Source organism: Mytilus californianus, unplaced genomic scaffold (assembly GCF_021869535.1).
Source record: "Mytilus californianus isolate M0D057914Y unplaced genomic scaffold, xbMytCali1.0.p SCAF_5, whole genome shotgun sequence".
NCBI classification, from domain to species: Eukaryota; Metazoa; Mollusca; class Bivalvia; order Mytilida; family Mytilidae; genus Mytilus; species Mytilus californianus.
The window spans coordinates 69,854,596-69,997,818 of NW_026262701.1; the positions used below are offsets into that span (position 1 = coordinate 69,854,596).

The 143,223-nt window shown below is 32.8% G+C and overlaps 5 protein-coding genes across 7 annotated transcripts; 1 reads left to right on the forward strand and 4 right to left on the reverse strand.

The window, feature by feature from the left end:
* Window positions 1-20,482: 20,482 nt before the first annotated feature.
* On the reverse strand, window positions 20,483-26,923 carry LOC127701361 (complement C1q tumor necrosis factor-related protein 3-like). The gene is made up of 2 exons (XM_052205256.1): window positions 25,335-26,923; window positions 20,483-23,508 (listed from the first exon to the last, which is right to left on the reverse strand). Exons 1-2 carry the CDS (start codon window positions 25,432-25,434, stop codon window positions 23,102-23,104), a joined length of 507 nt encoding a protein of 168 aa, XP_052061216.1. The 5' UTR covers window positions 25,435-26,923; the 3' UTR covers window positions 20,483-23,101.
* A 5,798-nt stretch (window positions 26,924-32,721) lies between these two features.
* LOC127701277 (junctophilin-1-like) lies at window positions 32,722-84,802 on the reverse strand. 3 transcript variants are annotated; one of them, XM_052205124.1, is made up of 7 exons: window positions 83,545-84,802; window positions 64,071-64,106; window positions 56,421-56,480; window positions 53,063-53,864; window positions 40,341-40,459; window positions 36,394-37,388; window positions 32,722-33,733 (listed from the first exon to the last, which is right to left on the reverse strand). In XM_052205124.1, the coding sequence occupies exons 1-7, from the start codon at window positions 83,927-83,929 to the stop codon at window positions 33,647-33,649; spliced, it is 2,484 nt and encodes an 827-aa protein (XP_052061084.1). In that variant the 5' UTR covers window positions 83,930-84,802; the 3' UTR covers window positions 32,722-33,646. The 3 variants fall into 3 exon arrangements, with proteins under 3 accessions (XP_052061084.1, XP_052061085.1, XP_052061086.1); XM_052205125.1 differs by lacking the exon at window positions 64,071-64,106 and having other exon boundaries at window positions 83,545-84,801; XM_052205126.1 differs by lacking the exons at window positions 56,421-56,480; window positions 64,071-64,106 and having other exon boundaries at window positions 83,545-84,801.
* Window positions 84,803-88,744: 3,942 nt separating this feature from the next.
* Window positions 88,745-92,403, reverse strand: LOC127701357 (apolipoprotein D-like). The gene is made up of 4 exons (XM_052205252.1): window positions 92,254-92,403; window positions 90,737-90,864; window positions 90,284-90,369; window positions 88,745-89,145 (listed from the first exon to the last, which is right to left on the reverse strand). The coding sequence occupies exons 1-4, from the start codon at window positions 92,374-92,376 to the stop codon at window positions 88,910-88,912; spliced, it is 573 nt and encodes a 190-aa protein (XP_052061212.1). The 5' UTR covers window positions 92,377-92,403; the 3' UTR covers window positions 88,745-88,909.
* A 5,341-nt stretch (window positions 92,404-97,744) lies between these two features.
* On the reverse strand, window positions 97,745-101,125 carry LOC127701358 (apolipoprotein D-like). The gene is made up of 4 exons (XM_052205253.1): window positions 100,989-101,125; window positions 99,761-99,888; window positions 99,244-99,329; window positions 97,745-98,018 (listed from the first exon to the last, which is right to left on the reverse strand). Exons 1-4 carry the CDS (start codon window positions 101,103-101,105, stop codon window positions 97,780-97,782), a joined length of 570 nt encoding a protein of 189 aa, XP_052061213.1. The 5' UTR covers window positions 101,106-101,125; the 3' UTR covers window positions 97,745-97,779.
* A 2,244-nt stretch (window positions 101,126-103,369) lies between these two features.
* Window positions 103,370-106,985, forward strand: LOC127702744 (protein snail homolog Sna-like). The gene is made up of 2 exons (XM_052207049.1): window positions 103,370-103,433; window positions 105,997-106,985. The coding sequence occupies exons 1-2, from the start codon at window positions 103,370-103,372 to the stop codon at window positions 106,983-106,985; spliced, it is 1,053 nt and encodes a 350-aa protein (XP_052063009.1).
* Window positions 106,986-143,223: the final 36,238 nt, after the last annotated feature.

Here is a 143,223-nt window from a genome sequence, read left to right on the forward strand (position 1 = left end):
TTGATAAAAGTATACATTCCGTCGACCCCCACCCCCTTGGTCTGAAAGTTGACCGAGTCTGCCGTTTTCGCTTTGTGACGACACTTGCCTACATATTTAAATCTTTTTATCAAAAGATAAAACTTCAGGAAAATGCTGGACGAAAAGACTAATTAATGTTTGAATCAAAGTGTTTTTTTTTTCCAGCTGGTGAATTTTTATTCTAATTTGATAAATCTCCAATGATGAGATTCGGTCTACGGATCTAAACGACTTAGCATCAAAACATTTTTTTCTTGTCATGAACAACACAATGGGTGATCTTAGTGGAGCAGGTAATACTCACCCTTTCGGATCAACTAAGTTTATCACGGTCTTTGGTTAGTTCGTTTAGTTCGATCTTTAGTTTACCTAAAACATCTGCAATTGAGTATAAAAATAAGAAGATGTGGTATGATTGCCAATGAGACAACTCTCCATAAGAGACCAAAATGACACAGAAATTAACAACTATAGGTCACCGTACGACTTTCAACAATGAGTAAAACCCTTTCCGCATAGTCAGCTGTAAAAGGTCCCGAAATGACAAATGTAAAAGAATTCAAACGAGAAAACTAACGGCCTGATTTATGTACAAAATAATGAACGAAAAACAAATATGATATAGAGCAACAAACGACAACAACTGAATTAAAGGCTCTGACTTGGGACTGGAACATACAGAATGTGGCGGGGTTAAACTTGTTTGAAGGCGCCAACCATCCCCTAACATGGGACAGTGTTGTAACAGTACAACATAAGAACAAACTATAAAAATCAGTTGAAAAGGGCTTAACTCATCAGATAGAAACAAAGCAGAAATACATCTAACAAAAACACAGAGTGGACGTGGCAGGGTACTTATACATCCCCAAAACAAAAAGACACTAAGTACAGATCTGAGAGTACTCGCATTTACTGACAGCTAGTTCAAAGCCAATAACAACTAATAAAAAAACATCATGCATCTAAGACTAAAATATTAATCAGTACACATCCAACATCCAATGGATTTAGGTAAAGACGTCATTAACAACTAGTCAGAGAGAAACATGACCTTGTGTAATGCCAAGGTACAGGTATCGACAGATTGTAGAGCCATGAATGTGCATATGTATATAAAAATAATACTTACTGATAATAAAATCAATATCTATACCAATAAAATCAATATTCAAAGATCTCATTTTAATGTTGAATTGGTAACCTTTAAAAATAAGTTTATTTATAAAGGATCGATAAGTTTACATTTCGTCTCATTTCATTTTCTGGTTCGTTTCTACTTTACTAATACTTTTCATTTCCCCACTTGGCATCGTTTTACTTTTTTGCAACACCACTCAAACCTTTAACCCACTTAAACTACGTGATGATCACATTTTTATGTTCATGTATATAAACCTTATTTCGAATATAAATTCAAATGTAGAGTGGTTTTCGCAGTACTTGGCCATGTCAAGGGTTTCTTAGAGAAAAAACGACGAGGAGATGCATCAAGTAATATATTTTTCCTAAAAATTGAAATAGTTAGACTTATTGAGTTTGTCAAATTATCGTTAATGGGATTCGTTTTTAGATTTAACTTTTCCAGATGTTTGTGAAGGTAAATTTCTTGAGTTAGATTGACAATATTAAGATACACGCCTTAGTGATCATCCATCGAGGCCACCATCTTGGATGTTATATATTTTATACGATGACATTATATTTTTCAAATTTGCACAGAAAAAGACAAAACAAATTTTCATTATTATTATTATATTTTTTTAATGAAAGACAATTGTTCGAACATTTATTTAATTTGGGCTATTATAAAGAAGTAACCATCCTCATTTAAGGATATTAAAATCGTGATTATGCTATTTGATATAATTTAAGACAGACAGTTTGATACCATAAACATACTACAGAGACATCATAAATTTACAGTATAAATAGCTCACTCTTTATTTAAGTCTGAGTAATAAACAATTAATACAGACTTATCTTCCCTGCTGTCTTAAATGATTTTATTCAGCTTAATTTTCAATTAGCAAATAAAATTGGTTTTATTTGTTCTGCGAGTTGCGAATAAATGTTTTCCAGATTATCGAAAATCTGCTATCAAAACCAAATTCTCAAATGACAGAAAGATATAATTGCACGTAAAGACACTCAATACGTGGAAGAGTAATACTAGTTTTTTTATCGGTGTTTTTTTCTCTCTGGACAAACAATTTCTTTTGACTTCGATTTAAAATAAAAAATTTGTGGAAACTCAATGTTGTACTTTTTGTTTTCCACAGTTTTTAATACGAACTAGTTGTTAACTTCCCTTCTGAAACAAATCTTGTCCAATAATCTGAGTTTACATAAATTGAGAATCATTCACCCCTTTTCCAAAAATATATTATCTTTTTAAAATAACAGACGCAATGGTTGAACAACAAGGGTATAATAAATTCTATTTAGAAGTCTAATGAATCCACATTTAACTCTCTTTTAAGACAGTTTGCAAATTACTCTTTATAATAGTTAGTGACTAAAGTGGTGTCATATTTTATTTTCAAATATAAGGTTACATGTTTTTCATACACAGGATATAAGTATATTATAAAGGCTTAATTTTTCAGATAAGGAACTTTCAACATAGTTAAACTATGACGTGTTAAAGGGGCATTAGCTGTCAAATTTATGTCCAATTGAAACTTAATTATCTGATTTTTTTTTTATTAAAACATTATTTTAATTTTTAACTAGCATTTTCCTGAAATTTTACCTAAAACAGTCGCCAAACAACGTTGACAAATGTGATGACCTCTTAACTGTTCAGTCAGGGTTATATACAGCCTAAACTGATAACATCACAATATAAATTGACCAAAATCTGTGGGTTTCTTTTACAAAAGAGAAGGATATTTTTACGGACGTCACAACTACGTAAATGATGAGGTGTAAACTACCTGTTTTCGGTTTTGTATTACCTCCTATTCAAATAAAGGCAACAGTAGTATACTGCTGTTCAATAGTCATAAATCGATTTAACTGAAACAAATCCGGGTCACAAACCAAAACCGAGGGAAACACATCAACTATAAGAGGAAAACAACGGAACAACATAAACAATGAACTGCTACAAAAACAAACGCCAACATACATAGAAACGGACTATTTGATAACAACTGCCATATTCCTGACTTGGTACAGGACATTTTAAGAAAAAATGGTGGGTTGAACCTGGTTTTATGGCTAGCCAAACCTCCCGCTTATATGGCAATGTTAAAAATACCGCTAAAATGACAACATTACGTGACAGGAATACATTACAACTAAACGCAAGAACACTCAGGACAGAGACATACATAGATAAATAATATAATAGTACATTACAACATGTAAACCGAAGAATAACAACGGACACCTTCCATTTACACCACAATAGAATTATGAACTGTGCGTCACACGAATGTATCAACGTCACCGGTAAATTTCTAAAAATAGAATATAAAATTGGGATTGAGTTTGTAATGGTTTTATTTTATGTATTTTCTAACCATTAGAAGAATATTAATATAGAATTGTGTTAGTAATGGTGTAATTATTTGTATTTTCTAACATGTATGAAATTATTGAAACTAAAAGAAACATTGAAAAATTAGGCCGAATAACGCACCTTGTCCTTTTCAATAATAGATACCTATATCTGTTTTCATCAACTCATCCTACAGTCTTTAAAAGCAGAATTCATACAACATCTTTTCAAAGACAAAAAGAAAAAACAATCTTAAGTTCACTTTCAGATATATTCATGATGTCCTGTCACTCAATATCCAATATTTCAGTGAGTGCTTGCAAATCATATATCTGTATGTTCACACTATAAGGACTTCATGAGCAATACATTCTCCAACAGAGTTATGAGGAACGACTAAAATCGACACCACATAAGTTTAACGGTGACCGATACGATATATGATCTGTGTCTCTACATACTAGATACATGTATTTGCAGTCTGGGATCTACAAGAAAAGTCGTCTAATTTGTCATTTTGTCGATTGTGTCCTATTTTCGATTGTAACATTTTGACTGAGTGTGGATTCACATGGCGCTGGTGTGTGATGCAGGAGACGCATGTCTGTGTCCTTTTGGAGTTCAGGTGATTTCCTAAGTTTGTGTGAGTTACCTTGATTTGTCTGATTAATCGATTTATGAGATTTAAACATCGGTAAACTTATGTTGCCTTAATTAAGACAAAACGACAGATGAAGCCACGTTCAATCTGTTAGGGACAAACATTATGATATTTTGATAATTTGAAGTAAAAATTCAGTAACAAATATATATGTTGTGTACAAGTTATCATTTTGTACAAATTATAATTTGTACAACAAAATTGTACAAATTACAATTTGTATTTTGACTTTGTACAAATTGTAATTTGTACAAAAAGTGCTTGTACAAATTACAATTTGTACAAAATTTGACTAAAATTCACTTATAACTTGTACAATATTTTATAGTATGGATTTTGTTATAAAAAAAAAAGCATTGATACACACTATAGAATTTTTATTCAATGACCACACAAAAACCTCTATTTACAAAATACAAAAGTACCCAGATGGAGACAGGAAATGTTATTGACACATGCATGTAAGTTAATTCTGATAGTACAATAAAAATTGGCCCCGTGACAATTCTGATAGACTAACAAAAGTTGGCCCCAGTGACAATTCTAATAGTATAATAGAAATTTGCCCAGTGACAATGTGATAGTACAATAGAAATTGGCTCCAGTGACAATCAGGATGACGCTGACGTTAAAACACCAATCAAACATGCAAGGAAGCGTGCGCTGTCTGGTCAACAGATCCAAGCCGAAAATCTAACCAAGAAAAGAAACAGAAATAATCTGAACTTGCAGTGGGGGATAATGTCATTATACCAGTTCCTCAGTATGATCGTGCCCCAACTGATCCTCGAAACATCTTAGGTGTAATTATTGAATCTGGAGAACTTGGGTACCGTATTGAAACAGCTGTAGGAATTTTAACAGGATATTTGTCGAGAAATCAAATTGAAGCTGTTAAAGACACATCTTTATTCGCCGCAACGGTTTCTGAGCTTCAACTTTCGTTACGTGAAGCAGTTAAGAAGCTTTCAAAAACTGGTGGTCAGGGGTTTCTTTCATGTAAATACAAAGGGGATGCACCACTTTTAAATGTAAATGCAAAAAGCAAAAGATGTTGTGCAATTTCCGATGCCATAATTCACTCACATGCTCAAACAAATGATACAAAACTATTTTTGTATTTTGTAAATAAGGATAATTTTGTGGTCATTGAATAAAAATTCTATAGTGTGTATCAATGCTTTTTTATAACAAAATACATACTATAAATTATTGTACAAGTTATAAGTGAATTTTAGTCAAATTTTGTACAAATTGTAATTTGTACATCACTTTTTGTACAAATTACAATTTGTACAAAGTCAAAATACAAATTATAATTTGTACAATTTTTTTTATCGCAATTATAGGTTTGAACGTTGTTTTCAATTTAGACTTGTTTATATTTTTTCGTTTGGGCTTGTATTATATTTGCCTCCGGGTTTATATGATCCGTTCATCCTATTTTGACTCCTCAAAATTCAAGAGTCTATCCTTAATTGAGGTAAATTGTATGGCTTTCCAAATACCGTTTCGATTCCTAACATCACTGAAGAGACATTAATTGTCGAAATCCGGATATGGTGTACAAAAACCTTTGCACCTATTGTTTGCGGTATATCATCTTTTCCGCAAGTTTATTGTTTTCTGTTAAGTATTGAATTTTTAATTAAGTTCCATTTATTACATCGGTGGTCCGTTTATTTGGCAATCGCCAGTGGCAGTCAGCAGGGTTTAAGAACATTTGTTGTTCGACCTGTTAGTCAAATGCGTTTTGTTAAAATATACTTTTTCACTTTTTTGGTCTTTTGGAAAATGTTGTTTGTGCTGTATTTAGACCCCTCTAACAAGAAATTTGTTTTGCATGCACACGTATAAAAATTGCGGTTTTTATCCAACGCAATCATAGGTTTGAACGTTGTTTTCAATTTAGACTTGTATATGTATATATATATATATTTTCCAAAAGTCCCAAAAAAGTGAAAAAGTATATTTTAACAAAACGCATTTGACTAGCAGGTCGAACAACGGATGTTCTTAAACCCTGCTGACTGCCATTGGCGATTGCCAAAATTTTGCAATCGCCAATGGCAGTCAGCAGGGTATTAAAACATCCGTTGTTCGACCTGCTAGTCAAAAGTGCAAAGACTTTTGTACACCATATCCGGATTTCGACAATTAATGTCTCTTCAGTGAATTGTCGAAATCCGGATATGGTGTACAAAAATCTTTGCACCTTTGTTTGCGGTATACCATCTTTGCCGCAAGTTTATTGTTTTCTGTTTGGTATTAAATTTTTAATTAAGATCCATTTATTACACCTTGTGATCCGTTTATTTGGCAATCGCCAATGGCAGTCAGCAGGGTTTAAGAACATTTGTTGTTCGACCTGTTAGTCAAATGCGTTTTGTTAAAATATACTTTTTCACTTTTTTGGTCTTTTGGAAAATGTTGTTTGTGCTGTATTTAGACCCCTCTAACAAGAAATTTGTTTTTGCATGCACACGTATAAAAATTGCGGTTTTTATCCAACGCAATCATAGGTTTGAACGTTGTTTTCAATTTAGACTTGTATATATTGCAATGCGAGTCAAAATCGTAAAGCTTAATTTCGTGTGTCTCTCTTTGAATCCATGTATTCTCTACAGTACACATGTCGCACATTATGTGATCAGACATTTTTCTGCTATTTATTCTGAATCTAATTTTTAATCTTAAAAATTAAAGTGGATATTTGTCATATATTGTGATATTTAGAATACATGAATTAGGACTAGAATCGTATTTGAAACTATCAGAAATTTATTTGTTTGTATCAAGACAAAGAGCCTTCTGTTTCGTGATTAGTTAAAAATGTTTCAGTCTAGTGTGTATATTTATCTTAAAAGTTGATAAGGCCCGAAGGGTTGATTGGGGAATAGACTTTTCCTAAAGGTCAGTAAATCCCAAGCTTAAGAGGAACATCCGTTTCGCCGTTCGGAGTGTATAAAAACGTATTTACACGCAGTCATTTTCCAGTGACATCCAAATTCGCCGTCCTTCATCCGAATCGACCCACATAGTAGCCTTTTGTATTGATTGTTAACTTTTTTTCGTACTGGATCTGTAAGAAATTTTAACCAGTGAATGTTTCGCAAGTCACAATAAATCAGTTAATCCAAATTTGATTGATAGTCGACTGACAAACTTGGAGGAGTTATCCATGGCTTTCTGTACTGTTCAACGATCGGATTGTCTCTGGTTGTTGTAAAAATGCCAGTGATAGAAAGTCGCCATTGTTCTTCCTATTGTTTTCAGATTATTTCAAAATTATTACCTAATGAAAATGAATTAGGTTGAAATTCTAGTTTCTAAAATATCGTTTGACATATTATGATAAGTATCAATATCTTGCATTGTTCAATAAAAAATATATTGCATTGCGATTAACTGTTTATAGTGAAAATCGTTCAGCTTAATTTCAGTTGTCTCTCTTTGAATCAATGTTATTTCCACAATATACATATCGTATCATCCATAATATGATCAGATAACTTGTTCTCGTAATGAATATGTAAGAAATATTTGCCATTGAACGTTTAGCAAGTCACAATAAATCAATTGCACCATAAAAGATGGTCGACTAACGGTTGCCACATATGTAGCAGGATCTGTTTACCCTTTCGGAGTAGAATCTGTTTACCATTTTGGAGCACCTGTGATCACAACTGGTTTTGGATGGGGTTTGTGTCGCGCAGTCCTTAGTTTTGTTTGTTGCGCTTTGTAGACTGTTATTTGTCATTGTTATATTTCGTTGTCAGTTGCCTTCGACTTATTAGATTGTATAACCCCGAGGTATCTTCTGCTTCTTTTTTACCTGTGTATATTGCGACGCGCATGAAAATTATTGTTATAAAATACCTACTTAATTTTGATAAAACTTATACAGCTTTAGTAAGTGCATATAAGAAATTTATTTACACCTAGATTAAGTGCTACGCCCATTCGGCTGCAAAAACAATCTGAATGTTCTTGATTATAATAATTTCAGTGCGCACAACACATGGTTCTTACTCACATCTCAAGTTTATTAGTATATTTATGCCGCTCTATACACGAAAACCCTTCCAACAGTTCTCTGTGGAGTCAGTGGATACCTGTTCCAAAGTAAAATTGCTATCCCTATCAAACATACCCAAATTATCCAGCGGCAATCAGCATTTCACGCCTTTCAACCCGGTCGGAGTACCTTGCAAAACCAACCTATTTTTTGTAATAACTGATATTTTACCAAATACTAGAACGTTCATCCAATAGTTGAAATTCATCAATGGACAAGAGGTGGATCAATCATTCGGCTATTTACACAATAAGAATACTTACCATTCATACATTTACTGTAATACCATTCTTATTGCTAGTAAAAAATGAAAAAAACACAACATAAATTTCATGCGTCCGAAGCGCTTTTTGGTATCTGATGAATAAAATATTCTAGAAATTAATGAATTAAATTAGAGACAACATTAGATTACAGATGTTCAATCCTTATAAATCGATTAAGAATATAAAATTCAAGATGAAAAAACAACTTGAGGGAATCGCATGAACTCCAATGGGAACGAAAACCGATGTGTTTAAAATCTTTCCTGCTATTCATGGCCCGTCATGCGATCCACACTCAATCCAAATTTCACTGAAGGGGATAGGACACAATTAGTGAATATGCAGATCACATGACTTTTCAAGTATCTAAAAATAGAAAAAACGTGAAAAAATTCTTTTGAATGGTGACCGTAAAATTTTGGTACTGCCGATTTCAGTCGTTCTTCCGCTCATTACCATGCGAGACCAGTTTTTCCGTCTGCAATACGCCCCTGTTAATAAAGTCCATATATAATGCATACATATTCATGCATGTGCATCAATTGTGATGTGTAAACGCCATACGATGTGGCAGAGAGTACGTAAAAAGTAAAATCACAAAAATACTGAACTCCGAGGAAAATTCTAAAAGGAAAGTCCCTAATCAAATGGCAAAATCAAAAGCTCAAACACATCAAACGAATGGATAACAACTGTCATATTCCTGACTTGGTACAGGCATTTTCTTATGTAGAAAATGGTGGATTAAACCTAGTTTTATAGCTAGCTAAACCTCTCACTTGTATGAGAGTCGCTTAAAATTCCATTATATTGAAAAGAACCATATATGAAGCAAATGGTAAATGTAAATTATATTACACAAAACATTAATAAAAAAAAATATAGAGCGAAAAAAAAAAAGTAAACGTCACCGAAGTGTGATCGAGTTGTCCTATTCCAAAAAAGGCACACATTTCCACACTGATTGCTGCTATAAGATATATTAACATTGAATTTAAAATTTCAACAATCTTAATATCTTGATTTGATAAATATCATAATCAAAAATCATTGTGAATTGTACAACCTCGTAAAATATAAATTCGCACGAGTGTGTTTTTCAATAATAAACCTTAAGGAAAAAACGTAAAATGTTTAACAGTTAAATTCATTTAGTTTATTTTAAAAATTCCGATCATTATCAACTACTGCGCTTTTCAGACATTCTTGTAAATTATCAGCCCATTATGTTAATAAAGGCAACAGTAGTATACCGCTGTTCAATAGTCATGAATCGATTAAGCGAAAAAAAAAAAAAACCGGGTTACAAACTAAAACCGAGGGAAACACATCAACTATAAGAGGAAAACAACGGAACAACAGAAACACTGAACTGCAACAAAAACAAACGCCAACATACATAGAAACGGACTATTTGATAACAGCTGCTTTATTCCTGACTTGGTACAGGACAATTTAAGAAAAAATGGTGGGTTGAACCCTGTTTTATGGCTAGCCAAACCTCCCGCTATTATGGTAATGTTAAAAATACCGCTAAAATGACAACATTATGAGACAGAAATACAGTACAAATAAACGCAAGAACACTCAGGACAGAGAAATACATAAATACATAATATAATAGTACATAACAACATGTAAACCACAGAATAACCACAGAATAACAAAAAGTAAAATCACAAGTCCCTAACCAAATGGCAAAATCAAAAGCTCAAACACATCAAACGAATGGATAACTGTCATATTCCTGACTTGGTACAGGCATTTTCTTATGTAGAAAATGGTGGATTAAACCTGGTTTTATAGCTAGCTAAACCTCTCACTTGTATGAGAGTCGCATAAAATTCCATTATATTGACAACGATGTGTGAATTAAAAACAAACAGACATAATAGGTAAAAATGTCAAAATAGGGGTACAACAGTCAACATTGTGTTATAATCTTAATCACTATAAAAACAAACAAATATGTAACAAAGAAACACAAGAAGGCCATATAGACCAAGCACATAAGCAAAAATGAAAAATAAGAATACAAAAATTTACCATAGCACAATAACACAATGACGGGATGTATAAGTACCGAGCCACGTCAAATGGATATCACCAAAAATAGACTAAACAGTAAAAGTAATATTCAAAACGACAAATAAAAGAATACTATAACACGTTATATGATGATAAACAACGTCAGTACCCATAATCTATAATTCAAGACAATCGTGTATTATTTGTGAAGTAGATACGGAATATTTATCAACAAGGTCTTGGTACCTTCCGATGATTTTTTTTAGAAAAAGGACGAGACGTTCTTTGATATACCCCTTGTTCATCAACTTTCTGCTCAGACACTGGTACGGACACCTCCCATGAATTTACGACCGTACACCAGTACACCACAAACGAAGTAGATACTGCGCGTCACACGAATGTATCAACGCCACAAAAAGTGACGTATTTTGTGACGTTTATATTATCACAGGTAAATTTCTAAAAATAGAATAGATTTGTTTTATTGTAGACACGTACAAGAATATGAAATTGGGATTGAGTTTGTAATGGTGTTATTTTATGTATATTCTAACCATGACAAGAATATTAAAATGGAATTGTGTTTGTAATGGTGTTATTATTTGTATTTTCTAACCATGTCGGTTTTTCTTATAAATCAAAAATGTGTATTAACAAAAAAATCCTGTGCATATAGTTGCTTTAAACTTAAAATCATATAAATGAAGTAGCTGATTCATTATCTTAACTTTTAAATACATATAGAAAATAAAAATAAAATAACTGTAATATAAGGCAAGATGATGTAAGACCAAACAGTAAACACACTTGAAAACAAACAACATAAAACAAAAACACTGTAGACGAACCACGAGTAACTCGACTATACTGACAAATAAGACATACGTAAAATGTACCGAAAATACAGAATTTATACCACAAACGATAAGACATAACACAATATCCAACCAGAATGGTAAGCACATCACTCAACTACTTGCACCTGTCGGGTTGATCATGGCTATAATAAATTTCATACGTTGTATCTAAATGCGATTGAAAATAAAAATACTTTTTTTAAAAACAAAAGTCCTCTTTATACGGAAAACACGACAATGTCAATGTGTGAATAGCCGGAGTTTCCCTTTCCTCCTTTTAACATAACTACGTGTTTACTTTCACAAGATAATGCGCATTATGTTGACATTTTGTCAAATATAGTGACTTATTGGGTAAAGAAAAATTACTAATATTTATTTTTTCTGCATTGTACTTTGTTGGTGCAAATATTGTCTTTCTTATTCTTTAAGACTAAGTTTGGCCGATATTGAGCTTTGAAATATCAAAGATATTTTGATTCAAACGGAACCGATGAGTCTTTTGTAGATGCGTCTGACGGTTTCATTTTAAATGATGAGTTTATTTATGATGCTTGAAGCAGTCGCGAATAAAATTTACAGAAATTAAAGAAGAGCAACATTTAGAATAAAATGTTTACCAAATTTATAGGTGTAATACCAGCAAATCATAGTACGTGACATCTGGTTTCATACGAAAAAGGGTCGAACAAAAATATTCCCTTGAATTTGACAGTTGTAGGAAATCTTACTGCATTTCATTGCAGAAAAAAGGTTTCTGAGTCATAAACATATATCTTGGGTGTTTCAAAGCACCATTCTTTTTTAGTTGGTGTTTCTTTAATATATTTTAGAAATTTAAGGTGACATGGTTACTAAAGCTTGTGAACAGGAAAAAAAGGGGTGAAAACTTGATTGGTTTATTTCCGGTGATGGTTATTATCTTATATGCAATGTAATGTTATGTGAAATGTTAACTGTAGTACTGGACAGGATAAAACTTTACTCATGCCAAGTAGTTCTTTATTTGAAACAAAGATAAATTATGAACAATTTTTTGAAAAATGCCAATTTAACAAAGACTAATAAGGGGAAAACAATAGTGGTTTTACTCCTATAGCGTGTATGAAAGATTAATTTTCGATACAATATCTTTTTCGAACAGCATCTACGCTATGCGTGTGCAAAATAAATAAATTAAATAAAATTAAAGCAAGTTAAATTCTTCTTGAACGAATGTTACTAATTTCAGTACCATGGTACGTGCATTTGGAAAAAATTTCATCAGACAAGGTCAGGATCAACCGTTTGAGGTGTAAAAACATGAAAGCAAATTGAAAGCATTTAAACCAACATGGACCAAAGTATAACAGTCCGTGTTAGGATGAATATATACATACTAGAACACACCCGCGACATCGCAGGTCCGTGACTGAATTAAAATACCTACGCCTAATTTTTAGCCTGGATTTTTAGTATTCGTATTGTCATCTAATAAAGTCATACTGATTATAAGGGGCGCAGTTTTCTCTGCTTTCAAAATCTTTCTGGTTTTCTTACTATAACCGGAAACTACATGTGACAATGTTTGAATTTAGTAGTGTCAATCCCTGTATAATGACGAAGTTCATGTTTGATTATGACCCGTGTATATAGCAAATCCCAAATACACCGTTTGGTAGTGCGGCTGACAGAGGCGGAACGTACAGATTAGGTAACAGGTAACAGGTGACATATAATATTGGTATCGGTATCGGATTCGACCCGGAACTTATTAATTATTGGTGATATTAATTATGTGGAAAACAAAAGGGTCTGGAATGGTGTAATTTTTAATCAACACCATTGTCCTATATTAGTTATATATAAAGTTGAATTCTTTGATTCGTCGTTTTTACGTCATACCGGCTAACAAAGTGGACCTCGTTATTTTAGTAGTATAGATATATACGTCTTAATATGGGACAACTTTACGACAGACGTTCTCCATCGTAACAACATTATTTATATATACTGCGTCTCCAATTTAGCCCAATAATGCTAGATCTGCATTTGAGACAGCGTGGCAACACCGCCTGCACTATGTCTGGCGCCCTAGACCACTCGAACAACTAGGCTATATTAAAAATAGCATCAATATTTTTAGGGACAATCAAAATTCATATGTAAACATTACCTTGAAAAAAACGACGAAAAAACAAGCAACGTTTACGATACACTACACACAAAACCAAAGGCAGAAAACATAAACTCACAAAAAAACTACGTATGACGTCCATTTTCGCTGAACTAGTACACATTTTTGTTAAGAGGCCCGCTGAAGCCCGGCTCCGGGTGCGGGATTTTCTTGTTGTGTTGAAGACCCATTGGTGGCCTTGGGTTGTTTTCTGTTCTTTTGTCGGGTTGTTGTCTCTTTGACACATTCCCCGTTTCCCTTTCCAATTTTATTGGTTATCTCGGGTGCTCAGGAATGGTAAGCATATCACTCAACTACTTGCACCTGTCGTGTTGATCATGGCTATAAAAAATCGATGATGAGTCACATTTGGTGATGTATGTACGAGGCAAAAAGGAATGGATTGTAGATACGACCATTAAAACATATCCACGGTCATCGTAAATCTAGATATTCCATAACGATCAACCAAATTATGATGGCGTTCGTACAACTTTTGAAAAATTCCGGGAAAATCCTAACCACCCCCCCCCCCCCCCCCCCCCCCCCCCACCCCCCCTTCCCCAAGATTATAAAGTAGACGTCCACTAAGCCTTCAAACCTCAAACCTCAATTCTAAATTTCAAATGTGTATTGAATACACGAGAAACTCAATTTATGTAAAAGGTGGTCGATGCAAATCAGGTTCCTTTCAAAAGTCTTGTGGTATGGACTGGTTTGAATTTGTTTCCTTCTCAAAGGACAAAGATGTCTTGCATTGCATTGTGTGTAAGTTTTGCCATGACACCTGTGCCCGCTGACCACGCAAGTTATTAACCAAGCCGTACCATGACTGGAAAGACGCTATGCTATATCTAAAGCGACATGCATCGTGTGAAACCCGTCATGTCTATGGTTAGACTGTCTGGGTTCCAAGAAACGTATTTGAGACCAGAGTCTTGAATTGATATTAACTCCAACGGCAGGAGTGACTGGTTGATTGAGAAAAATCGAAAGATATTGCAATCACTCATAAAATCCCTCAAGTTTTGTGGGAGGCGCGGCGTGGTTCTTCGTGGTCATCGTGATGACGATAAAACAGGTTATCTTACCACAATTGGCAATCTAGGGAACTATAAGGAACTAGTCAAAGGATTAGGGGCAATAAGGCCCTTATTTATCCCAAATATTTCAAATTATAAAGTTTCCATACAAATTATTAAAATTTGTTCTAACTTCATTAAGGTATAAGGTGTTCAAAAATAGAAACAAATTTCACGTTTAATTAGTTACCATGGCAACAAACTATGACAAAATTTGTATAATTTCTTGATTTTCCTTGTTTAACGTCAACTTTTAAGTATATATTAGATTGGAAGACTATGGGCCCACCCAATAAATAACTTTATATTCGGTGAGAATATGTCAAAAGTTATAATAAAGCTTCTCTTAAATTATTTTGTTGTTTCTTACCTTGACATGATGTTTCCATATAGGAAATAATGATGGAAAACAGCTCAAATTCTTCAGTTTTCTTTGTTTTCATGAAAATGGTGCATATTATGAGGTAATTGTAATGTCATAACATCAAAAATCTTACGAAATCAATTTATATACTTTATTTTACATTTCCAAACATTATGTGCGAATTTGAAATAGTTCTCAAAAACTTTATTTTCATGGACCAAAACCGGCTCTTAATGCCTCCACTCCTTTTGTGCTGATGCGGGCGATACTGTTTTGGATGACTATTTGAAACAATGCTGTAAAAATGTATCATATACGTCATCAACTGCCCAAAATGAATTGTTATCGTGCATTAGGAGGTTCATCCAAAACACAATTGTTGATGAAGTTAAAATCAGAATTTTGGTCCACATTTCGGATATCAGTGCGATGAGGTATCAGATTCTAGTAATTTGGAACAACTTGGACTTGTTATACGATATCTAAAGAACGGTAGTCCAGCGGAACAGTTGCTTGAATTTGTCCAAGCAGATGAGGTGACATGCGCAGCACTTTGCGGTTTGAATTTTTAGTCTTTGCCAAATGTTGAATTGGACATCCAGTTTTGTCGCGCGGATGGCACCGGAAAAATGGGGGTTGCGCGGTTTTAATTAACCCGACTCTTCACCGAGGACAATTTGTCATTAATGTGAAGGTTATAACATAAATCTAGTCATATTCAAATGTTGCAATACAGAACCAAATAAAAAAAGTGAGATTTGAAGTATCTTGTGAAACGAGATGGAGGGGGAAATTGCCACCCTCGTTAGCTTCAGTACAACGTTCGAGGCTATTTTATCCTGTTTAGAAGAAATAAGTTCTTACAAGGGACGCACATGGGACAAGAACGTTGTCGTTGACGCTACAGGACTGCATACAAAAATTACAGATTCTACTTCTACCCTCGATATTGTAGAAGGGTTCAACATAATAGATTCTGTTTGAACTTTGGTCCAGTCAACAAGAGACGATGAGAACAATTCAACTTGGTTTTTGAAAAAGCTACGATAGTGTTCCTGCCGACAATGAAAATGAGTATTTTCGACGTGCGGTTTTTCAACTGTTCTTAGACTCAGACTTTGATTCAGCGATTCCATATTCGTTTTGGTGAACAAGCTATTTCTGTTATAAGGGCTTTGGCAGCCCTTTAGGCTGAATTTCGACACTAAAACGAGTTATGGCGAATCAAGTCTGACAAACCAGCCGCAATTACCTCTACGATAACAGACTCGAGAATTTGTACTACGATATTTCCGAACATTATCAAAGTTCTTAGCTTGCTCCCGTTGAAAAGCGTAATTTCCAGTTCAACGAAAAGAGCAAACTCGTCGTTTAAATTCACAACAAGAGGCTGTCGAGTGACAGCAAACCGGATTTTCCTGCAGAGGTCGAATCCTGAACAGTAGAGCAAGAATGGACAAAACATTTAAGCTTGAAACAGCTCTGAATTTGTATTGTGATTGAATATCTTAAATAGATTATCATCTAATTAATAATGAAAATAATATTTGCAAATCTGAACCCCTAACAGGATCATGTAAAAATTAAACATTAACACACACAAACAAAAATAAAATACCACATAACATTGTCAACTGTGACATCTACCTTCATAACACACATGACTTAAAAAAAAATTTGATTTTGTCATTACTGGTTCATGGAGTAAGTTTGAGTTATTTCCCTTTGAACAGAAATATGGTTTAACATAGTACTCTAACATTAGATATATGATTCATGATTAATAATTCTCTAAAATAAGATATGATGTATATCTATTTTCAAATTATAATCAAATATAATTAATAGTTCCAAATATTTTTCTTTCATTTATCACAAACTAATACAGATCTGCAACTTATCAATGTCAACAACTTTAAATGTAATGAAATAAAAATGTATATCCTATAATAAAAATAGATTATTATCTAATCAAAGTAGTTCACTTCATAACAAAACATATAAAGCATTCAGAAAATTAGTTTTTACAGAATAACAAACTAACCTACCACAAAATTCTTCATACAATTTACCAAAGAAAAGAAAAAATATTTAGCATTCAGAAAATTAGTTTTTACATAATAACAAACAAACCTACCACAAAACTCTTCAAACAATTTACCAAAGAAAAAAAAATCAAAATTTTATTTATCATTAATACAATGTCTTTTAAAAATCAATAAAACTTATCTGTAATTATCTTCAAAATGTCTAATAATGAACAGAAAATTTCTAACTTTATTATACAGTCCTATATAGCTTATAATCATCAACACTTAGAAAACCGAAAATTTTCAAATAAATCTGTCAATCCAATTATAATTGTGTGAGACATTTACCAGATGCTCTTATCTATCAACAGGTGAAAATTAGTCATGTTAGTGTAATCAAACTTTATAAATATAATTAACCATTTCTGTTCAAAGCTTAAGAGAAATAACTCAATCACATTAAAAATACCACTTTGGGATATTAAAAAGGGCGATAACTCAACAAGGAGAAAAGCTAAAATCCTGAAAATTGAAATTGGCCTTCATTTAGTCACAGGTAACAACATATCTAAATTTGAAAAAAAATTGTCAAAGCGTTTTCATGTTATTGAGCAGACGCTGTTTGGCAGCCACCCACCCGCCCGCCGTACATCCCCAAATCAATAACCGATATTTCCTTCGAAAATCCGGTTAAAAACTTTCACGTGAATCATAATGGGAGAAGAACACTTGAATTACATTTTACTCTTATCTGTTCATAATCAAAATGAACTCGACTATGAAAAAATCATAGACAATTTTGCAAGAAGAAATCATAGAAAGATGCTTCTCGTTTGTCCCATATGTTAGTCGACAATAATATTTAGATTTGTTTGATAAAATTTTGAATTGCTTAATGCGTAAATAATCTTTAGTTTACATTGTTCAGTTAATCACATTTTGCTATAACGTGTATTATACAATATAATCTTTTCAGTTTAATATTTACACTTGTCTCAATTTAAGACTTATGGTATTTCCTAAAGGCCGCGGAAAACTCATGGCATGTCATGCCAGGGCCTTTCGTAGCTGATATAAAAGGAATGATAGACAACCGCAGCGTATGTCAAGAAGAAGGGAAATTAATGGACAAAAACAAACCGGGGGACAAGAAAGACACGCAAGCAGTCCTGCTTCCTGTAAGACATCCTGCTATGTTTCTCACGATTTGTATGATTTTTTAGCATAAAATCGTCCAAATCTTTTTTTATCTTCGTTCCGCTCGGTGGTTTCAGGATTTACGCCCCTCTTTCAAAAATCCAGGATAAGCCCATATGAACTCATTGATAACAGTCTAATCAACAAAAGAACTGTAATTTGGAAAAGTCATCACATCAATAGTTTAAGTACGAGACAAAATTGATAATATGAAAATAAGAGGATGTGGTATGATTGGTAATGAGACAACTCTCCACCAGAGACCAAATGACGTAAAAGTTAGCATCTATAAGTCACGGTACGGTGTGACAATTTCTACGTTCACCTCCTCAGATGTTGAGCAGGGGGCGGGACATGTTTACCTGGCTTACAGAAGAGTACAAAATAATTCAGGAAACATAAACCACATAGAAACATCATGAAAAAATATGTGTGAAAGTACATTATGATTTTGCGGAAACGTAAAACATTTGTGGCGCAAACGACACGGCGAGAAAAAGACTGAACACATTGAGTCGAAAAGAAAGTTTTAATTTTTTTTGCGTTGACTTGTTTTATATTCGAAAAAGGTGCAGGAAATCCACTTTGATAATGTTAATGTTTGCACCTGATTTTATTCAAATTCTTCCAAATGCATTAAGAAATACAATCATCATTTCTTATGAACTGTCTAAAAATAGTATCTGACTTTTTTAAATTCACATCTGGAACGATTTCAACAAATACATGTAAATCAATATAAAATTTTAGATGATAGGCACTTTTTTTCATTTAAGGGCAAATTACATGCAAAAGGTTGGTCGTAGATGAGGAAATTGTTTTTTTTACTTTCTTCAAACCATTTTTACATCTATGCTTATAATACATGTCTTTAAATCAAAATACTGCTCGATTTTTACATCCAGAGTGATGACATAGATCCTGCTATGGCTGGCTCAAAATATGGACATGAAGGATCACAACCATATAAAAGCGTTCGTCAATTCAGACTAACAGAAAGGTAAGAGTTCAAAATTATTGCAGCAGCTGAAGAGTATAAAAAAGTAACAAATCAACGGAAGTTATATGCAGCATGACTTTATGTGTAAGATTTAAAGTGAATAACATGTTTCTATATTCTGCAAGTCAATCTTAATTGCGACAGACTATTAAAAAGGAACAAGCATAATACAATCCAGTATTATATATTGTTCCGTAGAGAAATACAAAGTATAATGTAATTCCTTTTATCACGTGAGTTCCACAAATCAATGGATCCTCAATCGTGATTGCTCTGATGAACATGAGCGAATAGGTTCAAAAAGTAAAATAAAATCAGCAAGGTTTAGGAAAAAGAGGGAAACGATACCAAGGGGCAATCAAAAACCATAAGTCTTTAAAAGTAAAAAGCAACACCATGGCCAAAAACGACGCGACAAAAAGACAAACAACATTCCATAAAACACTAAAGATAAAATGAAAAATGACCAACACGAACTCAACCAAATACCGTTAATGCTATCATGTTCTCCTGAATGGCCAGCAGTTATTGCCCCACTAATGATACCCATCATATCACTCTTGATGAAATACATTGACAAGTATCATCTAGCGATTAAGCAACTTAATAAACATTACCACATTAAAAAACCATCGGTAAATGTAAATTCGCTACAACCACTCCCCCCCCCCCCCTCCCAAAAAAAAAAACCTAAATAATAACAAAACTACAAAAAAATAAATCTTCTTACACTTGCGAAATCAACGTAAGTTAGAGCGTGTTCGCCTATTCCAAAAAGGCATACATTTTCACATGATCGCCGCTATGAGATAACTTCTCTAATTATTCGTTTATATAAATCAGTTCTAGTCTTGAATTAATTTTATTGGAAACCTATGATTAAATTGGCGCGTGTGATTTCGCAACAATTATTTTTCCGTATAGATACTCTTACAAATTTCTTAAAAGTCATATGATATTTCAAATTAAAAAAAAGTTGAATATGTTCTATATACTTGAATGGCTCAGGTTTACTATAAACACGTGTACATGGACTTTCTTTTAAAAGAAATTTCTTTATCTTATCAAAATCTTCAGAAATGTACTGCTATTGAATTATTGTCTCCCCGTTATCTTATTCGCCTATAGCTTTTTCGTATGCAGTGACCTTAACCACAAGACCTCTAGTTAGTACTTCGGCAACCTCACAGCGCAAGTGCGAGGGAAAACCGTGATGAAAAAAATAGTGTTAATTAATTATGAAAGAATAAAATTTAATACCCCAAATCATTTAACAACTGTTATGACAAAGAATGGTTAACAAATATAAATGCATGGAATATATATATATATATATATATATATAAACAAGTCTAAATTGAAAACAACGTTCAAACCTATGATTGCGTTGGATAAAAACCGCAATTTTTATACGTGTGCATGCAAAAACTAATTTCTTGTTAGAGGGGTCTAAATACAGCACAAACAACATTTTCTAAAAGACCAAAAAGTGAAAAAGTATATTTTAACAAAACGCATTTGACTAACAGGTCGAACAACAAATGTTCTTAAACCCTGCTGACTGCCATTGGCGATTGCCAAATAAACGGATCACAAGGTGTAATAAATGGATCTTAATTAAAAATTTAATACCAAACAGAAAACAATAAACTTGCGGCAAAGATGGTATACCGCAAACAAAGGTGCAAAGATTTTTGTACACCATATCCGGATTTCGACAATTAATGTCTCTTCAGTGATGTTAGGAATCGAAACAGTATTTGGAAGGCCGTGTAATTTACCTCAATTTAGGATAGACTCTCGAATTTTGAGGAGTCAAATTAGGATGAACGGATCATATAAACCCGAAGGCAAATATAATACAAGCCCAAACGAAAAAATATAAACAAGTCTAAATTGAAAACAACGTTCAAACCTATGATTGCGTTGGATAAAAACCGCAATTTTTATACGTGTGCATGCAAAAACTAATTTCTTGTTAGAGGGGTCTAAATACAGCACAAACAACATTTTCTAAAAGACCAAAAAGTGAAAAAAAAGTATATTTTAACAAAACGCATTTGACTAACAGGTCGAACAACAAATGTTCTTAAACCCTGCTGACTGCCATTGGCGATTGCCAAAAAAACGGATCACAAGGTGTAATAAATGGATCTTAATTAAAAATTTAATACCAAACAGAAAACAATAAACTTGCGGCAAAGATGGTATACCGCAAACAAAGGTGCAAAGATTTTTGTACACCATATCCGGATTTCGACAATTAATGTCTCTTCATTGATGTTAGGAATCGAAACAGTATTTGGAAGGCCGTGTAATTTACCTCAATTTAGGATAGACTCTCGAATTTTGAGGAGTCAAATTAGGATGAACGGATCATATAAACCCGAAGGCAAATATAATACAAGCCCAAACGAAAAAATATAAACAAGTCTAAATTGAAAACAACGTTCAAACCTATGATTGCGTTGGATAAAAACCGCAATTTTTATACGTGTGCATGCAAAAACTAATTTCTTGTTAGAGGGGTCTAAATACAGCACAAACAACATTTTCTAAAAGACCAAAAAGTGAAAAAGTATATTTTAACAAAACGCATTTGACTAACAGGTCGAACAACAAATGTTCTTAAACCCTGCTGACTGCCATTGGCGATTGCCAAATAAACGGATCACAAGGTGTAATAAATGAATCTTAATATATATATATATAAAATAAACAGCGCTCTATTGCATGTCTTTCATCTTACTTATTTCACGTGCTCCATGATTATGTGTTGGTTTTTATAAAGGTCTCGTGCGGTAAACTTCGGAAAAAAAAACCCACAAAAGTTAATCAGTTTTCACTTAATGAAATATGTTTGTCGATTATATGTGATGGATTCGTAATAAATGTTAAAAAAAATCGTGAATAGAGGATGTAGTTTAGTATATATACATGCATTGGTTCAATAATCTTTAACGTTAAAAGGAGTAGGTCCGGTAAGGGCCGATTTTGGCCTCAAAATTCAGGTTCATCTGATGAAAGATTTTGGACACTTTTTAAACACTTAAGTGTCTAATTCAGTCGATTCAATTAGTTTATGTGAAAGATTTTAACTGATTTAGTCATTAAAGACGCTCAAATTCAAGCTTAAATATGAAAAATCTATCAAATATGCCATAATATGTCACTATTCAGATAGTTTTTGTCAAAAATGAAAGGGGCCGCATCCGTGTTCATTCTCAACCTTTATTTATGTTGTGTATTATCATCAAATACAACTTACATCTAAATATTAAGAATGAACACAAATGCGGCCACTTCCATTTCAGACGGAAACCGTCTAAAAATTAACCAAAATGCTAAAATTTCGAAGATTTCAATAATTAAGCATGACTTAATGATGCTTGTACCCAATGCATTGTATTGTCAAAAACAGCCCATATTTATGTTACAGAAGTATTCTTCTTTCCAATGAATAGCTAAAAATTTACATTTTATCAATTTTGTAAAACTGCTATATTTTGGGGTCAAAAGGGGTCTTACTGGGCCTACTCATGAAACTCGTTTCATTTGACTTTTAATCATCTCACTCGAGATAGTTAAAGGTTCACATTTTGAGTCTTTTGTAGATGAAACGCGCGTCTGGTGCAAATACAAAATTGCAATCCTGGTATCTATGATGAGTTTATTTGAAATGCTGGGAAAACCTTGAATTTAAAATTTAAAAATCTTAATAAATTAATAAATATCATAATCAACGAATCATTGTGCATTGTGCAACCTTTATATTTTTGTGCTTCTGTTCTATTTTATAATAATACTTGAAAAAATGAAATTTCTTTTACAGTTTAATGTATTCAGTTAATTCAAAAGTTTCCGATCTTTATCAAAACACCCGAAAACAGATTATACGGTTCTGCGGCATACAACTTCTTCCCTTCTGTTCCTTTCGTATAAACTTCGTCTCCTTTCTCCAGAGTGAGGTAAACAGTATTCGATGCAACTTCATGCCTGCCTCCTCCGTTTGTATACAGCCTGGTAACCTCAGCATTATTCTTATAAAGATGCATATAGACAGTGTTACTATGAAATCCCATCAAACTAAAGGAAAAGCTGTACACACCTTGAACTGGAGCATGGAAAATACCAGACCTAGCACTGTATGCTTTTCCGACATTCGTAACAACCTTGTCGTAAATTATCGGACCATTAGGTAAAGCATCTCCATTTGTTGTTATGGCCGTGAAAGCCACAGATTCTTCCTTTACATTATCTGTTAAATAAAATAAAACATTTGCATATCATTTAGTTACTAAAGATATCAACCGACTAGTTTTAACAAGTCTGCTTTGTACCTTTTAACAGATACAAAAAGTGTACGAAATCAAGATGACGTCAATTTCCTAAAAAATATTTTCACTCTTTTAAATTTTAATATGACTACGTGTCAACACTAATACAATGCTTTATTCAGTTGTTTGGTAATTATTACACGTTACTGACATGATTTATAACAAACCTTTCTAAAATTGTCCGATTATAAATTTAGAAATTATTAAGAGACTTAGGTTTCAACTCAACTCCCTCAGACAAAGTTGACCTTAGATGGATTTGACTATTATTTGTAGATCCATTTTGGTCATAGAGCTCTTCAACTGTTTCTGTTCTTATACATCCTTGGCTTTCAAATATTCGGCTTTGAACGTTCCTGATGAAGGTAAATTTAGAAAAGCGCTTCGGATGCATGAAATTTTTAAGTGTTGTTTTCTTTTTTTACAACACTGGGTCGATACCGTTGCTGGTGGACTATCAGTCCCCGAGGGTATTTTCAGCTCAGTAGTCAGTACTTCGGTACTTGCATGATTTATAAAAAACCTTTCTAAAATTGTCAAATTACAAATTTAGAAATTATTAAGAAACCAAGGTTTCCACAACTTCAAGAAAGGTTTACCTTAGATGAATTTGGCTATTATTTTTAGTTTCATTTTGTCATGTAGCTCTTCAAATGTTTCGGTTCTTATACATCATTGGCTTTCAACTCTTCGGCTTTGTGGACGTTCCTGGTGAAGGTAAATCCAGAAAAACGCTTCGGACGCATGAAATTTTTAAAGTGCTGTATTCATTTTTTTTTTACAAAATCGACGTCTCAAATTATTTGAAAACCATACTTAATAACGCATATCTACCGCATAGTGTATTTGATGAGACTACCCGGGTATACGACGGTCATGAGTGGCAGGAAATAATTTCTTTTCCTAAGCACATTATATCACTCTTAATATTTCAGACATTCATTTAGCGTGAAAGTTGAATTATATGTTAAAAAATTGTAATACTTATTATGTATGTTTTTTTTTTGTCAGGACATCAAGGTAGATTAGTGAATGCTTATTGAGTCACACTCTTTAAATAAAGTCATTCTTATTATTATTATATTATTATTATTATATTATTATTATATTATTATTATCATTGTATTTGTCTTATTGTGAACTAATGTTTCTCATTTACGGCTATCTATCGGGTACCCATTGGTTTTTTTTTTATAACTTTTTTGAAACATAGTTGCTCTGTTCCTCTTCCATCCTGTACCGTCGAATTTTTACAACGCAATGGCAACCCCTGCGTGACATGACTCCAGTTCAACCTTACCTCCATTATATATTTGTCACGCCTTAAGCCCTGTTATCACTAACAAGAAAACTTGGTCAAAGTCATCGGTTGTCACTATTAAAGTATACCATCATAAGTAACTCTGATAGTGCCAACTATAAAAGTGTTATGATTTGGTTGATTTTAAGTATAATTTGGTCTTCTCGGAAATAAATTACATTCTAACTAGATTTGTGAATCAAATATTATGTAAATCTATTTATTAAATTAGTTGTTATTATTATTATTATTATTATTATTATTATTATTATTATTATTATTATAAATAAATTTATTATTTCGATGTTTAATCAAAATATTTGTAAGAATTTGGATCAAATCCCAAACAATCAATTTTTCACATTGAGACATTGATTGTTGAAATGCGCATCTGGTGCAGAAAATTGGTACCGTTTATGTTATTACATATTAGAAACATTTACTTACTTAAATCATAGCAACAGCCATTCAATTTGGTGCATTCACAATCCCTTGCATGAGCAAAAGTAAAAGAAATAAAGATAAAAAATAGAACTCTGACAGACATAGTGATCAATCAAAATATCACAGAGCTATGAAAATATATCCAAGTGTGTGCACGTTAATATTATGTATGTGCGGTAACAGATTGTCATTCTTAATAATTTGATTGGTGAAAACCTCTTGAAATATCCGATAAATGTGATTTGTTGAATATGATCACGTGTATTTGTTTTCATGGAAAGTAATATAATGATTTAAATGGTATTTTGAGGAGAGGCATGTTGTCATGCATTTAAAAAAAAAAACATGCATAATAATGTTTTGTGTCAATGTTATATGTTTGTATTGTTAATTTGCGTTATGTAGTAACAATTCTAATGTTTGGATTCTATACTATTGTGACTTAACTGTAGGTGTTGCTCTCCATCTAATGCAGTTCATTTAAATTCTGACCCAATTGTAATTTGTTTTATCAAACCAGACTGTTCAACTGGTCAGACATTTTAACCAACTGCTGTAGAAAACCACAATCTAGTCATCAAGGTGATAAAATAAAGCATACTTACAATCCTATAAAGCTTTTTAATTCCAATACATTACTATAATGAAATTGTTTCTATGACATATTGTTATTGGGGGGATTCATTCGAAAGATGAGGGGTAGTAATTTTTCTATTGCTAGAAAAATGTCAAAACGGAACAGGAAATATCTATTTTTATTTAATCTATGACACACGTTATGACTTCAGCTTTCCAATTGACGACCTCCCATTTCGCAGTAGTCACATACCGCTTATTCTAGCGTATACAGTTTTATATCACAGTTGGTACGTTACGCTCGTGCATGTTCATACTATAAGGGCTTCATTAACAGGGATGTGTTCCTTACACAAAATTAGTCCAACAGAGTATAGTAGAATGACTGAAATTGACACTACACAAGAAGTCACCACCACGAATTGGTTGACCGAAACTATGTGTTGGTGTCTCAACTCACTAGCAACATGATTTCGCGGTCTTAGATCTTTAAATACCAGTATAGTTGTCTGATCTGCAATTTAACCGATTGGGACATTTTGATTGGGTGTGAATTCACATGGCCGGTGGTGCATGGCAGGAGAAGCTTAACCTTATATACTTTTTGGAGTTCATGCGATTCCCTCAGTTTTTGTTTGTTGTCTTGATTTGTCACTTTTAAATCAATTTACGGGATTTGAACATCAGTAAACTAATGTAAACTTAATTTATCCCGGATTTTTGTTTCGCTCGGGTTGTCACGAGTCAATCATCATTTTTTTTTCTTCATATTTTGCAAATTATTGTTCTCCGTCTTATTTCTTCTTTGTCCATGGTGTTGTCTGTCCTTATACTAATAACTTTCCATTTTTACACTAGGCATGTTTTTGCTATTTGTAACAATGCTCCTATCGTTAACCCACAAAACTACAAAGGCCTCATATAATCTTTATATATTTTTATCTTCGTGTATCTCATACGCAATCATTGAAAACGGGTATAATAACCATTATCTTTAATTCCAATGCATGAACGTTTAACTCTCTTTCCAGGCAGTTTGAGAATTTCTTTTCACAACTGTTAGTGACTGAAATTGTGTCATATTTTAATATGAGTTATAGAGCTCAAGTTATTGGTCATTGTTGAATAACATTTCGGGTACTCGATAACCAAAACGGAGAACTTTTCTTTAAATACAAATGTCTGAAGAAGAGACTTGGACAAAACGACAGATGAATCCACGTTCTGTCTCCTAGGAGTATATATATATATAAGAGATATTCGGATAAATTGCAATATCTTACGTTGTTCAGTCAAATTATATTACGCTGCGATAAACTCTTTGTACTGAAAATCTTGAAGCTTAGTTTAAAGTTGTTTCTCTTTGAATCCAGATACCAGATACTTTTCTTATATTTTTTTCCCTAAGATATAATGTGAAATCTTAATTTAAAGAAGATATTACTTATGTTTTATGATATTTCGAAAAACATTAATTTGGAACCTTATTTTAAACTATCAGAGCTTTTTTATTGATCTGTTGAGCTTGTACCACATTTTTTGGTTATGCAATGCTATTTTTTTTCTCGGGTTAATGAACGGTCAACTGGGATTGATTGAATGTGTTCAAGTCTGGTGTGTCTTCAAAGTTGATAAGACCCGAAGGTTTGAAAGGTCTTCTATGTTTCTCCTAAATAGTAGTATAATAAATGCTTAAGATATGCATCCGTTTAGCCGTGTGGGATGTATAAAAACGCATTCACGTCCAGTCATTTTCCGATGGCAGTCCAAACTTCCATGTGCCGTCCTTCATTCCGATCGACCCACGTTGTATTTATTGTTAACTTATTATCGTAGTGAATACGTAAGAAAAGTTTACCAATGAACATTCATGAACATTCATGAACGCCTCAGACGCATGAAATTTATAAAGTGTTGTTTTCATTTTTTAGTAGCCACAATTAATCAATTTAACAAAATGATTGCTACTGAATATTTAGGGACTATCCAAGGCATCCTGCACTGTTTAACCGTCGGGTTGTCTCTGATTGCTGTCTGCAGGGCCAGTGATAGAAGTATGAACTCCAAACGAAGCGAGAACTAGTGCGTTAATTGACAAATGTTTATATAGAACATTATACTGATAGGTAATGGTGGTAGTATATGTTCCATTTATCCATAAACATGTTATTGGTATACTTTCTCTCCGTATAAAGTAAAATAACAAAAATATCGAACTCCAAGGAAAATTCAAATCAGAAAGTCCCTTATAAAATGACAAAATCAAAAGCTCAAAAAAATCAAACGAATGGAAAACAACTGTTATATTCCTGACTTGGTACAGGCATTTCCTCATGTAGAAAATGGTGAATTAAACCTGGTTTTATATCCGAATGTTAGATTAAAAAAAAACATTGAAATATATGCTTTCGATCCGTTAGAGACTCATCAATCTAGGAGCAGAAATGTAAGAACAAAAATGAATACAACTTTGTTTTTAAAGTGATTCAAAAATATTAAAAACAACATTTATAATTTTTTCGCTCCAGAAGCGCTTTTCTGATTAACCTTTGCCAGGAACAATTAAAAATTGAAACTCCTTCTAATGTTAATTTTGCCTTACATGTCCGTGCCGAAGCACCGACTACTGAGCTGATGGTATCCTCGGGGTCTAACAGTCCAACAGTAGCTGTATGGAATCAGTGCTAAAAAAATGAAAATAACACTTTATTTTGTTTCGTTTGAAGTATTTCCTGAATTAAACTTGATCAGTAACACTTATACCCAATTCATTGATTGCCAAGGATGTATAACCACATAAACATGTGAAGCGCTATATGACAAAAGGGGCATAAAAAGAATAACCAAATCCATTCAAGGTCAACTTTGCCTGAGGGAGGTAGAACTTTTTAATATAACTTATCAGTTTATCAGCGGACAATCTAATTGCAGTTCTGTTTTATCTAATTGGTAATCAAAGGTACCAGGATTATAATTTATTACGCCAGACGCGTGTTTCGTCTACATAAGACTCATCAGTGACGCTTATACCAAAATTTTATACTCAAAAGAGACAGTCAAAACAGTGGAAAGCGTTATTGGACTGTTTATTTATACTGTATGAGCGACAGGAGACTATACGTAGAAAAGTGAATTGGGATGTAATTTATTAGAATTTCAAAATAGAATAGGGCGTTAAACTGTAAATATGGCATGGAAATTGACCTATATTTCAACAAGTTGATATGCGGTTAACACTCATCAAAGATACCAAGCTTATAAATTGGTTACGCCAGACACGCGTTTCGTCTACATAAGACTCATCAGTGGCGCTCGAATCTAAACAGTTGCAAAGCCAAATCAAATTCGAAGTCGAAGAGCATTAATAACCAAAAATTCCGAAAATTCGTGCCAAATATGTCTTTGGCAATCTATACCAATGGGTAGAAAAACCTAACCATTTTTAATATTTCAACTTCTTAAGATAGTCAAATGAAATATTTTTTTTTTATTTTAAGTAACCGGTTCCTCAATACTTACTTAGTCTTTTGGTGCATAGTTGCATATGAGAACATCAATACCGTTCAAATTTTGTAATAAACATTCATTGGCGAATAATAATACAACTCAACATGCATATTTTCAGATAATATAACATTAAAATTCTGATCCAAGGAAGAAAGACAACTCTAATTGTTCCAGTTATTTGTCCTCTGTATTTCGATCCGCTTATTCCCCCTAAGCCATGGATAGATCGGTATCGTAAATAGTATAAATTTATACAGTGATAACATTTTGTACTAATTGAGAATAGAATTGAAGGTTCATTTCATCGAATCTCCCATATTGCAATGCAATTGTGTGGATAACTTCTACATTATAGTAGCGAAATTATATAAATAACCGGGAATTAATTTTTTTTAAATGTAAAAACTTTTTTTGTTGGCAGCTTATTCAAATTTACTATAAACTACAACGTTTTTGTTGGCGTCTTTGTTAGATATATTTGTATGTTTGTTTGAATTTATAGTCAATTGTGTTGTATGTCTGTGATGTATGTTTACATAGTTAAGGCTGCTCGATTCCGACTAGTGTCACATAAACTTATAATGTTTGTTAAGGTTGCTCAACCAGTTGTCAATATAATGGAACTATAAACAACTGTCATACAAGTGGGAGTTTTAGCAAACAGTAAAACCAAGCAGTAAAACCAGGTTTTACTCACCATTTCCTTCGGAATATGCCTGTATCAATTCAGTAATACGACAGTTGCTTTCCCTTTGTTCCGTTAGTTGATAAAGTCTAACGTTTGATTTTGTCAGTTTTTATGGGCTTTCCCATTTTGAATTTACCTTGGAGTTTGGTATTTTTGTTATACTCTTTTAATATAATGTCATAACTGGAAGAAGCGACGTCAGGTAACATATATAATATACTAAATGGCTTACATTCATTGCATTCATTGCATGTATTACATTTTTATATGTTTTGTATATTTTGACGATAATGAGTTGTCATCATTAAAATATGAAAAGCAGTCTAGATTTCTCGAAATACGGTAGAAAATACACATTTTCATATTTGAAAAATGAAGTGTAAATGTGTTAAAAAAACACTTGACAAGAAGCTGGATATTTAAACTCCTCAAAGATACCAGGTCCATAATATAATTAGATTATAGTATGGCCTATTAGCATATCCAGATCTAAAAATAAAGAATAACCCCAATTTTTAAAATTCAAATGAACGAGAAGAATATGATCTGTAATGTCGTATCTATACTAAACGCCTTTAAAAAATATCAGGCATTCGTAGCACTTTACTGGATTTACTTTCATCAGGAACGCTCAAAGCCGAATATTTGAAAGCCAATGATGTTTATCAACCGAATCAGTTGAAGAGCTTATGACTAAAAAGGACATAAAATGATTGCCAATCCATCTAAAGTCAACTTTGACTGATGGAGTTGAAACTTTCTTAACCATTTCTTAATATATAAATGGACAATTAAAGAACCGTTTGTTATAAATCATGTCAGTACCGCAGTACTGACTACTGCGCCGAAGAAAGAGCATAGGTCACCAATAATGAAATTGGCCTTAAGAAAAGTACCAAAATCATCATGTTTGCCTCTAATACTAGTTATTGAGTCATCCATTGTTGTCTATTCATACCTTATCAGACCATACCTTCTTGTTTATGTGTTTGTTTGTTTATTTTATGTTCGGTATTTACTAAATTAAAAGCCTGGTACATTTGATGACTTTTTACAACCATTGGGTCGATGTCAATGCTGGTGGACGTTTCGTCCGAGGTGTTATCACCAAATTACTATTCATCTCTTTTGTGTTTGCATACGTCTTTTTTCTGTACATTTATTGTTTATAGAATTTCAATAGTGTTCGAAACACTAAGTTTTTCTACCCATTGTCAAAGATAACCTTAGCCAGATTTTGACACATTTTTGGGGAGAATTGTTGGTTTTAATACTCTTCAACTTCATCACTGACTTGGTTTCCAACTGTTTTAATTCGAGTGTTACTAATGTGTCATATGTAGACGGAATGTGCGTCTGGCGTACTAAGTTACTAGTCTGGTATCTTTGATGAGTTTTTACAGGTGTGTGTTATGTGCATGAATAGCAACCCAAAGACACAGAAGTGAAAAGACACACATTGGTCAACATTTGTCTGTACAATATACAGCAAAAATGTATAACAAAAATACCGAACTCCAAGGTAAATTCAAAAAGGGAAGTCCTTGAAAACTGACAGGAACCAACGGAACGAGTGGTACGGGGATTTTCCAACGAAAGTTCTAAGCGACTTTGGACAGGCGTATGAACATATGGCGATATTAAAATAGTTTAATAGCACATACCCTTCCAATTTTAATCTCAACAACTTGAATAAGAAAGGTACATTATATCGAAAGTTAAAAATTTAGACCACAAATAGAATTTTTATCTATCATACTGGTATGATAGACAAGAAGAAGAAAGACACAGATACAATTCGGTAACCGCCAGCATATTAAACCAGTAAAAAGATTTCTATGAAATATTTAGAGAATCTGTATGAAATAACGGCATTGTTCACCTTTTTATATATTTGAGGTTCCCAAAGCAAATGACTGATTTTGACAAATCTACACAAAAGGGATATGTATCTTGTAGTCGCAACTGCTCCTGAACAACTCACTTAGTTTCAGTTAACTTTTACAGAATATGTTTTAAATAATGGCACTGTGCGTCATCTGTTTTGGTCGGGATGAATTTTAAGGTGTCACGCGCTTGATAAATGTATTACGGAGCTTTAGAGCTTGAGTATAAATTTGCGATCTCTGCTTACTATTTCTTTTAACTAAATGACTATGATGCCTGGAATAAGTTCTTAATGACTTATTGTTTTAGACTTTTTAAAGTCATAATTAAATGAGGTGTAACAGTTAAACGACATTAAACGCATTATTTTTTATTACTTTTATGTTTGCATAATGAAAAGAGAATGACGCTTAAGACATTCATGATCAGGAGCTGGAAGCATATGAGAATGTCTGTGTCTTTTCAAAGAATGTGCGAAAAACTATAGGTATCCACGTTTAAAAACACTTGAACTAGATTTCCAAAATTTCAGATTTCTGATTTGCAGTCAGAGTGGATACAGTGAGTATTACATGAAGGGGACCTCGGAATATCGGACAATATTTATTTTCTTGATATTGGGAGAAACACGTTGATACAACGATTTCTCTCCTAGCTTCTTCATTGTACTCCTCGCTAGAAATATCTTTGGGAGCTAAACATAATTCTATAATAAAGACACAATAACACAAGTGGAAATAGGTAATGTATATTATTTTCATAAATAATGGTATTATACACAACATTCCTCTACAACCGCGGGTCAAAGGTCAACTATTAAACAGAGCTGAAAGACTTAACGGACTTCACACTGAATCCTTCTAACAAGTTGGTCAATTCCTTTGTTTATGACGTCATGGTAAGTGGTCACATGATTGTATGACGTTCAAACGTGTAACTCAACAAAAATGAAACAAACAATTTAAGCTCTTCCTATTAACAAAGTCACGTGATTGATATTCTGTGTATTTGTAAATATCCGATCAAATCTTTCATAACTTCATTCATAACTACTTTGTAAATTTTCTTACTTTCTCAACAAATTTATAAATAAAAGTAATAAATATCTATTATATCATTGAACAAGAAATAAATGTGAATCACAAAAAGACCACATTTTGTGGAAAACAAAATTACATTCAACTGGCACTTTTCTAAAATAAATTAACTAATATAAATAAATACAAACAGAGACGCAAACACGCATCAACCATTTATACCACAATTAAAATCTCAGAATCCCCTAGGAATGAAAAAACATGATCCTCGACTAAAAATTGGAGGTTCCAAAAATCAACATTGGCGCAACTCCATTGTTAGGGGAATGATATAAGGACATGTTGTACAAAATGGTGCTTCTGGTTTGGTACCAGATCAAAAAACAAGATGCTGATAGGTAGACTGGAATTGGCATTTAAGTATCTGATGATTATAAAATTCTCTTATGACTTCCAAAGACAAATTGTCCCAATCTTAACAACTATCTTCGTCTTGTCAGTGGGGTATCATTACTTGTCGTCTCCCTTGTTCACATCCGGGTCCGTAAACACCGCTTCCACGTCATTTCCGCAAGAACATGGCAGTAGTTGGTTCCCATGGTAGCTATGTTAAATGGTCATCAAGACATGATGTTAAAGAACATGGTAGCTAAACTTAGATTTAAAGCGATGACTAACACCAACAATTGGCGATGCTGCACGAAGTCCTGAAATAAGAAAACAAATCCTAAAGTTTACGGCAGTTTTATTTACAGATCATTTACATTCAAGTCATGTCATGCTAAAATGGCAAAAAATACAACCTCAATAGGAAAATGTAAAAATTTCGTAAAAATATACTGACAGCACCAATATCAAGTATCAGCATATTTTTTTGGTAAATAAATAAGATATTCGAACTAAGCGGCATAACTCAAAATACTTTCTGGTCATATCGAGTAAGCTGCTGAATTATTTTGTTTTTTTAATTTTTAATGCATTGCACAAATCAGAACATTTCGCTGTATATAATTTAATAATAGGATAAGAAATCTTTACATTTTAGCGAAGAGATGTATAGAAAATACTGACAGCCTACACTCCATTTATCAAAAAATAACATCGTCAGTTTTAATTTACATGTGAAGAAAATATTATGTGGACATGGTCTCATGTTCTAGAAATTAAATATTTTCTTATTTAATAAAGTAAAGCTTAAAGGTTTGTCTTGTCTAAACGAAATGTCTGTATAGCTTTACTACAAAGAATTACTTCAATTAACTCCCTTTAACAAACGAAAAATATGATTTGAGTTTTCGAATGATTACGAATTGTGTAAGTACTGAAATGACAAATTTCAAAAAAGAAATTCTTCATTATGAAAATCTTTCCTTTTTATATATTTTTATTTCAAAATGTTTATCTTACTCAATTTTTTTTAATGGATCTTACAGAATACCATGCCCTAAAGTCAAAGAGCAAATTCATTAATTTAGCTTCTTTTTCGGTTGATGAAGTTGAAGTGACTTCAAATATGATATTTGAACTTGAAAATTTACATGTTAAGATATTATATGAAAATTTTATCGAATATTATTTCGACTCCATTGATTTAAAAAAAAAAGTTACACTTAGTACACACCGAAAATTATCGCTTCAATAGATTTTCTTTTTTCTTTGTGAAAAAGAACAAATTAACAACCAATCAACTGTTATACCATAAGTTTACATATTCATATATATTCTTCCAGCTGTTGTAATGATTAGTTTTCTATCAAAAGCTACGAAACTAAGCAAACAATGTTTAAGGGTTGGATGATTTCTTTAAAGCAAAATAACAAAAAAATCATGTTCACTTCGACCTTAAACATTAAATGAATTCTATAGTACCTTCATATTAAGTACTGATTTAAAAAAAAATGAATTAAAAAGTTGAGGAGACAGGTGAAAAATACATGATGATTAATGAAGAAACCCTAACACTTGCAACCTTTTCCATCTCTGAAAAGTAGATTGTGAGATAAATACATAGTATTTTCTCACCTTCGAGAGCTATGGGGTTATTGCTCCTGTCGTTACCTCCATTCCGGTTGCTTTTTTATGTCACTGTTTGTTTTGCCGTTTGTTTTGAGGTTTGTCTTGCCATTTGTTTTGTGTTTTGTTTTGCCGTTTGTTTTGTCATTTGTTTGTTCTTTTGTTTTGATAATATTGACACAAAAAGAAACAGTTCGCAATCCATAACTTGTTATGTCCTAAGATGGTTAATTCTCCGGATTTATTCTTCCTTGTTTCGTATTTATGATCAAACACTCACGCACGCGCGCGCTAATTTCGGGAATATTGCTTATATGTGTTCTCTCTTCTTTAAATCTATCAAATAATTTTGTCTCCAGCATATCATTTAATTTGTGTGGGCGGGTTTTTTTAAAGCATTCTTTCATACCTTATATAGAGATAAAACCAGTTTTTAGAATAAATCGAGAATGTGTCCATGGGACACAGATGATGCACCCGCTTGCATATCATATAAAGTTATAAAGGGACATAACTGAAGAACGGTAAAAGTTATGCTACCTAAATTTGTACTTGGTCTGAGTTTTGTTGTAATACGTATTGTGTATAGTTTCATAACATTTGGTTGGGACAAACTTTAGTTCGAAAACGGAAACGAAAAATTCAGCATTTTTTTCATTTGTAAAGGGGCATAACTGAAGAACAGTATAAGTGACGGACGGACGTACAGACGGACAAGGGTAAAACTTAATGCCCCCTTCGCTACGGCTGGGGCATAAAAATGAAGACGTTTATCGTTTAGACATAACTTAAATTGGATTTATAATTCATAATTGTTAACATGGATCGTGTTTTCAGAACTCCTCTATCATCTTGGGAGGTCTTTTATTTGTATATGTGTATACAATGATAATCTCGGAGTCGAACAGTTTTCTTTTTTTTTTTTAACTTTTCCTAAAGGGGTTCCACAATAGCTACACAGCTGTAAACCAAACATAAATTATCCCTGTATTAAACCATTATTTAATAAAGAATCAGATTGTATGCATTTGTCATACATCTCAATTGCTTCCGCTTCAACACCGAATATTAACAATAAAAGACCTTGAATAAAGACTCTGGCGACAAGATTAACCAAACCAATTATATATTGTATATAATGATTTCAGCTCATAATGAAATGGTGTTATTAATAATAAAGGTATTTATCTGTTGTGTTTACCTTATTTTTTATATCTGGATTATATTAGTCACAAATCTTCTTGATTTACGTGTATATGAAACAAAAGTAGTAGCATTTGAATTCGAATTTGAACTTAAATTTAATTGGCTTATCAAATCAAAACTTAACAGGCAGCAGAAAATGTTAAATTACCTTAAGATCACCAAGGATCACCCCAACATCACCCTGTCTTCGTCTTTCAGCTAATTCCTGAAGACGACGTAATTCATCTCGACGTGCAGTGCCAAGTTGATAAGCTTCTTCCCTGGACATAGGTTTGATTTCATTTGTCGTCTGGACAGTATGGATATCGGGAAGACTGCCATGTTTTCCAGATCTAAGCTGTCTTTCGCTTTCTATTAGGAACGCATTTTGAAGATTTCCTCGGGATGCACTTGGATTTATTTTGTTCTGAATTCCTTTGATTCGCTTCCGAATACCGTTTTCTATCACATAAGTTTCCGGATTTTTTCCAGCAATGTTATCACTGCTGACTGCAGTATGGTTCTCACGGACAGTTTGTTTGGCGTCATCATCTTCTTTTACAATGCAAGGCATAGTTCTTCTCCTTTGCAGAGATTTGTTTTTAGCATCTTCGTCCATTGATTCGGACACACCAGAATCTGGCGAAGGATCCCCTATATGATTGGCTCGGTATTTATCGTCTAATAAATCCCGACCCAATCCACTGTCGTCTCTCTGAGCAGAATATTGATCAAAATGATCATTTAAAATTGTGGAATTAAATATTTCACTAATTCCTCGACCACGTCGGGATCCGGCAAGAAAGCTATAACGTCTAATTTTCAATGATGGACTACGGTTTCGCGGTGAATGATTTGGTATGTTAATGTTATCTTTACTACTGCTGCTAGTACTCAATGGATTAGGAGAAAGAAGGCTCAAAGAATTTAAATGATTTTGTTCTGAATGTGGATGATGAACAGGACTGTCTTCCGGTGATGAAAGTAGACCTCCAGATAGAGTGGAATCGATGTGATCTTCATCGACGTTTCCTTTTCTAACAAGCATAGACTGTGAACGTCCATGAGGATTGTGATTTGATACTCCTTTCAAATGACTGAAATCGTATTCCTCATTTCCAGCTCCACCGTTTTCCTCCATTTTTTTCTTTATAATATCTGTTCCTAAATAAAAAAATAAGTAAAAAATAAAATAATGAACGATTATTTTGCACATAAACGTTTTGTCAACAGTCAGTAGATAGTTTTGTCAACAATCAGTAGATAATTTCACATATCAAAATTAAATGAAGGATACAAGTATGATGTTTGACTTCATGAGGGTCTGGATGGGGTCCTTTATTATACCATTTTTCTCTATTCTTTATTTAATTTTCCCATTTTTCTCTTTTCTTTATCTTTTTTTATCATTCTGCACTTTTCCTCCATTATTCTCTATTCTGTTAACCCCATCCAGACCCTCCTCCGTGATACAAAATCCATACAAGTATACTTGACAAAGCAAATTGTCTTAAAATGAAAGTGAAGTATTCAACACGGAGATAAAAGTCACACCCCAATATAAGTTTTAAGACGATTCTCATATATTAACAACTTGAGCTTAACTAATTCTTTGCTCGATGTCAAAAACTCTGCATATGTGTTTAGGGGGTGATAGCAAAGGGCACTTACAAGGCAACGTTAGGGGAGAGAACAGACAAAGAAATCGACATAAACTATCAGAATTTTCCCCCGACACCAGTGTACACGTACTTACTCGACGTGACACAATACAAACATTCACACCACAGTCATGATCATAGGGTACATAAAGATCGTATCATAGCAGACGATAATGTATGAATAGGACAATATAAACGGATGGACTGCACAAGAATTTTGATAAAGAGAAAACTTTTAAGGATAAGTTGTAAACATCAAAGCCGAGGTCCGAGAACATTATCAGACTCATGTTTTCTACAAGTCTAGATTTTTTTTGTCAGTAAAATAAAAATCGTATTTTACCTTTTTTCAAATCCTTCACAAAAAAGGTGAATATATAAATGATAGGAAAAAATGAAACCGCTAGTCGCAAATTCTGTTTCAGTCGAAAACTAATTCGGTACGAATAAGATATTTAACATGTAAATTCTTAATTAATTCTTATCGATAGATTAGGAAAGTGAACAACAACTCCAGTATCAACAATCAGCATATGGCATGGTCAACCCTGATAACAGATAAAGTTTGGCTGTTATCATTTCTGTGGATTTCGAAACACGGATAGTGTTAGCATTCTTAACCAGTTATCATTCATTGGGTCACTTAGACATGTCCGAATTAACTATGTCTTGATGCCTGTTTGTCGTTTTAAGAATTAGTATCCTAAACATGAGCATTTTGACGTCATTGTCTGTTGTGTTGTTTGCTCAGCTAGTATAGTTTATATCACATAAAATGGAGTTAATTTCAACAAAACAAAACTGTTGTTACGTAGAGTGGCACAACTAATATGAAATATGACATATTTAATCTACAAACTACACCATTTTATAATCAGCTTTTAAAAATTATATTGAGCAGCAGCCATTTCTCAAAAAAGATATATGACTCGCACCTATATTCTTATGTACGACATATTCTTGGAAAATATCTTTTTCGGTTAGGCTGTTTCTCATATCTGAATGTGGTTTGACAAATCTAAAAAATGAGCAAGTTTGTCAGTTTTCCCGCAGTTTTTCTTTGCATTTATTTAGTGCAACAGATTTGAAGACCCGAAAGTAGTACGTATTATATAATATTTCATAACGATCCATTAATCTTAAATATATTTTCAGAAGTGAAATTTCCTCAGAAGAGATAATAGTTGATATCTGATAGACTTATGCCATGTGAATATCTGAAGCCATTCATTTCATAGATTATAGTACTTTTTGATTTTCGAATTCAATAGTCACATAAACAGGCATGTTCATACATTCTCTTTGCATTTACTTTTTATAGTTTTGATGCCCATGGGCGTTTTAAAAACAAATGTAGACGAGAGAAAATTCAGACCCTGTATTGCAGTAAATTAAAAGAGGGATGTAAAACGTACGTTATGGGTGAATTTATATGTGACTTTAGCCTATATTTATCCGTCTGATATGCATCTCAAATCTATTATAACGATACACATTAGTACCTACATTACGAAACATGAGGGTCTGTTTGCATGGAATTTACAGAATACAGAAAATTGAACAAAAAATATTGAATAAAAAAGAAAATGGGCCAAAAAATATTGAATAAAAAAGAAAATGGGCCAAAAAATATGAATAGAGAATGATGGGGTGCTAGAATATAAAGAAAAAAGAATAATGGACAAATAATAGAGAAAAGGGTCTACAAAATTAAAGAAAATAATGAATACCTCGAAACATTCAATAATATTCTAAAGAAAAGTAAGTTGAATCTAAAGAAAAGTAACAATTTAACACAAGATATATAAACATCAAAGGACCTTAAAATTACCGATAATCGACTTTCTTAATCGCTGTTGCATTAAAATTGTCGATAATCGACTTTCTTAATCGCTTTTGCATTAAAATTGCCGATATTCGACTTTCTTAATCGCTGTTGCATTTACGTGAAAGCCCGGTGACTAATATTTTGCAGATGTCAGGAAATATTTATGTTATTTCTAAATTTTGAAGCTTGATAACAGCAAACGAGTTTTCCTGTAACAAGTGAATTACATTGCATTACAAGTACTGTACATGCAAAAGTTTACCTGTCGATAAATAACAAAACTTCTAATTTTAACAAGTTGTAGTACTATTTCAAAGGTTTTAAAATGCAATTAACTTGTGACTAACGCTCTCTAGTGGTAGAAAAATTGTCAGTCTTTGATGTTTGTCGTCGATTATTCGTCTTTGGGCGTTCGCGATGAAGGTAAATCCAGAAAAGCGCATCGGACGAATAAAATTTATAAATCTTGTTTTAATTTTCGTTTATTTTTTATTTGTATTTTTGAGGAAAAAAACCTATGATTTTCTCGAATGTGTATGTACTTTAAAGGTATGAACGAATATAGTAAATTTAAGATCATAACATATCTCCTTCCGCTTGAAACTACCATTTAATTCTGTAATATACCTGGTTGATGGAATTCCGGTGCATATTCCTTGGCTTTAATTCTGGCGATATCCGAATCCTGGTCTGCTTTCAGTGCCGCCTGATCTGCCTGTTCTGACTTTGCCCGAGCATTAGCCATTCTGAAAAAAAATAGACAGTTTATTGGCATGTTAACTGAATGAAAAAAAACAACAATATAAGGTTGGTTCATGGACAAATGTTTGTGCTATAAAATACCTTTACTAATTTATTTTACTTTCGATTTGAATTTGATGAACACGTGTTTCCCCATAAATTCATATGTAATTCTTTCTGTTTTTTTTTTTTTTGCGATAAGGTTAACTGCTCAACATGTTTCCTTAAATACGAATACAATTTAAAATGTTTAATGTTTGGCGGTTTGGTTACATTAAAGCGGAAATATTCTTTCAGTCCACTCGTTTCTTCTTTCATATTTGCTTTCGTTACTTCAAGCACAGAAAATGTTATACGTCTTTTTACATGCACAACCTGTTTGTAACATTTAATTTAATATAATTTAATTTTGGATGTAACGCGTTTGCTGATTGGCTGACGTTGTTTTGCTTATCAGCTCATAGACATAATTTAGTCATGTGACCGTGACGTCATCAATGTTTTTTCATTGTTTACTCCGGTTTAAAATGGAATTTAGAATTAAATTATAAGAAATAACTGTAATATTTTATCTGTCTATTCGAAATAACATAAAAAATGTGATGCACACTTTAAAATAACCCGCTACGCGGGTTATTCAGTGTGCATCACATTTTTGATGTTATTTCTTCATAGACAGAAAAAATATTACAGTTATTCCTTAAATATTAATCAAAACAAAGTCGATTTTGTACACATTCAGATATATTTCTTTCTTTTTTACTGCTTACATAATTTTCTTCATATTGAATTTTCTCGTTATTAATCAAAATTCGAATATCATTAAAACAAATGGAAATATTTTTTTACATAATGATCGCAATTGAATAGTGGGTCATTAGTGACTGTGGCCGGTCATCACCCACCAACAAACATAATGGAATTATTCCTGCTATAATTTGCGTCATTGAAAACTGTTACCACAGAATTAAGCATATTATTAGATGTTGTGTTAATTACGAAACCTTTATACAGTTGATATTGAGTATGACATGTTTATCTTGGAAATATTTTGACACGTTTCTACGACACTAACGGAAATGGTACTGGGTTGACATATTACAATATACGTACATTGTTGGAGAATATCAATTTCATTTGTGCAAGCTTTAGAGTCCAAAGGAAAAGCGAAGATAAGCCGATCTTCTTTTCCTGGTTCGTAGTGAGTACAATCCAGACTATGTTCGTTAACAGTAATTTGAATGTATTAAAAATGGAGACGTGGATTTGTATACTTTACTTTCTATTTGTACAATATCTGGATGATACTTATGATCGTAAAATATAACAATAAGCATTATATTTTTCAAGACTTGATTAGCAGAACGGATAAAAAGGGCATATCATAGACATTAAAAAAGAATGTGTCCATAGTACACGGATGCCCCACTCCCACTATCATTTTCTATGTTATGTGGACCGTGGAGTTGGGGTCAAAACTCTAATTTGGCATTACAACTTCATCAAAAACTACCTTGACCAAAAACTTTAAACTTTAACCTGAAGCGGGACAGACGGACGGACGGACGAACGGACGAACGGGCGCACATCCCAGAAAACATAATGCCCCCACTACTATCGTAGGTGGGGCATAAAAAGAGACAGAAGATACTAAAAACGACGAATTAAAAATCATAAGTAAAAAAAAACCAACACTGACAACACCCTGACGAAAAACGACAAACGACCAACCAAAGTCTACAAAACACTACACAGAAAAATAACACCACCGAGCAACTATGAAGTGTACAAAAACATTTGTCTAAATTTGATATTCTGAGAGGAAGATCTTGAAAAATGCACTTATATAACTAAATACAATCATATAAATAAAGCTTTTTACATTACATAAGCAAACAATACACAATAACTTTAGAAACGGAAAAATTTAGAAAATGTTTAATTAACTTCGAAAACCGATTAAAATGTCAGAAATCGTGATTGTAATTTGTATATGGTACAGACATGCTAAAGTGTTTGCCAATGTAACAAAACGTATTTGATTTGCTGTATAAGGAATGGGTTTTTGATATTGGTTTTGCTCGTCATTGAAGAGCTTGTGGTTGTTTGCGTCATTGTTCCTTGGTCTCTGGTGGATAGATGTCGCATTTTACAAGCATTCTCCCTATTTTTATATGGAACAGCCAGGGTGATTTCAACGTAAACTGTCAACTCTAGGATTCTGCTAACTCTATCCGGCTAGTGGCCTTTGGATATTAGTGATGTGATTAAAGTGATTGAAACAATAATTAATATTACAAACGGGTTTATTAACTTAAAAACCAGCTCGATTTGCCGAATAATGGTCTCGCTGAGTATTATAGAATGATTACTAGTGAAGATTTTACTCAAGTAAATTTACGGGTCATTCTCTCCGTATCATGATGATAAAACACTTGTGTTATCTGATTTTCCATATATAAACAGAGGATAAGTGAGTAATTACTGATGAAAACTATTGATATTTATCGCAGATGCTAGATCGCGCCAAGAACATCCTTCCTTGTATTATCAGTAGACACATTCTGCGATCTGGTGCATTTGTTACATATATCGTTAAAAGTAATTGTAAAGAACGATTGAAAATTCACTTTATCAATCATCAATTATTTGAAGTTTATTTTATCTGTGCAAACATATGAATGAAAAATTCTTATAATTTTGAATTTTCTTTACAGCAAGTGTGGACACAGACTTGTGTTGACTGATGGGAAATTTTTTATAATGACTTGTTTTAATTTATAACTAGCAATTTGAATAATATGTTAATAGTTGTATGTATAAGAACTGTTTTTGATTTGTTATGGAGTTTAGCTCATGTGAGTGATCGAATACAGACGCGCGACTTCATATATTCAATTTAGTCATGAAATACTTCAAACAGACTGTCAACTAATGCATCCTTTCTATATAAATCTTTTGGACGTCCAAGATGTTGTCTTTGCTTTCACGAAATAAACATAACTTTGATTCGGACTATCAAGTGGTCATCAGATTAAACTTTGAAGTTTAAAAAATTGACCATCACCTTTCGTTCATAGTAAAATAATTAAGATACCGAACGACAACATTCGTATAGTATACATATATATTGCATGTGATTATAAATTCTTCCTCATTTGTATAGTAGATCGTATAATTATAGGACAAAACTTCTTTTAGTCAGGTATTCGAGAAATTCTTAGAACTACCATGTAACATGATAATACAAAGATAAAATGTAGTATTTTCCACTACATGTATTAATGACACTTTTTTTATTTGCATGTTAAATCTATTTAGAAGTATAGTAGCTGATGCTATCTATTGTTATACACGGCATGGAAGAAGTTGGTATCTTTTGTTATGCGGTATGATTACATTGTCTTCAGATTAAACACGTTGAAGTGTAAATCATTCATAGATACGGCATTATCTTATAGTTGTTCCACTGACCAAGATAAAATGGAGAATATAAACCATTAGTTTTATTAGTTTAACCCAACCATATAATTACATTCAAGGTTATGTATTTTATCAGTTGTTGAAATCGTATTAAAATCGTCTATTATATTTGATATCAGTGGAGATCCAGGGTTTTTCCAAAGAAGAAAAGAAGGGGCCGTGTAGGGACCAACAAAAAAATAAGGAGGCAGCCAAAACTTATAAACTTTGAATGTTCTTGTGGTTGTCGTTTGTTGCTGTGGTTCTTACGTGTTTCTCGTTTCTCGTTTTTTATATAGATTAGACAGTTGGTTTTCCTGTTTGAATTGTTTTAAACTAGTCATTTTGGGGCCCTTTATAGCTTGCTGTTCGGTGTGAGCCAAGGCTCCGTGTTGAAGGCCGTACTTTGACCTATAATTGTTTACTTTTTACACATTGTGACTTTAATGAAGAGTTGTCTCATTGGCACTCATACCACATCTTTTTATTTCTATTAAACACAAATCTTGAGAACAGGGTGACCGGACCTCTTCGGGATCTCCCGAAGACTGTTCTGATGACTGACTACATTCACTAGTTATCCAAACTCGCGCAGACGATCCCTATAAAGTTACATAATTGTTTGAACAGTTTTCAATTGTTTAAAAACCGTTTTGTGTTTTTTTAAATTATGAAATAAGTTATAGTTCTTGTTTGCTGTCTCCGACATTTACCCTGTATCTACTTTTTTGCACTTTTTGAAGTGATACAGACAGAAATATCATTCAATTTTATTCCTATCTCTGTGTGGTTCCACTTTTAACTGTGAAAACATTGAAATGATTGAATCTCTTATTATTGTTGATATACATCAAAGAAAAATAAATTGCTCAAGTTCTTCAAGTATTGTGATATCTTATGATAAAACTCCCATAAGAGAGAGTCTGGATGAGGGGTCCTGTATTTCTGTATTCTTTAAATGTTTTTGTCATTTTTCTCTTTTCTTTATACTTTTTGCCTATTATTCTTTATTCTTAATATTATTGCACCCCATTATTCTCTATTCTTTATTTTTTGGTTGATTTTCTGTACATATTGCCAAATATTCCCTATTATGTAAACCCCATCCAGAGCCTCATAATAGAATATTCGATTTAAGTAAGAATCAAGGATAGCATTTAAATATACTAGATGAACTTCAAATCTGCCTGAATACGATGACATAACTATCTTTCAAGTTTTCCTGTAATGTTTTATAAAAGTCTAGCTCTTAAAAAGACCTAGTTAATTAAGTTCATTTTCCACCACTACACCTGTCTTTTGTGTCTTGTAACAACATTTTCAGCTTAGCCCAAACGTGATTGAAGAAAAGCTATTAAGTGCAAAATAAAAATGTGAAAAGGCAAAGGAAAATCGAAGAAAAAACAATCAAATTGCAGTCGCAACTCATCCTTGGTTGTATTTTAACTTAAAACATGAACAAAATAAATAAGTCTTTAGCTCTTCAATGACTGCAGCAGAATAGACTAGTAAAAGCAATGTTTATCGGGATGACTTATTAGTAAATAAAAGCAGACGTTTGCAGAAGAATTAATCGATTATTTGGAGAAAACATCCTGGTAATTAACTTCAAAATCCTCCATAGCAGGTGGAAGCAAAAGCTCAATACAAAATTTCAATTACGACGACACATTTCTAAAGCAATTAGGTCGGCAACGGCAGTAAAGTTGTTATGTTTATAAAGCGATTTAATATCGAATACCAGCTTTCAACAAGAAAGCTGTCACAAAACTGGGAAATACTGGTAGTATGTCATGAAATGGACATGAAAATTATTGATTAACATCTTAGGGTTAATTATTTATTTGTGCAAAGATACAGAAAAATCACGTGTTGAGAAACATCAGAAAAATATATCTGACAGAAAGTTTTAGACATCTTCTCACCAATAAATTTCAAAGTTACCCCTTACAACTCCATGCAGTTACCAGTTGACAGTCAATAACAATGACCTGGAGATTAACTATGATAAGTCAAATTATTGATTTATTTTATATTAACCTGCGCGTGTGTACCAGGCGCGGGTCCACGATTTGATGTTTAGGGGGAGTGCACGCTTTAGAGAATCAGGAATTAGAGGACCTTTTTTTGACACAACATTGGCAGTAATTTTACCTTTATTACATATTTTTTTTCGTTTAGGGGTGGTGGCTTGGGGTGGAGGGGAAGGGGGGCTGAATCTGTGCCAGTCCTGTTTACTTCTATTAGCCGGATATTTAGCTTTGTATACTGGTACATTGGGGAGTACAAATGCTGCATACAAAATGTTTCTTATATTCAGATATATCTTCATGTGAATGCTCTAAAAGTGATGCAAAATTTCATAAAAATCCGAGATATCCGATTACCCACCTGCTACCTTTATAGGCAATCCGCTACGTTGTGTTTGTACCTTTCTCAAGCCAGAAGCATATAGTCCAGTGTCGCCGTCTGTCATAATAGTTTTTCTTTCAATGTTATTACTGTAACTCGTGCTGTTTATTTCACTCTGATGTACAATTTCACATTTTGTTATACTGCGCCGTTTATAGCTTACTATACGGTATGAATTTTGTTCATATTTAAGGTGCTACATAACACTACAGGGAGATAACGCTTTAAAAATCAGCTGAAAGTTTTATTGTTAAGGAAATATTAAGCTTCTCAAATGATCAAAATTAGTATTTGTCAAACTGCTATATATCCAAAGAAATTTTTCCGATAAAGTGTGTTGTTCAAGTTTTTTTTAAATTTTAATATTTTTGTCACAGGGTCAAAATAAATATTTTGTCAAAATTTTATGAAAATTAAACGATCCAAATTAATTTTAGTCAAGGTGTTTGGTACCACCTTAAAGGACCCATACGATGACCTTCTGTTTTTACATCTTTTTCCTTAGGTCTTTCGATGGATAGTTGTTATCTCATTCATATACCTGAGGATCTTTTCTTTTTTATAGAATAATTTTAAATATGTTTTGTTCCATTTGCTTATCAAGTTATAACCATGCATAAGCATATATGTTAAAAAAATGTTACTGCTATGCAGATTTCAGTATCAATAAATGCTACTGTGGTGTAAAACACCAACAATCAATCAATGTGAACACCACAGCAAATGTTTATGAAAAGTTCTACTGCCTTTGGTTTTCCCCTCCAAATTTGGACAAAGAAAACTCTGAACAAGAAAACTTGGTCTTCTGACATTATTAGGGTTTTTCTAGTTATTGTGATCTGTAGTCATTATCAAAGCTTTGAATTTAAATCAGGTCAAAGAAAACTTTGAGTTAGCGAACATAATCAAAGTCGTCTGTTGACACTTTCAATTCTTTTCTTGTGATTTTAAATGTAAGCGATGAAACAGATTCGCATTGGTTTTAATTATTAGCGATACAAACATCTTTGTACTCTTTTGCTATTGGTCGACCTCTTAAAATAAACTTTGTATTAACATATGCGGATGTCTCCAATATCATTGCTGCATTTAGAGGGGTAATTTGTTCCTAACCTCCAGGATAACGTCCAATTAAATCTAAATATAATATATACAGGTTTAAATCCGCCTATTCATATGGTTTACAGATGTCAATCTTAATTACAAAGCTTGAGCAAACGTTTATACAAACAAAGCAAACAAGCCAACCAACGTCTTTCTCTACAAGCATTCGGAAATTAGCTCTAATAGTTTATTCTTCGTAATTTTTGATAATATGATTATCCCTGATAGTGAATTCATTTATTTCGGTTATTACGAATGACATCGTTATCAACTAAAAGTAAATCGGCTCTCTCTGACATCATACCGAAGTTTGGGAGTCATTTCGTAAATCTAATTCCTAATCGAATTTTAAATTTAATATTAGTATTTTTGTTTTCATATTTAATTTTTTTTTTAATTTCTATTTTCAAATGATATATATTTATTATGAATATTACTTATTATTTGAAGCGCTCAAATATAACATGTACCTTTGGCACGCGTATTTCGACGATCGTGACAAAACGTTGACTGTAATACAGAAATACGGTCAACATGCATTAAATACCATGCTTTTGACTTGAGGGAGGACCTTTGACTGTGCGGAATGTATATGTTTGCCACTGGACGTCAAGCAACAATCAAGCAGGCAAACAGAATTCCATACATAATTTTATTTTTACTAGAAACAAATAACACAAATGAAATAAAAATTAAGAGATCTTTAAAAATTAAAACTCAAATAAGCGTACTACTAGTATGTCGAATGGTACCGCTCTTGAAACAAGTGTTCACTTACCTCTTAACTTATCACATTTCAAACTGAATTTATTAAAATTACACAATTCAAACGCTCAAACCACCACTCATATCCGATATATAAGTCATAATACCTGATACAGATAAATTAACGAAGAAATTGATAGAATTAAAGTATTTCGAATGACAAAGACAATAAATAATTAATGAACTGTATGGGGGAAAATATTTTAATATGCGTACTTTTAGTTTTTATGCCAAAGAGAGAGGTCATATATACTATTGTCAGTTTAAATATCAGAGCTAGGTATAAATGACGTCATAAATGACAAACATAGGAGTTTAACCAGTCAGAATCATATGACACATGAAGTCCAAATGGACGGGGAGGGGGTGGGGGGCCTTGGTGGCCGAGTGGTCTAAGCAGTTTCTCTATAGTGATAACTAGCCTGTCAAATCTGAGGTTACGAGTTCGAACCCCACTTGTTGCAGGAATCGACTCCTATCTTAACTGAAATTGTCTTACTTAATAATTTTCTGATTTTTATCAAAATTTATTTAACAGTCTTAAAAAATATAAATACAAATCTTTATAAAATAACCTTTAAAATAGGGAATTATTTCATTTTGTTATTACGTAAGTTCTATTTGTAAGTCTGCGTTGACATGAATTATCATTGATATTGTCATATTTATATATATATATTGTTTTATTAAAGTGCAACCTGATATAACATATTAATACAAATATGAAACATATTTTATAATGTCAGCCAGCCTTCATAGGGTCATGATGGATGCACTGTACTTCTAAAGTTTTAATAAGTTCTTATAAATCAACGGTTTACAAAACTTTGTATTGTTCGAAATACTAAGGATTTTCTACCACATAGCTTTATTTAGCAAAATCTTTCGGAAAGTTTGGCCTCAATGTTCTTCAACTGCGTACTTTATTTGGCCTTTAAATTTTTGGATTCGAGCGTCACTGTCAAGAGTCTGTACAAAATTATAATTATATATTTGGTGAGTTTTTGTAAGGTCACAAGTTCGTAAAATTGACTTTACATACAGCTTATGTCTAGCGTATAATTGTGTGGTTCCAAGTTTTGATGCACCTCTTTCTACCCTTACAAGTCCCAATAGGAAGAAAATTGAAAAAAATGCAATAGAACAGTGTTCTTCTGTAGATGAAAAATTGAAAGAAATATTAAGTCAACACCAAATCTGTTTTTAGATCGATTGTAAGCCATTTTAAGTTATTAGTTCTACTTTACTTTAAATTGTAAGTAAAAAAAGACTACGTATTTTGTTAACTATCGAAAACTGATATCAAATCTGCGTTCCGATCTTCTAGTATTCAAATATATGTAATAACCGGTGTGATATTTCACAGATATAATTGAATTGTGCTTGTTTCTTTTGAAATCCATATATTCAAATCCACTTAACCCTTGTATTTTCGAGGTGATATTTTATTGATGTTTACAAATGAAGGTGCGTGCAATATTTCCGAACAAAAACCTATCTACGGCCTTCAAAAGGATTTATAGAATGTGCAGAATAGCAGAAAGAATATATAAATTATTTAAGGCATAACCTAACTCCGTATAATGTCGAGATATGTGTTTTCAATATTTGTCTTTCGCATTTTAAAAGTTTTGGTTGTCTTGTAACAATTTTAAAATTGCCAAACAAAAGCATGAGGCTATAAAGATCCTGAATCGCTCACCTGGTAATAATATGGCATTTTGATAATTATTTTTGACCTTTATTGCAATCAGTTATGTTTGCTTATTTGTAAATCTGATTTAGTGGCATTTTTGTTGATCTTGTATTGATGATAATTTTTGATGATTTCAATTGATTCCCTATCTATGAAAGTTTTCTAGATAATCGGAAAAATAAAAAAAAAAAACAGTGAAATATCGTCATGAAATCATATAATGAGTCTGACGGTTTCGGTCATGTTGACTTACCTTAAGATCTTATTTTGCTGATAATTTTTACTTTTAAAGTTTCTCTCTATCTGCGATAGTTTTTGACAAAAATAGAAAAAAGGAAAAATATCATTATATCGAGGAAATAACTACTATAAGGAGTCGGTTGACAATTTCGGTTAGGTAGATTTGTTTGTTGAAATTATTGTGTCGAACTTTCTGTTATTTACTGTCTCTTATTCTCGTATTAATTATGATTTCTTCAAAAAAAGCAAAAATGGGTAAAAGTCATCCTTCAAAAGCAATAACTCCCAAAAGGGCCAATTGACTATATCGACAATGTTGAATTATTTGCAGTTCTTTTTTTGCTGAAAGTTTTTGCTATTTACTGATAAAAATTTGTAAAAATCGTCTTTCAAAGTCAATAACCATGATAACTCCTTTAAGAGGTCAGCTTGACTATTTGCAGATCATGTTTTGATAAATATTTTCGCTTTTTAGAATTTCTCTCTATATACTAAAGGTTCCGCACAAAATGCCAAAAAAGATAAAAAAAATCATTCAATGGCACTGAATAAATTTTATAAGGGTCAAATGACGATCTCTACCATGGTGACTTTTAAGATGATCTTATTGTCCAGTAATTTTTCTCACTATAAAGATTATCTCTATCTATGAATTTTCTGAAAATTGCGCGATAGATAGACCTTAACCTGCAGATCATTTTACCCTATTTCAGTTTTGCTTCAACTACTTCGATCTTTAGATGTAAACCAAAACCTTCAAAAATTGCTAAAAATGGACAATTCAGGGGCAATAACTCCAAAAGGGTTGTCTGATTTTTCTTTGAAATCCTTTGTCCAGTTGATAATTTAAACTTTTTATCAGTTTTGCTCTAGCTGCTTCAGTATATTCTGATATAAACCAAATCTGCAGTTGTATCCCTATTACCTATTTTTAGCAACAACGGCCATGTTTTAGATAGAACAAAACTCCAGATATATATTTGAACTATTTTACCTTAATAAACATTCAGACAAAATTTCGTTAAATTTGACCTGGCTGTTTCGCAGAAAAGATTTTTAAAAAATTTTACGACGACGACGGACAATAAATCAAATGGACTTTGGTTTAGGTGAGCTAGAGATATATAGCATATGCATTCACTTTGCTTAAGTACAAAGAAAGGGTACTACTGAAAATGCACAGTTGCTGATACATCGGCGTGTCCGTTTTGTTACTAATCTATTCAACTTCAAGAATTTAAAAAAATCAATATGAATATGCATTGTCGACTTTAAAAAAAACTCAGTAGAACATTTGGCAAATGAACGTAAAATAACAAAGTAGATTCGCTATTCTGCAAAATGAAATTTCAAAATATATCTACAACATCTTATAAGAAATATAACAGTACTATTGGCGCTAACCGTGGTGCAATAGGCTTCTCATTTGAACTCACAACACGTACTTCTGTGGATTCATTTATTTTTGTGGGTACCAATTTTCGTGGATGGAGGAAAAAAATGTACTTTCGATGATATTTGGTGTACGTTAACATCAGCTTCGAAGGCGAAAAAGTGCTAAAATCATTTGAACCCGACTAGCTCCCCGTATTAATTTATTTCTAGTTTGATTTGTGTAGTAAAGATGGTTGTATAATGAGCTTTTGACACTGAATGTACCTTAGTGAATAAGTTAAGATTCATCAAAACAATTGGACAAAAAACTGCTGTGTTTGCATCTCAACATTTAAACCGAGTACAGGCAAAACTGTACAACTCAGAAAGGGGACCTCAGTGTACGTGGCAGAGAGATCGAATAAGTTCTTCAATTCTGAGGTTGTGAGTTTGAAACCCGCTCGTGACGGGGTGTGTTAGACTCTGCTATTAATTGATAAGGACTACCAGTTTTTACCCGAAGGTCGGTGATTTTCTCCGGGTATTCCGGCTTCCTCCACCAATAAAACCTGGCCGAGTTTCTACAAGGTGGCGTTAAACACCAACAAACAAACAATTGAGAAAGTCTAAAAGCACCTAGATAAAAGAAAGTCAAATACATTTTTGGTTAAGATTCCTTGTTATTTTATAGGCCAAACATTAAGACTTTTCCAGTTGCACATGCAGATTTGTTTGTACTCCTAGTTTTTGTGACGTAAACACAGTCATTGTTGTTGAAAAGACGATTGGTATTTCTATGCGCAATAATTTTCCAATACCTTCTAGACTTCTTCAGTCACAACTCTCCAATAAAGAGGTCAACAATTAAAAATAACTTGCATCTCGATTTCCCCTCCCACCAAAAAACTAATTCGGTAATTCTTAAAGTTTCTGCAGGTGACAGTCTTGTCTATCTTTTGTCCAGGATAGAGAATAATGGACAAAACGTGCAGAATAAAGGACAAACAATATAAAGAATAGAGAATAATGGAGTGCTAAAATATAAAGAATAGAAAATACAAGAAAAAAGTTATAAAGAATAGATACAAAATGGTTAAAAAAGATAAAGAATACAGAATTGAAGTAACTCTGGAATTGAAGGATCCCCATCCAGACCCTCATATGTTGTTGATCCCAAATATGCCTAACAATATGACGCAACCAAGTGACTTAATTGTGTATGTGAAAGATCGGACCCAGTACAACGGAGCATCTCAGAACCTCCTTATTCACGAATTATATCCTTAATCTTAATTTAAAAGTTTTTAACAACCACTGGGACGATGTCTCTAGATCTGTTGGTGGACATTTTATCCCGAGGACATCGTCCGCCCAGTAGCATAATATGCATGAATTTACGTAGCCTCTCTTTTATATACTTGATTGAATAATGTCTGTAACGTGAACTTTCTGGTGCTGCTATTTACCAGACGCTGGCAATATTTCCAAGCTAAAAATACATACTTTTGAAAAAATGGTATAACTAGTTTTGTATTTATGGCTTATCATAACTCACCTAGTAATAGCTATGTCAGCTTTTTGTAGTGCTATCTGTGCTGCTCTTTGAGCTGATAAAACTGCATTGTCTACCCGTTCTCTTAATTTGGAAGTCCGAATTAAAAATAATTTATTTTTCTTTCCTGACGATATTAACACATTGTTTTTATATTTTCCTTCTTCTCTGGTGCCATCTTTGAACGTAGTCACTCCGTAACCGTATTTTTTATTATTTATCCACTCTCCTTCGTATCGTAGTCCATCGGATCGTTCACTTACGCCAAAACCAGAACGTTTATCATTTTTCCACTCTCCCATATATGTTTCTGTGACGTTTACATCGGTAATATCATCTTGACTAACAAAAGAAAGATTACTATCTGTATACATGGAGGCATTTGTCATCCCTGATTGTGTTGAATCTGCACTAACATGACTTATACTACTGATCGTGCTCCGTACGGAACCCGTTTGACGTTTTGGTGAATCGTTTATATCTCCGGTGCTTTTTTGTTTCTTGAGTTTTAATCCAGACATGAGTGTTTTTCGTAAACTAGTGCGGCCCTGTTTATCAAAAATTGATTTTCGACGTGCTGGGGGAGTTTCATCACTTTTAGCTTTGAGGACAAATCCCCCTCGACTTTCGTCAAGTTTTTTATCACGACTTTTAACTACCATTTCATCCTCATTTTCGCTGCGTAGGGATGTCAATGAAGCTCGTAATGCTTTTGGACGATAATATGAGGCCAGGCCATAGGGGACACTTTGTCGTACACCATAACCGTGTCTCATGCCTCTTAACCATTGTCCCTGATATGTACCTGTCAAATATAAATGTAACATATCAATTTATGTTCCTAAAGTTATTATATTATTTCTATACAAGATATAGTGTTGTCTGTTTGAAATAGGATAGCGTTTAACACTGAAAAAAAAACCAAACAAACAAACAAATTAAAAATAAAAACAGAAACCTAACAAACTATAAGGCAAAGTCAGCTTCAGGCTTATAACCTGGCCAATTAAGCCACACCAAATCATTCTGAGGTAGATATAATTGTTCAGTGGTTGTCGTTTGTTGATGTGGTTCATAAGTGTTTCTCGTTTCTCGTTTTTATATAGATTAGACCGTTGGTTTTCCTGTTTGAATTGTTTTACACTAGTCATTTTTGGGTCCTTTATAGCTTGCTGTTCGGTGTGAACCAAGGCTCCGTGTTGAAGGCCGTACTTTGACCTATAATTGTTTACTTTTTACACATTGTGACTTTGATGGAGAGTTGTATCATTGGCACTCATACCACATTTTTTTATTTCTATATAATGTATGTTTTAACGATTTGTGTTCCAGCCGGGAATGCAGTGTTTGTAAATATTTGCATGATGGGTAGTACATGCATAGCAGGAGACGCTTACTCTATCGACGCATCCGGTTTAGCTTCTGTTCGGGTTCATGCGATTCTCTGGGTTTTTGTTTGTTACCTAGATGTATCTCTTTCTAACCGATTTAACAGATTTGAAAATCGGTAAACTACTGTCGCCTTATTTTTAACTGTTTCTTACGTTCACATGTACAAGGAATTTAAAGAATTAAACACTGATAATCCTTACTTTTTTGGTATTTCTCTCGTTTTATTTATACTATATATATATGACATGTATGACATGTAAATATACACCGAAAAGTTATTTTGGGATATTCGGTGCACGGAAACGAGTTAAAGATCGCAAAACAAATGACTTTGTGTATTTTGAACGTTTTATTCTGTAGGGCAAGAATCTTTGACTTTTTGATTTGTTTCTATCATGTATTCATAAAGACAAGTACTTAAAAGACCGAAACTCCTTGACTTTGAGCATTTTAACCGTTTTATTCGATAGGACCGTGAAAAAATATCTACCAACTTTCACTTTGTAAGTTTTTCCCGTCTTATTCAAAAGAACAATGAAAAACAGTTTGGCTTATGGATTTGTTATCGTTTATTCACGTTATTCGTTCATAGAACTAAATATAAAGACTGAAAATAAACTGAAATGAATTTGTATAATTTATGTACAAGGAAGTAACCACAGAAAACACCTTAAGTTTTCATCCATTATGACAAAAAACTAAAGACTTATTATAATGTACTATTTGAATTTTACGTTCACGCATCCTATTTTTCATGCTTCATTTCGTTCAGCTGCTCTAATTCAGTTCAAACTTTTAAGCTCTACAAGAATTCTATATAACTACTATAGATGTAAATAAATGTGTTTTGTTGAGTATGTACTTTAAAAAATACCATCTATATATATCTACATATATAAATATGTATATATTATATATATATGTATATATTATATATATATGTATGCATTTATATTAAGCATGTTTGTAATCCCCGTTTTTAAATACACAAAGAGCTAGAATCAATATAAATGACAATATATTTTCCTCTTAAGACTTATATTGACAATTTATGACTTATTAGTCTAATGTGTTTTGAATAATTTAGCCTAAATTGTTTAAATTAGATCATCAACCAAAAAGATCAATAAGATAACAAATGGTCATGATTGATCCGAAAATGGAAGATCTATATCGTGTTCCATAATTATTCAGCAGTACAGATGTCAACAACTGATTATCGAGCTTATCGGAAGCTTTTTCACAGCTTTTATTCACTGATGGAATTCTTGTTTCCAAGTGTAATAACGAATTCAACAATGCGGTGATATGTAGTTGCATGAAGAAAAATATTCCCCGAGGCATTGTCGAGTATGAATCGATTCTTTCATTATGTAGAGTTATAATGAATTGTTTAACAGAACTACAAATCAATGATTGTAGTTTGAAACCTTTGATCGTGTTGTAGAACTTAAAATAACATATAACACAAGTTTAATGTGATGCCCAAACATGTCTCTCCATCCCATGACCTGATATTTTTAAAATGAATATTAAAGAACATGATTATATATTTATCTTTGTAAAAATTATGACTTCGTCTTCTAAATGCTAAATAAATATAGATATAAGATCTGAATGAATCTTTGACTCTAAAACGAAAAGAAATCAAAAGGGATAGCTAGTTTAATGTTTGACATGCTTAAATATAGTAGTTTGAATTCAAAACCGTAAAACTTACAAAATCTGCAAGCAAGGTTAAAACCAAACAAACATGCCTTTCATGTTATCTCATCACAACTGGTGTAATACAGGGAAGACGGGTAGTTTATGTAATTTTTAAAGTAAGTTCTTGTATACCGTAAGAAACAACACAAACGACGTTGGTAACACTAATACACTAAGCACTGTTATTACACTAAAGTATGCAAATTACATTAAAGTATGCAAATTACATTAAAAGTATGCAAATTAAGAAAGGGAAACTCACTACTGCTAGCACCGTTCACCTGGTCTTCATAACCATTCCCAAGGCCTTGTTGATACCAAACTTAATTAAAAATAAAAGAAAAATTAAAACATTGGAATAATTTTGAGGGTTTGATGATATTTTCAATTCTTAAGAAAATCATTACAGTTGATTCGTTTAAAATTAAACTCCGTGTAAAACAAACTTTAGAGGGTCATAATAACTTAATATGGAGCGAGACTGAAAAAAAAAACATTTCCACCGATGGGAAAAACACTTATCAAAGCGTAGCATGAAGCATGCCAGGTGAGGGTGCTTGAAAATAAAGTTTTGTATAGTAAAATGCACTAACATACACATTTTTTGTAGTAAAATGCACTAACATACACAGTTTTGTGTAGTAAAATGCAATAGCATACACATTCACAACATTCTATGGTTACTTGAATAAGCTTGATTTTAAAAAGCAATTAGTATGGAGTTTGATAAAAATTACTATTGTGATTTTCGCCATTTTATTTTTGAATATTAATGTTGAACTGACATAAGGGGGTTCTGATCTACCTAACACATATGAATTTTCGTAAAATGAACATTCTAAGAATGTGGAAATAATAGACCGGATGTGGTATCTGAATTGATCAAGGGATACAATTAGGACAAGCAAAACTTCGTCTTTTGTTTTAGATTGATGAGTTTGTATTTTGTGATTAAGCATGTTATTTAAAGAAATTTTTATTTCTTAAGTATATAAATCTTATGATTTCGATCGTCACCAAATTGTAATGACACTTATGCCAGGCTCTCTTTTGTTAAATACAGCAATTCCATGAAGACGTAAATGTTTTCATGGGAATTCCCCCAAAATTCAATCATATTAAAAGTGCACAACAACACGTTGGTATGAAGATTTACTGTTAAGCTTGTTTCCATTCGTATTTTTGAACATAGAAGGTTTCGTGTCGACAGACTGCTGTTTCTCAAAAATATGTGTACGAGACAAAACAACCCTGGTGTATCTGTTAAAACTTTCCATACGTGCATTCTGTCATGTTTTCGTTTATAATTTCAGTATATAATCGATTGTAAGAAGTCATTTCCGAAAGCTTGAACTTGACTCTAAATACATAATTTGATACAAGTTCTCCCTGGATATTGCTAATGGTTCGCTGCATTGACGTGCAATGGTAAGAAGCAGTTTTTTCGAGCTAATATTCTTTTTCTTCTAATGGTTTGTTTAATTTTTCCTAGCTATTTACGAGGTCTCTTTAAACTTAAATACGTCTCACCAATCTTAATTATACAGCCGAAAATATTTGCAAATTGACGTCATGGACGTAATGATCACTTTTCTATTAGCCTCATAACATTCCCCTTCATAGCATCAAACTAACCCGAATAATCCAGTTGTTATAGTTACAGGCACTTTTCCGGAGACAATTGCCTGTGGTTATATTCCCCTCACTCGATCACTACAGTCTCTGTTGGGCACTGACCGTAAGAGGGCGCTGTAATTATTCGAGTTGCTATATGCCGTTGTTCCTGGTGTCGTTTGGACTTTTATTTTTGTACCACTTTTCATATAAACTCAGAAAGCTTTTATTCTCTGATAACCTTAATATTTATCCACATTTAAAACTGTTTGAAAGTTGTTTGAAACCTATACTACTTTATTGCAGTGAAATATGGGCACTTGATATGATAGTGAAAGACAATTAAAGTCTTGAATGTAGATATTTATCATTTTTGCCATCAAAATTTCAAATAAAAATTGCTAAATATCTTGTTGGTGTAAACAAAGATGTAGTCTACACAACAGTTTTAGCAGAAATAGGTATGTTCCCTATAGGCACATTATCGCTATTTAGTCTATTCCGGAAAAAATAGTCGTTTAGAAAACTTCCTGTTTGGGTCAAATATCGCAAAAACAAAGGTCATCAGTAATGAACTAAGGGAAGAAAAAGTTTGGAAAGTGAACATTTTAAGAAATTTTGAGAATTTATGAAGCAATTTTTAAAAGACAAATTAGAGTCATTAAAAATGCTTTGTTTTATGTGTTTACGATGGTTAAAACATGTCTCTATGAAAAGTTTTATGCACAATATATTGTTTGAACAAGGTCCCAGATAGCTTCAACTGGTTTGAAAAAGTTGTGTTGTTTTAGAACTTATCCGGATTGTTGTATTGCTATTCGGATGCTTTAAAGGTTTCTGTAAGATGCCATTTGATAAACGCAAAAGAAGAAAGTTATGCTTCAAATGCCTATAAATGTAGTTTAAATTTGCATAATGGTTTTTTGCAGCCAAATTGAAAAATGCTCTTTCAAAAATAGGGTTCAGTCATGTATGGGAAATTTCTTTCTCCAAAAAATGCCTGATTAATGCTGTAGAAAATAAATTAGATCAAAGATATATAGATTTCTGGAAAAAACAGTCTTTTTAATAACCACAATTACCCTAATGAAAACAAACTAAGAACTTACAGAAAATAAAAAATGATTACAAATTAGAAATTCTTTTATTAATAGATACATGATATATAATTTTATTAAAATAAGATTAAGTAATAGTCATCTAAATATAGAACAAGGTAGACACCGTAAATTACCCCCCTGAAAAAAGATTATGTCCAGTCTCTGTGAAAAGGGGGTTGAAGATGAATATCATATTGCTTTAAAATATCAAATTTTAGAAAATCGTAGGCAAAAACTTTTTTCAGGAAGTAGAGAGTATAGTTCCATCTTTCAACAAAATGTCTGATGAGGAAAAAATCACATTTATGTTTACATTTAATGAGTATAACATAACTAGATTTATTGATTTAAGGGAGTTAATGATTTATATGTATTAAGAAATAGCCTAGCTGACAAGAAAAACTAGAATTATGTTGTACAAATTTGTGATTATTTTTTTTTTTTATTACAAATATATTTGTTTTGTTATATTTTATAACAATATCATTAAGAATATTGTACTTTTACCTTCAAATTTGCAAAAAAGTATCACCTACTCCAAAATATCTAAATAAATGATATACTTATATAAAATGAATATTGGTTAACTGAATATTGTATGTTTGTAAATATTGTCATGTTTGTCTTGGTTACAACCCAATATTTGAATTTTACACCAATAACATGATTTGATTATAAACTACAATACACGTGTGTCTTTCGTACTTAATTTTAGCAAGATCTGCAGTTAGTTTCTATGTTTGTGTAAGCCGATGCATGTTACAATAATCAAAACCTGTTGTATGTTGGAATGTTCTTACGAAAAAAAGGCATGTTATAAGAAACAATACTCTTATGAAGCAACAGAACATTTCTCTTGGGACAGTGCATCTATAGGAATAACGGATAAAAGCTGTACCAATAAAGTTCTGAACTAAAACCATCTGCGGCCTTTGTCAGAGTGCAAACAGAAGTTTTTCTATCATCATAATGACAGATAAATATAATAACACATAATATAAGAGGGTCTGGATGAGGATTCTTCATTTCTATATTCTTTAATTTTTTATGCCATTTTTCTTTATTCTATATACTTTTAGCCCATTATTCTTTATTTTCTATATTTGAGCACCTCATTATTCTCAATTCTTTATTTTTTTGATCCATTTTTCTCTATTCTTTATATTTTTTGCCCATTATTCTCTATTCTGTAAACCCCCATCAACACCCTCATAAAAGCATGCCAAGATACCTGGGAAGAATGCCAAGATCGTGAGTTATCAGTAAGTCATGCTGATTGACACACGTGCCGAGTACATGTTTTTTCTGGCATCCTGTGGGGCTCCAAACGGGTCAAGGTATTTTTAAAATATTTTTTTATATAATAATCATGTTGACAGCTGTAGGTCACAACATCAAAATATTCAGGCTAGTGTGTTTCCTTTTTACTAGTTGGTGTTAATTAAGGGCGGATTATCCTCTATAAAAAAATTGACAAGTTATATAGAATTGCATATATACTTGGCGTAAAAAATCAGATTCAACTACACCTGGAACAACAATGGAGGTAAAACAAGAGAGTTTATATCATGTAAATTTGACATTCATTGGTATTTCTTAGCAAGTTCCACAGTGTATAAAGACATAAAACTCACAACCTATGATTGCAATTTGCTCAGAAAGTCAAACTAATGCCAATGCTTATATAATCTATCATTTTTTTTCTTATAACTTGCAATTTGTTACTGAGATAAAAGTAAAAACTCTTAATACTAGAAAATGGTGCATAGTAGTAAAGGTAAACACTTTTGACCTTAGAAAATGGTGAAAAATAGAAGCCATGCACTTTTCTAGAATTTTGAAAAATTCCTAATCCTCTCGTCCCAAAATAACATGTTACCTCTTCCAAAGTTGATCTAAAAAATCTATCTTGGTAAAGTCGTTAAACATTAACCATCCATGTTAAGGCCTTTTTGGTTTTTTTTATTACTTTTACATGCAAAAAAAACTTCACATTAATGAGATCCATTTATTTATAACAATGTCAATGACTTCCCTCGCATATGTTACCAATCTTCACCTATTGTACAGTAATTATAGAAAATATTACATGGCACGTGTAGTTAATACATTTCATAATGTATATGTTGTAGATACCTGCCAAAAACCAAAACTCAGCATTATCCAAAAGTGCAGAAACATGGTCTTTTTAATCTTCAATGTTAGCCTGTTTGATATGACAAGATTGACAAGATGCATTTTTCTTTTTTTAATTTTAAATGTACGCCTGTCATTATATGATAAAATTGACAAGATGCTGTTTCTCTGCATTGTACAAAATACATACGATCGTCATTCAATACAAAATGAAAAAAAAAAAATTTATGATTCAAATACGAAAAATTAATTGAATTTAGGGTGACTTTATTTTAAAGAACAAATGGCAGAAAAAAAAGGAGATGTGGTATGGTCGCCAATGAGACAACTGCCAACCCGAGTCTAAATAATGTGCGCGTAAGCAGATATAGGTCACTTACAATGAGTAAAACCCATACCGTATAGTCTGCTTTAAAAGGCCCACGATATGACAAAATATGAAATAATTTAAACGAGGAAACCAACGGCCTGGTTAACGATGGCCTTTGTTCTTAAATGGAAGTTAAAATTGAGAATGGAAATGGGGAATATGTCAAAGAGACAACAACCCGGCCAAAGAGCAGATAACAGCCGAAGGCCACCAATGGGTCTTCAACGCAGCGAGAAAATCCCGCATCCGGAGGTGGTCCTCAGCTGGCCCCTAAATAAAACTGTGTACTAGTTCAGTGAAAATGGACGTCATACTAAACTCCAAAACATATAAATGAACTAAAATTTAAAAAACATACAAGACTAACAAAGGCCAGAGGCTCCTGACTTGGGACAGGCGCAAAAATACGGCGGGGTAAAACATGTTTTCTGAGATCTCAACCCTCCCTCTATACCTCTAGCCAATGTATAATAAAGAAACACACAGCGATAAAACTTAGTTTAAAAGAAGTCCGAGTCCGATGTCAGAATAGGTAACAAAAGAAACTAAGCAAAATGACAATGATACATAAATTAACAAAGGACTACTAGCAGTTACTGACATGCCAGCTCCAGTCCTCAATTAAACTGATTGAAAGATTATGTCTTCATCATATGAAAATCAAGTACAATCCCTCCCGTTAGGGGTTTAGTATCATACCATCATAAAATATATGAGAAGAATATAACCCGTATCATGCCAACAACTGGTTTTAGAATAAATGTGTTTATTTCCGATGCAAAGACCCTATGAGTGAATCAATATTAATACCAAAATATGCAATAATTAATGACTTGACAACAGTATCGTAACTATATCCCTTCTGAATAAGTCTGTTTAAAGGTTTGGTTAGCTTTTGAGGAGAATGCCTACATTTTTGAGCTTTGTAAAAAATATTACCATAAAAGATTGGATGTGAAATACCTGAACGTATAAGATGTCTGCATGTTAATTTATATTTACAAATGATGTCCTTGTACCGATGATAAAATTTAGTAAATGTTTTGACTGGTTTGTGATATCGAAAACCTTGGTGTAATAATTTTTCAGTAATATAGAGATTTCTTTCGGTTAAATCAAATACATTGTTACATACGCGAGCGACTCGAACAAGTTGAGATATATAAACACCATAAGATGGTGACAAGGGAACGTCACCATCTAAAAATGGATAATTAACAATAGGAAATGAAAAATCATCTCTTTTGTCATAAATTTTGGTATTAAGCTTCCCGTTAAAGATATCATAGATATCAAGATCCAGGAAAGGGCAGTGTTCATTGTTAGTATTAGCTTTATTTAAGTTGCTTGTATTTAAAGCTTTATTCGCTCAACTGAAGGTGTATCATCATATTGAGTAGCATCATATTGACACGAGATACATGTTAGCGATGTTCCTTTGCGGTTTGTGTTTTTTCTGTGCATATACTGATTTTATGTCATAGATGGATACCCCATATCCTTGCTTTTCTATTAGATATACAAAATAAGTATAATGGCATAATTTATCTGATTTATTCCAAGTAAACCATGTCACATCTATTGCTGTTCATCGTCTGTAGAAATGATTGTACTTAAAAATGTTCTTCTCGGAGAACATTAGGCCTAAAAGATTACTTACATGGATCTGATGGCGGTTGTTTATTTCGAAATTTAACACGGCTGCTTTTGGCAAGACTATAGACACATATAAAAAGTTTTCTTCGGAACCGTTTCAAGGAAATAATTGAAATATTAAGAATACAGTGGTATATTTAGTAAAATATTGGACGCTTTGTCGTCCGTCCGACATCAAGGAGGCTGCCAACATAGTAAAAGATGAATTGGGGCCGGTTATTTTTATTTTTTTTTTTTGGGGGGGGGGGAGGGGGGTCGGTTCTGATTAATACTATGCATTGGTAGATAACTTTAAAACTTTACAGACTTGAAACATATTGATTTGAACAATGGAATATACGTAAGCACTTTAGTTTAGACATTTTTATTGCAAGAATGTCAAACAGATCGTACACAAGAAATTATAAAATAGAGACGTCCTTTCACAGACACTAAAGGAATACTTTAATTAATTTGCTGGGGAGGGAACTTGACTCCTAGAGTAAGAAAAATGGTATAATATATCACCGAAAGAATTTGAGGCACTTTGCAAATGATAAAGATTTGTGATTTTTACATCTGATTTGTACTTAATAATATAAATAATCAAAGACAAATATAATAAAACGGATTAGACACAACATTCACACAACAATGGTTCACTAAAATAGGATTTTTTTAAAATCTACAAAAAAAAGAAAACATGCTGTTCTCTTTGATTTTTCTTTTTAAAAAGCATTTTAATTATATAATATCATATAAAAGCATTACACAAGCTCATAAAGTATGACCGCATCATATATTTGAATAGACAGACAGACTGGAGTATTCGGTAAAATATCGTAATATACCATCTGTTTCTCTGTGGAATGTTTCTACTGAATACCATTCATTTTGTAGATTCATTGATTTTTTACATATGTGTAAATGAATGATCAATAATAACATGAATCAATATTAATCTTTTGAAAAGTACATCAAAGGTGTGAAAACGACATGTAATAAGGGTGAAAAGAATTTGGGTTAAAAGGCGACGCTGCAGCGCCTTCAAACTCACCCGACACAAATACCTTCCCATTGTTCGTGTGCAATCCTGATAGCATGAAAAACAAGGAATGTCTAATTAATTTTGCTGAATTGATTTTGAATACTTGATATTTGTGAAATGAAAAATATGCATGCTTCGTGTCAAACTGGAGAATTCAAGTTTTTATGTGTTTATCTCACAGAATTGAGCTAGATCTTTGCTGTCGTTGATTTCTGTGAACAGTACAAAAGTATTTCTTGGTCAATTCGCAAATGTAAACTTATAGGCCGCAGAACAAAAGGAAATATAAGCAATATATATATATATATGATAAACGCATCAATTTTCACAATAAGTATAGTACATGTATGACTTGATTTCCAAACACCACATACCTTTAAATATTCAAACTCGTTTTTATATATAGCGCTGGAATGAATACCTAATATATTGAACAAATTTCAAAAGGAACTCTAAGACTTGGTCCAAGGACACAGTTATCGTCCTTTGGTTTTCGTTGTCTGTTTTCGTTGTCTACGAATATAGTCCCTAGTGTGAACAGTGTACAACTTGCATTTTTTTTTATACACTTTCCCAATTTATTTCTTGATATTTTATGCATGAAATATTAAGTAAAGGGATGAAATTACATGTTAAAAAAATTTGGGTGCTGAATCTTTATGTTAAGGAGTGATTTTGTCCAGTTAAAAAAGGTCAAAAATTAGAATGTCTCAAGCTGTCAAACTGAATTTTAGCCCCCCTTAACACAGAATTGTCAATATTTTGAGTTAGAGCTGGTAGAAGTTTCTATAATTTTGATATTATTTGTATCAATAGTAGTACACTACAATGTAAAAATCTTTTTGAGATAGAGCAGGTGCGATTTTTTTAATTTGAATTTATTGTCTAAAAGAAATGCACTACGAAATAACTGTGTTCTCGGGCCACTTGTTTAATATGGAGACCATTAATAATAACCGCGAGCTCAGCAGTTCTATGTAATTCTTAAGTTAATTTGGTCAATGACAAGGGAATTTATAGGACCCGACATCAATTTCGAGTGACCACTAACTATGTATTGAGGGGTTGTGGAAGAGCTGCTAGAATATTTTATCTTTTTCCTGCATCATAATATATGATAAGGATGAGAAATTTAGATAAAATATGTGACACGGTTACTGATCATATCATAAGCATTTGAAATATTTAGTATTTTATAGAGATGCAATTAAAACCAATCTTAAATGCATAACTGAGATATTTGACAAATATAATTTAACTCTCCATGAAACAGCTTGAGGTCTTCTTTAAAAAAAATATATGATAGGGTATGATATATCTTATATCTAAAATAAATTCATATAGTATTAAAAATCCCAACAAAGATACAAGGCTTATAATTTTGTACACCAGATGTTTGTTTTGTCTACAAAAGATTCATCAGTGAAACTTGAATCAAAATATTTAAAAGGCCAAATAAAGTACAAAGTTGGAGAGCATTGAGGACCAACAATTCCGAAAAGGTTTTACCAAATACATTTTTTGTATTTTTGTATTTTTGGCTTTCAAAACGTTTGGTACTTGGTGAGGGTTGGTTTTTTTCAAACGAGTTGTGTATATGGAAAAGGTGTCATAATTTTTTATGTAATATATAAACATGGCGGTGTAAATGAGAACATTACTTTTTCTAGGCACCATACATACATTTTCAATGATTCCATAATAATTTTTCAATAAATTGAATAGTTTGTTTAATTATTTATATCAGTTTTTAATCAACTGTATTGATTGGTTTTGAACAAATTCTGAAATTGTGATTTCATGCAATTTTATGTGCATTCCATACAAATGTGCATTTATGCAAATAATATGCATTCAATAATATTTCAAGCAATAAAGGAAACATATGCATTAATTTTCAATTTTAAGTTCAAGTTAAGAAAGACGAAAATTTGTGCAAATGCCTATAAAATCTGGGTATCACTATAATTTTCTCACTACTGTAACTTGACCTCAATGTTCTTGTTCCGTATTCATGGCACCAGTCCATGTACTAGAGCAAATGTATTGGCAGTTAAGAACAGTATTTATACAGTTAAACAGTGACAAATCAAAGAAAGTCAAATGCATCTCAATATGACCACATGATACCTTATACAACAAGCATTTATCTTGCATGTGGATTACGCAAAATTCTTTTATTTTTTCGCCTTTTTGAAGAAGTGTTGATAGGTTGCTGTCATTTTGACGTTAGCCAACCTATACTTTCATTCATGTGTATATCTTCATAAATATATACATTAACAGAGTGAGGTTTTTAAAAAAAACTTTTCTTTTTAGCAGAAACAATAAGATATCCATTCCGCAATGACCTACGAAACTAATAAGCTAAGAACGTGCATGTCTCTGTTTTAGAACATAAATACAGTCAATACGTGACAGATATCGGAAATGGAAGTATTAGTCTATTTTTTCTACTACAATGATAATTTGCTTTGTAAACGGGATGCTGGTTAACCATTTTCTTCACCAGTTCACAGGAAGAAGTCTGTCAGATGTATTAAACGATTTCTGCGTCTTCATTAAAATCATCAAAATAATTTCGACAAGACTTAGTGTCAGATCAAAATTACAATTTCGATTGTTTTACAATATCGAACATAATGCAAATCAAAATCTCTCTCTCTCTCTATCTCTCTCTCTCTCTCTCTCTCTCTCGATCGATCGATATCTATAGATATAAATTTTTCTATTTCTGTGAGTGGAATGGGACAGTAGAAGAGAGAGAGAGAGAGAGAGAGAGATTGGATTTGACTACAGAGCTGTACATAATTTTTTGGAACTGCTAAGACATATGATCTTGAAATATATCCATGACCATGGAATTATATATGATTCAAGCACTAGTGACTACCTATGTATTGATGAAGCGATTAGATGGAAAACATACCTTTACTCAAACAAAGTGTTAGGTCGGACAAGCATTCGGAACCCATCACACACCCACGAACGGTTGCGTTCCTTTATCCCTTCCGCAACTTCTTTGAGATGAAATATCAATTTTTAATATGTCAACACCAAATTCCCAATAGTCAACTTATTATATTTCGATGTAAAGTACAATCTTATGTGATTTTAATTCGTTTATTTCTGGTATGTAGTTTGCAGTTATTTAGTGACGTAATTACAAGTTAAATGCAGAACATATCTTTGACCTTCAAGTGTATGCATGCTTACTTGCAAAAATGTCATATAGAAATAATCAATAGAATTATAACAAAAGAACAGAAGCAATATTAATCCGCGTTTTAGTTATGACCTGCATCCATAATAACAAGCAATCACAGAAGTGTACAGCACATGGGATCGAAAAGGATCGAAAGGGCCAGTGAAGTGACATGGCAATTTATGTCACGATTATGAAATAACACAGAATTCCTATGTCATATACCGGTCATTTCAAAATTCTAAAAAGTCTTACATTTATTGGATCCCAATGATTATGATTATTTTCCGTGTTTTTTTATTGTGTAACTGATTGTGATAACTAAATTACACGCAAATTAATAATTAAGCATCGAGCAATTTAAATGTGATACTCCATTTCACAAAGATGTAATAACTAGACTGTCTAGCAATAAAGTGCGTACTTTTTCTTATTTAAAAAAATAGATATCTTATTGTGTCACCGTCTTCTTGAATATTGATGTTTCAGAAAAACTATATCTGACTTCAAACTTATCTTTTTAGACATTATGCCGAATCTGCTGAAATTTCGCCAGTTGTGTTATAGTTTTCTATCTCAATGACAGAACATTGTCAAACTACATGAATGTGCTGTTCGGTGTGAGCCAAGGCTCCGTGTTGAAGGCCGTACTTTGACCTATAATTGATAACTTTTTATACATTGTGACTTGGATGGCGAGTTGTCTCATTGGCACTCATACCACATCTTCTTATTTATATTCATCATATATATATGTTATGGTATCAATATAATAAATAAAATCCGCATATAAGGGAGCAATTTGATTTTTTTTTTAAAAAGGGAAAGGGAGGGAGAGAAATTTGATAGACAAAAAATCATTTTAAACAAATTCTATCAGGATACAAATATAGTTTAACAGCAGGCACTGGTCTTGACTACTAAAGTCTCATCAAAATAGCATTCGAACTCAAAATCTGAAGACTCATCATCGTCTGCTTCTTGTTTATTTAAAAAAAAAACTGATTATCTGATTAACGATTCACGACAACTGTTTTTATTCCTTCTAACCACATATAATATATTGATTGAAAGATTGAGTTAAGGAAGTTCGCTACTCAGTTTCAAAATAACAAGCTTTTCATAACACTAGTATATATTGATAGGGGATTAATAAAGGAACAAAAAGAGCGAAAAAAAATATAGGTCCGTGAGCTTGTTTTCGAGATATTAGCCATCGAATTTTTTGCGGGAAAATGTTCTCTCTTGATTTTTCATGGCTTTATCATTGACAAGTTTAAGTTCTCAAAAACTATTAAAAATAAAAAAGATTTTACAAGACTTTTACAGATTGCTTATAATTATACATGTAAAAGATTTATAAAAAGAAAAATGGGGGGTTGTGGGCAAAATTTTTAAGGCATTCAAATGGATAAAACCAGAGAATTCCGAAAATCTGACAAAAATTCCAAATCATGACAAGCGAGCATCCTTAAATCATAAGTAATATTTGGTTTGGAAAAACATAGGACAGCATCAATCAATAAATTTGTTTTGTGTTTGTTGGTGGGGATGGAGTAGTGGGGTTATCTAGGATCTAAGAACACTTCCACTGCACCCAATTATAAAATGATTGCTCCCAAACCACGAAGGGAGAAGAAAAATTAAAAGGTCTAATAGAAATACAAGTATTCTTGTGTTCCTGTATAGCTTTGGAATTGTAATGCAGTACATCCTATTCATACGTAATACATGTCAAGTTATTTAACCTATATCTTGATGTTCCCCCTGATGTCTAAACGTTCGTACTGTTTCTGCATTTTACTTGAGATTGTAAGGCTACTTATGACGGTATTTGGTAGATTTCTTTGCCAAATATTATGCATATTTTGTCGATATACCCCATAGCCGCGTTCAGTGCACAATGGTGAATATGATAGACATCTATGCAAAGAATTCCACTCAAATCGGTGCTAGGGACCGTCTTGAACTTGCAATGAAGTGAGAGATTTTGCTCAATGTTGACTTTGAGATAAAATAAAAAAAATAGTACAAAAAATTCGTTGTTCCTTTGTTCTTATTTCTATGCAAAGAGTTCTGCTCAAATCGGTGCTATGCGCCGTCGTGAACTTGCAATGAGGTGAGAGTTTTTGTTCCATGCTGACTTTTAAGATGAAAAATAGTATTTACAAATGCGCTCTAAGCTTTTGCATGTACGCGTAGTGATTTTGTGTCATTGATATTAACACGTTATCCTTTCTTTTCCATTTAAGTATTGATGTCTGGAACCGTTTATGAGTTTGCCACAATCCCATGTTAATCATAATTATAGTTGCAAACATGCAGTACAAAATATAATCTTTTCTTTATTTAAAAAAAACGAACATCGAAGGACATAAACCCGACTCAAAATAATCACCAAGTCCAAAATATTTTAGCATTCTTTAGTAAGGTAACACGTGCATATTCTGCATTAATTATTGACCAAGTATGAACTATATTTGTGTCATGCGCGAATGTTTAGTTTACGAAATAAAACAAATTATTAATTAATCAAATTCCGAGATCATCATCCTAGCATCTATACTGATTGCATTTGGTACACATGTTTCAACAGATCATATTCAATATTGATAAACAGATGCTAAATGATAGGAAATGGGTGACTAATTACCACAGGATATGATTAAGGCTAAAGTAATCACTGATAATTACAACCCTGTGGATTGCAAGACTATATATGTAATTGGATTATGTGTACATTTTTATTTTCAACAGAATAAGTAACCATCAAAATAGATAAAAATGAATACTATTACATATCTGTGGTTTCTCTGATGTTCTGACTATGAAGCTTTTGTGAACTTCAGACAAACCAACTGTTCTGAGTCACGAGTACGTATACAGAACTATCCTTGCAGATTCAACAGGATATTTGCAGAGGCGCGTTTTAGTCAGAATCATAAACTACATATGTATGTACAAAAAATGACAATATAACTGATTGTAATAAATTAAATAAACGTAAATGATAAAACTGTTTCAAGGCAAAATTTCTGTCCCTATCCAATACACCCTCATTTTCCAGAGGGAGTCCAAATTTCCTCGACCTTCATCCCACTGAGACGGCCTCTATTACAGGACCTACCTATTGTATTTATTGTTAAGTAGTTCTTGTCCTGAATATGCATGAAATATTTGTCACTGGACGTTAAGCAACCAATTAACACCAATCAATCATAGCAGCACCCAAACATTATATATCGATATACTTTTATACTTATTTAATTATGAGGTGTACTTAACCATTACATGCAAGACTGATTAACATCTCAGTATTACACCGAAGATTAACAACATAGATAAAAGGATGTTACTAGTATTGATAATGATCTCACTACTGACATTAGAAACTAAAAAAATATTATTATTTTCAACAGAAACTTATGAAATTGTCGATATTAAAAATTAATAGATATTTCAATATTAACAATGAGAACTAATGAATAAAAGTTTACTTTTAATAACATCAAATTCTTCCAAAAAGCACTATATTTACACCAGAAACGACACGAAATCTCAATTGTAACAAAGACTTCATACAATTTAAATATCCTGATGAGATATTTTTAAAACCTCAATAACAACGACGGTGACTTCTAAAATCGCAATATGTTGGGTTGCTGTCGTATTGTTTTATACTCCTCATCTCATTCATATGAACTGAAACCACAACAGTTATACGACATGGACTACTACAAATGATAGAAATTAATATTACTCAATCATTTACATATGAAAATGTCATCCTATGTTAGCACCATAAAAACTTGAAAACAAAGAGAGATAAAGTTACGTCTTATAAAATGTCTACATTAATCTGATACGGGCCGAGTTTGTCCTGTTTCAAGACTCTGCTGAAAGTAGTCGGGAAAAGAATGTGTTTTAGTTTTTTTCTGTTATCTATGATATGGTTATATAGCTAACTATGTGGTATGGGTTTTGCTCATTGTTGAAAGTCGTGCGAGCTAGGTTCACACTGTCGATCAGATCAACTAGATGATCCCGATTGCCCAAAATTCCACGATCAAGCGCAACCAAATTCGGGCCTCTTTACGACTTCTTCCCGACCGCTATACGACCACACACGACTCCAACTCGAACATTCACGACCCAAACTCGACCATTTACGACTCCAACTCGACCATTTATGAAAAGCATGAAAGCACTTATTTCTCAAAACCACATACATACACATTTAATGTGTCTAACTCTTAAAGGATACAGTAACTGATTTTAACCTTAAATTAAATCCGGCTTATAAAAAGAAAGGTTTGCTCCCAGACAATTGATCACGATATCTGTAGACAAAAAGAACAGATGCTACCAGTATTTTACGGTCATTTCACCCTCCATATACCAGACAATTAAATAAAGACGGATGAGTGCACCGATTACATACCTGCTTCTGTTATCTATAAATCATGGGAGATCAGTATTATTGGCAAACTGAAAACATATGGTGTCTAACAGCAAAGATAAATAAAGATCTTACAGGATTGCACGATATTTATAAAATTTACGATAAACTACATCTTCAGAGGATCGAAGCAGTTGCCATAAGGCAAAAGCTACTATGTAATATCGGAAATATAATCTTATTTATTACTGGAATAATCAACAAGGACCTGGGCAATATTTTTTGGTTAGTTAGCATTGATTACATGAATGACTGTGCTTTTTTATCATATAGCCCGACCCCCAAAACGTCCGTGCTCAATATTCAATTTCTCCACAAGAAACCAACAAAATAATTAAGTATTGTTTTCATTGTGCCCCAAAAAATTCTTCCTCGATGTAAAAACTCCGAACCTCCATCAAAAAGAAAACGACTGGGGTCTTTTTCTTTGAAAGGTATCAGTAATATTGGAGGATTTACATAAACATGAATATATGTAATGCTAACAAAATAAGTTGAAGACCGAATGTTGATCTCTAAATTTCTTTTGATTTAATGATGGTGTTGTTGTCTTACTATATGTTTACCTTTCGGAGTTCTCCGAAACCTCAACCTTTTCAAAGGGGTTTCCAGGATTTGATTTTCAAACTTAATTGTTAATCTTTTTTATTTTTCAAGTTTAATGTTGTTTCTATAGTTAAGTGTTGTTTAAAAGTTACTTTAAATTTTTGGTTATGACTTCAGGTGACATTTATCAATTCGCTACTCTCTTCTGTCTAATCATCGGATATGACTGCAGTGGATTTAAACATGAGTAAATAAGGCGGATGTACCTAGTAGAGCATAATCTGGTGCCAGTTTCGGAGCAAATGAGTTCACTACAAGCTCTTGATTGGGTTCGTGTTTCTATAATTTATGTTTGTGATGTGGTTTAGACACTACCTTCCCTTTTTCTCCAGTTGGTCATTTGTATTGTCAGTCTTTTTAATATTGACATAGTTCTATCATTATTGGTGAAACTTCAAAGATCACATAATTCACTTATTTGCTCTATATCGAGGACACAGTAAAGTAAGGGAGCTACCATTTGATTTTTATGGGGGGGGGGGGGATGAAATTTGAAAAAAGGCAGAACAGGAGTTTTGACTAAAAAAAGGCAGGATGAGTAACTTTGCAAAAAAAAGGCAGGATGACAATTTTTGTAAAAAAAAGTCAGGATAAACTAATAAAAAAAAGGCAGGACCGAATAGAGTGAAAAATAAAAAAGGTAGGACAGAGATTACAACTTAAAAAAAAATGCATGACACATTTTTTCATCCTAGCCCTCCAACCCCCCCCCCCCCCCCCCCCCCATTAAAAATCAAATGGTAGCTCCCTAAATGTGTAGTTTTACTCGATTTAATGGCTGCAACTTTAAATTTAAAAAATTTACACCGATTACTCAACACTTATGATATCATATTGAAGAATCTTGTTTGTCTAAATAATCATAAATCTAAAACCATTTCTGAAAAATCATACACAACTAATATTTTTGCCATATTTGGAAGTTCTGAAGAAATTTGTTATTAGATTATTAAACACTATATGACAATAAGTTCTTCTGCAAAATCTTCTAGGAATACAAAAGACATTTCTTTTTGAAAAATAATAAAAAAAAAAACGATTAAAATTAAAACTATTCATTTCCAGTGGATTTGTACTCATGAATATTATCACGTGTTAATTGATTGACATTTGCCAGATGTTTCTGCGCCTAATACTGAAGAAGTCTTATTGTTAACTGTTAATGAATGGAATCTCAATTGCTTATATTTTATTGTCATCAAATTGAAACCTTATAAATGCTCATTGTACGAAGTAATACGCTATCAAACATACCTACTTAAAACATTAAATTATTTGAATCTGGAATAATTTTGAATTCTGGAAAATGGATAAGAAATGTATGATGAAAACTAACCCAACTAAATACAGTATGGCTAAAGTTCAGGTTACTTTCACTAATATTTCAGTATGAACTATCTAACCCCCTTTGCCATATGTGCATGGCTTACCCTTTTTAGTTGTGTTAGTTTTCATCATACCTTTTTTATCCATTTTCCAGAATTCAAAATTATTCCAAATTCAAATGATTCCTTGTTTTATGGTTTAATGCTCAAAAATTGTGCGGATAAATGTAACACTTCTTATGTTAATGTAAACAGAAATTGTGCATCTGATTATAAATCGGGAGGTTTTCAAAACCTAAATATTATCATACATGTATATATTCTACAATCAAAACTGTTTGTACTTTGTACCCAATTGGTTTTGTCTGAAGTAATGTTTATTATTGTACTATGCTCCTTGTGAGCTCATTTAATGAAAATTAAAAAAAACTTCTTTTCAGGGTATTATGTTTTAGACTAGCGTACGAAATACTTTTTAATTTCCTCTGTTGATAATGTTTTATTCTTTTACGAAAATCCGGTCCATACATAGAATTCTCCTTGACAACTACGCCCTTATAAACTGGTTCTTTCCTGTTGAATTTTAAGTTTATTTAAAAATCAAGTTTGGGTTTAAGTTTTTGATATAAAAAGAAGGAGATGTGGTATGATTGCCAATGAGACTACTATCCACAAGAGTTCAAATGAAGTTGATGTAAACAATTTTAGGCCATCGTCGGCCTTCAACAATGAGAAAAACCCATATCGTATACCACATATATATCACACACAGTTTTCGTGTACATGCAATATAAATCTCATTTCATTTATTACAGCTGAGACTACTTTGTTATGTGTATAGTAGTCTCAGATCACAGATATTTTATATGTATATAAAATTGGACGTACACACATCCACAGCCAAACTTCATTCGTAAATGCAAATTATTGGTAGTAGAATATATTTCAATTAATTTAACTGTCAATGACATGCATAAAATTCCATTTAGAAAACATGAAAATTGATTATTTAGAACATGGTTGATATTGTCCGTCATTTTATACAGTGTTGACAAATTAATCTGTGTTTTCAATTATTAATATAATTATTCATATTTGTCACCAGGAGCTGTAAGATCTAACCGAAGAAAACGATGATATATCTTCGTTTTGTGGTTCCAAGCGAGAATTGTCGCCCAGACACAATATAGGTTAAATGAGATCGATAATTCTACCATCAGACTAGTAACTATGGTGACAAAAATCTTTCAGATGATTGTTTTCATGTTGAATAGTATAATTTTGTATGTTTACGTGCATTGTCATGCAAAGGGAGAATCATATAAATATATACATATGGCTTCTTTCCCATATCCATTCTCTATATTCATAGTTTAGTTTATTACTCGAATCAATACACAAATCTTTCTATACGCTAATAGCATTACAGTATACATAAAAACAGCATTCATTTCTCCGAAACTAATGAGGGATTTTTAATGATCCACTTACTGCATTTCAAGGTTAAAGTAAAGTGAGGTTAATCATGTATGTTTAATGCTTGGTACTTCCTTCTGTCAGATAATTTTTTTTACAAAGTAAAACAGGGTAATGAGTAAAGACCATTTTGTGACAAACCAACATTTATGGCTCGACTTTTTTCACATGAATCTGTTTCCCATTTTCCTTTTTGAAAAACTGACATGCAGATTACAGGTTAAAGATCTTTTCATGGCCTTGGATATTAAAAATTGAACTCAAATTACACATCCCTATCCGATAAGCCCTCTTTTCTCTAAGGTAATGACGATGGAAAGTATCTGTCAATCTGGCGATCATCTTACACGATCTAGCCACTAATCGGAACCTTTACACGTGTAATGTTATTTTCGTTGTTCTTTTGTTTAATGCCCAATGTTTTATGTATTTGGTTTTCGAAGTTTTTGGTCTCGAGATTACCTGCTGAAAGTTATCCAAGTAACACGTGTCTGGCGCCCTGAAGTAACGTTTGTATCATACATGTCGTACATTTATTTCCTTCCTAAACTTCAAACTAAAGCAAGTGTGATCAAACTGAAAATGTGGTATACATGTATGATAGCAATTTTGATGCCTACGATGTATGTCTTTAACATTGTTTTTGCCAAGTGAAATAAATAAAAAGTTAAGATAATCAGAAGAGGCTCTTGTTCATAAAACTTTACTCAGTACTTGGAGTACAAAATTTGTATTTTGTTTGGTTGAATTCTGAGTCTGAGAACGATAATCGTACTTGAAATTTCTATGACCGCAGTCCCAGTACCCAAAGGACACAAACAGAACAGTCAAAGCCGCCGAAGGTCTAGTTTACCTGAAGCTGATGCAATTAAGCTTGATACATGAACTTATTGGCGTCTATACTAAGCAAACATCTATAACAACTTCTTGCATTCTTTGACATGAAATGTTAACAAGAACAACACATAAAGCAGAGACAAAGTCTGGATTTTATTATTTTCTGGAGGGTTACTATGGTAAACAATAGATGTTATGTAAGTTAGCAAAGCCTCGGGATGTTAATTGAAAACAAATGAGATACAAATATTTTGTTGAACGCCAAGAGGGTTGCTATGGATACAAGAAAACACTGTAATGTTATAATAATACATCGTTTTCATGTGCACTTATATATGTATATCATTAAGACATGTATTGTAAAGTCATTATGCATCTGCACCAGAACATTTGGAAACATTTGGGGATCTGTTAGGGTTATTTATCTATGTTAAAAGATTTCTTCTGATATAAACAAGAAATGTCCGTTTATCGTTAAAATTTGAAAATTCACTAGTACAAAATCATTATCGGCATTTTCTCATGCATTAATTCCAAATTTAATATAACACTTTCTTTTTTATTCATTTAATACTTATTCATGTTCATGAGCTTAAACAGAATTTGAGGAAATGATCTCTCCTTAAAATATTTATTTAAGTTTTGGTTTATTTATTGTGTATATATAGATGGTTGAATGCGTGTTCGATCTATCGGACTAAATAAAAAGATGAATGTAAACTGTTGAATAGCAAGTATACCATGAATTCGTTTAAAATATGTAAGGATCGATGCACACGTGTCAAGATCAAAGAAGTCATACCTTGTAGGAATAATTAAAGGAAATGTTACCGACCTTCACCAAGTTCTGAGTGTTTCAGATTAAATATTTGCATAAGTCTGGGATACGTTCACAATTATAAAAGAGTAGTCATTTTCTTTGTATGAAATATCAATTATGTCTACAAGTAGCTGGTGATATGATTTTAAAGTCATCAAACACAATGTTTATGCAATTGAGCAGGCAGTTTTTAAGCGTTTTTTTTGTTTTGTTTGCTAATCTGACTTTAAAAGATTGCCAATACTTTTTTGAAAAACATTATGGGCAATAAAAACTAATTTTAACAAAAGCAATCTTTTCAAAATTTTATTAGGCATGTTTTTTTTTGTAAACACAACCAACAAAGCCATGCGGTTTTTACGAATACATCATAAGGTACATGTGTAAATATCCTGAGGACCTCCTAAATATGTCCCCGTTTTGACTCAATTTGTCTAGTCAATTAAAGAAAAGATAAGGAAAATGTGAAACAGTTATATTTCCAATCTTGTTTATTGAGAATTTCAAAATATATCTTTTGAAATTTCAGATTTACAAAAAAAGGAAATATAACAAAACGACGGGACGGACGACACACGTCAATTAATGGAAACAGTTAAAAACTTTGCCCCGAAAGTTTCTGGTTACAATCGTAAAAATTAATATTTAAAGCTTTTAAAAAATCATCTTGCAAATCCGTGGCTTCTACTCTCCAGTCGGGATGGTGACTTCTCCATATTCCCTCATCTGGAGCAAAACGAAATTAACTAGGTGAGATATTGAAAAAGCCATATATATTCTCTATGAATTGCATTTATCATGTTTTTCAAAAACATATGATCAAATCGCTGAAAGACACCCCTCCTAAATTATTGAAAACTATCATTATGCATTGACAATAATATCTTGGTGTAAATTGGATACCCCAATCGGGCTAACGCACTCATGGTGTATATAATACAAAAAAGTGATTCACACTATTCATTGACACTTATTTCTTGTTAATTCTGTTGTCTCCAATACTACATTTTCATCATGTATAGAGATAAAGTGCTGTTGGCCAAATTCTTATAACTTTTGTGTCATTGGGCCATTCAGTTTAATTTCTGAACAGGGGTGGTGGATGGTTACCTTGTCAAACACCCCCGGTTAAGAAAATTTTCAGGCAAGTTTCAATCCCTCAGAGGCTTGGCTTAAAACCCCTCAGATGCCAAATCTTACCACCAACCCCTCATTTTTCTCCTCATTTTTACATATTTAGATAAGAAAAGACCCGTCAGAAGCAGAAAATGGGTACCTCTCAGATATATTATGAGCCAATCGGTACCCATAAGAAATGACTTTTGATGCCCATCAGAAAAAAACCATACACACCCCCTTTTTCAGATATTAAATAGAATGGTCCATTCATTCACAGACTTTTCTGTTGTTGAAAAGTGAAACTGTATGTTGACCTCTATATGGTTTTTAAGTTTTTTCTTGGTTTTTTTTGTTGTTTTTTGGGGGGAGGGCGCACGGTGGCCGAATGGTCTAAGTAGCCTAACTTCTATAACTCTAGCTTGTCAACACCGATGTTGTGAGGAAGCAGGTGCGCTAGACTCCAATCTTAATTGATTATGATTATCAGTTTTCCTGTCTAAGGTCGGCTGGCTCTCCGAATACTCCGGCTCCTCCACCAATAAAAACTGTCGCCACGAAATAACCAATAGTGCTGAAAGTGGTATTAAACCCCATTCAAACAATCAAACAATCGATATATCGTTTTGGTTGCTCTCCAATTGCCGTGTTGTTTTAAACAAAAAATTTCATAAGCAACATCTTTATTTGCTGCATGTAAATTTATTTCGAAAAATTGTTAATTATGTGGCTTTCTTGTCTGCTTCAGACACGAGGAGGACTGTGCAAATAACACAGCTCCTTGAGTACCGCCCCTTGGTGTCTGTTGCAGTAGGGAAACCTACACTATTCTCCATACCTATTACTGCAGTATACTTTATTTGCTGTGAATACACATGAACTTTTTTTTTGCATTTGTGTTTGTTTTTCTGCATCAGATACGAGGAGGATTGTTAGAGCTTTTGGTGTCTGTTGCAGCTAAACAATCATTTATATTTATATTTATACATTTCCAGCAAAATATTTTAAAATCAAGTGAGAAAAAAAAAGTTTGCCACATCTCTGGAGTAGCAACTCTTAAATACTTTTTATTTAACATATAATACCTGTATGACTTTATTTCAATAGTTGAAGTTTATTATATGAATGTCATGTAAAATACTGTATGTTGTATCAATTATATATGTTATATGTATATGCCCCCCTGGGGACCTAATTTGGAAAATAAAAATTATCTTATCTTATCTTATCTTATCTTATCTTATGATATAATATTATCATTGTGAATTTAAATGAAATAATTCTTTGACGTTTTTACATGCATTTGGCCAAAATTGAAAAGTCCTTGGATGCTCCTTGGCGAGTTATGTGGCGGAATCGTAACCCTAACGGGAGAGAAAAACTGAGACACAGGGGTTTGTGATCTTTTCTTAATTATGTAACTTGCACCTCCTCTTGGCATACAGGTTAACACACTTTCGTTCATTTCATTTGATTGAAATACTCGATTGTAACAAAAGGACAGGGACTTGTATTTGTTTCCGGACAGAACAATCAAACAGACCACACGTAACATCTGTGTAAAAATCGACACCGAGTCCATTTGATGAAGTCTGTATTGTTACACTGTCTGCAGCACTGACAAATAATACAGTCTGTATCAATATTTATAACGTTTTTAATCTCAATCCGATCAAACTGTATTTAATCTCCAATCTCGCCTAGTTTATCGATTCTATGGATAAAGCTTAAAATGATTTTGCTGGGGGTGGGGATAATTACACATCAATGGGACCTTGTGTATTTAGTTGATCCTATAATTGCATTGATTAAAAAGAATGATTACCAGGAGAAGAATTAAAAAGAGCACGACTTGCAGTCATGGTCATTTGATTTAGTTAAAATTTATTTATCTGAATAAATCAAAGAAAGGTATTGGCAGAACTAACATAGTAGTGATGTATCTAGGTAAACTATTACTCATTGTTTTTAAAGAAACTAGATGAGAATAGATTCCTTGCAATGTACAAAGTTACCTTAAATCGAGCTCAATCTGGTGGTTAAACCTTCATCTATATACTGTACCTTTATTCAGATAATATTGCAACGAACTATAAACGAGGAATGAAATAAAACCAACATCCGGTATTTACCAGTTTTTTTTCCCTGCCTTCCTACCTATCCTTAATTTTGTTGTATACTCTAACACATTTTATGGACATTTTTGGTTTAGCACCGATTAAGTCAAGACGATTTTTGGTTAAACTATTCCAATATAATCTATGTGAAAAAATATTTTTTTACCTTCATTCCCGATTATTATGTCAGAATGCAGGAACAAGTATATATAAATATTTGGCTTAAGGGTTAACTGGTTATATTTTTATAAAAAAAAATGTGAGGCAAGTGTCACAGCTTTATTCTAAATAACATGTATTATTTCCCGTTTAGGGCAAAACGTTTGTATGGAAGGCATTAAGAGTAAACATGGTATACCAGGACAAATAAACGAACAAATATTTTCATAAGGGGGTCTTATTATCATATGTACACTCATACAACTGACATACACATATCACGTTCCATTAATTTCTTTATAAAAAAACCTGCAAGTATTTATGCAAGGAACTTCTTTTATGTATATATTTTCACCAAGTTTAGTATAACCGTTACAATAAATAATATTAAAGTATGTTTTTTTAAACAAAAATATCAACAATCCTGTCAAATGGTTATATTCATCAATGTGCACCCCGGACACTTTAAACTATCGCAGCTACCAATGGCATCGCATCTTTCATGTCCAGTGGGGAATGAAGAGGGGTGCATCTTATGAATAAGCAAATAAGTTAAATGTAAAGACAATGTATCTTTTCCCTTCATGTGGTCTTGCTGATAATGATAAAAAGTGGCTTCCCTTTTTTTCTGTAGCTTAAAACTATTTTCTCTTTTACAGAATACATCATTCTTATAATATAAAAATAAGGAGATGTGGTATGATTGCCAATGAGACAACTATCCACCAGAGTTAAATGAAGTGGATATAAGCAACAATATGCCACCGTACGGCCTTCAACAATGAGGAAAACCCATACCGTATGGTCGGCTATTTGAATCATCTGCAAATTCTAAAAAAAAACATTGTCTTGTTCGTTAACAGTAATATACAGCAGCAAGACTTCTAAATTAAAATTGTATACGGTTTGAACCGAATTATGAGAGGCTGATGAGAAACCCTAAAAGAAGTGCGAAAAAAGGTTAATTAATGAAAAAAAATACCGCTTTGTGTGTAGTTTGTATTTTTGTCGATATTCATTCTTGGAACTGAATTTGTAATAATCAATGCTAATTTTCTTTGACTTTCAGGTCAGTGAAAGGCAAAAACTAAGACATCATTCGTTGACATTTTCTTTGAACCAATGAAAAGCTGAATTTGGATCAATATTGCAACAAACACGAATTGATGAGCCTAGAGTTATCACTGAAAAGATCTGTCAGTGTCCTTCGGATTCCCTCTGACTTGAATAAGATCAAATGAAAGATATCCATCAAGATATATGACAATGGATTTTGATCAGTCTTTATTGAATCTTGACACACGAAGTCTGCTTGGCCTTGAACACACTCAAATGGAAGTTCATATATGGAAGCTATCCAATTGTTACGTCTCCAAAATGTTCGTCCTTGACCCCACTGAGTGTATTTCATTCACAATCTGTATCGGGCGCAATCGCAAGAATAAGAATTGGAATAAAATACAATCTTTCAGATTTTAAACAAATGAAATCAGAGGCACTACAATCTTATATTAGAATGAACAATGTGATTCATGGTGACTGCTCTTCTACAAGTAGCTTTAAGTATTAGCTAAAATATTTCTTTTGTGTTAAAACTTTAAGCAGAGCCTTTTATACACATTGACTGATTGGTCTGTATATGGTTTATAGCCTATATATCATATGTTTAACCTGGAGGAGATTCTAACAGCGGATACATAAGAGTAATTTCGTCCAAAGGAACAATCTTGAACTTTTTGTTCTTTACTGTCTTTTATGATAATAAGGGCATATCTTTGAGAAAACAACAAATAATTTTGAAATCAAAGAGAATGAAAGTAAAGATATGGATGTAAATCAAAAGAAAATGCCTATAGACATGATAGAACGGCTATTTTCCAATTCGTACACCAACTTCCGAAGTAATGTTAAGTGTCTTATTTCGAATACTAGTATTTTGAAACACAAGGAAAATTACTATCAGTTTGCAAAGACACTCCATACAATTTCCTATACGACTTTGACTTATACATATCTATCTACTTTTTCGTCCTTTTTCGTTACTTTTTCATTTTTCCTTCTGCAATACAATTGAGGATGAAAAACATTTTCTTTTGTATTGCAGGAAAAACGCTTCCATTAGACCAGTTTTTATTGAAAAATTAACAAAGGCTAAAAGTATAGAAAATTTTGATAGCCTCAATGAAAATGAAAAAATGATAAATATTCTTTGCCCATCAACACAATATATAACTGTCCAAATTTATAATAAAATGAACTGACTTGTTTCCAAGAATACAAGGCACGGGTTAATATAAGAATGTACATAATCATTGATAATTGGACCCTAGATATGAGCCTCAATATGACTTCTACCCAAATTTTGTTGAGGTTCGTGTACCTCAATCTTTAGTCTTTGTATATAGTGTTTTCTGGACTGTTGTTTGTTCTCGGACCTCTTCTTTGAATGTCCCCTTGGTATATATTCTCCCTTTTTACAACCTAAGCAGGTCAGTGGATAAGTAAAAAGTAGTAAAGAACAATTTGGAAGTTATATACAGAGTTGATCTCCAGGGCCTTATCTGGAGAAAAAATTAGAAACTCTTCTTCTGCTGGAAGTCTCTTCTACTATTTGACATGTTTGATAGTGGTGCGTAGTCTTTTTTTTTGTTGCACTTTCTTCGAAGGCAATTTCTCCCTGTTTAATTATTCCACATACTTTTGATTTTTTCACGTTTTAACATGCAGTGAGTGTCTAAATTTTGTTACAAGGTTACAAGTAATGATGCGGTTACGAGCCTAACCATGTTTTAATGAATATCTATAATATACTTGAACTGTATGAGTTTCAATGATAAAGTTTTGGTATTTTTTTTCGCAAAATATAACATCAACTAGATATAAGTTCTTTATGTCAATTTTTAAAGCTGCACTAAATCGAAATGACCTTGAGATTTATAATTACATTTAAAGTTTTTACATTCTAATACAGTGGCCTTGACCGCTAAAAGAACACTGTCCAATTATGTTATTTGATAGGACCGAGATCGATTTTAATGATTACTAGATTATAAACATTACATGTTTATCATTGATTTGTAGAACGACCAATAGTGTATAAATTTCCCTCTAATCTGTTGTTAATTTTCTCATTTACAGCTGATCGAAGTTACGCTGAACTCAAAGATAAATCAAATTTATATTAAACAAATAGCTTCTCACAAAAGGTCAAGTGGACAAATACTTAAGGTAAATTTTCTCAGTGACAAAAACAAATGAGTATATTGCGCGATTGATATGTGTGTGTGTGTGTATACTGACAAAACATTCGTGACATGCAAAAAGGAAAGGATACAACTGTTAAAAGCCGTGCAAATATCTTACCCCCGTCAGCATATGTTTCACATCCGTATCCACATTGTAATCCAGTGGTCCATGTTCCTTCATATCGGGCTCCTGATGACGTCGACTGACGGACGCCATAGCGCCCTTTAAATCCTTGTGTCCATTCCCCTTTATAAATCCATCTCCCTTTTGTTTCAACGCCTAATCCATGACGTTTGCCCTGAAACCACTGGCCTTTGAACGCATTTCCACTTGGCCATGTATAAACTCCAGAAATTTCGAAACCAAACTGCCATGCGCCCGAGTACTCCCCCATCCCCTTGGGACCAGTGCAAACTCCGTGTCCATGAGCTTTTCCATCCTCCCATCCTCCGCTGTACGTGCCCCCATCATCAAAATCGAAACGGCCTCCTCCAGTTGTCATTTAGATGCTACCCACATGGAGGGAGGGTGTAAAACTCCAAGCTAGATATGTATTTTCACAGAAACAAATAACATTATCCACATAAATCCGCCAAGAAAATAATTCACCGGCATTCTCTATCCAAAATGGCTGACATAATCCTATGAGACTCGTCAGAAACAGAAATCAATGAAATGGTGTAAATTAAGGTTAATTAAGAAAAAGTCAGGTGAATAATAATTGTTCAACAATTTCATCCTAACATTGATTCATGGCTATGTGGTTGGAGCTTAAATCCAGAAAGCAGACTGATTGTCGTATCGTCAAATCACATTGTTACATAAGAAATACGTCAGATGTAATATTTTTTTTTATAAACACTCACTTGAATCTGTATCTCTTTCAAGAAAAGATGGCGTAGTGAATCTCGACAAATTACTTATGCCATGTTATTTTTCAATCAAAGTCGTAGCGCAGGCGTAGCCATTTTTGAAGCCTTCATTATTTTGTTATCGAAAATTGTTATGAATTAAGTATATTCAGTAATGAAAAGATACTATAAGATGATTCGAAATTATCATCGACAGGGTGAATAAATTATGCGAAAATGTCGGACATAACACAGTATCTGACTCCTCGGGTCGGGTCTCCATATATGGCCGCACGTTACTATTGGCCAAGCGTCTGGTAATATAGCTGCCTCCTGAAACGCCACATGTTCTCGCAGATAAGATACTTGCATCAACACTTTAACGAAGGCAATTTTCGTTTTTCCAGTAATTCCAAGATTTACACAGTGACAAATAAATAATTAATGTACACATGAACGATCGGTTTGATCGATCTCAGGTATACATAGACAATACGCAGGTTGTGTCTATTGATTTTGCTCATGAAGTAAGAAGAGCTGCTTGAAAAGTTTGGGACATATGCAGATGATTGTTTTTCTATTGATCTCGCGATAATTTAACGAGATCACTTGATTAAGATCAACAGCTCTCCAATAAAATACTTAAATATTGCTCATTATGTATACAAAAATTTAGCTTATTGATTCAGCGTTTGTTTGCTATAACTGGTCGATCCATGTTCATTTTTTCTTTCTTTCGTTTTTCTTTCATTTATTTTAATTTTTATTAAGAGTATGTGATTATCTCATAAGATAAAAAAGTTTTAAAACATGATATAAAGCGCTAGTGATTTTAAAGATTAAGATTTTAACAAATTTAGCCAAAATGTATTAAACGACATTAAAAAGATAAAAAGAACAAAATCAGAATATTAAGTGAAACTAAACAATAGCGATAAAAATTGTTGTCCAATAATTGGGTATTTTCTAAGAAAAAATAAATAATAAGCAACGTCCAGTGGCAAACATTACATGCATTTACAGGACGAATACACGACGAATGTATACGTAAATTTTTTTGCTTTAACTCTAAAATGCCGTGCAAACATTAATTGTTAAATGCATGTATACAAGTATATAACTATTTAACTGAAAGAGAGCATTGGTTTAACGAGAAAATACAAAAGACAAAAATTGATCAAACTGTCCAAAAAGAGTAAACAGTGAAGATTTTCAAGAACACAAGTTTTTTCTTAAACCCCGAAGTACGAGTGCCTGTAATAAAGTTTTTTTTCTAGCCATGGTATCATCTGGATGAACGAATTCTTTCTAAATGTACAACTCTCTCGGAATTCGTGACACGCTTACCAGAGGATCTGGATGGGGTTTACAGCATAGGGAATAATGGGCAAAAAGTGCAGAATTAAAGTGCAACAAAATTTAAAAAACAGAGAAAAATGGAAAGCTAAAATGTAAAAAAATAGAATAATGGTCAAAATGAATAAAGAATAGAGACAAATGGTCTAAAACTTAAAGAATAAAGAAATGAAGGACCCCTATACAGACCCTCCTACCTTGCGATATATTTGTAGTTGAGCGGTGAACTCGTTTGCATTTTTGATCTAAAATATTGTTAAAATTTTCATGACAACATACATTCATATATATATCTTAACCTGCTTTTTTACAAGTCAATATGTCTAACATGTGGAAATGTTTGCCTTTCTCGTGCCATTGTTTGCGCATCAATTCGTTCTTTATTTAATCAAGTACGTTGATTTGTTCTGTAATAACACCTTAGTAATTCATATTTATATAGGCCAAGTACAGCAAACAGATATGTGGAATAAATTCAATCTTCACAAATGTGCATACCGTAAACGATGTCGCTATATTTAAGGTTCATCATAAGCGGCTATGTTTACACAAAAATAATTTATTTTAAGTACAGACAAACCTGTGCAACTGAAAGCGTTTTTAAGGCCGGGAAGGACATTTAATTATAGGTATATAGAATATAAATGCATTTTGCGTTTCAGAAATGAAAAAAAAAACCTATTCTAGATTTTGATGTGCTTTTTGCGTTGCTACAGAAGGTGTAAAAATAAAACAAGTCCGGTAAATTTTTTGAGATGTTCCCCTCAGGTCATTGAATTGCATTGTATTGATTAATATGGACAATAGAGGGACAATATATAGGCGGCCCCTCCAGGGGGAGGGGGCGGCCCCTCCCCCTTGCCCGGCCCCCTTTTGAGGGAAAAATTTGGTTGATTATATAGGGAATCACTGAAGCATGACTGGAGCAGGGCCCCCCTTAGGTCAGTCAGTGGGCCCCCCTTATAAAAAGTTCTGGATCCGCCACTGCAATAGATACGATATCTGCATTGAATAGTGCTACTGAGTGGACATAATCAAACAAAATTCAAGTTTTGAACGTGTTGGCTTATTTTACCATCTTAATCGATGCCAAAAAAAAATCTCAAAATTTTATTAAACACAAATGCATTTAACTTTTACATATTTGGGTCTTACAAGGACTTAATACGTTTCCAGCTTTACAGGTTTGTCAGCTCTCTGAATACATTTCGTGGTGTAAACACAGCCATGTTTGCCAAATGGTTATGATGAACCTTAAGTGCACATGTAAATCAATTACTGATACGCATCTAATAGGATTAGTGTGTCGAGATATGCTTTGTGTATCATCATCGTGCACCGGGTTTTATTAATGGGTACTCATTGTGCTGTTCAATACACTTTGTTACATATACATTGATATGCATTTGCTAAATATTTATAATATACATGATGTCAGATAAAACTTTTCCCTTCTGCCTGTTTTGAGATATAAGCATTTAAAAATATGGCGGGAAACAGCTAGAAGTTTTTATGATTTTTAATAGATCTTTTCGCTGTATAAATCGTTTAAAATTAAAATAACAATGCTACGAGTTTAACTTTTCTTTAAAGGTATGGAGTGCTTCGCAGTATCATAAATAAACGTCAGCCTAATGTATTTGAGTTTTTTGTTTTTATTTTTAGAGAAAACGACAATTTTTAGCCTTTTTTCCAGAAGTATTTATTATTTTTTTCATATTTTCGGATACCGTTTTATTGGAATTTTAGAGTCATTATTATTATTAATATGATACAAAATGGGACCTCACAGGAATAAGCTCCGATCAGAGGGTCACGAATTAATAAGGGACTTTGAAAAGAAAATATACATAAAATAGTTAAAAACTAACAATATTTTTTCTGTCATGTACAATTAAATGGACACTCTCGACTTCATCATCACCTTAATAACACAGCGAGAGTAACCCATGCATTTAAGATTTAAAATAATAAAGTTCCGAGGGTAACACATATAACGTTGACGTTATATACTGGCGTGTTGGTTGTTTTGTTAACCTATCTTTTTAAGCGCTTATCCAACAGTAGGTGTGATTCTATAGCAACATATTCATCGATAGGGTCTTGCATACCCGTACTGTCAGACCATCCGTAAAAATACAATATCTTCTCCCCTTCCTTACGTATTCCACAATTTAAAACCCATTCAAGTCAAAAGAAGCCACATCAATAAGCAACCAATCAGAACAGGCTGTTGTTTGGTAATAATATGTCAAATTAAACTATTAACGAAGCAATAACCGAATTGTACAGGGACAAGTTTAGACTAAGTGTTTTTAAAGAAATTATTAAAAGAAAAATGGGGGTGATATTTTCTATTACTATTAAATGAAAAAGGTCAAAAGATCTAGAAAAAAGAGAGACTGGGATCCTAGCTCACTGTTCGACGAGAAGCAGAGATTTAGCCAGGATTTCAAATAAATAGATGGCAAACATGACAAGCGAACATCCTAAATATAAACATTTCCGTTTTTGTAATCACGCGGGACGCGGTTGTTTTGTCTTCTGTGTTTATTTAAACATTTGGTACACGTGACTGAAATGATATACACTTTATACCTGATGATACGCCTTGAAAGTCTGGATTTATAGCATAGTCAACTTGATTGTGGTTTTCCGTTGGTCCAATCCCTGTATGATCAAAACCTATATTTACTTCAATCTGCGTCATTTAGTCTCTTGTATATATATAGTTGTCTCAATCGCAAGCATACCACATCTTCTTATTTTTAAACTGTGTAATAAACTAGTAGTTCGTTTGTTTATTCTGTATCCTGCCAGCATTTTGGAATTAGAACAAACAATATAGTTGCATCGATCGCGAGTCAGAATAATACTGATATCGATGAATCGTTTGGAAGCCATTGGAAGTCGCAAATTCTTATCTATAGCCTTAGACCCTGGCCCAATATCTCCTTCATGGCGGTAGTAAGCAGTGGTCTAGGATCCGTGGACATTTTCAATTGATTTTATTTGGTAAAGCGAAATCATTTTTTGCGCAAAAATATTGAAAATTACTACAAGCAAAATCAAATGCTTAATGTATAACTAAGGAAACTATAACTCAAAAGCTGAATATTTAATATTATTTTATTTGTTTAGAGATACAAAATAGAAAGCCCACAAGGTATTTCAACTGATGAAATCCTCTCCCTTATTCGCAAAATATGGATGGTAATTATTTCTTTAGTTCTTTCATGTAGTCACAGATATGGTGTTTCGCTCGTTCTGCATTTTCACTTGGTCTCACAGTATGATGCTGTTTGATCGGTTTTCAAGAAATTTTTAGTGTTGACTTTGAAATCTTCGAGTTCTTGGAAAAGCTTATTTTTTATTTCTTCTGTAATTGATTTCTCCCTTGCCAGTATCCATGCGAATTCAAAATGTATATCGACTAATTCCGAACAGGAATAAATAAGAGTATATGTTTTGTAGTCTGTGTCAACCACCCAGTAATTTCCATATGGAGCAGCTGAAATAAAAAGTTGAATTTAGAAGTATAAATATGTTTATTAGGTACGAATTGTAATTTTGTACAGAATTTGTGTACAAGTTATCAGTATTCTGCGAACGTCTTAACATAACTTGATAAACAAGCACATTTGATTTTGATTTAGCTCATCACTGTCATATGCATTGGAGTCCTCAATGCACTTCAGCTTCGCACTTCATTTGGCCTTTTTAACTTTATTGATTCGAGCGTCACTGATGAGTCTTTTGTAGACGAAACGCGTGTCTGGCGTACAAAATCTTAATCCTTGTATCTATGATGAGTTTAAATATACACATGTCTTAATGCTAGTATATTATATAACACTGTAACAAAGTCTATTTATGCATATTGTAAGATAATTTGGTCTCTACATATGCTTTAAAGAAAAGTTTTTAATAGGAATCGAACCAAGGCTGGGTCCTCATTTGTAACTTTATGGGAAATAGTGCAGTGCTTAATGTTTGGTTGAAGTTTATAAATTTGTGAGTACAAAATCGAGCTGGTTAATCATTAATGACACATGTGTGTCACCTAGCTAGATTACACGTACACAACATCTGTATAAACTATAATTTGGAAACAACATGCATAAGAATATAAATCTTTGTCATAGCGTCAACCTATACAGCACTTGATTGATTACATCTCTGCTGCTAAATATAACGCCGTCGAACACTCGAACAAAAACGCATTTATTCTTTAATTCACTTTTGAGAATCGTTTTATATGCGATTTCGAAGGTACAACACCAATAAACACTATGTAATATTTTTTTCTTTTTTTTCCTTTGAAAATTGATAGTATATATACATTTGTGCTATCATTTTCAAAATTTGAATTACTTTTAGCATGTAACAGTATCATTATAATATTGTGTTTATTATGCACAGTAATCAAACATTTATTTATAGTTTGTACCTAAAACCACATGACCCATGACTGTTTCAGATAAAATTCGCATTTATCTCCGATTCCATACACTTTCATTATACATAACTACGACAGCAATGTTTACAAACACAGCCTGAGAAAATAAATGAGAACTCATAGCCAAACTTAACTTGAAAAAATACTTTTTTTTTTACATTTTTTGTATAGTCATAGAAATTAAACAAACCTTCAGAAAATTTAACCAATAGCTTTGCTGGTTCATTCTCATCGGGTGCATATCCATCACCAACTATTGAAATCGTTTCTCCATTCCTGAAAGAAAAATCAAGGTATGTTACTCCAACTGAGAAATTATAGTCATATCAGAGTTATCTCCCATGTAACGTTGATATTTTTCTCAATCTTTCGGGCAATCGTTTATGTATTCAGTCTGACTTTGAATGAAATGTTTGACATTGGACATTAAATAAGCAATAATCAAGCAATATTAGGCGGTAACGAAAAGTTCATAATTAACTGATTGAACATTGAACCGTTGACATATTTTTATGTATGCATCTGAAATGCATGTAACTTGAATAATCTAATATTGGTTACCATAGATATAATTGCCATCTATGTGGTTACTAATGCAGTAAAAATACCGCCAATTGATCCCTAAACTGGCCTTTCTACTTACGGCGTCTTTCCTTCGTTAAGAACTCGAATGTGTTTGTCCTCCTTAAGTAAATAATTAGCTTTTATGCATTCTTGTCCGTCTTCAAAGTTAGCTTTGAATTTGTAGATTTCATACCAATCCCCGAGATACTGAAATAAAAATTCATACTTGTACTACTATTTTAGCGCGGCTCGCTATGATCATCTCCAATTAAAACTCATCAAGTAATGCTTTTTAATATTACTATGCTTTTTTATTATCAATTTCAAACACATTATCCTACATTTACTAAAATCGAACTGGTATACCTCACATTTTATATATATCAAATACATATTCATAGAAATTCACATGTATGCTTTCTTTTTAAAGCAAATTTTTATAGTAAAAAAGGAAACGAAAAAATGATAAATGTCGAGCAAGTAAAAAAATGTCTTCAGAATATTTCGACCTGCTCATCATTTTTTTCCAGGAAATTATTTCACTTATAATTGTTTGCTCGCTCCTACGAGTACCATAAAATAAATAAAAAGACCCGGCAACACATAAATTCATTGTGGCATTATTATCATTTTACTTAACTAGATTTAAAGTCCCATCTTCCTAACTTGCCAGGCAAAATTTCAGTCCCTATCAAATTTCCCTTTTTGCAGTGAAAGTTTCAAGATCGACCCGCTATCCAGAACCTATACTTATACTTGAACTTGATGTAATGTTTAATTTAAAATTGAGAATGGAAATGGGGAATGTGTCAAAGAGACAACAACCCGACCAAAGAGCAGAAAACAGCCTAAGGCCACTAATAGGTCTTCAACACAGCGAGAAAATTCCGCAACCGGAGGCGAGCTTCAGCTGGCCCCTTAAGAAAAATGTGTACAAGTTCAGTGAAAATGAAAGTTTAAACTCCAAAACATATAAATGAACTAAAATTAAAAAAAAAACATACAAGTGGGACAGGCGCAAAAATGCGGCGGGGTTAAACATGTTTAGTGCTACTCAGTAATAAACGTTTAAATATGAAGTGTCTCTGATGAAAGCTCATCTAGTACCAGTGGCGGATCCAAAAATTTTCATAAGAGGGGGCCCGCTTAGTCATGCTTCAGTGATTCCCTAAACAATCAACCAAATTTTCCCCACAAAACCCTAAATCCGCCTCTGAGTACTATAAATTATGTTTCCGCACTCGTTAAAGGACACTAATTTTCTAATAAACAAAATCAAGTTTATCAAACCAGAAAATCATCAGTGAAATCTGTTTTAACTTTTCAACCCGAAATAATAACTGGGTGCTAGAAATATTGTCACCTGGTTTCTCATCCAGCAGTAAAACTTAAAGTAAAGAGGGGCATCCGTTTGGCTGAGTGAGATGTATAAATACGCAGTCTCATCTAATTCGAATAAAAACGTTCACTTGGTGCATTTATTTAAAAGGGAAAGTATCATTGATTTTATTTTTAGTCTTATACATACACATGTATATAAAATAGTTTGTCGAAAGATTATAGATTACTTGATCATAAATGTTCATAATGTCGTACCTCTTTTACGTCGAGTTCTTTTTGTGCCACCACAGAAGGACATTTTCCTACACCAACTATCTGCGCATGAGTAAAACCAACATTAAGTATGGAACATAATACACAGAGTGCCACCGTAAACATTTTGATTAGAAGTATTAACAAACGTGATCGTGTTGCAATATATATACTTCAGTTACTTAAGATCTTTATGAAACATCTGAAGAGGTCAACATGATTCAATATGATATAACAACGCCTGACCGACATAAGGAGTAGCCTACTATTTTTAAACATATGTATATGTAACTGTACAACAAAATTGAATTTCAAAAATAAACAACAAAGGTCTTTTAATCGTCAGTTTTTCAGGTTTATAATAACAGCACCTTATGTATGGTCATTCTAACTCTTTTTTGTAAATTGACTTGTTTTTTTGTAAACAAAACTATTGTAATTTCACAGATAAATTTCAAAAACGTAAAAGGATGATCAAACAAAAAATGTGTTGTCGAGTTGTAACACAACCCCTCTTTTTCAGAACCTGGCAAACATTTTGTTTTGAGGGTCATATTGTTTAATAAATTGTTTGTTTCTAAGATTTTAAAACAAATATAACTGTTTTCAGAACGGAATGGATTGCTTTTTTTTTGTTTTTTGCATTAGTGAAAAATTTTGAAAAAATTGTTTTGTGATGTGTATTTTTAAATAAAGTTGAAAAAAATGGTGTGTCCAGAGAAACAACCCTTTCTCATACGTACATAAATACCCCCCCCCCCCCCCTCACACACACACAAGGAAAGATCGATGCTTTATACGAGAATGAACACGTGAAAATGCAACATAGACACGTGGATGAATTGAAATAACATATATAAATACGTATAAGTTTACCTTTGATTGACGCTGTTTCACTTTGAATTCCAACAGTTTTACTTGCTGGGTTATTATGTGTTTACCTTTCTGTCTGCGATATGTGTGATGCTTGCCAATGGGAAAGCAATCTTTCGAAGATGTGAACAACGATCTTCAACAATGTGCAAAACCCATACCGTATTGGCCCCGATATGTTAAAATGCGAAATATTTCAACAGTATAAAAACAAACGGTTTGATTTATTCTGCAAAAATAAATAAAGCAGCGCGATGTTGTGCAATAAACCGTAAAAATAGGATGTGATGTACCGTTTTAATAATATTTTTACCGGTGTATCCAAACTTCCAGTTCTACGCAAAACTATTTTAGGACCTCAAAAAAAATATTATTTGAATTCGACATCACGAATTTAAAAACTCATGATCACGAATCAAAATCGTCATCATGAATTGTAAAACTATGATTTAATTATCAGCAATTATAATTCCTTATCACGGATAAAATTCGTGATAATGAATCTGTTGAATTGATTATTCATAATTTTGTAATTCGTAGTAAAGGAAGAAATCTGTTATCACGGATTTTTTAAAAACGTTATTATAATATCAAATTTGTTATCACGACTAAAATAAAAACATTGTCGTAATCGCAAATTTTTAATCCGAAAATTTGTGATAACAAACTCATTGGATTCTTTATCACGCATTTAATCCGTAATAGCGAAACAGAGTTTGTTATATCGAATTATACATTTTAAATCCGCTATCACGAATTACACAAATCTGTGATAACAAATTCCTTAGATTCGTTATAAAGAAAGCACTCCGTAATAACGCATTATAAAATTCGCGATAACAATTTTTGAAAATCGTGATCCCGAATAAAAATTATATTTTGGGAGGTCCTAAATGGTCTTACTAATCAAGTCTTCATATATACGATCAAATTGAATAATTCAAAAATGTTTTGATTGACTTGTGGTAAAGAAATCCCTTGGTAGAAAATTTACCGTTTAAACATGGATTACGCTCGTGAAACAAACGTCACTACAAATACTGGCATAGTGGGAAATAGTTTGGACAAATTTACACCGTTTGGAGGGCCCAAAGAAACATTACTGTCAAAAAGGGAAAATTGACAATATGGAACGATAAATCGTCGATTTTGTCGTAAATTTTGTAGATTCTTTCCTGTGTGAAACAGAAATATCCAAAATCAAGACAAGGACAATTATTGCTGTTCATATTACTAGATTTATTTAATGTCAGTACTCTGAGGTAAATTTCCGGAGCATAAATAGAGAATAGTTGATTTTATATTTAAAGCTAAAATATTATCAGGGCAACTGCAAGTGTTATTGGATTATTCTATCAGATTAATTTACGACGGAACTATCCTGAGTTGTCCATAAACTGTGATTCGCAAAACTTACAGAAACAATTAAGTCTCCTATTATATAGGCGCAATGCGTGACCATAGGAATACCTATGCTAAAATCTACAAGAATAAATTAAACAGCTTATTTCATCTGATAACAGTTCCAGCTTGTATATCTAGCAAACATTTTTCTTTACAGAAGAAGGCTTTAGTATAAAAAAAAAGCAAACAAATTTAAAATCAATTTTTTTTGAAGGACCATTTGATAAATAAGTAAATTTCTGTTTGATACGACTGTGAGGAATTGTAGTGAGTGTAGTTTAAAGAGTCGAAAAGTCATTTCCCGTCAACCGAATTGAAAGGTATATTTTTACTTAATCGTCTGAAAACATTATGGTATTCGTTTAGGTAGTATCCTGGTAGTGACAAAAGGAAACCAATAATTGCTAACAAACAATTGAAGAGTTGAAATTTCATTAAAACTTCAAAGCATATTCTTTAAAAAGTTAAACGTCGGGATATCGCTATGGAAATATGACTATGAAAGTTTTATCGGTACAAACGTTTATAAGGGTTCAAAATATTTTTTTACGAGACAAACAAACACTAAGTAACCTTTGCAAACTGCTTACACCTATATTGTAAAAAATGTGCATTTTGATTAAACAATTTTTTAAACTAATGTTTATGATTTTAAGCGTTATTTATTGTTCAAAGTTTAGGTCGAGAATTTAGACCCAAAGTATGAATGTATATATTTTATCTGATTAGACAAGTGAGAAAATGACCAAGTTTTGTTTACGTGTACTAAGATATATCAAAATGTTTATCTCCGATCATTGACTTTTAGCCTATCTGTCCTTTACATAAACACAAAGTTCTAGTGTACTCAGGAAAATGTTATATCATGGGTCAGATCTTGGAATTGATTTTTCAAATAAAACTAAACCGAATTGCCTGTTAGTACTTTGCCCTTTGACTGTGTCCAGTAACTGTATAACGTCTATGTTTTAGTAATATCTACTGTCACTTTCATGTTTGCATGTCATGTAGTTTTTTTTTTTCTTCTTTGATACCAAAATTGATGATTTTCTAAGCAGTTTTTGGTGGATTAATTGTTATTGTGCTTTTTGTCTTCACATCACTGTACTGAAATTTATGTTGGAGAGAATTAAAATATGATTGAATGGCGATTGCTTAACATACAAGGCCTGGAATAGTATACAGTTCAAACAAAGTAGTTTTACGCATATGTGTAACTATTAAACAATGTATAATATAAAATATTTCTGTAGTTTTGTTATCTAATGAAAATTAAACGACTGGGGCATCACTGCAGAACTCCTGTTGCGTGTTTTATATTTTGAATAATGAATTAGGGGGGGGGGGGTAAATTTTGCCTTTTTCTCATATCAGAAGTTCCTGTTTTGTATACTTCCTTACCAGTACGCTCTTAAATGCAATTATAGTTATGTTAATATTTTTCAGCACTGTCATGACATGAAATTACTGTCACTTTATTTAAAAAAAACAGACGGAAATTATAAGGGGACATAATAAAAAAGCACAAGTTGAAGAAAAACCGCCAATAGTCTCGAAATCTTGGTTTATTATTTTAGTTGGAATTGACTTTATATAGATATAAGAAGATGTAGTATGAGTGCCAATGAGACAACTCTCCATCCAAGTCACAATTTGTAAAAGTAAACCATTATAGGTCAAAGTACGGCCTTCAACACGGAGCCTTGGCTCACACCGAACAGCAAGCTATAAAGGGCCCCAACAATGACTAGTGTAAAACCATTCAAACAGGAAAACCAACGGTCTAATCTATATAAAAATTGAGAAACACTTATGAACCACATCAACAAACGACAACCACTGACCATCATGTTCCTGACTTAGGACAGGTGCAAATGCGGGTTTAAACGTTATAATAGGCGCCAACCTTCACCCTACCCGAAACAATAGTGTAACATCACAAAATAGAAAGACACACTATAAAATATCAATTGAAATGGCTTAACTCAACTAAAAGACATATTAACAAAAACAAGTGAACACAGTTACACTGAACGCATAATTTTGATCTATGACACAATGTAATAAAATACAAAATTAATAAAACAAGGGGTTTAGATGTTTAACAATATCAGAAAGACAACCATAACCTTGGACAAAATGCCGCAAAATAAAATAACGTACACAGGTAAATAAAAATAATTTTGTTGTAAGGTATACATAGAGTACGGAAATAATTTTTACAAAATAAATAATTTTGTTGTTCTTAGTACGAGAACAAAAGTGAATGTTTATCGTTTGAATAGGTTTCGGTAATTACGAGTAGATTTGTCAGAGATTTTGGTGTGCTTAGTGCCGATCTAATGAGTTATGTTTTTTCTATCCATCTTTAACATTTGTTGTGCTGTTGTGCTGTAACACCACTTTCAAGCATAGGGGAAGGTTGATTGCTCACAAAAATGCTTAACCTCCCTGCATTTATGTGTCAGGTCCAAGTCAGAAGCCTAAAATGCATTGGTTGTTATTGGTAGCTGTCTGCCTTATTTGTTTTTCGTTTTTTGTTTACACATAAATCACGATCACATTGTTTGTTTTCTCTTTTGAATTGTTTCATATTTAGTCATGTTTAATGCATCTTTGCTAGCCAAGGGTTACGATCCAGTCCCCTCCTCTCTTGGCGGATTAAGACAGAATTTCGGAAATGTTGGAATGTCAATGTATATTTTCGGTTCCTGTTTCACGAAATTTGTAAACACTAGGCACAACAATATTTACACCTCCAAACTGAAGAGAGTTCAAGTGCTCTCATTGGTCAAAAAAGATGTAGTCGGAATGGGTGTGACTTTTATCTACCGGTAGATGGCGCAACATTGTTTCACAAATGTTGGCTTAATCTGCCAAGGGTGGAGAGGAGGGGACTGGATCGTAACCCTTGGCTAGCGTAGATGTGTTTAATGACATCCTCGTCCTTGGTCTCATTGGCAATCATACCACAACTCCTTATTTTTTTATTAATTGCATGGCCAAAAATTAAAGAAGAAAAAAAACCTAAAAAAAAAAACATTTCAACATAAGACAAAACACAAATGTGTTAAAGAATGCTTGAAATAACGGAATTTAACCTAAAACCAATGGGGCCATAAACTATTCCTATTCAGAATTTTCTTACGTAAAAATGTGCGTACTCAAAAGCTGTTATGATGCATAACATTTCTCTAAAAACAGAACTAAGAAGACATAACAAACAAAACATTTTAATAAACATTTAAACATTCAATTGGTACAATATACAGAAGTTTGATTTGTTTTCAAAAAGTTGCTTGTATTTATTTTGAAGTCCGCCATTTGTTTAAAAAGTTTGTTTTTGATATCATCGCTGATTGTCTTTTCTCTGGCCAAAATCCAAGCAAATTCGAAATGTGTTGCTCCAAACAAAAGATCTGTACACGAAAATATTAAAGTATATGTTTCATAATCCGTGTCTAAGACCCAGTAGTCTCCATATGGCGCAGCTGAAACGATATAAACAATTAAGTTAAAACCAAGAGTTCAAGATGAATATATAGAAACCGCAATTTGTGAGACTTCCTCGATTTTGTTTGCACAAAAACACAACACACATTTTAAATCGTTCACGGTTAGCATGCTTACTATTTCAATGACATGTTAAATTTATCTAGGTTCTGTATACAAATAAAAAAATCAAACATTATGTGTGCTTATAAAAGTTCAAATAAATATCGTAAGGAGAAGGGCATTAAAAGAGTCAAGAAAATAAAATGTTTAAAAACTATTTCAAACAAGCACATTATGTTAGGAAATGCATACGGTCAAGAATTATAAATTGATGTTAAAAGATTTTTAATGCGTTGGTGTCTTAATTACGTCATGCACTGCTTTCATTAAAACGAAGAAAAATGCTGAATTAAGCAATCTTCCATTCATATATCTGTTGAGAAAACATCGTGCGCAGCCAAAATACAACAAAATGATTTTAGAGAAGCTTCATGATCCTTTATTAAAGTTATTTACATAATCTGACCTACATGTAATACATACAGTTGTTTTGTGGATGTGCATGTACTTTTCCAATACTAAATATACATGTGTGGCATGTAAGTCGTATATTAACTAGTAGATTTTTTTTTTTTATTTGCGAGACTTCCTCGATTTTGCACAAAAACACAACACACACAACACATTTTAAATCATTCACGGTTAGCATGCTTACTATTTCAATGACATGTTAAATTATCTAGGTTCTGTATACAGATAAAAAAATCAAACATTATGTGTGCTTATCAAAGTTCAAATAAATATCGTCATTATTTGCACTGCTTTCATTAAAACGAAGAAAAATGCTGAATTAAGCAATTTTCCATTCATATATCTGTTGAGAAAACATCGTGCGCAGCCAAAAAACAACAAAATGATTTTAGAGAAGCTTTATGATCCTTTATTAAAGTTATTTACATAATCTGACCTAATACATACAGTTTTTTTGTGGATGCGCATGTACTTTTCCAATGCTAAATATACATAAAAGTTGATTTAGAACAGGGAAAATCAAGAAATTTTACAAAATCTAAAAGTTCGTCATGGTTGTATGGTTACTCGTTAAATGTTAAATTTGGTTTTATCTTCTTTACACTTTGTAGTATAAGGGCCTTATTTCCCCCTACTCTTTTTCGTTGCCCTTGGCTTGGACTTGGAAAATCTGTTTCCACTTTTACTTACCAGAGGCAAATCTAAGTTTAAGTCTTGCTGCATCACTTTTATCAGGGATATAAGCGTCGCCCTCTGCAGACGTTTGTTTTCCGTCTCTACCAATAGAAAACAGAAAAAAATACAGTATTTAAAGTTATTAAGATTTACTGCCAGAATAAGTACGGAATAGGTAATACGAGAATCAATTTTAGACCAAACTAAAAATCGGAAAATGGTTCCTTTCATTTTGTATCGATTAAATTCGTTTTTTTTTAATTAATTGTTTTAATTAGTTACTTTTTTAAAAAGTTTTCCCATGATCAATTGATGTTTGAAACTTAATCAATATAATAGTGCATTTTTATGACCAAATATCTTCAGTCAGAGATAACAATAAAAAATAACGAAAACCATGAAAACTTTCAAATTTCAGTTCATTGATTCTCGGAAGACAAAGAAATAAAAAAAAATCGCTATGTTTCTTGTTTTGAGGACCAATTTAAATCAAATATAATGAAAATATAAAATATAAATAAAAGATACTCACGGTCCAAATCCAGAATTAAATATATCAATGTGGCCATTATCTTTCAGCTTGTAATTTGCCTTATTACAGACTTGGTCGTTTTCAAAACCAGCTTTGAATTTGTATATTTCATACCAATCTCCAAGATACTGAAACGACAACAAAGATTATGAAATAATTTTAAGGGACTATATATAGATATAAAAAGATGTGGTATGAGTGCCAATGAGACAACTCTCCATCCAAGTCAAAATTTATAAAAGTAAATCATTATAGGTCAAAGTACGGCCTTCAACACGGAGCCTTGGCTCACACGGAACAGCAAGCTATAAAGGGCCCCAAAAATTACTAGTGTAAAACCATTCAAACGGGAAAACCAACGTTCTAATCTATATAAAAAATGAGAAACGAGAAACACTTATGAACCACATCAACAAACGACAACTACTGAACATCAGATTCCTGACTTAGGACAGGTGCAAACAATTGCAGCGTGGTTTATAGACTGTTTTGCTTAACTGGCATCTTATTATAATATTGTCTTAGTATTTTATTACCAGAAATGAAAAATTTTGTATGTTTCTCAAGTTGATTCATACTATAATAATGTAAAGCTATCGTTTTCCAGCATTTTCCAGCATATTATTATAATTGGACACATTTATCTATAATATATGACAGTTTACCAGGAAATCGGTATGTCAGTGGAGATTTTTTTTTTAAACATAGAAAATTGTTAATATTATAATATAAAGATTTGGATTTCCATTTCTTGTTTATTAGATATTATTTCAAAATTCTTTTCATTTGACTAAACTTTTGAATGTGATTTATATTGTCACTGTCCTGAGCGAGCTCGATGTAGATTATAAAAGACCCGGTGTCGATTAAATGTATTTGCGGATGACAAAAATGTCCATATTATGACAGTTATTCAGATTATTAAGATAATGAATGTGTTTAAGCTGAAAACAATGAAAATATCTTTTTTTCATTCAGTACGAAACTGTCAAGGGTTCGTTCACAAATATTGTTATTTTCTGACATTGACTTAATATTATATATTTATATGTACATTTTCGTTCGCTTCCAAACGAAGAGCTAACAAATGAGAAATTACACATGCAATTAATTAATTTCACAATATTTGCATAATGCATGAAACAAAGTACAGGTGTATATATCTAAATAAATGAAATTAAAAGTAAGTAGACCAAGAATGAACAAATCGAAAAGAAAAAACACTTACTTGATTTATATCAAATCCTGATTTTACTGAAACAGTAGGACATTTCCCTGTACCAAACACTTGGGCGTAAGAACAACCCAGAAACAGACAGAGGATACAACCAGCAAGGGACAACATTTTGATCGAAACTATTCGAAAATCTAAGCCGGGTAGTATTAATAGCTTATAAATATCAGATGTTCGGACATGTGAATCCTTATCATGGATTTCATAAGATATAACCACTTGTGGTCATTTTTCTGTGTCCAAAACAAAGTGATTTCATATAGGATTTATTCAAGGTTAATGATGGTCAATTCTATGTATTGTTCTTTTTATTTTAAATATTGTCCACGTTGGAATAACGTGCGCTCTGCATTCATGGCCCACTTCGGTTTTATCACAATATGATATGTGTTGTCGTATATTGACTATAATAGTTTTGGCGACAGAACCCAAGTCTCAACACTTGATTAGGCACGAGATGATGCGAGTAAACATTTTATCTCCTTCTAATTTGTGTGTGTGTGTGTGTGTATGGTGAAAGAATCTTATCAAGTTTTATTAGACAACATGCTTTTGAAATACATTCATATTCATTGATAAGATAAAAACTTGACATTATTGCGGCTAAATAAAAACCTTGATACTTGTAAAAAAAACTCAGAATAAATCAGTAGAAGAGGACGTTTTGATGTAGTTTTGTCAACTCTACATTTATGTACCTTGCATCTTTAGTTGGATATAGTCCTGAATAAACATGAAACATGAGCTACTCAGCGAACATTTAGCAAACATCAATCAAATGGTCAATTTTCATTTGAAATTTAATGCAAGAATGGAAAATTTATCAATTTCATAAAATGCATAGACTTATATAATGTTTGCAGCTTTTAATGTTTGAACTAATTCTTTTAGGCTTTTCAGTATAAAACTGAAATTGGAACGGAAATGGGGAATGTGTCAAAGAGACAACAACCCGACCAAAGAGCAGAAAACATCCCAAGGCCACCAATGGGTCTTCAACACAGCGAGAAAATCCCGCACCCGGAGGCGGGCTTCAACTGATCCCTAAACAAAAATGTGTACTAGTTCAGTGAAAATGAACGTCACACTAAACTCCGAAACACATAATGAACTAAAATTAAAAAAAACATACAAGACTAACATAGGCCAGAGGCTCCTGACTTGGGACAGGCACAAAACTGCCTGAAATGAATGTATATTTGATTTGTTAAGGAAAAGCAAAACATAATGAAAAAGGAGGGATCAAATGTGCTAACTCATGACACAAAATCCCTACACGCAATTGACAAAATCAAAAGAGGAGGAATTGCGCTTTTATGTTGTTCTTCATCTGAAAGGTGTAATGAGGTCTTGAACACAGAACAAAAGCTCGCATAGTTTTTTTTTTTTTTTAATTATTTCCTATATATTATGAAAACAAGAATATGTGTCCATAGGACACCATGCATCGTTCGCATTATCAAATTTCCATGTTTTGTGAATCGGGAATTCTGGGTTAAAATCGTGATTTTGGCATATATCTTATCATAATAAACATGCGTACTAAGTTTCAAGTTGATGTGACCATGACTTTTTGGTAACCTTAAATTCTGGGTCAAAACCCTAATATGGCATATATTTTAAAAAGTTCACATTATAATAAATATGTGTATTAACTTTGATGGGTTGATGTAACAACAACTCCATGGTTAACTACTTTAAACCAACGTCAATCATTTTTTGGTAGGGATGAGCAGCTGAGACCTCATGCGCCCGACAAATTTCGTATAACAAAAGACATTCGTACCCTAACATATATAATAAAAATAAACCTATATCTATCATGATTACGCTATTTCACGGAGAGGTATATTGATTTGAAAATATCTTATGTATTTACGACTGTGGTTTTGCATTGCATCTAAGAAAAATATCCAATCTGATTAATTCCAGATACTTTTGATTTTTGAAATGAGGAACCTTTTGATATATAATTCATCTTAATTTGATCTTATTATATACATGTATCGTTGGGCTCGAAAGAGTGACCCATGCGAGCGGCTCATGCATACTACACACAACGTTATCATTAATAAACTTAAAATCGCGCGTAACGTTATAAATAAGTAAAAACATGACGAAAAACAACAGCATATAAAAAATCTAAAAATATATAGGTGTTGCTGTTTGATAGTTAAGATAGGAACACTTCCATTGGTTGAATGACATTGCAAGGTGCGCGCTTAATAACGTTATAGCTACTGGTGGTTACCTAGCAACTGACGTCATACACGCCAAGTTGTGTGTTGTGTGCAGACGTCGCCATTGTAAACAACGTCAACGAATAACATCCGGTTACAGTTAATTAGTTCAAACTGGGCTATATTATTTTAATCATGCCAAAATGTTACTTGAATGGTATTCGAGGATACAGAACAGGAAAATACAAAAGCAATACGGGTATGAAAACTATATTGAACGTGGAATTAGTTGAAAAACTGGTGTATAACGTAACTTCGTACGTGTCCGTAACGGCTGAAACTCAAATGTTTTTTTAGTCTTTCAACTGTCCTCAATGTTCCTTTCAAACGATTTTTCTTGTTTTTACGTTGATCCAGTGTGTTTTTTTTTAATTTAAATCCGATTTCATTCAGAGTTAACACCTTGTTGAATATGAATCAACTGCATTGGTTATTTTTTTTTATTATTTCAAGGGAAGATAATTCACGTTCTTAAAAGCAGGTGCCCTGTAACATGCGTCAAAGCAAAATTTGAAATAGCCTTCCAATACGTCACAATTAATAGGACTAGTGCTTGCCTTCAGAGGTGTTCGCAAATATATGAGTGAAAACAAACCAATAAAACAAGTTATTTTGACATGATTTAATAATATTACTGATTTTTAATTGAATATTTTGAGGAGAGAATAGGGTTTACTTTGAGAGGAACAGCTTAAGTTTTGGCTCCAAGAGACGGTGCTAGTGTCTTAACATTTGCCTGTTTCTATATATGGACCTGTGTCTTCTCCTTGTCTAAAATTTAATTCAAAATAGTGGGGTACTGATTGTCTCAGCTGCTCACCCTACCACAAAAGGATTGAAGTGGCCCCGAGTCTGACGGTAAAATGATTACACCAATATTTTGATTGAATTAAATGTTGTTTTTTTTATTGTGAATTTTTCAATTGTATCATTTGTCAGTCTTCCACTGACCAAGAGAATAAGGGGAATTGAGCATAAACATATCTAGCTTTGTAAATGTACTCTATAAGTTTCAGACAATCTTGCTTTTATATCGAAACAGGCATATTTCTCTCATTTCCGTCTATCGCGAACAGCAGACACAAACATGACCACATTTAGCATTGAAAAAGAGGGACGAAAGATACCAGAGGGACAGTCAAACTCATAGATCGAAAACAAACTGACAACGCCATGGCCAAAAATAAAAGACAAACAGACAAATAATAATACAGATGACACAACATAGAAAACTAAGCAACACGAACCCCACCAAAAACTGGGGGTGATCTTAGGTGCTCCGGAAGGGTAAGCAGATCCTGCTCTACATGTGGCACCCGTCGTGTTGCTTATGTTATTACAAATCCGGTAAATAGTCTAACTCGTTAGGTCACATTCGTGAAAAGGGAAGGGTATTGTAGTTACGACATAAGGAACATATCCGATATCATCTGTGAAACGGTTATTCCATAAAGGTCAACCAACTCGTGATGGCGTCCGTAAAATTTACGAAGGGATGATTTCAACTTCACCATTTGGAACTCTTGGTTTAATAGCTTCCTTGTGAGCAGCAATCCTCTATCAAGGAAATCATGATAGGAAATACAAGCTCGGGAATATCGTATCAATTGGGAGATATATACTCCGTATGCAGGCGCTGCTGGAATGTTGCTACATAGAAATGGAAAGTTCACAATTGGGAAGCTGAAATCATCTCTTTTGTCGTAAAGTTTTGTTTTCAACCGACCCTCATTGTCAATTTCTAGGTGTAAGTCAAGATATGAGGCAGACTTAACTGTATCTGTAGTATCCTTTATCTCTAGTTCGATGGGATAGATTCGTTCAACAGTCACCAAATTTTGTATTATTTAGTGAGAGGACACCATCTATATAGCGGAACGTATTGTACTATGAAATGAGATGGCAAGTATCTAAGACAACACTCATATGAAAAACTACAGCTATAGAAATATATGAGCATAACGAAATCAGAAATCTATATTTTAATCAGATTAAAGTCGACTTTTCTACTACCGCGGTGCTAAATCGTAAATGAAACATAATAAACGAACCAATAAGATAGTAGGATGCTAAAGTAAATAAATTAGATATATATGTGAATAACGAGAGATGTGGTGTATACGTCAATGAAACAACAACCAAACCGAGACAAATATTATACTAGTAAATTAAAAACATCTGCAGGTTATAAAAAAATTAAACAGATTCAGTTCATGAAGTTAAGCCATTTGCAACTGATTTGCAGTGTGTTCGTATGTTGGGATGTAACACCGCTGTCAGAGGGTTGAGCGGTCACAAACATGTCTAACCCTGCTGCACTCTTTATGTGCCTGTCCCAAACAAGGAGCCTGCAGTTCCGGGGTTGTTGGTTCGTGTCTATCATATTTGTTTTTTTTCGTAAATTGCATTTTGTATTGTATAAATTAAACCGTTAGTTTTCTTATTTGATTTGTTTCACATTTTTGTGAACACCAAATTCCCTTATATAATATAAGATTTTGTTGTTGTTGATATGACATATAGTTTATTAGAATATACTTTACAAGTATTCTGTTGTCATATTGGTATGCTTCTGATGTTTCAAAATAGCTTATAATCTAACTGTCCAATTTGAATATACACATGGATATGGAAACGGGAAACTTACACATTTTGTAAATGGCACCCATGTAATGTTAAAATTCATGACATTTAAAGATATAAAACTCACAAAGTTTTTTAATAAAAAAAAAATAAAATGACATATTTATTTATATTTTTAGAGCATGACCCATATGTTATGACAACAAGGTCTGGCTTGTCCATCAAGAAAATTCCTGGACCTCGAGGTCTGGGAGTTGCAACAAAGCAACAAACGCAGCTGCCTAGACAGAGTAAGGAAAGTGTCGTGACCAAGAAATACCCAGTAATCAAATACAAATCTCTGAGCTATCTGTCTTTTGTAACTAGATTTGCTTTGGCATTGAGGGTTCCAGAATTAGAACTCGCTGGAGTGAACCCAAAAGAAACATTGGAGTATTTAGGTGATGATGGGTATTTTTATCGGTCAAATAGTGATTCAACTTCAAGCGGAGGGGACTCAAACGATGAAGACTACGAATCAGAATCGGGAGATGAAGTGTTTGAAGGAGTGGATGATAACGTATTTTACGGTTCCGAGGATGATGACAATAAAAATTCCCAAGGGGAGAATGACTCCTTATGTGATAGTGTCAGCGATATTCGCTTGACTGACGAAAATCAAAACTTCAGTGACAACAGTGCTGATTTAATTGTCGATAGCAGTCAGAATTTAGAATCGAAGTTTTTGGGTGTCTCGCTTTCTACAATTAGTGGACCTGACATTAACAGGCTTAACGAAACTGATAAACCCTTCGCGTTACAACTGAAAACCGAAACACAAATTTCGTTTAAATGCGAAGACTGTGAAAGAAGTTTTACCATATATTCAGCGTACCAAGCGCATGTTCGCTCTCACTCTAAACAAAGAAATCGATGTGGAGTATGTGGAAAAATCTTCACACGTTCCTGGCTCTTGAAAGGACATATGCGCACGCATACTGGGGAAAGACCGTTTCCCTGTCCTGCTGAAGGATGTGATAAAGCATTTGCTGACAAGTCAAATCTTCGATCGCATATGCTTATTCATAGTGTAACTACAAAGAACTTTACTTGCCAGAAATGTGGACGTGCTTTCGCTCAAAAGCGTTATCTCCACAAGCATATGCTAGAAGTGTGTCGTTTGATATAAGATTCATAACAACTTTCATAAAACAATTTTCTTTTACTTTAACACATCTCTTTTATTTTGGATATTTATCATACTATCATAATTTTCATGTTACTCAGTTTTATGTTTTCTCGGTTGTTTTTTGTGTACTGTTGTTTGGGTTGTTTGTTCGTTTTTTGCTAAGGCTTTTTTGGTTTGTTTTCGACTTATATGAGTTTGAATATGATCCATTTGGTATCTTTTCCCCTCTCTTCTACTTTTCTTTACAACGAATTACTGGTATTTATTATCGTGTTAATCAATACATGTTTTGTTATTTTAAACAAGAAAGGAATTAGCGGTGTAACATAAATACAAGAATATGTAACTTTTATATTCAAATCTTAATACAAAATCTGTATTGCCATATATTCCAATGTTGTAAGTTAAGTCTTATTTCATTGGTGGGCGTCATGGCAACCAATAACCTTTGTACATGTATACACCTGTCTCATGACGTTACGAGTTTGAATCTACAAAAACGGGATTAATGTTGATAAAAATGTAACTGGACTTTTTTGGTGCATTTAATTGTAATTATAAGAAATAAAGGTTATTTATTTTAAAGATTTTTTTGTGTGTACTCACAAACTATACATGAAGTCGTTCGGATTCAGTTTGTGAGTTGGTGGACCAAGTTTACATTTCAATAAACTCCACCAAAACACATTTTTTGACTATAATAAACTAAATTAATTTGAGACAAATACAAAGAAATCCACAAATACATATAGAGGCATACAGCTGAGTTTATAAATCAACTAAACGTTCAACAAAAATATATGCATCCTTTCTTAAGTTCTACCGATTTTTTTATATATGCATGTATAGGTAACTAGTTTAGTTACTTGAAATGTTGTTGTTCTTTTTTAGGAATTTTTGATAAACAACAAAAGTTAAGTTATAATTTTGTATTTCAAAAAAAAAATAATAACGATCTCTTGATTCTTCATTAATTTAGCAATCCAATCAAAAATGTTTTGTCCTCTAATAAAATACAACTTTGGCATACACTCTGTATAGTCTGTGTTCTTTGGGAATATTAAAATGTCTTCATTTTTTCTTGATTATCAATTCGCAAGGAATATTTATAGCAAAGGATATATTTTGATTCTATCATAAAAAGAATTTTTGCATCGAGTGAAATACATCGTTTTTTTGTTCGTTTTTTTCTAGAGTCAATGAGGTATGGCAAATTGCCCTTTCTTTATTACTTTACATTTTATAATAGTAATGGTAAGAGCACAGTAGATTATATGTTGACATCACAGAATTTATTTTATACCATCAATAATTTTATGGTAGAACCACCTACTGATCTATCAGATCATTGTTTAATAGCATTGAATATTTTTAATTTTAAAAGTTCTAAAGAAATAAATAAGGAAGAACTATGGTCCCTTCCTGGTACTTTTAAATGAACCGATCAGAACAAGGACATTTATATTGATGCTTTATTAGAAGAAAACAGTGTAAAAGACATTCTATCTTTAAACAAACTAATTGACGATACTAATTTTAATGATATTGACTTCTTGGTGACCAAAACTAATGAAATATATTTAGAAGCTGCAAAAAAAGTCAGTTTCTTTTAAAGCAAATTTTAATAAAAATCCATAATGCAAAGACATACAAAAAAGGCAAAACCTAAAAAAGTATGGATGTCAAATGATTGCTTACTCCTTAGAAAAGAAGTTCGTTCCCTTGGAAATAGATTAGCTAAAGCCCCTAATAATAATGCATTAAGATTGACTTATTGCAACTGTAAAAGAGAATACAATAAACTTAAAAATAAACTGAAAAAGGATTTTTTTCAATCCTTGATAGAACAAATAAATGATATAAATCCAAAGAGCACCAAAGAATTTTGGGGTAGCATTAATAATTACAAAAAAAAGAATAATACAGGTAACTTGCCTGCTATTTCTGCCAAAGAATGGGAGATTCATTATAAAAATTTGCTTGCTTCAAGTGAAAATGATAAAACTGAAACAAATCAAAATATAGAGAACAAAGACCATAACTTTACTAATACATCCCTTAATGTCCCTATATTCCATGTAAAGAAATCAAAGACTGCATTAAGAAGTTAAAAAAGGGAAAATCTGGAGGTCCTGATCTGATAATTAATGAATTTCTAAAGGTAGGGTCAAACACTCTAGTTTTACTTTTGACAAAACTTTTTAATAAGATACTTAATTCAGAAAAATTTCCCAAATTTGGAACATTTCTCTTTTGACACCAATTTATAAATCTGGTGACCCATCTGATTGTGGGAACTATAGAGGTATAAGCATAACAAGCTGTCTTGGTAAAGTCTTTACCTCCATATTACAAAAAAGACTTAGTGATTTTCTTGAAACAAATAATTTATTATCTTCAAATCAAGGTGGTTTTAGAAAAAATTACAGAACTGTAGATCATGTCTATATTTTAAAAGCAATAATACACAAATATTTGTTTAAATGTAAAAAGAAACTATATGTGTGTTTTGTAGATTTTAAAAAGGCTTTTGACAGTGTCTGGAGATCAGCTCAATACCTAAAATTACAAAATAAAGGAATACAAGGCAAATTTTATAATATACTGCATGACATGTACTCTAATACCTTATATTCATGTAAATATCAAAATATGTTTGCTAAGCCTTTTCTTGCTAATCAGGGAGTCAAACAAGGAGACAGTTTAAGTCCAACTTTATTTAATATATTTGTTGATGACATAGGAAAATACTTAGATAAAACTCAACGAGTGCAGTTAATTTACATGATCAAAAAGTGAACCATTTATTGTATGCTGATGATTTATTATTGATATCTGAATCTGCAGCTGGTCTCCAGAACTCTCTTGATTCTTTGCAAAAATATAGTGCTGAATGGAAACTGGAAGTGAACTTTAAGAAAACAAACATTATAATTTTCTCTAAAAATAAAGTAAATAAAGAAAACTTGTACTTTTATTACAGTTCTAATGCAATTGAAATCGTTGATTGTTATAAGTACTTAGGAGTTGATTTTCATAGCTCTGGAAAATTTATACAGGCAGTGTCAAGCCTCTCAGATAAAGCTAAAAAAGCATATTTTGCATTAAAGTCTAAACTCCCATATAGTGAAAACTTGTCTGTTAAAACTTGGCTCCAGCTTTTTAATTCAATGATAATTCCTATTTTAACTTATGGATCAGAAGTATGGATATCAGAATTCAAATCAAATTTTGAAGCATTAGACAAAAGTAAATTAGAAAAAACACAAAACTCCATATTTAAAAACATACTTGGGGTTCATGGAAAGTCTTCCAATCTAGCAGTGCGGTGCGAATTGGGCACATTACCTATTAGCATTAAATGTTATCAACTTATATATAAATACTATGTGCGTCTCAGTGATATTGGTGAACGGTCTGGTGGTCCACATGAAATTCTCAAGGCTGCTTTTGAAGTGGGCAAAACTCTCACAAATAGAGAAAATTCATGGTCTAATAAATTATGTTAATTATTAAAATATATTGGAATACCCTTAAACAAGCATTGTAATAGTAATTTCAAACAGAAACTTGAAGATTTCTACAAAAATAAAATTATATTTGAACTATCTAAGATAAAAGATGGAAACTGTGGTAAACTTTTATTTTTTAGTAAAATTTATACTAAATTTAAACAACAAGAATATTTGAACTTTAATGTTCCTAAATATCTTAGAAAAAAACTCACTAAATTAAGAATAAGTGCACACTCATTAGCAATAGAAACTGGTAGGTATGCAAGACCAATAATACCCTCTAATGAGAGATTTTGTAAATTTTGCTAAGGAAAAATTGAAAATGAGATACACTTCTTGATTGAATGTCCTCAATATAACAAAATTAGATCTAAATATAAAATCAATGATATTAACTCAAATAATTTGGATGAAAATTTTACCATACTGTTTCATCAGATAATAATCCTTTATAATAATTTGTGCATATACTAGTACACATATACCTTATATAGGTGATTGTGTGTTTTAAGTAGAATTACGAAAATTTAGAATAATCGTGATGTATATGTATCATGATTTTTTATTATTAATTGTTTTGGCTTTTAACTAGCTGTCAGTAACTGCTAGTACTCTCAAATCGTACTTTCTTGTTTATTTGACCCGTTGATACTAATTGTAATGCTTTTTTGTTATTTAATGTTATTCAGGGTTATATCTGGTCTATATACCAGCTTTGATAAGTGTTTGGTATTACTATAAATTTTCACTTCGTACTATGAACATCAAAATTATTTTTTTTGTAAAAATATTTCCTTTCTCTATTGGAACTGTACACGTATATCTAACAACAAAATTATTTTCGTTTACCTGTGTTTAAAGTTATTGCAAATGGCTGATATTTTTGTTCGATCATATTGTTTTTCTTAATTTGTTTAACATTTCATACCGATATAACATGTTACTTTTATTATTCTTCCCTTAGTTTATCTATTTTGTATTTACATTGTATCATAGGTCAAATTTGTTCAGTGTATGTTCACTGGTGTTAATATGTCCTTTGATTGAGTTAAGCTATTTCAGTTGATATTTTATAGTGTGTCTTTCTATGTTGTGATGTTACATTATTGTTTCAGAAAAAGGGTGAAGGTTTGGTACCATTAAAACGTTTAAACCCGCTACATTTGTTTGCACCTGTCCTAAGTCAGGAATCTGATGTTCAGTAGTTGTCGTTTGTTGGTGTGGTTCATAAGTGTTTCTCGTTTCTCGTTTTTATATAGATTAAACCGTTGGTTTTCCCGTTTGAATGGTTTTACACTAGTAATTTTTGGGGCCCTTTATAGCTTACTATTCGGTGTGAGCCAAGGCTCCGTGTTGAAGACCGTACTTTGACCTATAATGGTTTACTTTTTTAAATTTTGACTTTGATGGAGATTTGTCTCATTGGCACTCATACCACATCTTCTTATATCTATATATGGTATTAATATGAGTTTAGAATGTAATGGTATTCATAGAATATACTTAGAATGTTATGGTATCCATAGAATTTACTTATGACTGGCTGTTACATGCATCTATATTTCGTTTATATGTTGTTTTAATATTATTATTGTCTGTATTCGGATCACGCCTCTATTGTGCTCTTTCCAATAAATATTGAATTGAATTGAATTATTTCACTTAAATTGGAAAACCAGAAAAATGTTGAAATCTACTGAATTTTGAATGTAACAGAGTAAAAAATTCCATGTTTATAGTGAAGGATATTATTTTATTGTACTATAAAAAAAATGCATTGTATCGAATGAAATACATGATTTCTTTTCTCTTGAGAGTCAAAGAGGTATGGCATTTTCCCTCTATTTATTTCACTCAAAGGGGAAAACAGAAAGATAAATGTGTTAACCTGCTAAATTTTTAATATAAGTTAACAGAGTCAAAATATTATTATGTGTTTAAAAGATATATGTTAAATAGCATAATATGCATTCATAGAATTATCATGTGTTATTTAGTGCTGCACATGTCTGTTAACAATTTTGATACAATAATGCGATATTTATAATATATCGTTTTGTAACATTTTGAATTACTTTGTGTATACATATGAAAGAAATACATGATATCTTAACTACTAGTAGAACTTTTGTTTTTGGTTCTTAAACATAAGTATTATACTTGCTCATTGTTAGAAGATGAGCTCATTTCAAAATCAAATGTAGAAAACGGCTGAAAATAATTTATATAGGTTCAATCTTCCTCAAACAAGATAATACGTATAAAAATAAGGAGATGTGGTATGACTATCAACCCAAGTTTAAATGAAGTGGATGTAAGCAAATATAGACAACCGTATGGCATTCAACAATGAAAAAAACCCATACCGTATAGTCGGCTATAAAAGGCCCCGACAAGAAAAATATGAAACGATTCAATTGAGAAAACTAACGGCCTAATTTATAACAAAACAATTTACGAAAAACAAATATGACAAACATGAACCAATGACAACCACTGAACTACAGGCTCCTGACTTGGGACAGGCACATAAAGAATGTGGCGGGGTTTAACATGTTTGTGAGCGCTCAACCCTCTCCCTAACCTAGGACAGTGGTATAACAGCACGCCATAAGGACAAACTATAAACATCAGTTGAAAAAGGCTTAACTCATCAGATCGATACAAAGCTAAAAACACAGATATGAAAATAAGGAGATATGATTGCCAATGAGACACCTATCCACTAGAGACCATATGACGTAGATTTAAGCGTACGGTCGTCAAAAAAGGAGCAAAAACCATACCGTATAGTAAGCTATAAAAAGCCCCGACATGACCAAATGTTTATGAATTCATGTGAGAAACACAACTGCCTATCAACGAGTCCATTTCAGTTTCAAGATAAGTAGACTATACATAAGAAGCTGACAATGAGTGTCGGTTAATGATTTAAATTTTCCCATTTTGAACTTTCCATTTCTATGTATCAACATTCCAGCAACACCTGCAATCGGAGTTAACGTCTCCCTGTTCAAACGATATTCCAGGGTTTAAGTTTCCCATCACGATTTCCTGGATAAAGGGTTAATGCTTACCTGAATTGAGCCAGTAGTTCTTAATGGTAAAGTTAAAGTTATCATTTAGAAATGTTTACGAACACTTTATAATTTTGACTGTTTCACAAATTACCACGGATATGTTCTAGTCGTATCGTAACCCCAGTCCCGTCATCTCTGCCTGAATTGGTTATAACCGCATATAACCGAATATCTTATTGCCATTAGCAAGACGATGGGTGCTCCGACTGGAGCAAGAACTACTTACCGTTCTGGAACGCAAGAATTCAGTCCGGTTTTTATGTGTGTAAGTGTTGCTCAACTTTAAGTTTAATGTGTAGTGTCTTATGGGTTGTTGTAGGTCTGTTCGTTTTTTTTTTTGGTTTTTTTTGGAGGAGGGGGGATTGTGTGTGATTTCTTAGACTCATGGTTTTTGAATGCTCCTTGGTATCGTCTCTATTCGTTTTCTACGAATTTGAAAATCGAAACAAAGACCTAATTTATTGTAGCATTAGCAGACAAAATGGTCCTAAACAAAAGATTTTAGTTGATTCAGGTAAACACTACTTTGGGGAGTTTGAACCATTCTATACTGTTCGAGGATGTAATACAATCTACTAAAGTGGTATCAAAGAAATGTTTCCCAAACTGATAGTCGGTGTAAATATCTTTTTGTCAGGAATAAAGAGATTTAGACATGATTACATTAGTGTTCAGACAGAATATTTTTTTCTCAATTTGAAGATATATATATATATGCACTTTATAAACTTGTTTTTTGAAACAGAAACGGTCAAAAAATTTTTTTTTAATCCTTTACGAGAGTTTACTCGAAATTGGTCTAGCGGTTTCAGAGAAGAATATTTTGAAAGTGTTTACGACTATGACGGACGCCAAGTGTTGAACATAGCTCACAAAGGGCTAGGACAGTTTCACAAAATGAAATGGACCAATGAGTGTCACATGCATCGCTACCACACAAGGTCCTGTGTTTGCAATTTTGATTTGTTTGGAATGAAACCGCAGTAATGCGAGAGAAAAAGCGTGCAATACTATTGTGAATAACGTCTTCTGCCAAAAAGTAATACTGTTCATCTGAATCTACACTTTAAAGTGTGAAGATAAAGATTAAAGCAAAGAAGTAAATGTATGTGGGTCAATCCTAAATAAGTATTGCTGTTCCTTAGAAGAAATATCGTTTATATCCTGACGCTATCCATTATTGCTAGTCACTACAATCTCGGAATGAAACCGCGGTTATGCGAGAGAAAATCGTGCACGTTTATCTATTGTCTAAAAGATCTTCTGCCCTATATAAACTTGATATTATAAAAGATTTTATTCTGATGCGTGTGTAAAAGAAAATGAATGAAAAGTGCGTGCAAATGTTTAATAAAAATATGCAATTAATTTTCAGATTTTCAGTCACTTGACACAAATGAAAATGCAAAGTTATCTTACATATATCTTGATGTGCCCCATATGTTTTGTTGATTGTTTTTGAAGTGAGATTGTCGGATAATTTTAAAATGACAATATTGGTTAATGTCTTTGACTAACATACTAGATTATAATTTGTTATTATAGCCTAGCTCACATACACTTGTGTTCCTCAATACAGATGTACCGTGGTCAACATCTAGCCAGAAATTTCGCTCAAACCAGTGCTAGGAGTCATCTTGACCTAGCAGTAAGGTGGAATATTTTGCTCCATGTTGAAAACCTCAATGTAAATGAGACGACAAAGAACAAATAAAAGCGCTGTTACGTGTAATTTGCATTTGTAAAGTGCGTGTAGTTATCCATAAGGAATGGATGTAATATTTTTTCTGTCTGTTGGAAATAACATAAAAAATGTGGTGCACCTGAATAACCCATGTAGCAAGTTATTCAAAAGTGTGCAACACATTTTTGAGGTTATTTCGAGTAGACAGAAAAAAACATTACAATTATTCTTTATAATTTAATTCTAAATTCCATTTTTAAGGAGTAAATCATGAAAAAATGTTAATGACGTCACGGTCACATGACAAAATTATGTCTGAGCTGATAAACAAAAAACTTTCAGCGAATCAGAAGACGTGTTACATCCAAAATAAAACCATTAACCCTTAAACCTAAACCTAACTTAGAAAAATCCCTAATCTCACCCCAATCATAGATAAACCCTATTCCTGAAGTATAGGGACTCATAAAGTGAAAGAAGGCCGTAGTTATTTTTTGTCATTAATCAATACACTGTATCCTTCTTTTCTATTGTGGTTAAATGTCCGATTAAACTCTCCTGCCTGAGGTAATACGAACCCTGTCAGACAGACATATACACCTTTAAATCATCCCATACACCAAATAAAGTTGACATATTGCTTATGGTAACTGATAAACTAACATAACCACACAAACCTATTATTGGCCAATGAACCATGAAAATGAGGTCAAGGTCAAATGAAACCTGCCAGACAGACATGTTAACCTTAGAATTATTCCATACACAAAATATACTGGAACTATTGATTATAGTGTCTGAGAAAAAGACCAAATCTTGAAAACTAAACATTGTCCAATGAACCATGAAAATGAGGTTAAGGTAAGATGAAACCTGCCAGTACACCTTACAATCATTCCATACACCAAATATAGTTGACTTACTGCTCATAGTATCTGAGATACGGACTTGACCACGTAACTGTAACCTTGATCACTGGTCCATAAAATGAGGTCCAGGTTTTGTGAACGTTACCTGACGGACATATAAACCTTGCAAGGAACCCATACACCAAATATCATTATCCTATTACTCATAATAAGAGAGTATTCAACTTTTAAAATAGCAGTATTTCTTTTCAAGCATGAAAATAAGGTAAAGGACAATGGACATATGACAGACGGAAACTTCGTATACAAGGTATGATGCATTCAAGTCTTCTAGCTCCTGAAATATAAAGCTTTATACAATTCGTTTACGCCGTCGCCGCCGCCTCCGGATTGTAATACCTTTGTCTCGCATACTGCGACTTTCGGCGCCGGCGAGACAAAAACCGGGGATGAACTCAGGAAAAGACTAGCAATAGGCCTCTGGACAATTTTTATAAAAAACTAGAAGTACTGCGAGCAGAGCGAACAATATTATACCCCCACCCCGGAAACCCCAAATTGATTCTGATAAAATAAGAAAATAAGAGGTAACATTTATATGATTAAGATTGCGAGAAATTCAAATAAATTGTAATAAGGGTTTAAGAGGAGTTACGAATAAAAAATATAGGTAACCCCAAAATAAACAATGGCATGCTTTACTGAGGGAAACCCCAAGAATAATTCGGGCCCCATGCCACCCTCCCCCTTAAACCCCCCCCCCCCCCCCCCCCATCCCCCCCAAAAAAAAAACAATAAAAAAAACATTTAGAGAATGTACATGGCATTATATGGTTGAGTTTCTGCGAAAGTTTCATTTAATTTAGATTAGGGATTTAGGAGGAGAAGCGGATACACATGTTTACCATAGTATGCAGATATGATGGTAACTATAAGAAAAACACAAAATTTATTCAGATGATAAAATTAGATAATAGGTACAGAAGTAAATACTGTCAGTAATATTTAGTCAAAGTTTCACAAAACTGAAAAAGAGCAGTTGCGGATACAAAACCGGGACAGAATGACGAACGGACGAACAAACATACGGACGGACTCCTCAATCACTATAAAAGGCGGGTTATGATTAATGTACCATATACGAAAATGATGACACGTTGAAAATTGATCGTCACTACACCACAAAATAGGAATCCTAGGAAAACGTTGCGCTTGCGCTAATACCATTAATCGACGTCATTAACGTCTCTGCTGACAACGTTATCGTCGAAGTTTCGCCGATACATTGCACAAGGATAATTTTTGGAAGTCTAAAGAATTGATCCCGTGCAGCTTTTCCGAGGAAAGTAGAAATTGAAAGAGAAGTGTGGTGAGTTATTTTATTGCACTTTCTTCCAGTACTATGCTTTTTATTCTGTTTTCCATTTTAAAACCTACTAAGACAAAAAAAGAATACCCCATTTAAGGTAAATTTGATTTTGTTTCATGGTCTTGAGCTGAGTTCTTTGTGTTAATGAGAAGTCGTTGAACGATTTCCTATCAAGACAATTGAATGTATCTTAAATTTGCTGATAATCCTCTAGACTTCCATAGATTTTGTGATAAACAGCTAATATTAATATTTGTATTTTTACCGAAGTACTTTTGACCTTAAAATTTGAGTTTCTATAACGCAGTAATCTCAAATAAAATGCATGTAGGTCATATTCAAACTTCTCTTATTCTGGTCGTTCTGGCTCTTTAAAGATTAGAAATCAGAAAAATAGATCTTAAGTTTCGATTACTCTTCAGAGTCAAGATTAAGTGTTTTTGAAAATAAAGGCAAATTAATATTAGATATGTATCAGTTTTTTTAATTCTGACTACAACTCCCGTGGTTCCGGCGCGTGTATGTCCTTTGAAAAGTTGAAAATGAGAAAACTTAAGATTTTGGATGGATACTTTTGATTACTTTGGATAGATAGTAATCTTTGGTGATCTCCCAGAAAGTCAAAGTAATCTTCAAAATCCAAGTCTTCTTTAAAAATCCTGTAATTTAGACATTTCGGGGAGTTCTGAATTTCTGCGAACCATATTTGTTTATACTGATCAGTGAGTGTTTGTTTTATGCTTAATGTAAGCCACTTATGTTCATTCTGATAGTCGGAAGTATAAGTAAGTCCGCATTCGTTGAGAATTGAATGAACATGTGTTAGCCAGGGCAGATTATAACCGTTTTAAATTGTATAATGAAAATATGCTAGGTTATATATACTGGATGACAACTTCTCACCTCTATTTACAAATTTACACCAGTATGACCTAATCCTTGTTTAAATAGATATACTTAATGGGCATCGCCCAGTTTCTCCATATACAATTGTTGATTGAATTCTCCTTTGCATATTTAAAAGGTGTTTTAAAAATTTTGTACTTGTTCTATCACATCATACTTTCCGAATCCCTATACTTCACATTCATATAAAGGAATGGGTTTTACAATTTTGTCGAACAAATATCGATTTGACATTTTATTGAAAGATTGTACGTTCTACCTTTTTTACTCCGTACATAGTTTTTGTAGCCTTTTCAGCTAGATTGTTTAGCTTTATTAAATGACCCTGTTCTGTTATGAAGAAGTCCAAGGTATTTAAAATCTTTCATACTTCAATTTCTTTCCATCGAAATACAGTTTCGAATCGTTTGGTTGTCTTCCGTTGCCGAAGATCATTACTTCTGTTTTTGAGACATTCACTTTTAATTTCCACATTTTACAATATTCGCTAAAGCATTGGGGTTGCTTTCGGAGATCGGCTTTCGATTATGCCATGAAAACAGTATCATCTGTATATAGAATAACAAACAACTAAAAATATTTATACAGGTCTTTTTCAAACGTGATTGGAATGCTTTTGAGACCTTTAATACGTTTACAGGAGAAGAAGTTTATCATATCGTTGATATATACTAGTAAAGAAAATAACAATGGAGATAGATTTTCCCCTTGTCGAACTCCAGTTTTGATGGAAAATTTGTTAATAAATGTATTGGTCAATGAAAGTTTAAATGTTAACTTAAAGATGACAGCAAGGCTTGTAAATGTTTTGTTCTGTCCATTTATACTATACAATAACAGTCCTAAAAATACAAGTATAATATAAAGTTGCTCATGTAGATTCAATTTTTTAAAGGGGCATATAGGGGAGGGGTTACAACGGATTGTCATGATGCATTTTTCATTTTCACGTAACTCAACAGTCAACAGGATAAGTATGGAGAGGACAGTCCAAGAAGAAAAAGAAAATCAGACAGTGGCTGGATTATGTGAAGCGATCCTTAGTGTTGCCGAATTTGAATTCACACTTGAACAGTGGGAAGTAGTCGAAGTAGACATACGTGCAGCTGAGGATAGGGAAACCGCCTTGATAAAGGAATTAGGTATGTCCGTCAAATAATCCCCCCTCTTCCCTTTGTCCTAGCTTACACTTCTGAATATAAAACAAATTCAAGATTGTCTCGTATGATCCCTTTGTACATTTATAGTCCACAACTAGTATTCCCATCAAATTAAAATGAATAAATGATAACCTTATTTTTGGTAAAAGATATCGTTAATGATGCTATTGGTTATATAAGTAAGTGCTTTGAAGATAGTTTTGTATTTAGTGAAAATTGAGAAAAAATTATCAATGTGTATAAATGGGTCATTTCTCAGATAAAAAAAATCATTTTGATTCACTGTTTCTAAGCCTACATCTCTTCTATGTTATTGTTTGTTTCCTTTAAATCTTTGTATCTTTCAAATCAAATTTCATTATTGTTGTTTTCATTTCTTTTTCTGTTCTGCTCGGTGGATGAGTTATGCTCTTCATCACCTAATAAGTAATGTTACATAGAGGCGTCGTGTATAGCAGGAACGAGACAGCAACCAAATGATATAAAACTTAAGACATATACATAGGTCAATAAACAGCTTTAATCAGAAGTCACACGTCCTTACAATATGTCAAGGTCAAAATCGCCTCGCGTCTTTACAAGTTGTAAATAAATTTACCAGATACTAATGTCTATTTCAGTTGTTAGGTTGTTGTCTCATTGCAATATACCTGATATCGGCTTAAACTACCAGCAACACCTCAATTCCTCAATGTTCAAGATCTTTAAGATATATACGTGTTTTTCCATTTAGACAAATTAAAAGAGCAGGACACAACTAAAGAAGAAAATATAAAAGAAGAAGACAATGAGTTGACTTTCCAAGAAGACATTCAAAGTGTATCTGATGAATTGAAAGGCTTGGAGGAGGAAAAAGACGAAGCAGAACAACCGAAAGCGTCAATGAGAGTAGCAGGTAATAACGTTACTTCTTGAATTCCATCGCCACTTGTTTCTTTTACGAGTTTTAATTTTAACATCTTTTCTGTTTTTGTTTTATAGTTAAAATTATACTTTCTAAACAGTTATACCTAAATATTTCCTTGTTTTATGCTATTTACTCTGAACTGAACAGTAGCATATTGTCTGTACGTTCATTTAACAATAGCGAATATTATAAATTGTAAAGCAGATTTCGGTGTTGTAGTTGGAGATTAAGAGTTATCATCATCATTATTATTTGCTGGATCTGTATATCTTATGTTATCTCATCATTTTTTTTTTTGAATGATTACCGTCTCTTCGGAGACGGTCTTATAAGTTGAACGATGGACAGTCTTCGGACTGAATGCTTTTTTACAACCTGATTGGAAGATATTACTGACTCTTTCATAGTAAAAGTCTGTTGATTGGTTGGGGCAATGTGAAACCTAGTAAATGTACTTTAATCCCGCAGAGTGTCGGGTTTGAACTCTTTATTTTAGTTATTAAAGTTGCATCGTGAGCAATCATGCATATCGGTACACAGGAACATTATTCTATAAATAGCCGAAACTCGTCCAATTGCACATGTGATCAGTCCACATTTTATCCAGTCGCTCGTTGTTATGAACGTTCAGCAGAGTCATTAAAGTTGAAAACCTATTAAAACCTAGGGACACACCGCGCATGCTTTTTTTCCTCGGATATACATATTCGTTTGATATTAAGTAAGATAATCCGACGGTAACAATTTAATTGAAAAACGGGTATAACCAAATCAATTAATTTCGATTAATATTGATCAATACGGGAATAATTTAGAGGAGTGTTTGCACTGGACTAGACAATGCCTAGCTATCTTACCGTGCCAAGATAGCAGAATGTGAAGAACACAAGACGAGGGGATAAAATAAGAAGAAAAAACGACTCTCAGACTATAAAATTCGTAAGGGTTCCGCGGAACCCAGTGTCTCGCCTACTTTTGCTGTTAATCGCAGGCTCAACAAAAATGAGATGAGGAAAAAAATTAATAAAAATATTCCCCTCGATACAATTTTTTTATTGTAAGAAGCTTCTGTCCAAGTTTGGTAAAAATCCAGGATAGTTTATGAATCTAATAAATGTTTTAAAAAATTTAACTGCAGACTGTATCTAATGTTAACTGGAAGAAAAACTAAGTCCATTTATAAGTAAAATATGGATAAACAAGTACAAAATTTTAATAAAAATTTCCTTCTAGATACTAGCTTTTGATCATAAACAAACTTCTGTCCATGTTTGGTACAAATCCAGGATAGTTTAAGAAAGTTATTAAAATTTTAAAAACTTTAACCACAGAGTGAATGTAATGTTCCCTGGCAGAAAAAAAAAACTTAGTCCATTTATAAGTAAAATACGGAAAAACAGGGATTTTTTTTTTAATTTACTTCTGGATACTATCTTATGATCATAAACAAGCTTCTGTCCAAGTTTGGTAGAAATCCAGGATAGTTTGAGAAAGTTATTAAAATTTTAAAAACTTTAACCGCAGAGTGAATGTAATGTTTCCTGGCAGAAAAACTAAGTCCATTTATAAGTAAAATACGGAAAAACAGGAATATGTTTTTACAAAATTTACTGCTGGATACTATCTTATGATCATAAACAAGCTTCTGTCCAAGTTTGGTAGAATTCCAGGATAGTTTGAGAAAGTTATTAAAATTTTAAAAACTTTAACCACAGAGTGAATGTAATATTTCCTGGCAGAAAAACTAAGTCCATTTATAAGTAAAATACGGAAAAACAGGAATTTGATTTTTACAAAATTTACTTCTGGATACTATCTTATTATCATAAACAAGATTCTGTCCAAGTTTGGTAGAAATCCAGGATAGTTTAAGAAAGTTATTAAAATTTCAAAAACTTTAACCACAGAGTGAATATTTGTAGACGCCGCCGCCGACGACGACGACGACGACGACGCCGACGCCGACGCCGACGGAATGTAGGATCGCTATGTCTCGCTTTTTCGACAAAAGTCGAAGGCTCGACAAAAAGCAATTATTTCATATTTGCCTTATTTTTCTCTCAATATCAAGTCCATCATGCGACAAAGTGAAACAGAACGAATTTGTTGAACGCTTCAAAAATTACGTTGGAATGAATACCTGAAAAGGCATCAAAAACAGATTTTGATGAAATTTTCCAAACGAAATTTAGGCTTGAATGGTATAAAGCATTGTATTCGACAAACTAACTATTTTTTTCAGATATTTGATTTACTATAACATATATAATAAGCATTATGTTGCAAGATCTTTTTGTCGACGTGTGTGCTAGCGCTGTTTCTGGTTCTGAAAACGAATGGAATTCGCGGCCTGCTTTCTTTGTGTTTGCTGGGAAATTGAAATTAATGCTAAATGTGTCGTCAAAGAATGATATCTAATCTATTAATTGATTTTAAAATGTTTCATTTTTATAACAGCCATCAATCAAAATTTGAATTTTAAGCTCGATATACTAGTAATATTTTGGCCTTGTCCAAATTACTCCTTTCACTATAGCGTTAAAACGTTGATGAATTGATTTATCGAGACTATCGTGACCAGGGACCGGTACATTAACTTTATTTGGTCAATGCATAAGCTAAGTTTTTCTAGATCTCAACGCTTCTCGTTTTGAATGACAAAAAGCGGATAGAATATTGTTCAATATAAGTTTTAAGGATCATTTTGAAAAGATGTGAAAAATCTTTTGAAAAATCTTTGTGTGTTCTTTTGAGTTTAAATTTTACTACGTTTCAAACTCTTACACACTTTTCGAGACCTACTATAAATGCAACAGATACAGGCGGGAGTGGCCATACTTTTCTGACACAAAGAAATAAACAACTGATGTAGGAAGAAGTAAATGAATAACATATCTTTTTGAAAAAAAAAAAAAAATCGATAAACAGATACAAACGCAGATGATTTAGTAAATATCCCCCCTTTTTATCCCATCGAACTAGAGATAAAGGATACTACAGAAACAGTTAAGTCTGCCTCATATCTTGACCTGCATCTAGAAATTGATAATGAGGGTCAGTTGAAAACAAAACTTGAGACGGCTATTACTTGTAAAGACAATTCTGATCACAATATATAGTAATTGTTTGTAAGACCGATGTTATACTAATCAAGGTATTTTTATTTATTTTTTTTCATTTTCTAGGACAAACAGAAAAAATGGTGAAGAATGCAGGATATGTTTTTAAGGTACAATATAATATTGGTAAATTAGAACGGGGGGGGGGATGTTGATGACAGTTACAATCACATGATATACTGAGCTGAAATAATAATAGTTCAGTAGACAAAATTGCTTGTTTTGCTTTTCTTCATATGCATAGAACCGTCTCGGTGGTCTCGTGGTAGCGTGTTCGCCTCGAGATCGTGGGTTCGAACCCCAGCCGGGTCAAACAACAAACTTTAAAATTTGTATTTGCTGCTTATCCGCTAAACACGCGGCATTAAGGACTGAGAGCAAAGACTGGTCGGCTCGGAGTGAGAATAATGTGTCCGGGTAAGGTGACATGTCTTCCTGCGGACTGTTAACCTTGTGAACTAGCACGTCAAAAATCCAACTCAGTGTGTCGGTCTGGTACAAAGCAGGGTTAATATTCACATACTATTAACATGTTCTCGTCCTAAATATGCATATTTATTAGTCGGGTTGTTGTCTCTTTGATACGTTCTCCATTTCCATTCTCAATTCTATATATTATTTGCCGCTGGACGTGAATCAGCCATCCATCATCATCATTGTCATCATCATCATCATCATCATCATATGAACAGCAAATTGAAGGCTCCAAGCAACGAGCGAAAGAACATGCCCCTTACAACAAGCCAAAGGCTTTTCGATCTATCAAGTTTTGTCTGTCCTTAATATGCATAAATTATGTGCCACTGAACGTTAAGGAAACAACAATCAATCAATCAGTCATTCCAAGTTTTCGTTTGATTAAGGATGGTTTTCCCCTATTTGATCCGCAAGTTTTCTTTAGGAAAAAGTGAGTGTGGTCCTTGCTTCACAGAATTTATTCGTTAGCCGTTAATTGCACATTATTAAGATACCAAGCGTTTAGACAATTAAATGCTACTACATGTATTTGATGAAAGATATTACAATGGTTGAATGATTGCTAGTTTTATTTGATAATGTCCAGCAGGAAATATTTCATAACTTGAGTGAAAAGCATTGGACAAAGCAGCAACACGCCAATAAAAAGAAAAATACTACAACTTGAAAAATGTGTTGCCCAAGTTAGGGTAGATGGTATTTGTTTTCCCTAAACCAAAAAATATAGACTTCTATTATAAAGTGCTAAAGAAACATGCCTCTAACAAATACAACCAATGGAACCTGTTATAGCTAGCGTCCTGAAGTAGCACATTTTTATCATGCTTTCCAAATTATGTGCCGTCTTTTTGTTGTTCGTTCTTCTTTGTCTATGTTTGCAAGTTTATTGGTTTGGAGAAGGGAAGCGATGATAGTTGGTATTGTCTGTTGTTCTGTCTAATAAATTCGGTAATTCCTGTTTTATTTTTTCTTAATGTTTTATGAGATCTGTTTAAGAGATATTTTTCCCAAACAACAGTATATGTGAAAGAATAACATGTTGTACTAAATATACGCGATGTGTCTTTTATAGGATACAATCCAGAACTCTGAACCCAATGGAATTATTAGCAAACAAACGAAAAGGGACTTAAAGAGGGAAAAAAGAAAAATGAAGAAAGAAGAGAAAATACGACAGAAAATAGATAAACAAGAGGAAAAGGTTGTTAAGTTGTACTTTAAGATGGTAGATAAGCTTATGATAAGGTACACAAAGGATGTCAAATTACAACGGAAGAAAGAAGATAAGAGGAGAAAGCAGATGGAAAAGATAGAGAGACAAGCTCAAAAGATGTTGGAGAAAGGTATTCATTTTAAATGACACTTTCGGGATTATTCGCATTAAACGATTACAAATGGACGCCTTTGACAGGACGAGCAATATTTTCTAATAAATTTCAACCAAAACATACCAATGATGTATAAAACATCGTTAAAAACTCGAAATTTATATTTTTTTAATTAAACCAACATGTTTTAAATGTTAAAATGCGAAATTTAATCATATATAACCTCATTATCGCAAGTTTCTAAAGCGTTGATTAAATTTACAACTGGTATGCTGAACATCCGGGCTTCTTATGGAAATATTTGATATATTGTATTTTTTCTACTACGCACTAATAAAACTTTAAAAAAACGAACAACCAAAGGACATTCAATTGTTAAAAGTCCGGATGCTTGTCCAGTTGCTCCTGACTGACGCTTTTCGTGCAATATATTTTTTAAAAACATTCTTTAAATTACAACTAATTTAAGTTTATCAAACATAGAAAGTAAAACGGGATTAAAAAACTGATACCAAGTTAATAAGCAACACGACAGGTGCCACATGTGGAGTAGGATCTGCTTACCCTTCCGGAGCACCTGAGATCACCCCCAGCTTTTGGTGGCGTTCGTGTTGCTTAGTCTTTAGTTTTCTATGTTGTGTCATCTGTACTATTATTTGTCTGTTTGTCTTTTTATTTTTGGCCATGGCGTTGTCAGTTTGTTTTCGATCTATGAGTTTGACTGTCCCTCTGGTATCTTTCGTCCCTCTTTTTTAATACTGAAATATATGTTGAATGCAATAAAAACATTTTCGACCTTTGGTCTTTAATCAATGAAAAGTTAAATCGAAAAAATACTGAACTCCGAGGAAAATTTAAAACGGAAAGTCCCTAATCAAATGGCAATATCAAAAGCACAAACACATCAAACGAATGGACAATAAGTGTCTCGTTGAACATAAAAACACTTCTCCTTATTTTTATGTTATGATTTTAAAACTTCATGAACGTATTTGATTTTAACACTTGCGTTTACAGAAATGAAGAGGATGGAGAAAGAAGGTGTAAAAAATGAAAAGAAGAAAAAGTCCCTAACTACGGTTGTAAAGGAAAAACACATTGATTTAAAGAAAAGCAAAACAAAGAGAGAGACAGAGAATAATAAGGGTCATGAGAAGAAAGAGGCAGAGAAAAACGTAGATGGAAAGAAAAAAGAGTGCCAAACTATGGATATTAAGCCGGAAAACATTGATAAAATGGGTACCACCAATGACGGAAAGAAAAACACAATAACAGCAAGCATTCGCTCATTTTTTCGAATCTTTTCTTGTAACAGACGACAGAAAAAGAATAAAGCTGTAGTTTGATAAATCTTTTTTTGTATTATATTAAATTTTCTATATTTTTTATCACTGTGTTTATATTCTATTTTCTGATGGAAAAGTCAAAATTGAATTTGGTATAAGAGACGACACGAATGGACCTGCCTCACGTAAAATGAGAGTCGTCCGGAATGAAATTCAACTTCGATCTCTTAGTCTCAATTAAATACAAATAGATAAGAAAAAAGTCATCAGCTACAGACAAAACGAAAAGAGAGGCCTAAGAAGTACTTTTTTCAAATAATTTTTATAAATCCAAGAACTTTAATTTTGTGACAAAGTAGGTCATCCGAAACACGAACTCGACGTGTACCTCACCATCATACACGTACCAAACAAAATATAGCAATAAGATGTGGTATGGTTGCTACCAAAACAACTAGTCACAGAGACCAAAAGACATGGCTGTATACCATTTAAGGGCTCTGTACGGCTTCAACAATGATCAAAACCCATACCGTATAGTAAGCTCTAGAGGTTCCGACATGATATTCAATCGCGAAAACTATAGACCTGATGTATGCTAAAGTAACAGACAGAATTATTTTTTGTCATTAATCAATACACTGTATCCTTCTTCTCTATTATGGTTAAATGTCCGATTAAACTCTCCTGCCTGAGGTAATACGAACCCTGTCAGACAGACATATACACCTTTAAATCATCCCATACACCAAATATAGTTGACATATTGCTTATGGTAACTGATAAACTAACATAACCACACAAACCTATCATTGGCCAATGAACCATGAAAATGAGGTCAAGGTCAAATGAAACCTGCCAGACAGACATGTTAACCTTAGAATTATTCCACACACAAAATATACTGGAACTATTAAATTGATTATAGTATCCGAGAAATAGACCGAAACATGAAAACTAAACATTGTCCAATGAACCATGAAAATGAGGTCAAGGTCAGATGAAACCTGCGAGTACACCTTACAATCATTCCATACACCAAATATAGTTGACTTACTGCTTATAGTATCTGAGATACGGACTTGACCACGTAACTGTAACCTTGATCACTGGTCCATAAAATGAGGTCAAGGTTTTGTGAACGTTACCTGACGGACATATAAACCTTACAAGGAACCCATACACCAAATATCATTATCCTATTACTCATAATAAGAGAGTATTCCACTTTTAAAATAGCAGTATTTGTTTTCAAGCATGAAAAAATAAGGTAAAGGACAATGGACATATGACAGACGGAAACTTCGTATACAAGGTATGAAGCATCCAGGTCTTCAAGCTCCTGAAATATACAATTAGTTTACGCCGTCGTCGCCGCTACCGGATTGTAATACCTATGTCTCGCATACTCCGACTTTCGGCGCCGGCGAGACAAAAACCGGGGATGAACTCAGGAAAAGACTAACAATAGGCCTCGGGACAATTTTTATAAAAAACTAGAAGTACTGCGAGCAGAGCTAACAAAATAATACCCCCACCCCGGAAACCCCAAATTGATTCTGATGAAACAAGAAAATAAGAGGTAACATTTATATGATAAAGATTGCGAGAAATTCAAATAAATTGTAATAAGGGTTTGAGAGGAGTTACGAATAAAAAAAATTGGTAACCCTAAAATAAACAATGGTAAGATCCATGCTTTACTGAGGGAAACCCCAAGAATAATTCGGACCCAATGCCCCCCTCCCCCCTAAATCAACCCCCCCCCCAAAAAAAAAACATTAAGAGAATGTGCATGGCATTATATGGTTGAGTTTCTGCGAAAGTTTCATTTAATTTAGATTAGGGGTTTAGGAGGAGAAGCGGATACAAATGTTTACCATAGTATGCAGATATGATGTTAACTATAAGAAAAACACAAAATTTATTCAGATGATAAAATTAGATAATAGGTACAGAAGTAAATAATGTCAGTAATATTTAGTCAAAGTTTCACAAAACTGAAAAAGAGCAGATGCGGATACAAAACCGGGACAGAATGACGAACGGACAAACAAACATACGGACGGACTCCTCAATCACTATAAAAGGCGGGTTATGATTAATGTACCATATACGAAAATGATGACACGTTGAAAATTGATCGTCACTACACCACAAAATAGAAATCCTAGAAAAATGTTGCGCTTGCGCTAATACCATTAATCAACGTCATAAACGTCTCTGCTGACAACGTTATCGTCGAAGTTTCGCCGATACATTGCACAAGGATATTTTTTGGAAGTCTAAAGAATTGATCCCGTGCAGCTTTTCTGAGGAAAGTAGAAATTGAAAGAGGAGTGTGGTGAGTTATTTTATTGCACTTTCTTCAAGTACTATGCCTTTTATTCTGTTTTCCATTTTAAAACCTACTAAGACAAAAAAAGAATACCACATTTAATGCAAATTTGATTTTGAGGCCTTCAGCATCTGCAAGTAAATGTAAGTCTTCTGTTTCATGGTCTTGAGCTGAGTTCGTTGTGTTAATGAGAAGTCGTTGTACGATTTCCTATCAAGACAATTGAATGTATCTTAAATTTGCTGATAATCCTCTAGACTTCCATAGATTTTGTGATAAACAGCTAATATTAATATTTGTATTTTTGCCGAAGTACTTTTGACCTTAAAATTTGAGTTTCTATAACGCAGTAGTCTCAGATAAAGTGCATGTAGGTCAAATTCAAACTTCTCTTATTCTGGTCGTTCTGGCTCTTTAAAGATTAGAAATCAGAAAAATAGATCTTAAGTTTCGATTACTCTTCAGAGTCAAGATTAAGTGTTTTTGAAAATAATGGCAAATTAATATTAGATATGTTTCAGTTTTGGATTCTGACTACAACTCCCGTAGTTCCGGCGTGTGTATGTCCTTTGAAAAGTTGGAAATTAGAAAACTTCGATTTTGGATGGATACTTTTGATTACTTTGGATAGATAGTAATCTTCGGTGATCTCCCAGAAAATCAAAGTAATCTTCAAAATCCAAGTCTTCTTTAAAAATCCTGTAGTTTAGACATTTCGGGGAGTTCTGAATTTCTGAGTACCATACTTGTTTATACTGATCAGTGAGTGTTTGTTTTATGCTTAATGTAAGCCACTTATGTTCATTCTGAAGGTCGGAAGTATAAGTAAGTCCGCATTTGCTGAGAATTGAATGAACATGTGTTATCCAAGGCAGATTTTAACCGTTTGTTGTATAATGTAAAAATATGCCAGGTTATATATACTGGATGACAACGTCTCACCTCCATTTACAAATTTACACCAGTATGAACTAAGCCTTGTTTAAATAGATATACTTAATAGGCATCGCCCAGTTTCTCCATATACAATTGTTGATTGAATTCTCCTGTGCATATTTAAAAGGTGTTTTAAAAATTTTGTACTTGTTCTATCACATCATACTTTCCGAATCCCCATACTTCACATCCATATATTTATACAGGTCTTTTTCAAACGTGATTGGAATGCTATCGAGACCTTTAATACGTTTACAGGAGAAGAAGTCTATCATATCGTTGATATATACTAGTAAAGAAAATAACAAGGGAGATAGATTTTCCCCTTGTCTAACTCCAGTTGTACATGGAAATTTTTTTAATAAATGTATTGGTAAATGAATGTTTTAATATTAACTTAAAGATGACAGCAATGCGTGTAAATTTTTTGTTCTGTCCATTTATACTATACAATAACAGTCCTAAAAATACAAGTATAATATAAAGTTGCTCATGTAGATTCAATTTTTTAAAGCGGCATATAGGGAAGGGGTTACAACGGATTTCATAATGCATTTTTCGTTTTCATTTAACCCAACAATCAACAGGATAAGTATGGAGAGGACAGTCCAAGAAGAAAAAGAAAATCAGACAGTGGCTGGATTATGTGAAGCGATCCTTAGTGTTGCCGAGTTTGAATTCACACTTGAACAGTGGGAAGTAGTCGAAGTAGACATACGTGCAGCTGAGGATAGGGAAACCGACTTGATAAAGGAATTAGGTATGTCCGTCAAATAATCCCCCATCCCCCGTTGTCCTAGCTTACACTTCTGAATATAAAACAAATTCAAGATTGTCTCTTATGATCATTTTGTACATTTATAGTCCACTTCTACCCTTAAACTATATGAATAAATGATAACCTTATTTTTGGTAAAAGATATCGTTAATGATGCTATTGGTTATATAACTAAGTGCTTTGTAGATAGTTTTGTATTTTAAATTAGTCAAAATTGAGAAAAAAATATCAATGTGTATAAATGGGTCATTTCTCAGATAAAAAAAAATCATTTTGATTCACTGTTTCTAAGCCTACATCTTTTCTATGTTATTGTTTGCTTCCTTTAAATCTTTGCATCTTTCAAATCAAATTTCATTATTGTTGTTTTCATTTCTTTTCCTGTTCTGCTCGGTGGATGAGTTATGCTCTTCATCACCTAATAAGTAATGTTACATACAGGCTTCGTGTATAGCAGGAACGAGACAGCAACCAAATGATATAAAACCTAAGACATATACATAGGTCAATAAACAGCCTTAATCGGTAGACACATGTCCTTACAATATGTCAAGGTCAAAATCGCCTCGCGTCTATACAAGTTGTAAATAAATTTACCACATACTTTTTGTTTATTTCAATTGTTAGGTTGTTGTCTCATTGCCATATACCTGATATCGACTGAAACTACCAGCAAAAATTAATTCCTCAATGTTCAATGTCTTTTAAGATATATACGTGTTTCTCCATTTAGACAAATTAAAAGAACAGGGCACAACCGAAGAAAAAAATATAAAAGGAGAAGACAATGATTTGACACTCCAAGAAGACATTCAAAGTGTATCTGATGAATCGAAAGACTTGGAGGAGAAAATAGACGCAGCAGAACAACCGGAAGCATCAATGAGAGCAGCAGGTAATAACGTTACTTCTTGAAATCCATTGCCGCTTGTTTCTTTTACGAGTTTTAATTCTGGACTACTTGTCTGTTTTTGTTTTATAGTTAAAATTATACTTTCTAAACAGTTATACCTAAATATTTCCTTGTTTTATGCTATTTACTCTGAACTGAACAGTAGCATATTGTCTGTTCGTTCATTTAACAATAGCGAATATTATAAATTGTAAAGCAGATTTCGGTGTTGTAGTTGGAGATTAAGAGTTATCATCATCATTATTATTTGGTGGATCTGTATATCTTGTGTTATCTCATCATTTTTTTGAATGATTACCGTATCCCTGGAGAGGGTCTTATAAGTTGAACGATGGACAGTCTTCAGACTGAATGCCTTTTTACTACCTGATTGGAAGATATTACTGACTCTTTCATAATTAAAGTCTGTTGATTGGTTGGGGCAATTTGAAACCTAGTAAATGTACTTTAATCCCACAGAGTGTCGGTACACAGGAACATTATTCTATAAATAGCCGAAACTCCTGCAATTGCACATGTGATCATTCCATATTTTATCCAGTCGGCCATACTTTTCTGACACAAAGAAATAAACAACTGATGTAGGAAGAAGTAAATGAATAACATATCTTCTTGAAAAAAAACTAATCGATAAACAGATACAAACGCAGATGATTAAGTAAATATATCCCCCCTTTTTTCGGTGTTTATACATAATGTATGTATAAACACTGAAAAAAGGGGGGATATTTTACTAAATCATCTGCGTACGATTAGTTTTTTCATTCTCCCACAGGCATTTGTCTTTGAAAAAATATCATATATGTTATATTAAGGTATATATGGAAAAAATCAGAGACAAGTGCCTGTTATTCCCCACCAAAAAAAAAGGAAAATCTCAAAATTAGTATTTGCCGTTTATTTTTTGTAATTATTCACTTTACAATGCTGTTCTGCACGGAAAACATTTTTTAGAAAAGCTATTACTTGTAAAGACAAATCCGATCACAATATATAGTGATTGATTGTAAGATAGATGTTATACTAATCCAGGTATTTTATTTATTTTTTTCATTTTCTAGGACAAACAGAAAAAACGCTGAAGAATGCCGGATATGTTTTTAAGGTACAATATAATATTGGTAAATTAGAACGGGGGGAAATGTTTATGACAGTCACAACCACTTGATATACTGAGAATTAATAATAGTTCAGTAGACACAATTGCTTGTTTTGTTTTTCTTCATATGCACAGAACCGTCTCGGTGATCTCGTGGTAGCGTGTTGGCCTCGAGATCGTGGGTTCGAACCCCGGCCGGGTCAAACAATTAAAATTTGTATTTACTGCTTATCCGCTAAACACGCGGCATTACGGACAGAGAGCAAAGACTGGTCGGCTCGGAGTGAGAATAATGTGTCCGCGTAAGGTGACATGTCTTCCTGCGGACTGTTAACCTTGTGAACTAGCACGTCAAAATACCGACTCAGTCTGTCGGTCTAGTACAAAGCAGGGTTAATATTCACATACTATTAACATGTTCTCGTCCTAAATATGCATATTTATTGGTCGGGTTGTTGTCTCTTTGACACATTCCCCATTTCCATTCTCAATTTTATATATTATTTGCCGCTGGACGTTAATCAGCCATCCATCATCATTATCGTCATCATCATCATCATATGAACAGCAAATTGAAGGCTCCAAGCAACGAGCGAAAGAACATGCCCCTTACAACAAGCCAAAGGCTTTTCGATCTATCAAGTTTTGTCTGTCCTTAATATGCATAAATTATGTGCCACTGAACGTTAAGAAAACAACAATCAATCAATCAGTCATTCCAAGTTTTCGTTTGATTGTGGATGGTTTTCCCCTATTTGATCCGCAAGTTTTCTTAAGGAAAAAGTGAGTGTGGTCACACAGAATTTATTCGTTATACGTTAATTGCACATTATTAAAATACCAAGCGTTTAGACTTTTAAATGCTACTACATGTATTTGATGAAAGATATTACAATGGTTGATTGATTGCTAGTTTTATTTGATAATGTCCAGCAGGAAATATTTCATAACTTGAGTGAAGAGCATTGGACAAAGCAGCAACACGCCAATAAAAAGAAAAATACTACAACTTTTATTAGTGTTTTATGAGATATGTTTTAGAGATATTTTTTCCCAAACCACAGTTTATGTGAAAGAATAACATGTTGTACTACATATACGATGTGTATTTTTATAGGATACAATCCAGAACTCTGAACTCAATGGAGCTATTAGCAAACAAACGAAAAGGGACTTAAAGAGGGAAAAAAGAAAAACGAAGAAAGAAGAGAAAATACGACAGAAAATAGCTGAACAAGAGGAAAAGGTTGTTAAGTTGTACTTTAAGATGGTAGATAAGCTTATGATAAGGTACACAAAGGATGTCAAATTACAACGGAAGAAAGAAGTTAAGAGGAGAAAGCAGATGGAAAAGATAGAGAGACAAGCTCAAAAGATGTTGGAGAAAGGTATTCATTTTAAATGACACTTTCGGGATTATTCGCATTAAACGATTACAAATGGACGCCTTTGACAGGACGAGCAATATTTTCTAATAAATTTCAATTAAAACATACCAATGATGTATAAAACATCGTACAAACTCGAAATTTATAATTTTTTAATTAAACTAACATTTTTCACATATTAAAATGCGAAATTTAATCATATATAACCTCATCATCGCAAGTTTTTAAAGCGTTGATTAAATTTACAACTGGTATGCTGAATATCCGGGCTTCTTATGGAAATATTTGATATGTTGTATTTTTTCTATTACACACTAATAAAACTTTAAAAAAAAGAACAACAAAAAGACATTCAATTGTTAAAAGTCCGGTTGCTTGTCCAGTTGCTCCTGACGCTGACGCTTTTCGTGCAATATATTTTTTAAAAACATTCTTTAAATTACAGCTAATTTAAGTTTATCAAACATAGATAATAAAACGAGATAAAATAACTGATACGAAGTTAATACTGAAATATAAATACTTTTATAAATTTTGACTTAGATGGAGAGTTGTCTCATTGGCACTCATACCACATCTTCTTATATCTATCTATGAATACAATCAAAACATTTTTGATCTTTGGTCTTTAATCAATAAGTGTCTCGTTGAACATAAAAACACTTCTCCTTATTTGTATGATATGATTTTAAAACTTCATGAACGTATTTGATTTTTACACTTGCGTTTACAGAAATGAAGAGGATGGAGAAAGAAGGTGTAAAAAATGAAAAGAAGAAAAAGGCCCTAACTACGGTTGTAAAGGAAAAACACATTGATTTAAAGAAAAGCAAAACAAAGAGAGAGACAGAGAATAATAAGAGTCATGAGAAGAAAGAGGCACAAACTATAGAAGCTATAGAGGCCAAACAAAATGGTATGACGAAAAGCAAAACAAAGAAAGAGGCAGAGAAAAACGTAGATGGAAAGAATAAAGAGAGCCAAACAATGGATATTATGAAGGAAAACATTGATAAAATGGGTACCACCAATGACAGAAAGAAAAACACAATAACAGCAAGCATTCGCTCATGTTTTAGAATCTTTTCTTGTAACAGACGACAGCTGTAGTTTGATAAATCGTTTTTTGTATTATATTAAATTTTCTATATTTTTTATCACTGTTTTTATATTCTATTTTCTGATGGAAAAGTCAAAATGGAATTTGGTATAAGGGACGACACGAATGGACCTACCTCACGTAAAATGAGAGTCGTCCGGAACGAAATACAAGTTCGATCTCTTAGTCTCAACTAAATACAAATAAATAAAAAAAAACTTCAAAAAAGTCATTAGCTAGAGGCAAAACAAAAAGAGAGGCCCAACAAGTACTTTTTTCATGTAAATTTTATAAATCAAAGAGCTTTAATTTTGTGACAAAGTAGGTCATCCGAAACACGAACTCGTCTTGTACCGCACCATCATACACGTACCAAAAAAATATAGAAATAAGATGTGGTATGTTTGCTAACAAAACAACTAGCCACAGAGACCAAAAGACGTGGATGTATGCAATTATAGGGCACTGTACGGCTTCAACAATGATCAAAACCCATACCGTATAGAAAGCTCTAGAGGTTCCGACATGACATATTCAATCGCGAAAACCATAGAACTGATGTATGCTAAAGTAACAGACACAATACTAATATGACAGACAACAACTAAAGATCACCACTTACTGAAAGGCTCCCGACTTTGGACAGGCACATAAAGAATGTGGCAGGGCTCAACATTGTTTGCAAGTTATAAACAAAACCTTAACTGAGGCCGGGTCTGGATGGGGGTCCTTCATTTTTATATTCTTTATTTTCTTAGGCCATTTTTCTCTATTCTTTATACTTTTTGCTCATTATTCTCTATTCTTTATATGTAAGCACCTCATTATTCTCTATTCTTTATTTTTTAGTTCATTTTTCTCTTTTCTTTATATTTTTGCCAATTATTCTCTATTCTGTAAACCCCGTCCACACCCTCTGAACTGGCCTAGGATAGTGTTGTAACAGCACACGTGAAATTTAATTTGAAAGGGGTTTACTCATCAGACCATCCCGATCAGAAAAAAACACAATTAATAAAAAAAAACCAGTATACAAAGAATCGATATTACATTACTCGTAGTTACTGAAAGCAAGTTAAAACCAAAATGTGTCCATGGGACATAGATGCCCCCGCTTGTAAATATACGGCAAATTCAACATTTTTTTTTTTCATTAATAAAGGGATATACCAATAGAACGTGAAAGAGACGCCACAAAAATATCGGACATGATCTGTGTTTGGTGGTAATAATTATTTTGTATATGTTTCATAACATTTGGTTGAGGCAACCTAACGAAAACCAATTTCGTGATGTATGAACGGACGGACATACAGACGGACGCACGGGCAGACAAGGGTAAAACTTAATGACCTCGTCGACTAGCAGCCGGGGAATAAAAATAAGGAAATGTGGTATGATAGCCAATGAGACAACTTTCCGGCAGAGTTCAAATGATGTGGATGTAAGCAATTATAGTCACCGCATGGCCTTCAACAATGAGCAAAACCCACACCGTACAGTCAATTATAAAAGGCCCGGACATGACAAAATGTGAAAAAAACAACTGCCTGATTTGTGCTAAAACAATAGACAAAATACAAATATGACAGACAACAACCAACGACAACCATTGAATTACACTGAAGACAATTAACAATGAGACAAAAGATACAAAGTACCAATCTAAGAGTACTCGCAGCTGCTGAAAGCTACATGCAGTTCAAAACCTATAACAACAATTAAATAAATCACGACAGACTAAAATATCAATCAGCAAACATCCAATGGATTTAACAAAGAAATGTATTTCTATGCATCAATGAACCCTTGAGGTCCTAAATCCTGTTGATGATTATATTTTTGCATTGCACTATGTCATGCTATTCTTAGACTGTTTATGACAATGCCATAATCTGTTCAATATCAATATAGCAATATCAAAATACCTACTTCAGCTTTCAGAAGCTCTGGGGTTTCAAAAGTTGAGACATGTTGACTGAAATTGATTTATAAATACATGGTTCCGTCCAGTCAGATGAGTCTGTGCATGTTAATTTTAATGCTTTGTTTTGGTCTGCTGGGCAATCATTTTATATAAAATTATTAATTACAAATATAGTTGTCCCTATCATTTATAGTACCCGAGAACAGATAAAATCAAAAACTCTTAACATTGACCAATGAACCATGAAAATGAGGTCAATTTTGTCAAAGTGCCATTTCTGTTTTTTACAAACAAAGATTTGTTTTACCACATATATATACTCTTTTGTTGTAAATTTTTTACAAACAAAGATTTGTTTTACCACATATATATACTCTTTTGTTGTAAACGTTATTTCCGTCACAAACCAGTTCAAATTAAAGACTTTCTTCCCTACTCCACTTTTTATTTCTCAAGATAAATTTACAATATCAAAACTAAAGTTTATCAAAATACAGTTCATAAAATAATATACATATTTAGAAAGATTATTTTTAATACATTATTCAAATCGGCCTTAATTTAGTTTCATCTTTTCATGATTTTTTTATGCAAATTCTGTCAAAAAATATTTCAAATTATTTTCCGAATCATTCTATTTCTCTCCTATCGTTTCAATGATTTGCCATATATGGCGATCCTTGTCTTCTAACATTTCCAAAACTTCTTCGGTGAGATCAGATTTTCGTCCATTTTCAAGTTCAAATATGTACATTTGTTCCGGTGTGAAAGACAGATATTCAGCCCAGCGCTTTACCAGTAGAGACATCGCATACTGCAACAAAGCATTGTATCGAACCTCCTCTTGAAAGTCCCTGTTGAACTTCTTCCATTCTTTTTCCTTAATTTCGTTGTCATTTGCCGTCTTTGATATTTCATCAGGACTAGGAGATTCATCTTTCGTCTTTATTTCCCTTTGTCCTTCCTTTAGTACTTCCTGTGTCAATATTTCCTTTTTTGAATTCTTTCCTAGAGAAGCAAAATCTGTACGAGATACAACGATGTTTGATACCGGAACTAGTTTTGCCGATGTTATCTGCCCAGAGTTACTCTCATTATTAGCAAGTCTAAGTTCAAATTGAACAACCTTGCATTCCCCTAAACTTTCACTACTTGTCTGCTGTCTAGAATCCAAATCAGACAAAGCAGTCAGATTTATCATATTTTGAAAGCATTGCTGGATAGAACTGGCATCGAGTGCATTTGTATCAGCTTCTTGCTTATTCCCAGAGATATTGATTTGAGAACTTACACTAGTAGTACTGCAGCTGCTTTGAGGTGGTGGTATTTCGTTCGAAGGACCCAAATACTGATGATCTAACAGTATGCTAACACTTTGGTTGGCATTAATCTCCGATAGGCTCATGCTTATCCGTCCTTCTATTTTATACAGTTGCCGCTCTGTAACGTTTTGTGATTTTCTTCCTCTTTTGTCTTACAGTCTTGTTTTGACGACGACAGTTCCCGACGTCATAATATATTTTGTAATTCTAAATGCGAGTCAAGACGTAGATCTATCATTCAATAATTGAAAGAAAACACATGACATGTTTGAAAATCCGTTTTTAATTAATGTTCCGGTAAATTTTAAGCAAAATTAACAACAAAACGTTGAAATTCTTAGTAAGCATATACTTTGCTGAAACTCACGGAAGCCCATTTAGAACCTCCTAAAATATAAGTTGAATTCAGGATCACGATTTGAATAAAACATGATCACGGGTTAAATTAGTGATAACGAAACTGAGCAATAAGTTATCGCATAGTTTTGTTATTCGTTATCACGAACTTAAGAAATCGTTATAATATATTTTAAAAAAAGTTACCACGTATGTAATCTATGATTTCGAATTAAATCTATGGTCTAATTCTTATATAAAAATAAGGAGATGTGTATGATTTCCATTGAGACAACTATCCACCAAAGTTCAAATGAAAATGTAATAATAAAAACTATTAGTAGACAGCTCTCTCACAAGCAAAAAACCCATAACTGTAAAATAACAGTAAAATATAAGGGGCATACACTACAAGCATCTATTTCAAAATGCGTGATCACGATTTCTCAAATTCGAGATCACGAATTTAATCCATTATCACGGATTTAATTTGCAATTACGGATTATTCCGTAGCAACAAATTCTAAAATTCGTTATCACAGATTGCTATTACCTGTTACAAAGAATGACAGCAATCTGTATGAACTTTTAATCCGTTATCATGCCGAATTGTGGCAGTGTAGGATCAAAGGATTATACAATTCGTGATAAGGATTTTAAACCGTGATCACGATTTTTTAGATTCGTGATCTCGTATTTGAATTATATTTTTGGAGGCCCTATAAAACTTCCGTAGAAACCAGTGTGTGTTTTGATATATGAAATCTTTAAACATATTTTCATCGCCATTTTTGCGCATATACTGATCTCAAGTTTTACTGAATTTTATATATTACAATTAAAGGGATTTACTGTGAAAGTATAACTCAAATTGAAGGAATGTAATAAATGCAGACATTTCACCTTTGGTTTTTAAGACAAAACAGGGTTCAGGGCCTCTGAATGTTGATGTGCCATTCCAAAATAAGCAACGTCAATTGGAAGGTTATCTTTTAAAAATACTAAACATGTATGTTCTTTTCTAGGGTGTATTTACAGGGTTGTAGGAGCCGGGGGGCACGGGGCAATTTTGGTACCTTTTGGTTACCTTGATATTAACGTTTCTACGTATTGATACATTCCTGACATCTTCTTCCTGGTTAGGAGCCGAATTCAATTTTTGAATGTACTTCGCTCTCATATGTTAACGTTTGAGCGTTCGCGATGAAGAAAAATCCAGAAAAGCGCTTCGGATGCCCAGCATTTTTTAGTGTTAGGCGTAGTATTGAGAGCTCAAAGACATGCATTAACTTGCCCCAAATATTTATTTTGCTAGCTAGAGCCAGGAGACTATAGTCCAGTGGTTGTTATTGAATTTGCCGTCTGTCGTAATTGTTTAGCATGATTTCAGACCATTGGTTTTCTTTCAAATTGTTTCTCATTTTGACATCCCGGTGCCTTTTTAAAAGTGCCAATCTGCCAAAGAATCAGGCAGTGGTGAAAACATGACAAACAAAAACCCACTGAAGTTTACATTAATTTATTTACACACATATAACATTTGTTTCCTTTTCCTGTTCTGGTAATTCAAGATATAATTTGGTTGAAATGCACTAGAAATTAACAATTAAGGGGAGCTAACTCCGTAATTTGCTATCATTCTAACCAAAAGTTATCTAGATATTTCTCGAATTACCAGACACGCAGAAATGAAAGACGTACCATTTCTAACTCAGGATGAGGGTAACTTCAGAATAGGATGGTTAGGTTGGTGGTTTTTTTCCGGGCATGTTTTGATTATTTTCAAAATTGCCCGATTCTTACAAAGACTGGCACTTAATAGCTTACTGTATGGTATGGGTTTAACTTATTGTTGAAGGCTTTATGATGATGGCATCAAGTTGTCCACATCCTTGTACTATACTCTTTGGTGACTGAAAGTTGTCTCATTGACAATTTATTTACATAACAGACGTATTGTATTATATGTATCTGATAATAATGATTACTTCATTACTGGTTATATGAAACGGTTTCAACGTACATGTAGTTGTTTTATTAATAAATCCTTTCCTATTCCAAAGAGCGTGAATCGCTCACATGGCAAAATATGCCATTTTGATTTCTAAACTTTTACGGTCGGTCGTTTCTAAGTCTTGCTTTCCGACTGTTATTGCAATCCTTTGTGTTTGCGTATTTGTAAATCTTATTTAGTGATATTTATGTATATCTTTTATTGGTGATCATTTTTACTGTTTTTAGTTCATACTTATCCATTAAAGTTTAAGAAATAATTGGCAAAGTTATAGATATAAATAAGAAATCGTCATTTACAGGGAAAACATACTACTTGAGTAATCTCAGACCATAGGAGTCTGAAAATTAGGCTAAATTGACTTGTAGATCTTAAGCTGATCGTTTTTACTTTTTTAAAGTTTCTATCTTCTATATTTTTTGACAAAATGCAAAAATATGGGTAACAATCATCACTCGGGGGGAAAATAACTCCTTAAAGAAGTCGATTGACAATTTCTGCCATGTTGACTTCTTTGTAGATCTTATTGTGCTGAACACTTTTGCAACTTTCTGTTCTTCTCAATATATCTTTTATTTCTGCAAAATATGCAAAAATGGGTAAAAACCAACTTTCATGGGCAATAACTCCTATAAGGGATCAATTGATGAGTTGGATCGTTTAACTTGTTTGAACGTCTTATTTTGCTGAACATTTTTGCTATTTACAGTTTCTATATATCATTGTTTATTGCAAAAATGGTGAAAATTAACTTTAAAAGGGCAATAACTCTTGAAATGGTTCAATTGACTATTTCAGCCTTGTTGACTTATTTTTAGATCTTATTTTTCTGAACATTTTTACTAAAAACCATTCCACTCCAAGTTGGTAGATAATGAATAATGTATCTGCACAAAACGCACAAAAAAATAAATGGGAAGACGTCTTTCAATGTCAATAATTCTTATAAGGGTTAAATGAGATGTCGGATTTTTCTGGGAAATAGACCTTGACCTGCTGATCATTTTAATCCTGTCAGTTTTGCTCTAACTTCTTTGGTTTTAGATCATTTCCACCTATGTTCTATTTAAAGCAACATCAGCCATCTTTGTTGATGGGTCAAATCTCCAGATATACTTTGTATTTCCTAATGAACATTCAGGTAAACTTCGGTTGCGTTTGGCCCAGTATTTTCAGAGAAGATGTTTTAAAACTTTACAACAACGGACGGATGACGACAACAGACACCAAGTGATGGCAAAAGCTTTTAGGCCAGTTGAGGAAAAAAAAAGAAAAAAGAAAAAGAGAATATGAATTCCTCAGCTGCAGTAACATCATGACTTCATAAGTCAGTGGTTACAATATTAATGGTTTCTGGATTATCACTAATACGATCCTGAAGTATTCAATACCTACTGAAGGTACCAACACAGAGTTCTCTTATATGGAAGCCATCAGATCTGTGCCAAAATCATGTCAATCTTCTCAACAATCCCTGAAAATAGGGAATTCAGTCTATGGTAGGTTTGAAGAAAAGTGGTTGAGAAACACTAATCAAAAGTTCAATTTCAAGAAAATTTCGGGAAAAAAAGTTTTAACAATTGAAATAGTTGCTAAGAAAGCAATGTAAGCAACAAGGTCCTCTAATGTAAATAAAAACAATATTTAAGATTGTTGATCAATTTTGTATCTATGATAGATTCCAAATTAACAAATTCAGTAGAGGCCCACACAAGGAAAATGCATTAAGCAAACCATAATTTATTGGTATTAGACCAAAACAACTTTGAAAAACACTCAAAACATGCTGAAACTAAACTTGAAAATGAAGGGTTACCAACAGTTAGGGTTGGCATCATAGACTCGGACCTAAAACATCTTATTTCCAAGAATATCATTGACCTACCACTAGTGGTTCCCCATAAACTGACCCAATCACAAACTAATACATGTAAACTAAGCAAAGTTTCAAAGTCAATAGACCTTGACTGAGGGGGCAGGGCTAAATAATCTCCATGGTAATGAGATGTGCCAATGTTAATACAACTGCATACCAAATATCATTGATCTACCACTAGTGGTTCCCCATAAACTGACCTAATCACAAACTAATACATGTAAACTAAGCAAAGTTTCAAAGTCAATAGACCTTGACTGAGGGGGCGGGGCCAAATAATCTCCATGGTAATGAGATGTGCCAATGTTAATACAACTGCATACCAAATATCATTGACCTACCACTAGTGGTTCCCCATAAACTAGACCTAATCACAAACTAATACATTGTTGACGCCGCCGACTACGGAAACAGCATACCTATGTCTCGCTTTTTGACTCAGTCAAGGCGAGACAAAAAACAGGTTACTTAGTGACGCAATGCCTGCCAATATTTTATGGGTATAAAGGCCT

Excerpts from the sequence above, each read along its gene's own strand:
- LOC127701361 (XM_052205256.1), bottom strand. The coding sequence starts at position 25,434 with ATGTCTGTCAGAGTTCTATTTTTTATCTTTATTTCTTTTACTTTTGCT. Across the intron at positions 23,509-25,334 it reads TGGCTGTTGCTATGATTTAA|ATAATGTAAAGGAAGAATCT; the intron begins GTAAGTAAATGT and ends TTTATTTAACAG.
- LOC127701277 (XM_052205124.1), bottom strand. The coding sequence starts at position 83,929 with ATGACAACTGGAGGAGGCCGTTTCGATTTTGATGATGGGGGCACGTAC. Across the intron at positions 64,107-83,544 it reads TGAAACATATGCTGACGGGG|GATTGCACACGAACAATGGG; the intron begins GTAAGATATTTG and ends TCATGCTATCAG. Across the intron at positions 53,865-56,420 it reads GGTGAACGGTGCTAGCAGTA|GTACATATCAGGGACAATGG; the intron begins GTGAGTTTCCCT and ends TATATTTGACAG.
- LOC127701357 (XM_052205252.1), bottom strand. The coding sequence starts at position 92,376 with ATGTTTACGGTGGCACTCTGTGTATTATGTTCCATACTTAATGTTGGT. Across the intron at positions 90,865-92,253 it reads AAGAACTCGACGTAAAAGAG|TATCTCGGGGATTGGTATGA; the intron begins GTACGACATTAT and ends TTTTTATTTCAG. Across the intron at positions 89,146-90,283 it reads ATTGGTTAAATTTTCTGAAG|CTGCTCCATATGGAAATTAC; the intron begins GTTTGTTTAATT and ends TTTTTATTTCAG.
- LOC127701358 (XM_052205253.1), bottom strand. The coding sequence starts at position 101,105 with ATGTTGTCCCTTGCTGGTTGTATCCTCTGTCTGTTTCTGGGTTGTTCT. Across the intron at positions 99,330-99,760 it reads TTTAATTCTGGATTTGGACC|AGACGGAAAACAAACGTCTG; the intron begins GTGAGTATCTTT and ends TTCTATTGGTAG. Across the intron at positions 98,019-99,243 it reads TAAACTTAGATTTGCCTCTG|CTGCGCCATATGGAGACTAC; the intron begins GTAAGTAAAAGT and ends ATATCGTTTCAG.
- LOC127702744 (XM_052207049.1), top strand. The coding sequence starts at position 103,370 with ATGCCAAAATGTTACTTGAATGGTATTCGAGGATACAGAACAGGAAAA. Across the intron at positions 103,434-105,996 it reads AAAATACAAAAGCAATACGG|AGCATGACCCATATGTTATG; the intron begins GTATGAAAACTA and ends TTATATTTTTAG.